The 121,896-nt window shown below is 36.2% G+C and overlaps 3 protein-coding genes and 1 long non-coding RNA gene across 13 annotated transcripts; 1 reads left to right on the top strand and 3 right to left on the bottom strand.

Moving 5' to 3' along the window:
- Positions 1-21,786: 21,786 nt before the first annotated feature.
- On the bottom strand, positions 21,787-63,878 carry LOC127870932 (pachytene checkpoint protein 2 homolog). 7 transcript variants are annotated; one of them, XM_052413523.1, is made up of 12 exons: positions 63,750-63,878; positions 63,530-63,609; positions 47,930-48,084; positions 46,835-47,014; positions 43,796-43,886; positions 39,285-39,421; positions 38,317-38,403; positions 33,151-33,257; positions 32,319-32,472; positions 29,287-29,399; positions 26,872-26,941; positions 21,787-22,851 (listed from the first exon to the last, which is right to left on the bottom strand). In XM_052413523.1, exons 2-12 carry the CDS (start codon positions 63,555-63,557, stop codon positions 22,759-22,761), a joined length of 1,215 nt encoding a protein of 404 aa, XP_052269483.1. In that variant the 5' UTR covers positions 63,558-63,609; positions 63,750-63,878; the 3' UTR covers positions 21,787-22,758. The 7 variants fall into 7 exon arrangements, with proteins under 7 accessions (XP_052269483.1, XP_052269480.1, XP_052269477.1 ...); XM_052413520.1 differs by having other exon boundaries at positions 47,930-48,089; positions 63,769-63,864; XM_052413517.1 differs by having other exon boundaries at positions 63,769-63,864.
- Positions 63,879-64,103: 225 nt separating this feature from the next.
- On the top strand, positions 64,104-69,969 carry LOC127870933 (cathepsin Z-like). The gene is made up of 6 exons (XM_052413525.1): positions 64,104-64,319; positions 66,299-66,417; positions 66,997-67,221; positions 67,429-67,579; positions 67,852-68,017; positions 69,346-69,969. Exons 1-6 carry the CDS (start codon positions 64,159-64,161, stop codon positions 69,475-69,477), a joined length of 954 nt encoding a protein of 317 aa, XP_052269485.1. The 5' UTR covers positions 64,104-64,158; the 3' UTR covers positions 69,478-69,969.
- Positions 69,970-75,825: 5,856 nt separating this feature from the next.
- Positions 75,826-85,700, bottom strand: LOC127870939 (uncharacterized). The gene is made up of 2 exons (XR_008045012.1): positions 78,290-85,700; positions 75,826-77,856 (listed from the first exon to the last, which is right to left on the bottom strand). It is a non-coding gene; the product is annotated as an uncharacterized LOC127870939 (long non-coding RNA).
- A 6,904-nt stretch (positions 85,701-92,604) lies between these two features.
- Positions 92,605-113,568, bottom strand: LOC127870923 (myogenesis-regulating glycosidase-like). 4 transcript variants are annotated; one of them, XM_052413501.1, is made up of 5 exons: positions 113,412-113,568; positions 112,328-112,372; positions 106,783-106,842; positions 95,267-97,020; positions 92,605-93,099 (listed from the first exon to the last, which is right to left on the bottom strand). In XM_052413501.1, exons 3-5 carry the CDS (start codon positions 106,815-106,817, stop codon positions 92,840-92,842), a joined length of 2,049 nt encoding a protein of 682 aa, XP_052269461.1. In that variant the 5' UTR covers positions 106,818-106,842; positions 112,328-112,372; positions 113,412-113,568; the 3' UTR covers positions 92,605-92,839. The 4 variants fall into 4 exon arrangements, with proteins under 4 accessions (XP_052269461.1, XP_052269459.1, XP_052269462.1 ...); XM_052413499.1 differs by lacking the exon at positions 113,412-113,568 and adding an exon at positions 110,367-110,506 and having other exon boundaries at positions 111,754-112,366; XM_052413502.1 differs by lacking the exons at positions 95,267-97,020; positions 113,412-113,568 and adding an exon at positions 110,367-110,506 and having other exon boundaries at positions 111,754-112,366.
- Between the last annotated feature and the right edge of the window lie 8,328 nt (positions 113,569-121,896).

Genomic DNA, 121,896 nt, shown 5'->3' with positions numbered 1-121,896 from the left:
TGTCTCGGACAAAAGACAAAGCAATGCATTCAGTTTGTATGTGATACCACAGAAACTTCAAGAAAATATATAAAAGGGATAATACTTTATCACCAATTTCTAAAAAATAGCGGAAAATTCGCTTTCAAAAACAATAAATACAACAAATTCATTTTATATCAACAGAAAAGACATTTATCTTCCATACACCAACTTTGTCAGTCGCAGTACAGTTTCGTTTGATCGTTTCATAAACAACAGGGAAATATTCGAACTTGGTAAACAGCAGGGAAATATTCGAACTGGATAAACAACAGGCAAATATTCGAACTCGGTAAACAACAGGGAAATATTCGAACTGGATAAACAACAGGCAAATATTCGAACTCGGTAAACAACAGGGAAAAATTCGAACTTGGTAAACAACAGGGAAATATTCGAACTCGGTAAACAACAGCGAAATATTCGAAATCGGACACAGGTGTGGAACTTCTCATTGACACATTTGGTTCCATACTTCAATACTTTCAGAGAAATTAATCGAATTGCACGTTGTTTTGTAACCCATAGACACGTGATGAATGAAATTATACCACTTGTATGACTGCATGTAATTGCATATGTTTGAAAACACCATAAATATTAATTATGTATGATATTATATACAATCTTGAGCATGTGTATGCAAAATGGCAGGTATTGTTCAGTGCAACGTCACCCGTGTCCATTTAACGAATTTTGAATCACATTATGCCTTTATTTAATGAAAAGATAACAAATATATCGGCAAGTTTTTGTTTTCTTAAAGATAAATGTAATTTCTGGTAATTTTGCTATGGGAGCAATTATTTTAATTGTGTTGTAGATGTGAATTGCAGGACTTTTGACAGGTGTATTCATTGTAAATATTCATATTATATACAAAGTACTTTTGTTTAACATCCCTTTGTGTGATGCGGTTCCGATTTGTTTTCATTTTGTTAATTCAATGAATTTATTTCCTTATCCAACATTTTAAATCTACATGTGACCCATGTGCAACCAAACAACAAAAGTGTGCTAAAATCGAAAAACCGCAATTGACGGTTGTCTACCTTCAAAGTGCCATAATAACGCTTGGCTTAGACGTATACATCATTAGAAAGACAACTTGATCTTTTCTTGGGCGCCAAATAATCGGCTGTCATACGTCATTATTTCCAAAGGTTCAGACGTATACATCATTAAAAACGAGAAGCTGTTTTTTTTGGCGCCTAATGATCTGTGTTACGTTCTTCTGACCACACTTAACAGCATGACTCTCACATATACGTAATAATTACGATAGACTCAGACGTACACTTCACGAGATAGACTTTCTTATGTTTTCGTGAGCGCCAAAAAATATACGAACTTCTGACCACACCTCGAATAATGACTCTGAGACCATTATCCATTATTTGGACAGGGATCGACGGCGAGAAAGTACATAGAAAACATGATTGTTCATGGGGGAGATCGATGATTCTACGCAGGTTCTAGGCTATGAATACCCAATGGACGTATTGTTCATCTCGATGCTTCTTTCTCTGTGTTAGTATTATTAATGCCCTAATACGGTCTGTATGAAATATAGTAGTTGGCCTACAAATGCCGTACAAATGCCATTAGTGGTTCAGTGGTGAAATAAAAGGACAAAATAAGGGGACTATAATGCCCTGCCCCCTCCCACACCTTACTGGGTTCAACAAAACTCTTCATTTGTATGTAGATCCAGCCAAGTTAATAGCTATTTGTAAATAAGGACATTGAAAGGAATTCAGCTGAAAGGAGAAAAAATCACACCCCTGGACTGGTTACTGATACGTGTATCAATCAGGTTTTATTTAATGTATCACAGATATGACCAGTGAAATTATCTTTAGCAATAGTGCGGGATATTACACTGTTTTAATGAATACAAACAGGTATTATTTCCATGTATGTTCAGCTAAACTGGTAAATTGAACGTTAATATATTATGTTGTATTACCTCAATATAAATTATTTGGCATCGTCAAACATATTAAGAACAAGAGACCTTCGGAGACAGATGATGCTCCCCAAAGGTATTTTGTCACAATATTGCACTATATATTAGATAATCATTAGATAATTGTTTAGAAAAAAAAAGTACTGTAATTGATGATGTCTGTTCACCTTTATTCAAAACGACCATAAACACTCAAGTTAGAGGTAAACATCGCGATAATAACTGTAATCAATGGTTTAATGACGAGTGTCAAAGGGCAAAATACGAATTTTATAATAACTTGAACATATATAGAACGGACAGGTCGGATGAAAATAGAATTTTGATGGTTCAATCCCGGAGCAACTATAAATGTTTAGTTAGAAAACATAAATATAATTATGATTTAGAGCAAGCAAAGATTTTAGAACATAACCGATTATTAGATGCAAAACAATATTGGAATTTATTAAAGGGATCGGTAAAGCCATGTAAGTCAGATAAATTAAAGACTGATGATTTTGTTCGATACTTTAAATCCATTAATGATCCAGACACCCATTTTTATCAGCCAGATGAAGACATTCTGTTTTTTAATGAAAGATACCTAAATGAGGAATTTCAGGTAATGTTCGATGATTTAAACATTGAAATATCTCAAGACGAAATTAAAAAGGCATGTAAATCTTTAAAAATGGTAAATCTGCTGGTCCTGATTACATTTTAAATGAGTTTCTTAAACACGGTGTTGCAAATGAATCCTTTCTTAGGGTTTTACATTTACTTTTTAATAAAATGTTTGATATAGGTTATTTCCCAGATGCTTGGAGCGAAGGATTTATTGTTCCGCTGCATAAGAAGGGGGATTTAGATGACCCGAATAATTATAGAGGAATAACACTGTTAAGTACGATAGGAAAATTATTTAGTAAAATAATTAATAGTCGATTGATCATGTGGGGTGAAACATACAATGTGTACATAGAAGATCAAGCCGGATACCGAAAAGGTATGGGAACTGTTGACAATATTTTTGTACTGCGGGGTATTATTAACCATATTTTGAATCAAAATAAAAAAACTGTACACAGCTTTTGTCGATTTTACGAAAGCATTTGACTTTATAGTAAGAGATATCATATGGTATAAATTGATAAAATTAGGGGTACGTGGTAAAATGTTGAATATAGTTAGATCGATGTACAATGTTGTTAAATCGAAAATAAAATTTAATAATGAAATCAGTCACGATTCGTTTACATGCTATTTGGGAGTGAGACAAGGTGAATCTTTATCGCCATTTTTGTTCTCAATGTATTTAAATGATATCGAGGTACATTTTATGCTAAATAAGTTTGAGGGAGCTAATCTTGGTATGTTAAAACTGTTTTTATTGTTATATGCTGATGCTATTGTATTATTTGCAGAATCGGAAGCCGGACTGCAAAATGGATTAGATTTATTAGAGCAGTATTGTACTAAATGGAAGCTATGCGTTAATGTGAATAAAACAAAAATATTGATTTTTAAAAAAGGAGGACAGAATAGACGAAATTAAAATTTTTATTACAAAGGACACATTGTAGAAATAGTGAATAGTTTTACATACCTAGGCATAGTATTTACCACTGGGAGTTCTTTTTCATTAACGTATGATGCACTCTCAGGACAGGCTCTTAAAGCAATATACAAGCTGAAATCTAATTTAGTTAAATACCCAGATATATCAGTTACTCATTGAGAACTGGGACGTGTACCATTAATAAATAAACGTATCATTTGTGTTTTAAAGTACTGATTTAAAATATTACAATCCGATGATGTCAAGTACATAAAAATTGTTTACGATATGTTATTACATGATCATGATATATACCCAGAAAAAAAGTCTTGGGTTAAATCTCTCAAGGATGTATTAGACAGCTTAGGTTTTAGTGATGTGTGGTTTTTTCAAGGGGTAGGAGATATTAAGATATTTTTATCAGTTGCTAAACAACGAATTTCTGATATGTTTTTGCAAACCTGGTCAAGTGAAATGGAAAACACGACCAGAGGTAGAACTTATAGACTTTTTAGTAGCTTTCAGTCACAACCATATTTAAATTTTGTAAATGTCTCAAAATTTAGGATGGCGTTAACTCGTTTTAGAGTATCTGCCCATAGACTTGAAGTGGAAGCAGGGAGATGGCACAAGCCTGAAAAGATAATTTTTCAAAGTAGAAAATGCAAACACTGTAACGTCCTTGAGGATGAATTTCATTTTTTACTTGAATGCCCAACATTTATTAATTTACGTAAGAAATACATATATAAATACTATTGGACGAATACAAACATGAAAAAGTTTATCAATCTCTTACAGACTGACAATGAAAAAAGTGTACGAAATCTATCCATTTTTGTTTTTAAAGCATTTAAATTGAGAGCTGACTTATATTATCAGTAGTTTTTCTCCAAGTACCTTCATTTATTTATCTAATTTATATTTAAAAAAAATAATATACGATAAAGTGTACATGAATTTGTTGTATTAAGCATTTGATCTACGTTATGTTAACAATTCTGTACGCCATTGACCATTTGTGAATATATTTTGTTGTAATATGTGTTTACTCATGGGCTTAAAGCCTAATGTTTGTTGAATAAACTCTATAAACTCTATATTCAGATAAAAGGAAACGTCTTGAAGGCACAGTAGTTGGGGGGACAAGAATTTTTATAGAAAATTTCAAATGGCCAATACTCTGTGAAAAATAATCCTGCCAGAACCCGCTGATAATATGCACATCTCCTCTTGGTAGTGAAGCTTCCCATAAAGTTTCATTGAATTCCAGTCATTAGTTGCTGAGAAATAGCCCGGACAAAAATTGTACACGGACGGACGGACAGACGAAGCGGCGATGTTTTGTTTAGTCAATCGAAATAAATAGTATCAATTATTATTTTATCGGAATCTAAATAAAGCATTCGTCATTTCTTGCTTTAAATTCTATATTTTTTATGTTAATATATATTTTACTCTCTTTTCAGATTCGTTTCTAGAACAAATACATGTGTCACCTTAATATTATTGAGTTGTCATTTAGCAGTTGGTTTTTATACGCCCGTCTTTTGACAGGATGTATTTTGGTAAAACGATTGGTAGGTGGATGCGCGGAAAGATTTGCAAGCGGCTTTACGGTATCTCATACAGTTTTCATTGAATCGGCATCAACATTTCGGGAAATGTTTTTTTACCAAAAAAAAAAAGAAAAGAAAGTTTGATAACCAGCAAAGTCGCACTATCTAATTTACAGTTATTGACCTTTTTTACACAAATTCGAAATTCGCCGTTTCCGCTCTCTAACTCGTACAGTTTTCATCCAATCATCACCAAACTTTCTGAAAATATTTGTGGACATAAAATAAAGACCAATATTGATAACTAGCCGATTCTAAAAAGGCACTTTATATTTCTTCCCGTGTGTTTGTTTAAAAAAGTGCCCAATTTCCACTCTCTTACAGTTTTCCTCGAATCTTCACCAATCTTTCTGCAAAGTTTTGTTGACATAAAATGGTCAAGTTCGATAACCAGACAAATCGCACTAGTACTTCTAAGACATAACTCTTTGTTTAATTAAAAAGCAAAAAAAAATTCGTTTCATGTTTGTAACAGGACGTGACTTTAATAGGGACAACATTCTTAATGCACATTCGAGGTGGCTTAAAAGTAGCCCATGCACAAACCACGCACGATTTACCGACATTTACTGATATTGTCTCTATACAAATTGCATCGGACAAACACTAATCAATGTATTCAATTTGTGTATGATAACATAGGTATCTTCAAATACATCAAGACAATATAAACAAGGGATAAGACTGTCAGAATTCCGACACAACACCATGTTCTGAACAATAGCGGAAATGCAATACATACACCAAAAAAATGTTTATTAGAAGCAAAGACATTTATCTTCCAAAAAAATAACTTTGATGAAAGTAGACTGTTTATTGTATATATTTTTAAAGGGAAAGTTTCATGAAAAACAGGGGAAATGTTCGAGCTTGGACACAGGAGGGCAACTTCTCATTGAAACATTTGGTTCCATACTTAAATAATTTCAGAGAAATTAAGCATATTTTACATTGTTTGGTAACCCATAGCCACTTGATGAATCAATTTAGACAATTTTCTGATTGCATGTAACTGCGTATGTTTACAAACACCATAAATATTAAATGCGTTTTACATTATCAACAATCAGGAGCATTTGTATCCAAAATTTCAAGTATTATTAAGTGCACCGTGACCGGTGTCCATGTAAGGAATTTTGAGCTTTTTACATGAAACTTTCTGCCTTAAGGTAGCGCCACTCTCATGAGCACCTTTCCAAATATAATCCAATGTATTATTTTCTTAATAAGCATCATTTCACTGAACTACATGCATTCTTTTTAAAAAAATATACTGATTTTTTTTCAAAACCACCCCCACGCTCGGCTTTTGTCAATTTTATTTGCACCCCTAGGGAACATGAAAGTTCCATAATTCATCCAGATTTCCAAATATGGGCATGCAGTTGATGTGTACAGATGCAGAAAGTGTGTTCAAAGTTTAAACAAGATGAAATAAGTATTTTTTTACAGACATTTAGTTTATATAACTTGTTGTATATGGAAGAGCGCCATGAAATGTAAGTGGTTTTAGCCAAGTGGTAGAAATTGGGTTGGTTAAAAACAAAGTGTCATAAAATTCAAAATAGTATCATTTAGGTATTATTTTGAACTTAGTTTTTATAGATACTCTATATACAGCAAAAAATACCAAGAAATAGACAGATTTACCGTTAACTTTTTTAAATAAAAATAAAAATGCAACATGCATGATTCGTATTTTCAGCAGTAAATCATCCAATTCAGCCATAACGTTGTTTAAATTTTAAAAATTGAAGAATGTGCATAATAATTGCAACATATTTAACAATAAACATATATTATATGCTATAGTAAATTAAATTACGTTAAAAAAACGAAATAAAAGGCGTCGGAAACAGTATGCGTTGTCGGCAGGATTCGAACCTGCGCGAGAAGATCCCAAAAGATTTCAAATCTGAACCACTCGGCCACGACAACTTCACATTAATACCTGCTTAAATTATCTATCCATAAGTAAACAGGTAAAAAGGCTCTTCAATCTTCGAAGAAATCGCAGGAAATCATAACAGTGGCGCTACCTTAATTTAATGTAAAGCTAACAATGTATGATTTTCGCATATATTTAAGTATTTAAGTATTTGCTGTATATCAGTCGGGGATCTTGCCCGATTGGACAAGTTGGGGAATCCCCTTTTGACTTTCCCAATCACAAAATTGATTGAAAAATTGTCCGATCAGGCAAGAAAAAAAACATTTTTCATATGCCTTGGCAAAACGTGTCCGGGCATCACACAACTCATCCAATGAACAACTTTAATTACTGAATCCTATCTTAAAAAAATTATCTTAAATTTGACCGTAAAGATTTTTTTTAATGTCGTTGTTCGGCAGATATTCAAGCCCAAAGTTGAGCAACTTTTAGCATCTATCAACACTTTTCCGCACTTGCCTGTTTTGAACACAAACTTGCCAGAAGGAGAAAGTCTTCGAGGTTACATAATTTAATATTTTGCCCATTTTGAAATTGAATTTCCCGAACCATTTAATAATCAGGTAAATCATCGAAAAAAGAAGAGCTGATGAATTAATGGTTTGTATGCGATCAATGTTTGTTTTGTGCTTTGTATAAAATCGCCATATCCACATATCATCTAAAGAAAGAAACATAGCAAGTTAAGTCTCTAGTTTATAAGGATTCGATGCGTTTAAAGGTCAAGTGGTCTTGCTAAGTCACTGCATGCAGTAAAACTGACAAGATCGATAATACTTATCCAGCATTTTTCATATTAAATGTCATCAAAGTAGGGTCAATAGTTTGCTAGATTACTTAATTCATTGGGTCGGGAATAGGGCATCAGTTGATGGAGTAATTTCATTATCGCACATCTTGGGGCGTATCTGATAAAAATCAATGTATACTATCAGCACTGAATTTTCAGTTCTGTGCGTTACGGAGTATAGCACAGAACGTATGTCTAAACATAACGCAACGCACAAAACAGGTATATGTGCGGTTCGTTTATGCGTGTGGTTGTCACGTGAGTGATGGTCACTCAGGTGGACATAGGCGGGAATTTGCACGGGGTGTTCATTGTTTGGTCAGTTCTACGCTAGACTTCGATCAGTAAACTTTTACTTCTTTAAATTCGAACCGCATTAGTAAGTTGGCTCAAATAACACGTTATGTTTGTGTTACATAATGTTCAGTTACATGTTAATATTGGTTGTTTTCAGGTACAGTTTTCCATAGTTATTTTACATTGGGCTTCTGATGATTTTTATCTCTGGTTTTACTATGTCCTTGAAAACACCAATTAAGGACACAATAATAGAATTGATGAATACAAATTATAGTTATACTTTGTTATATAATTTAAAGATCGAAAATTGTCCTGTCACGTTTGTACTTCGATTGTACTTGATTGTTATATGATACGAATATGTAATATTCGTGGATGTGTGTTGTCAATAAACTGATCGCAAGTCTTGCCCAATGCTTAGTTGTGTGAAGACGACATGGTACGTGTAAGCAACTCGTGTATAACATTTCTGATGACATGTATATCTACTAGTTTATGACAGTCTAGTGGACCATCTGAATAGTCTTCGAAGTACATGGGGAATAGTAGGACAGGCTGACAAAACATTTGCTACATCTGATTTTTCTATTAATATTTACAATCTTATACAATCTAGTGCGATACCCTTCATAGCAATTCTTGTAAGAAAACAGTATTGCACAAGTATTTGTTTTGTAGTGTTATTGTATTTGTTTTTTTACTTGTTTGCAATAATGTTCAAGCATGTGAAAAGTTTTTAAAAAAAACAGGATGGACATACTTTAATTACTGAATCTAGAAATATAGAACTTATATAATACATAATCGGACGTTGTTTTATGATATTTCATTGAACATATAAAATACGAACACGCATACAAATAACAATTTACGTAATCATCATCAACACGCGACAAGGTGACAGATGCTAATTGGAGCTTGGTGTTGCCAAAGCAAATTGCGAGATAGGAATTCCAGTATTCCGCCAACGTCATAAGTTAGCTGAAAGTTGGAGACATAACAAGAATGTGTTTTTGCTTTCTTATTTTATTAAAATGATGTTTTATTTAATAAGGGCTTCTAGTTTACAGATTAAATAGCCATATTCAAATCCAAGTTCGTACAAAAAGATACTAGGGTCGCTAGGGACGACCGAGCAAGTTCATAGCGTTTCTTCGGCGTTACTTTGGCATAGGTGTTTCTTACTACCGATAGTTGACGCTGCGTTAAGGGCGATTCATTAGTCTGACCTTAATCTTCTCTTGATAGCAGTATCAATCGGAGAGTAAAAAAATCTACTACTAAAGACCTCAGTTTGGTGAGACGGGGGTCTTACGAAATTCATAGCTGATTATTGTGGCATTCCATGGAAACGTTTTGAAGTGCATATATCAAAGCGAAACCAATGAACCTGCGTCTTTCTGGGCTGAACGTGTCCGCTTTACGAAAATATCTACTATGATAGTATTTGTTGTGAAATGAATCTACGTTCGCATCGGAAAGCGCTGACAGGCAAATATTAAATACACCATTTCAATTATTCTTAAATGGTACTGCGCAAATTTACTTTATCCATTTTGCTTCTAAAAATTCTTTCAGTAAAGAAGAAATTGGCATTATAACGACATATGGCTTACAAATAATTAGTTTTTTGCTCGGCTGTTTTCAGAGGAAACCCGAGGTGTTGTCATAGCCAGCTCGTCGTGTCGTGTCGTGTCCGTCGTCGTGTCCGTCGTCGTGTCCGTCGTCGTGTCCGCCGTCCGCGTCGTGCTAAAACCTCAACATTTTGTTAAGGTTTTGAACATTGGCTCTAAAATCAAAGTGCTTCCACCTACAACTTTGAAACTTCATATGTAACTGCAACTTGATGAGTTATACATGCCACACCCATATTTGGGTCACTAGGTCAAAGGTCAAGGTCACTGTGACCTCTATAAAAAAAATCTGACAAGCTTTCATTTCTTCAAAAATGCACCCGCAGCCGAGCGTGGCACCCGTTATGCGGTGCTCTTGTTGGTCTTCATAATCAAGCCGACGCAGCTGCCTCATTGTGCCTCAGCGTGGCTACGACGCATGAGCACACTATATACAAGTAAGTTCTTGAAAAAGAGCCACCAATATTAAGAAGTATTTTAATTGGGAATGTTTTTACATACAAATACAATTAACAGTGTTAGAAGTGCGATGCATCAAACAATATTAATACGATCCGCGTCATGCAAAAATGGGTCGTAGGTCAAATGCGACCGTGCACTCTTAACAGGAGCTACGCTGTCCGCTACGAAATCACGCAATATTGTGTGTTTTCATAAGCAGACAAGGCAGCTCCTGACCAGAATGCGCGAATGAGCAGGCTAGTCTGAAGCTCCACCTGCGGCATATCGCATAAGACTATTTTCATGGTAAAATGCAATGCAAATAGACAAGACGTATTATACTATTATAACTTCTTTAATCGATATTGATATTTTATATTGTTTTATCGTAAAATATTGCCTGTCATCTGACGTCTGATTTTCATTTGGAATACCGTTGAACTTAGACCTAATGATAATCGGCAATCGATGCTCTTTCGTCCATGCATATTTTATTCTCAGTATCCATACAATGCCCTGCGATTGGTAATGAGAACTTATAACAATAGGTACCCATACACACACATGTGAAACTACTTTTAATGCAATATAATATGGACCGTGATCTGTGAAAAGGGGTTTAATGCATGTGCGTAAAGTGTCGTCCCAGATTAGCCTGTGCAGTCGGCACAGGCTAATCAGGGAAGACACTCCGCTTTTATGATATTTTCTGTATAAAGAAATTCTTTTCTTAGCAAAAAGCTCGAGGGTCATTAATAATTTAATAATCTATTTTTGAGTGATTGACAAACAGATGTGTTATAATATGTGTAATATGTGTGAAAAAGGGTGATATGTATACGAAATAGCTTTGTTCAGTATCCATCTGCGTGGATAAAAAAAATATGATCTCACTTGGGTGGGATGGTCGCAAAATACTGTGTATGAGATAAGACACGTGTTCTTCGGTGACTTGCTCCTTCTGGCAAGTTTGTGTTCAAAACAGGCAAGTGCGGAAAATGTTGATAGATGCTAAAAGTTGCTCAACTTTGGGCTTGAATATCTGCCGAGCAACGACATTTTTTTAAAATCGCTACGTTCAAATTTAAGATAATTGTTTTAAGATTGGATTCAGTTATTAAAGTTGTTCCTTGGATGATATGTGTGATGCCCGAACACGTTTTGCCAAGGTATATGAAAAATGGTTGTTTTCTTGCCTGATCGGGCAATTTTTCAATCAATATTTCCTGATCGGGAAAGTCAAAAGGGGATTTCCCAACTGTCCCAATAAGGCAATATCCCCGACTGTGGTTATGGAAGCGGTTATTTCGAAATTGTTCAGATCATAGCCTAGTGCAGGATTTTTGAAGTGTATTCCGTATATGAATTTATAGTATATACAGAGTACAGAGTATATTTGGAAAAGATCCATTTGGTGATACTGTAACGATTTGTTTTTATTTTATAAATTCTATGAATTTATTTCCTTATTCATATGCAACATTTAAATCTACAAGTGGTTCATGTACAACCAAACAAGAAAAGTGTGCTAAAAACGGAAAACCGCAATTGACGGTTACAAAATAATACGTCATTATTACGATTTGCTCAGACATATACATCATTAGAAAGAAAACTTGATTTTTTCTTGGATGGCAAATTATCGTGTGTCATACGTCACAATTTCGAAAAGCTCAGACGTATACATCAATATAAAAAGACAAGCTGCTTTGTTCTTGGGCGCCTAATAATATTTTCTTACACCTATACATAACACACATTTTGTCTTTTAGACAGACACACATGAAATAACATTTATTAGAAAATACCATGGCATATCATTGATTAGAAAATAAATGTGCTTTATATTGCCTTTTAAAAGCAGAGATAAAGCATGCCATTCTTATTCCAATTGGTATACTGTTCCAGATATTCATGCTATAGTATGAAAAAGCTCGTTTCTTATAACCTGCATTTGCTTTGGTATTAACAATATCGTTATGGGTGGTAGATTTTAAGTTATAGTTGAGATTTTGAGAAAAAGCTATAATAAAAGCATTTAAATATTCTGGAGTCTGATTGTTGACACATTTATATATTAAGATTGCCGTGTGGTATTTACATCTTTTATTAAACGAAAGCCAATTAAGCTGTAAAAACAAATCTTTGGATGGTGTTCTTTTTGGCTTTATTTAGAATGACTTTCGCTGCGCGTTTTTGTAAAACATTCACTTTTGTTAAATTGGTTTAATAAGCGTTGCCCCAGATCGTACAACAATAATCGAAATTGGTTAGAATATATGAATTATGAAATAATGTCTTCATATCAAAAGTGAAATAATTTGATATCTTTTTAGCAGAGATATTTTACTGCTTATTTTAGAGCATGTGTTATCAATGTGTACTTTCCATTGCAGATGTTTGTCGATATAAAGTCCTAAAATATTATGGCTAGTGACATTCTCGATAGCATTATTATCTATTTTTAGATTAAGGTTGATATTCTTAATTTTTTGTTTTGAGCCAATAAGCATGCATTTTGATTTATTAGGGTTTATCATCATGTTATAGAGGGTGCACCATTTTTGTATGGAATAAATATCATTTTGTAAGTTAGTCTGAATTTCTGAAGGATTGGCCCCTGTAGCATATAGTGTCGAGTCATCAGCGTACAAGTCTATGTCTGATTGGTTTAGTAATAACACTATATCATTTATATAAATTAGAAACAAGAGAGGGTCCAAAATAGAACCTTTTTTCTGATGTTTTCCTAGGCGCCAAACAAATCTACGTACTTCTGACCATATCCCAAATTATAACTCTGAGACATTATCCTTGATTGGACAGGAATCGACGGCGATATACCGGTAATACATAGATAGCATAATTGTTAAAGATTATTCTACACAAATTCTCAGCTCTGAATACACAATGGACGTATTGTCCATCTCGATTCTTCTTTCTCTGCTTTAGTAGTATTAATGCCTTAATAAGTTTCTTTATATGTGTGCTATGACATATAATACTTGGCGTAAAAAGCCCTCAGTGGTTACTGATACATTAGTAAATGAGCCTTGATTTAATGTATTACATGTATGATCAGCGGAATTCTCTTTTGCACGGCATTAAACTGTAGCTTAATAATATTTTAATGAAAACATACAGGTATTATTTCCATGTACGTTAAGCTAAAATGGTAAATTTAGAGTTAATATATTATGGTGTGTTACCCCAACATAAATTATTTGTTATCGTCTAAATATATTTAGAAATATGATCAAGTGACTATTTTAAGTCAATCGAAATAAATAGCATCAATTATTATTATATCAGAATCTAAATATAGCATTCATGATTTCTTGCTTTAAAATCCCAGCTCCATAATCATCTAGACCAAGTGTTTGGTGATTTCTATCTTTTCAATATGAATATATAGTTTTACCCTCTTTTCAGAGTCGCTTGTAAAACAAATACATGTGTGACCTTAATATTATTGAGTTGTCTTTCAGCAGTTGGTTTTTATATGCCCGTAACTTGAAATGATGTATTGCATTTGTCTATGATTTGAGGAAAATAATTGGTAGGTGAAGATGCGGAAAGATTTGCGGGTGGCTTTCCACTATCTAACTGATGTTCTCATTGAATAGACACTATACTTTCTGGAAATGTTTGTTACAAAAACTATAAGAAAGATTGATAACCAGCTACGTCGCACTATCTACCTCAGAATAATTGGCCCGTATTAATACAAAAATACGAAATAAGCCGTTTCTGCTATCTAACTCGTACCCCCAAACTTTCTGGAAATATTTGTTGACAGAAAATGACCAATCTTGAAAACTAGCCGATTCTAAAAAGGCACTTCAGATTTCTTCCCATGTGTTTGTTTAAAAAGTGCTTAATTTACCATTTCCACTCTCTAACAGTTTTCCTCGAATATTCATCAATCTTTCTTCAAAGGTTTGTTGACATAAAATGGAAGCCACGTTCGATAACTAGCCAAATCGCACCAGTACTCCTGATTCATATTTCTTTGTTAAATAAAAAATGCATTTGTGTGTGTCATTCAATTTAAATTGAATCTTTACCAAAGTCTCGAGATATTGGGGCCTTTTTTACTGTCTTAAGCCTTGTTGTTTTGTTTCAACACCAATGATGTTTTCATTTAAGTTTAGTAATGAATGTGTGCCTTTATTTGAACTTCTGTTGATCCGTGTATTTTGTTAACGGTGATTATATAGCCCAATTATGTCATTCGGAAAAAAGCAACATCTTATTTTGTTTTTAATAAGATCATGTTGGTACTTTTATTAAAAGGCCTTAAAGTATATGTCATTCTCAATAGCCAATACAGTGTTGGGTTTTCCTTAAGGCCATCTGTTCGGGCGATGACCCCTATTTTATTCGGTGTAGCTGTCTAAACCAAATTTCACCTTTATTGACCAATATCAGGTTGAAGTAATCTCTCGCCAGCAGACCCAAATTTAAAATTATATGGATGAAGCAGGGCGTTATAACACGAGCGTGTACTTTAAAGGTTCTATAAAGGTTACAATCCGTAATTATTAACCGATTTTTTTTTTCATATTTTATTTATAAAGGTTATCAAAAAACAATATATATATGTTATTGGACATTACCATACAAAAATGAGCAATACAACTTGTTTTGAGCTCAAAATACAGTGTCCTCCAAGTCAATTGTGTTTACAAACAATCAGTTTATTTACATCGCTGTTTACTTGGGAAGGTGAAAGTGAAAGTGACTCAGGTCACCAAAAATATATCGTTGCTCTTCAACGTTTTCCAGTATCACTCACAAAGTAGGTTTCTTCTAAATGGCTAAAATGTTTGTAGTGATCTAATAAGTTACTTTCTGCTGGTAAAAAGTTGTTTAAAATAGAATTAAAATTGAATTTTCATTCGGCTTTTTTAAGCATACGTCACCGCCTTGAGGCTACACATCACGCTAGTTGCAGGGTATATCTTCCATAATTCTTGACAACGTTGCACCTAAGCTGTGTTATAAGCATTTTGTATGCAAGAGTAACTGAAATCCGGTAAAAATTAGACTAGTTTATATGCATAATAATTGGATTTGCCCCCTTTATAGGGCCTTTAATCTGGTTTATTATGTAAGTATTTATATTCCCTTTTGTCCTCTACATGAATATAATTATGAAAAGTCAGGTTGTATAGTTTCATATAAATTAAGGATCAATTAATTTCAATTTATATTTTCTTTCTTGTTTTTGTTTTAGTTTCAATTGAATATCTGTGAGTTTAATGCTTAACGTGCATGTTTTGTAATTAATTCGATGCGGCATCAAACCATTTTAAGTTCAAGATGCTTTAAATGGACCGATCCCACGCGGTCAATCCTCATTTAATAGTTTAATATTTTACAATTTTTCGTGGCGTGCATTTTTCTTTATTGTATATAGGTGTGTGTGTGTGTGTGTTTTCATTCGACTTCAATAAAATACTGACAGAAGGTCAACAATTATGTCTCTCCTAATAATGTTCTGTAGTTAATTTCGTCTTATATAGAAATAGATGTCGAGCCGTATATTGTCGACAGATTAATCAAATAGTGGGGCGTATGCAAATACAAAGTGATTTGATTCAGATGAACGATTATCACTTTCCCTTACACGCCAGCATTTCGTTAGAAATGTTTGGATAAAACGCCAACTTATAGTTCGATAATATATTGAATACATTAATGTCTGACATATCATCAGTTTTGCAGAATTTTGCAAATTTTGGCCAAGCGTGCAGACAACAACTACTTAGTAATGGTTACATCAGTAAAACATTCCGTCGTGTTTCATTCCTCTTGACTATCGTTATTCCCCTATAAAAAATATCGCATCAAGACAATTTATCACAAAGTAGCTCCGGGCTGGATATGCTTTATTAGATGTTATACCGTCACACCAGTATATCATCCAGAGCGGTTTTAAATCCAGGATGTATGCAAATGGTTCGGTTGAAACGATTGGTGTATGGTATTAGCGAAAACCTTAAAGACATAAGAAGAATGAAATAATTAAACTTAAGTCAAATATGTTATTTAAATAGAATGTTTGATACATTCTGACTGTAAAACTGTAATCGGATAGGACGGCTTTTACATCAACTCTATGTTACATAATTTGATGTGTATAATAATTATTAAGACAAACTGAAACTTAAAAATAAAATAAACAACAATTGGATTGATGTCAATTAAAAACACATTAACAAAGGTAAAAAAGCTATTGTTTTTACGTGTACTCTTTGCATACAATCAGAATTATTAAATGTATTTGAATAATCAAGAAATAACTGCCGATATGACGTTATTGTGTAAATGATGTTTTTCCACTAAATAACGATTTTCATATCCGATGCGTAGGAATCAAACCTGACCGTTGCTTATGAACCACGCATCATAATTGACAATGAGATATGTTAATTGACAGAAAAACAACGAAAATTCTTCTACACAAAACATGGTGCATCAAAAAATTTAACATAAAATGAGAAATATATTTTACTGAGATGTCCTCAGGTTCGGGACTACTTTTTGCGACCTTACAAGCATTACAACATTAACTTGGATCTTTTTCTTTAAAAAGATCAATGTATCTTGAAAACAAGAGATGTGTTCGTCAGAAACACAATGCTCCCTACTGCGCCGCTTTGAAATAAAATTTCTTTTTATCATTTGGCAGGTATAGAAATCATCTCCCTTTAAAGCTTATTACTTTACTTGGATTTTGTCCAATCCAACCGGGGGGGGTCTGTAGACAGTCAAAAATGACCAAGTCAGACATCACTGACAACCAAGGCCTGTGGTTTATCAAAGAGATCATAGCCAGAGTTCATCGTGTATCTATGGACATAAGTCCACAGGTATGTAATGAACCCTACTATTCACAAATTAGTACATGAAAGAAATGATAATTATATTATTTAAACAAGAGGGCCAAGATGGCCCTAGTTCGCTCACCTGAGAGGAGTCAGTTCATTCAATCTTTACCAAACATCAAACTTGACCTAGATATTGTCCAGACAAACATCCTGGTCAAGTTTAATCATTATTGAACCAAAACTCTGGCATATGGAGTGATTTTGTTTTTGTAAGATTTGACCTGGTGGCCTATATTTTGAGTTGACCCCCCTTACCAAACATCAAACTTTGCGTACAAAAATAAATATTATGACCAAGATTCATAAAATCTGAAACAAAATTGTGACCTCTAGAGTGTTTACAAGGATTTTGTATAATATAATGAAAATTTGGACAATCTAAGGGCAATAATTATGGCATTAATTATGTGATATATATAAAACCAATCTTTTCACCAAGTTTCATGATGATTGGGCAAAAAATGTGACTTCTAGAGTGTTCACAAGCTTTTATATGAATATAAAAAACTGCCCCCCCCCCCCCCCCACCGGCCATGTTATTCAACTGACCGGAACCATTTTCAAACTCAACTCTCATATCAAAGAAACAAATTTTCTGACCAAATTTCATGTTTTCTGTACAGTAACTGTGAGAAGAACTTAAATTCTTGGTAAGGAAATATATCATCTGAGATTTATAATTATATAAATTACTTCCCTTGAAAATAATTGTCTCTAACAAATCTCTATTTTTAGTAGCAAATAATTAAAAGCCACTACCGTGACTGTAGATTCACCACTCAAAATGTGCAGCTCCATGAGATACACATGCATGCCAAATATCAAGTTGCTATGTACAATATTGAATAATTATCTCCCTTTAAAGCTTATTACTTCCCTTGGATTAGTATTTTTGACCTTAGACCTTGAAGTATGACCTTGACCTTGACCTTTTACTACGATGTGTTTGTCAGAAACACAATGCCGCCTACTGCGCCGCTTTGATTTTTTTAACAAAAATATATAATTTGGCAGGTCAGATAATTATGTCAATTTAAAGCTTATTACTTCCCTTGGATTTGTTTTTTCGACCCCGTGACCTATTTTTTGACCCGGCATGACCCATATTCGAACTTGACCTAGATATTGTCTAGATACAACTTCTGACCAAGTTTCGTAAAGATCGGATGAAAACTATTTGAATTAGAGAGCGGACACGAAAGGCGTGACAGACTTACAGACAGACGGGCAGTGCGAAAACTATATACCCCCTTTCTTCGAAAGGGGGCATAAAAACATCGGCGAAACCCAGTGGATATATTCCGTTGTCACTACATCTACTACCCGGCATGGTGACCCAGACCAAACGCACATACGCCAGGAACGGGGATTGAGCCCGGTTCACCAATGTTAGAAGCGCGTTTTCACGTAGTCATATATCGTACCTTATTATAAACTGTGGTGCAACTGGCTGGGGAAATAGTGTTTTTATAAATAAATTTATGAGCCAACAAATACCCAATGTAATGAAACTTTGCGAATAAATAATCTTTCATTTTATTCTGGATTCTGGGAAGAAACGATCATTTGAAAGGATACAACCAAGTACGACAAAGCGGACTCTGTCTGCATCGTAACTGTTTTGAAAATGCGTCTTTAATGTGTTTAATTTTCTGGAAAAGAAAGAGGGAAATGCAGAGAAACCAATATTGTGTGTCATTTATTATTCACGAAAACAAAGACTGGCTAGCCTAATCTCCCACGGTCAATCAATACAGAAAGTGCATTTGCGTTAACTTCCGACGAAAGTAAGAATATTTATTGTAATATATTCAATAGACAGTCTTATTTATACAATTAAAAAATACGAGTGTATTGTGCTGAAATACTGAACAGAAATACAGAAAAAATACGATTTTAATATACTGCTGAGACCTCTCAAATGTGTTATGAACATTCATGTGATAGATGTTTAGAACGAAAAGTGTCGTTTTGTCTTTATTAAAACAATTAGATATATGTTACCGATCGGGGGATGTTCAATCAAGAATGGGAGCGAGAAACAACTTCTGGATCTGGACATTACGTTGCAGGGCCTTTCAGCGTCGATGCAACGTGAGAGTTAACGGTTAGTCAAGTCTAATCCCACCGTAGGACAGTTTATCTGAATATTTCAAATGTTTGTTTCACTCGATTTGCTAGTTATACCACGGATGGAGAGCACTTTCTGCATGATATTGACAGCATGTGTGTGTGGTTGTCAAGGAGAAAGTAATTTACACGTGTTGGTAAACAGTAGTTTCTGTTTTGTTTATACTGCATCAAATTAAGTAAATATAGTCTGGTGAAAGCCCAGCATATTGGGACGTTATGCATGTGTTAGTCATTTAAATGCATTATGTTATCATATTAATTAATACGCAATGTTCCCGTATTTCAAACTGCTGCGTTTTTGTAAGTCAGTCTAGGTGAACATGTCATGAGTTTGAGCAGTTTAAGGTATAAAAAGAGCGTATCATTATTATTATTGTATATTGTTAGATCATGTTCAATAGTTGAACAACTTAATTTAAGTCACTCGGCACAATGTTGCCTTAGTTACACTTTAAACTGTCTTTAGCTTTTGTTTCATTTTTCATTTGTACTAAATAAAAAGTGTAAAAAGAGCTTATTGTTATATACTTTTCAATATTTATGTATTTTTTTCTACAGTTTTGGTGTACTCCAAACTGAACAACTTTAGGTCACGTGGCACATTGTTGAATTAGTAACACTTTCAAATGTCTTTAGCTTCTGTTTCATTTTTCATTTGTTAACAATGTAATACATTTCTCGTCCAATTGCACCACCTTCAATCTTATTGGACGTTTCACAAATGATGAAATTGTTCTGAACAAAAAAAACTTCGATCGATCCGTACAACACAACGTACCACTACTGACGTCCCAAATTCAATCGTAGGCATTAACAAACAAAGATAAGCTGCTTAGTGCTTTTGACCACATATCACATAGTTGTCATGAATATCCGTTACCACGTTTGCTAAGGGATTGGCAGTGATAATGGAAAGAAAGCAGCAGAATGGTTCTAACGGGAAATGGTAAATGATCCTTTCTACGGGGATTCTGATCCTTAGCATCCCACTGGGCTTTTCTACATGTTCAAATGAGCTCGGGGTAACTTAACAGTAATTTTTGCTCAGCGCTTTTGAAATTGTACAAAGTTATATTCTAATAAGAGCTGTTTGTACAACAGTAACGCCACCTATAAAATTTGAAAACAAAATCAAGTCAAAAGATCGTCGAACGAGAACAACTGAATTTAGGATCGTAGACTGATAAAAAAAGGCAACTCTACAAATCTGAGGGCCATAACTCCTTGAATCTAGAACTTGATCATGTAGCATAAAGAAGTTTATGAAGTTTCATGAACTTAAGATGAACATCGTTGGACAAAAACGGATACAAATACAACATGTACAGTTGTACACACTGCTAGTACTAGAACTCAATAGAAAGTATCTGACTCGGAGCACAATATTAGATTTGAACGCAAATAGTCACTAACACTTTGATCTGGGAAAAAGGGGCTTAATGCCTGTGCGTAGCGTCGTCCCTTATTGACCTGTGTAGACTGCCCGAACAGGCTAATCAAGGACTACACTTTCCGCTTTTATGGTCTTTCCCGTTAAACGAAAGTATCTTTTTTGCGAAAATCCTTTAAGGTCAAAAGTCTCGTTCCCATTCAGACTGCACATGCTAACCTTGGACGACAATTTATGCATGTGCATTACGCCAAGTTTTCCCAGAGCGAGGCTCATTGGCATCGCAGATCAAAGGGGTACCGGACTATGTGCAATCAAATCTTGTATGGCGCTCTGTGTCAGATACTTTGTATTAAGTTCTAGTCCTAGCAGCCTTTACAATACAATTGCAAAATGTTGTATACATTAGAAGCCTTCATTGTCATAACCGATTCTATTTCGGACGTGAATCGACGTATTGCTCTCGTTGATGAATTGTCATTTTCAGAAATAATACGGATTGAAATATTTGTTTGAGTTATTCAAGTGCGGCAATCTGAGAATCTTTTCACATGTGCCGCAGACGATTATAAGTATTTCTACACTATGCGCTTAATTAACGTTGAATATGCTCAGTATATTATCATAACCTGAATATGCTCAGTATATTATCATACGCTCTACAAAATAGTTGGTTAATAAATAATACATGACAGCTTAGAAAATTTAATAAATCAATCGCTATTTTGTCTTGAAATTTGAAATTCAATTAAACCAGAACGTGCATATTAGCAAATGCAAAAATGCGTATGTTTATATCCCTCACACATATTTTTCATTGCGTATTTCGAACTTTTAGCTCTAGTAAAACAATCGGAAATATTTCTCTGATTATGAAACTTTTTCGAGATATATATAGTTCATAAGATAAAAGTTAATACTGGATGACTGAATCAAGGTAAAAACAAGGTGCGATAGGTGGCATAACAAGGACATGAAAAGAGTTTGGTTTCCGGCAATAATGGAAATCTTTAAAACCGCATTGTATACCACATCCTTACCAAGATGTGCCTAACTTTTTGAAGCAGGTATAATGAATATAAGATTGCAACAAATTCAACAATTAATCGACATGCCGTTTTATTTCAACAAAAACATAAACACCATGATAATCAATTCATTAAACTGCATTATTTACACACACACTTTGAGATCTCACAAGCAAAGAATTCCTATAGAAGAAATGTCATGTTGTTGTTTTTTCGCAGGGAGATAATTAGCAACACATATCTCGCATATTACATATGTAATGAACTTCACAGATATGTTTAATGAAGTGAAATTGACAAAAATAGTGAGTAACCTTATAACAATATTGAAAAGGCGGTTCAATGCATGTGCCTAAAGTGTCGTCCCAGATTAGCCTGTGCTTTCCACACAGGCTAATCAGGGACGACACTTTCAGCCTAAACTTGGTTTTTGCTAAGAAGAGACTTTCTTGAAACGATAAATATCATAAAAGCAGACAGTGTCGTCCCTAATTAGCCTGTGCGGTCTGCACAGGGTAATCTGTGAAGATACTTTTCGCCTATGCATTAAACCCCTTTTTCACAGAGTACGGCCCATTTATATTAAATGCAAATCAGTTGTAATGGGCTAATGTATGCATGTATGTAAATATATTTTTTATGAAGAGAGAGAGAAAATATGAATATTATGGCCATATATCACATTTAAACAATCCAAATTGTCATCATAATAATAACAATAAAAAAATCCACTAACCCTGGGCAGCAATTGCAAACAACAGATAACAACAAAACATTTAAGTTTGACATCATATTTAAACAAAGTAATCTTTTATAGCTCAATTTTGAAAATTGCGCAGACAAAGTATATACTATAAACTGCATAGAAAAATGGTTAATATTTGAATTTAAAGAGTCGAAGAAAAGGATTTGTCAGTAAAATTTGAGACGCAAATGGAAATTCAGCACAATGAAAAGGTGAGTGAATTAGTGCCTTGAATCCAGTATTTAAAGGGAGGTAATCTTGCTTTTCTGATCAATCAATGGAAGATACCTCCCTCTTATTGTTAATCTCTTGCCAGGTCTGTGCGTTCTTTGAACTGCTGTTGCACTGCCTTGTCAAGGGCAATGAGAAACTCTTGCAGAGAAGCCTGAGATTTCTGAAAAAAACAACATTTTTTAAGATCCAATACTTTATAGTAACATCTCCATTTCAACGATTGTTTGCACTGAATAACAGCTAGCCTCAAACTTACTGAAAAAAAAAGAATTTAAATAGAACACAAGAAGATGATATTTTACACACAAATGTTGGATTTATAGAATTTGGTTTACATTTTTAGTTATATATTCTTAACATGGTGAAATTTAAAATAAAAGCTTTGTCACAAAGATACTAAAATATGGTGCACCGATTTGTCACAGACAAAGAAGCCATTCCTTAGGATACGTTCAAGGATAAATAACAGAGTGCAGAATCAACCAGGTTTTCAGGGGTTTACACACAGGCTGGACATAATGTAATGAAACCGTTAAGAATTTTATTTTTGCAAATATCTCAAGTTATTGAAATACATTTGCAAAAATCTTTAGTGTACAGTTTTTCTTGCAGATTGTGCCAATATCTTGAAGTTGAAGAATAAATCCTTGAAAACATCTAAAATCCGTAACAAAATTTCGAATTGCAAGAAGAATAACCTTGTAGTACAAATCGAATTTTGAACAAGAACGCAGGCTTATTTAATAAAGTAATTCTGATGTATTTCAAATTGCCATAAGCAGCATAACAAGCAAATTTGTTGCATTGATATCCCCTGCCAATATACTTCTGGACACAAAAGTTTTCTGGACGGATGGACAACGCCAACGTGCATCATCCTCTTATCCATATATATATACTCATACCAAGTTTCAATGAAATCCGTAAAAGCACTTCCAAGATATGGCTCCAGACACACACAAAAAGCATTTTTTCAAGATACAAAGGGCCATAACTCTGTTATTATCCAATGGTGTAAAATGCCATTTGGCGTGCATCATCCTCTTATCCATATATATACTCATACCAAGTTTCAATGAAATCCGCCAAAGCACTTCCAAGATATGGCTTTGGACACAAAAGTGCCAGACGGAGGGAAGCACGGAAAGACAGACGGATGGACGGACAACACCAAAACAATATCCCTTCGCCTATGGCCAGGGATAAAAATCTGTATTTTATGCACTAGTTAAAATTCTTTAAAAAAAAATGTTTTAAAAAGTTATTTGAAACAAGGGCTGTTTGTAAAACATGCATGCCCCCCATATGGGCTGTCCGTTGTAGTGGCAGCCATTGTGTGAATACGATTTTTGTCACTGTGACCTTGACCTTTGACCTAGTGACCTGAAAATCAATAGGGGTCATCTGCGGGTCACGATCAATGTACCTATGAAGTGTCATGATCCTAGGCAAAAGCGTTCTTGAGTTATCATCCGAAAATCATTTTACTATTTCGGGTCACCGTGACCTTGACCTTTGACCTTGTGACCTCAAAATCAATAGGGGTAATCTGCAAGTCATGATCAATCTACCTATGAAGTTTCATGATCCTAGGCGTATGCGTTCTTGAGGTATCATCCGAAAACCATTTTACTATTTCGGGTCACCGTGACCTTGACCTTTGACCTAGTGACCTCAAAATCAATAGGGGTCATCTGCGAGTCATGATCAATCTACCCATGAAGTTTCATGATCCTAGGCGTATGCGTTCTTGAGTTATCATCCGGAAACCATTTAACTATTTCGGGTCATCGTGACCTTGACCTTTGACCTAGTGACCTCAAAATCAATAGGGGTCATCTGCAAGTCATGATCAATCTACCCATGAAGTTTCATGATCCTAGGCGTATGTGTTCTTGAGTTATCATTCAAAAAACCATTTTACTATTTCTGGTCACCGTGACCTTGACCTTTGACCTAGTGACCTCAAAATCAATAGGGATCATCTGCGAGTCATGATCAATGTACCTATGAAGTTTCATGATCCTAGGCCCAAGCGTTCTTGAGTTATCGTCTGACAACCACCTGGTGGACGGACCGACCGACAGACCGACATGAGCAAAGCAATATACCCCCTCTACTTCGAAGGGGGGCATAATAAAGCACCAATTACTGTCATGTTTAAATCCATTAAAGGTAAAAAGGGAGAACCCCACAGTCACGTGATCCTGCACCCTGATAACTCAGGGAGGCTGGATCACTGCAAGTGAATAGGTCTTGCCCATATACACTTCATGGTGATATCATATTAAGAGTTTCAATTCAATTGCTTGACAAGAGTGCCAAACTGTCACAAGATACGCCCGTTCGAAGGATGCTCAACGCTTGAAATGCACTAAGTGACCTCGAGACCTTGTTATTGACCCGGCATGACCCATATTTGAACTTGACCTAGATATCATTTAGACGTAACATCTGACTAAATTCGGTGAAGATCAGATGAAAACTACTTCAATTAGAGAGCGGACACCATGCTATATGCTTGAAATGCACTAAGTGACATCGTGAACTCGTTTTTGACCCGGCATGACCCATATTTGAACTTGACCTACATATCATTTAGACACAACTTCTGACTAAATTAGGTGAAGATCAGATGAAAACTACTTCAATTAGAGAGCGGACACCATGATAAATGCTTGAAATGCACTAAGTGACCTCATGACCTCGTTTTTGACCCGGCATGACCCATATTTGAACTTGACCTACATATCATCTAGACACAACTTCTGACCAAATTAGGTGAAGATCAGATGAAAACTACTTCAATTAGAGAGCGGACACCATGATTAATGCTTGAAATGCACTCAGTGACCTCATGACCTCGTTTTTGACCCTGCATGACCCATATTTGAACTTGACCTACATATCATCTAGACACAACTTCTGACCAAATTAGGTGAAGATCGGATGAAAACTTCTTCAATTAGAGAGCGGACACCATGCTTAATGCTTGAAATGCACTAAGTAACCTCGTGACCTCGTTTTTGACCCGGCATGACCCATATTCGAACTTGACCTACATATCGTCCAGACACAACTTCTGACCAAATTAGGTGAAGATCGGATGAAAACTACTTCAATTAGAGAGCGGACACCATGCTAAATGCTTGAAATGCACTAAGTGACCTCGTGACCTAGTTTTTGACCCGGCATGACCCATATTTGAACTTGACCTACATATCATCTAGACACAACTTCTGACCAAGTTTGGTGAAAATTGGGTGTAAACTACTTCAATTAGAGAGAGGACACCATGCTTAATCCTTGAAATGCAATAAGTGACCCCGTGACCTAGTTTTTGACCCAGCATGACCCATATTCGAACTTGACCTAGATAATGTCTAGACACAACTTCTGACCAAGTTTGGTGAAGATCTGATGAAAACTATTTGAATTAGAGAGCGGACACTGCTGTGGACGCCGCCAGCTGCCCGCCGCCCGCCAAGGGTGAAACTATAATACGTCCCGTTTTTAAAAACGGGCGTATAATAAAGATAGAGCTCTTTACTCGACAAACATGTTATGCTTCGGAAATGAAAATTGCCATGTTCGTGGTCACATAACTCTGGTAGATGTCATGAAAAAGGTGTCATGTACATCTACATTATAATACCTAAATAAAGGTAATGACATATTTAACATTTCAATTCCATTGCTTGAGAATTATACAAGAAGTTTGCCTCAAAGCTTAAAGCATTTTGTGCAGACAGACCAACAAACTTAAATATCAAGAGACAGTGTGCTCCTATATACAATGTACCACCTGACAAAGGACTAGGTTCACAAAAGTGCCTATTTGGCCCTGTATTTTCGGAAAAATCAAATGCAATGAAATGCATTATTTGATACTGCTTTTATCTTGTCTAACATTAGTTTTTACAATAAATACAGAAACATTTTGTGTTTGTCGTCTTTTGACAAATAGGAACATGATTGATTTTTGGCAGTATGTTTTTTTGCAAAAATGCTACATGTTAAGGCTATAAAATGTCACATGCTACATCAAGATATTTTGCGTATTTTACCTAAAATTAAACTTCTTTAAGTGAACCTTGTCCTTGCTGAGGAATAAATGCTACAAAAATGTCATCTTGTGAACATTAAACTCACATAAAAAGCTTTCAACGAAGCTTGTTACCTGTATAAACATTGCATGTGCTATAAATGGAAGTTTTCTCAACGTACGACCGCTCAATCCATGACTTTTCCTGCAATTTACAAAGACAGCATTTTGTTTCTATATTGATAAAAACAGAACACAGTGCTGCATTATTTAAATGAACATACAAATCTTACATTAGACACTTACAAGAATAAAAGTACATGCAAATTTGACACAAACTGCTTATAATATAAATATTACATATTTGAATAAAGTGATCTTGCTTCTAAAAATCTTAAGGATTATTTAATAATATAATTTATTATTTCACATAATACTGGTCAAAATTTAAAATATAGAAAGAAATACTTGTCAGTGCAAACACGACTCCAGTTTTTCAAACATACTGAATCAAAGTGAAAATGGCTTTTGTAACTTGCAGTCTGTTCAGGTTTAATGCTGTTTGCTGCACATCATTATATAAGGGTTGGAAATGAAGCCTTTAAAACTTGAATCTAGTAGGAAAGGTCTTTAATTTGACTTTCTAAAGGAACAAATGCGTACAATTACGTATCTAAATGGTAAAGGGTTAAAGTTTAGAACTAGAAATGAACAAGACTATTGCCAAGCAACAAAAGTCCCCTACCTCTCCATATTACAATCTGTCATTATTTCAAGTTTCATGAAAAAATATGAAGAACTTTTAAAGTTATCAGAGGATTCACCATTTTCAGCAATATTTCTAGTCTATTTGTTGCCATAGCAATCAGAATTATTGACGTAGATACAAAATGAAATGACATGCATAATCTCCATATTGCCATCTGTTCATGTTGCAAGTTTTATGAAACAAGAGCTGTCAGAGGTCAGCGCGCTCGACTATTCGAGTACTTGACAGTATAACGTAAGCCATCATGGAGAGGGGGGTATAATGTGGGTGTGTGGTCATATAATAGTTGATATTTTTAAAAAAAAATTGGGGGGGGATTCTGGGGTGGGGCTTGGGGGATGGTTTTGGTGGAGTCCATTGTGGTATTTCAGGTAAGTGTTGTTTTCTCAAAGTATGAATCAAATGTGATCATAAATAAAGAAGTAAAGAAGTAATGGCAATTTAAGCAAAATTTATTAATTTGATCTTGAGAGTCAAGGTCATTCAAAGGTCAAGGTCAAATTCAACTTGCCAGGTACAGTAACATCATGATAGTAAGAAAGTATTTGAAGTTTGAAAGCAATAGCATTAATTCTTTATAAGTAAAGTGGATCTAAACACAAAATTTAACAAAATATTCAAAGTTACAAAGACAAACAAGAGATGTGTTTGTCAGAAACACAATACCCCCTAATGCGTCGCTTTTTTTTTTACCTTTGACCTTGAAGGATGACCTTGACCTTTCACCACTCAAAATGTGCAGCTCCATGAGATACACATGCATGCCAAATATCAGGTTGCTATGTTCAATATTTCAAAAGTTATTGCAAAACTTTACTGTACGGTTAAAGTTTTGGGACAGAATGACAGACAGAAAGACAGACAGGCCAAAAACAATATACCCTGATCATTCGATCTGGGGGCATAAAAAGGGCCATAATTCCGTTAATAAGCCAACCAGAGTTATGCAACTTGCCCTGTACAGTCCCCTTACAATAGTTAGCGAGTTTTCCAAGTCTAAAAAGCAATAGATATGATACTTTCGATGCAATCGAGCTAAAATAAATAGGTTTAAACTAAAATGCTTGATACAGTTTTCTGCTCTTGTTTATACATTGGGGTCATGTTGGTAAAGAAGTATGCAAAATATGAAAGCAATATGTCAAAGGACATAGGAAATATTTGAGGTGGTACGCAAACTTTAACATAGATTTATCAATAATATGCATATTCAAAGCAAAAAAAGGGCCATAATTCTTACAAAATGCTTGATACAGTTGTCTGCTCTTGTTTATACATTGGGGTCATGTTGGTAAAGAAGTTTGCAAGATATGAAAGCAATATGTCAAGCGATATAGGAAATATTTGGGGTGGTACGCAAACTTTAACATAGAGTTATCAATAATATGCATATTCTAAGTGGAAAAGGGCCATAATTCTTACAAAATGCTTAATACAGTTGTCTGCTCTTGTTTATAGGTTGGGGTCATGTTGGTAAAGAAGTATGCAAAATATGAAAGCAATATGTCAAGGGACATAGGAAATATTTCGGGTGGTACGCAAACTTTAACATTTGCACGCTAACGCTAACGCCGACGCCGGGGTGAGTAAGATAGCTCCACTATATATATTTCATATATAATAGTCGAGCTAAAAATATGAAGAACTAATAAAGGTATCGCAGGATCCAGAAAAGTGTGACAGACTGACAGACACACAGTCTGTTTTGGTTTAATGCTGGTTGCATTAAGCCTTTTTCACGTTGCTTATCAGCAGAAAAGGGTTAACAACACATTTCATACTCTGAAATTTCCTTCAGCTGCAGGCTATCTCTGTTGAAGGTGTTCTCTACAAATCTCATGAACTCCAGCGACCGCCAATCAAGAACAGTTTGTCCTGAGGTCAGTATGCCCCTCTGCAATAACATAGAACTCATGGTGATCATTCATTGTTTGATGAATAAGTTAAGCACAGAATGTCAGATAAGACATTTATCCCATTTTCATCGCGACATTGACGGTATAACACGTTGTGGAATATACTTGCTTGTATTCAACACTGTGGAATATACCTGTCGCGTGCACGGACTACTTTTTAAATGACGTCATGCGATATACGCTAAAATTAGGTCGATATTGTTTTATTTGGTTTATTGATCGAATTATAAGGTCACCCATTAAAAGAAAATGTGCATATTTTGCAGAAAAAAATATATATATGACATATTCACCAAAAGAAATGTTGAAATAAAATATAAAATTACACGATTTTTGTTTTGTATTTTTTTATTTATATTTACTTTACCACTGAATGATTTTTCATAAGAAACAAAGTCGACAAAACTTAAGCTTCAAAATTATACAACTTTCAACCTTTTAATCTAGTCATATGACATAATTTTTCGCCATCCGTATAATGAATCAGCTGATTGATGGCGTCATAAAATGACATACTTATTGCGTCATTTTCCCCAATTTTTTTTACTATTTATTATAAACGCGACTTATTTCACATGTTTTCTACATGTACTGTATGTCGACATATCTGAATTGTCAATTGATCACAAATTATCTTATTTCGTGTAATGTGCATTGTTTATAACCAAAGCATATACTTTTGACATTTAACTTAAATATTAAGAATGTACAACAAGCCATACACATATCGCACAGTTCATGAATAATCTGCTATGTTTGCTTTCCTATTTCACGTTAGGCATAGAGCTGTGTAAAGTATAAGATGGTAAAAATAGCACTACACTGGAATTGGGAACGTCCCATTTTGTACACGGGTATTTTCTACTCATTTATCTGTTGTGTACTTGAATGTTTTCCATTCTTTGTGTATTTATATATTAAATTATTTTCTCGTACAATAAGGGCACTTACCATAGATAAATAAAACATTGTGCAAGTTTAAACATAATTATGTTTGTATGCAGAAATCTGCAAATGCAACCGAGTTTACCAACGGCTATTATTAGATAAACTGCTCCGGTTCATTGGAACAGCAGTAATGTAGAGTACATGACGTAGCGTGTGACGAAGAAGAAAGTTTATCGCGTTCATAAACTCATTTGAATAAAGTGATAGAATGGCATAAGGGTCTTTATTTAACTATGCTAAAATAATTATTAAAGACCCTAGATGCAAAATCGTCAATTATTGAGTTAAATGGATTATTAGATGGATTTTAAAGGATAATTAAAGGTAAGATACTAGTTCTTACGTGTTTTGATTTTTGTTTGTACTTTTGTCGTTCCCTGTTCTCGGGGAAATGATTTTAACATGGGCGCCATTGATGCATCGGATCACACACGGCATACCCACAACATTCTATAAAAACACGTTCTGCGTGTCCTTAAATTCGTCGTTCGAAGTCGGAAAACGTATTGCCCTGTATATTTTGTCAAATAAAGTGTCAGTCGCTGCGATTGTCTGTTTACTCGTCAAAATTGTCAAGGTCTTCGATAGCTAAAGAAACTTCAGCGTACAGTTTATTTAGCATTGACAGACCTGTACAAAGTCGCGCCAGTCAAAAATCATAAAAAGCGACATTTAAAGTTATGGTAGCCAGAACTAGGTCGTCGATGGTGTACATGTATGTTGACATCGACAGCATTTTGTCAGGAGCAATCGCCGCCATATTGGATTTTGATCATTTTCTTTCGAAAATAAAATGAATTATAGTAAAGTAAAATCTTCTTTTCGCGGTCGTAATGTGTTAAAATTCGCATACTGCGTAAAATTGAATGTAGGCACATGGTGATATTTTTACTTGTTTTACAGTTTGTGTGTGAATTTTTTAAAGACTATTTTGCGTACCAGAACAAATACATGTATATCACTACGCATGGTTACATTTGTTAGATTTTAAGCGCTTTTATGACTGAATTAAAATTATTGTTAAGGTTATTAGATCTATTTATGTTAAATGTCACGTTGAAAAAATCAAATGGGATAAATAGAATACTAGGATTAGCGTTGAATACAGAGAAGTTTATGTTGCTCGGCTCGAACACCGAAAGCGCTCGCCAAGGCTCGCGCTTCCGGCGTTCTAAGCCTCGCAACATAAACTTCTCTGTATTCAACGCTAACCTAGTATTCTCTATGTATTAACTCCCAAAAATCTAGAGAGGAAATTTGACATAAGACATAATATGTGTAAACAAGACAGGCAATGGCCAATAAGACACTCGCTTATAACAAAGGATGCAATTGCCCATGAGACATAATATGAATAAACTCCATGAAAACAAGAATGGCAATGGTCCATAAGACATAATATTTATACACTCGCTCACAACAAAGGAGGCTATCGCCTATAAGACAAAATATGTATAAGCCTGCTTAAAATAAAAAATGTGTCCATCATTCACAGATACCCCAGCTGTATGCTACAGGACACATCAATTACAAGAGCTGCATTTGTGAAGTACAATGCCTCCATTGCGCTTTGAAGTCCCACTGCAGCTATTTTAGAGAAAACAAGGCCCATAACTTTGCCAAAATTCAATAGACCAAATTGAAACTCATATCTCATCTCTAAGTCATGATGATGGTAGACTCAAATACCAAACATCAGCTCAATATCAATAACTTTGCCTAAAAAACCTCTGGAAATAAGTTATAATATGGATAAATTTCTAAGTCCAAGGCCAACAAAAATCAATGGACCAAAACGAATTTCACACTTTGTCTGTAGCTCATGTAGGTAGATTCAAATACCAAAAATGAGTGGCACGCACACTGCACAGGCTAATCTGGGACAACACTTTAAACACATGAAGTAAGCCCAGTTTTCCCAGAACGAGGCTCATATAGTAATGAAATACCTTTACAAGTTCCACAATGCAGGACTTGTATATTGAGTAGATTGCCGAGGGGGAGGGTGGCCCAATGTACTGCTTGATATCTGCCCGATCCACAAACGCCAAGTCTATGGCCCCCGTCACATTAGAAGTAGTCAGTATAATAACGTTTGGGTACCTGGAATGCAATAGAACATAAATACATAACATAAAAAATGTGCAATATATTCATAAAATGGTTGAAATAAATAGAAAACTTTGTCACAAATGTGGCTTTTAACACCAACGGCTTTGTCAGTTATGGTAAGAGGTAAGTGACTCAAGAATGTTTTGATCCTACAAATCATTATGGTTGACATTTACGTGAAGTTTCAAATCCCCTGCTTGAGAAATGTGGAAGTAGTTTGCTCCACAAACTTCTCACACTTCATGCGGACAGCGTCTGACAAACTGATTGACTCAAAAATACCCCTCTGAAACTTAGTTTTTAGGGCTAAAATCATTTGATAAATGGGCGGTGCTCTGTTAAAAAAGGGTTTAATGCATGTGCGTAAAGTGTCGTCCCAGATTAGCCCGTGCACTTCCCGTTTTTATGATATTTTCTATTTCAAGAAAGTTTTATCTTAACAAAAATCTAGTTATGGCGGAAAGTGTCGTCCCTGATTAGCCTGTGTGGACTGCACAGGCTAATCTGGGACAACACTTTACGCACATGCACTAAACCCCCTTTTCACAGAGCGTGGCTCATATGTATACATTTATGTTCTTTCTTGTATTCAGATCAAATTTTTGTTCAATTGCAATAAAATGCACAACAAGACAAGTTATTGTTTAAATAAAAAGTTCTTGCTCTCACTTTTTTATCTGGTCTATCTGGGTGAGTACGGCGTTCACAACTCTGATGGCGTCCGATGGTTCACTCCCAGACATTGCGCTCTTACGGGCCGCCGTTAAACTCTCCACCTACAGTGACCAACAAGCAAATTCGTTGAATTGATATCTCCCGCCAATATGCTTATTGACACAAAAGTATTATATTTGACACTCAAAAAAGCTTTTTTTCAAGGTACAAAGAGCCATAACTCTGTCATTAACTGATGGTGTACAATGCCATTTCGCGTGCATCATCCTGTTATACATATATATACTCATACCAAGTTTCAATGAAATCCGCCAAAGCACTTCCAAGATATGGCTCCGGACGGACGGACGGAAAGACGGACGGACAGAAGGACGGACGGACAACGCCAAAACAATATCCCTCCGCCTATGGCAGGGGATAAAAGCAAAATACAAGTGATGAGTACTATCAGACTATTCTTTGACCTCTACAATAAGGGATGTTGTAAAAGAATTGATCTGGGAAATTAGCCAGTGCAGACAATCAGGGACGACACTTTCAGCATTAATCATAAATAGTACTATTCCATTTACAGGAAGTCTCTTCTAAACCAAAATCCAGTCTAGGTGCAAAATGTCATCCCTGATTAGCATGTTTGGACTGCACAGGCAATTCTGGGATGACACTTTCAGGGCTTTCCTTTGACCCGAGCTCCCGGGTTTTTACGCTTGAAAATTACAGAAGACCCCTTTTTGACTCTTGAGAAAATTATGTCATGCGTCACATTTGACCCGGGGGAATTTCTACAGACTTGCGTCAACGAGATCAAAAGTTGTTAAGACTAAGCGATAATTGGCTCGGGGCGGAGTATCTCATTTAGTAGACGCTAATCGTTAACGCCCGTTTCCAATCATCGAAGCACAAGTCCACCCAGTAGGCGGAGTTAGGTTAATTGAGAAATCTAATATTGACCAATTAAAACACTGCTGGTTCGATGACGCGTGTATTAACTTTCTATTATTTATCATAGCGTTTGTCATCAGCTGTTTGCGGAAAAGAAGTGTATTAAACCCACCTAGTTGTAATTATCCAACTCCCAGGTATTGACCCTCTGAGCTGTACGTATGTACTCATAAAGGCTCAGAGTATTTAAGAAGAACTATAAACCCACCAAAACAGAATGGACTCATCCGCGTCAGTTTTAATAATATTCAATATAAAATAATAACATCCATATCCACAGTACACTGTAAAGCATATTTTGAGATATTTCCAGAGTATGTCAGAATGTATCACTGTTTTACTTCATGCTTGCTCAATTCAAATGCGCGCGAAAGTTATGCTGTCATATGTACTGTCTACAACGTCAAATTACACGCTTTGCATCAAAGTTGCTAAAAATAACTATATCCGATATAACTGACCTTGTGGCAAAGTGACAATTTTTGCATGTGCTAATTGATTATAAAATACATGTAGGCGTAATAATTGAACGTTTGAGAAGGCATAGAAAACGGCGTGTTTGTCGCACGTCTTCAGTGAAGATGGCACATGAAATAATTAAAGGGTGTCGGACTTTTTGATGGGATTAAATACGGAGGCACCTTTATCGGTGAGTAGAAATAATTTCCTTTTATAGTTTACCAATTTATATAGGCTAATGTGTTAAGGTGCCACCCGTATGTTTTTTTTGTGATAGCCAGCGGAAATGTTGTTTTTTTTTTAACATTTTGTATTTCATTCTTAATTTAATAACCACGCGAAACGGTCAAACAAAGTTATTGGATCCCAGAATCTGTTATTCCATCCTAGAATGTGCTGCGCAGGTTTCAGGACATGTGCAAGAGAAGAAAGTGATAGTTTGCTGGTTTTATGCTAGTTGTGTGTGTGTGTAGTCATAGTGTTGTTTTATTACCTTTTCTTTACTAAGGCACCCGTTTGAGATCACTCTTTAAATGCATGAATGATTTATTTATTTGCTCAAATGATTGTTAGTTTGTAGGACATATGACATATTGTTTTGCTGTATACATGAAGTAAATGTTGTATTAGAATACATATTTTGTATGTAATCTTTGAGATGTTTTGTAGGACATATGACATATTGCTCTCTGAGATGTTGTGTAAGACATGATATGACATATTACTCTTTGAGATGTTGTTAAGAACATTGATGTATACATGAAGTAAATGTTGTATTAGAATACATGTTTTGTATTTATTAATCATTGAGATATTGTGTTAAAATGCATAGTGTTGTAGTGAAAGTACAATGTAAGAAATAAATGTTAACATATCTTTTAATTTTTTGCTTTTTATATATAATATCTCAGTAATTTGCTTAAATTGCAAAAAAAATCATTGACTCTTCTGCGTTATTATTAGGACTCTTAGAAGTTTGATTTTGACTCTTGAAAATATGGTCCCAAGAGTCCTTGACTCTTGAGATTTGAGGTCTAAGGAAAGCCCTGCACTTTACACACATGCATTTAGCCCCGTTTTCCCAAAGTGCAGCTTAATCTATTTTGAAACCATTACAACAATATTTTAGTTGTCCCATCGTTCCCCATAACTTTCATAATTTCAATTTGCCAAACATCCAATTCATTTTACAGGTATTTACCACTCCAATTTCACAAGATTAAAAACCAACAACAGTGGAACATCTGTTTAAATGTAACAATAATTGCTTACATAACACGAAGGTTGGGATCACAATAACATTATAAAGAAGTCAACAAGAGCAACCCATCTAAACAGATTGCTGAAATTACATAATTATACAGGGGTTAGGAGACAGCAAAATTACCTGTTTCATTTGGTGTTGATATTTTGTCTAAGGCTATTCTCACTCTAACGTTGATTCACGTACTACATTTGTCAATTTTATACTGGCAATACATATTTTCACTCAGTACTGATAAACCAGCTTACCCAGAAAAGTGTGAATATTTTAATTGACCAGCTTGATTGGACCAAGATTTGCCTCAAGTTATACTAGAAAAACTGCCATTTTGCTGTCACTAGAGAACCTTCTGTTTAAGTTTGCCTTAAACTGCCACCAGGAAACTAACTATTATGTTGGCCTGACCACTTATCATTCTTCAGCGCTGATTAATTATTGTCATTTCCTATACCCGACAAAACTGATTAAGATATCACATGTTTTACCCAGAGCTCCAGATAAGGATTTAGTCTAAAGGGTATTTTACCCCCTGATATTATTGTTAAAGGGTATTTAACTCCTTTGTTTCTGCCATAAAGGGTTTTTATGAATATTTAGGGGTATCGACCATTTCCATAGAAACCAACATAGAAATATTATTATTTGTTACCGGTATTACTAAATGCAAACACAAGAAATTTTAAATGATGATATGAACTGACTCGCTTTAAAATATTCAACTAACATGTTTTGTATCTATGTCTTGGGTCTTTCTTGCATATAGTATTCATATAGTACACGAACATCATTTTGCAATTACCGGTAAACTAAGTTATGGCACTGCTTGTACAATTGAAAATAAAGTCACACTGCCAGAGGTCTATGTACGCTAACTATAAACTTAGATTTTGTAATTGTTGCTCTTCTAATCTGGTTGAAGACGAAATTCATTTTTCTATTTGTTGTAAAACATTCGATGTAAGTAGAGAATCATTTTTTAAACAACTTGATATTTTAAATAAAAACTTTGTGTTGCTTTATAAAGAGCACAAATTTGTTTGGTTAATATCATCTGAAGACAGCGAAGTTCTGAAATTGTTTTCTAAATATCTACTCAAGATTTATATTAAACAAGCAAATTTGTTGAATTGATATCCCCCGCCAATATGCTTCTGGACACAAACGTGTTATATTTGACACTCAAAAAAGCATTTTTTCAAGATACAAAGGGCCATAACTCTGTTATTAACAGATGGTGTACAATGCCATTTGGCATGCATCATCCTCTTATCCATATATATACTCGTACCAAGTTTCAATAAAATCCACCATAGCACTTCCAAGATATGGCTCCGGACACACAAAAAAAGCATTTTTTCAAGATACAAAGGGCCATAACTACCTTATTAACAGATGGTGTACAATGCCATTTGGCGTGCATCATCATTATATCCATAAATATACTTATACCAAGTTTCAATGAAATCCCCCAAAGCACTTCCAAGATATGGCTCCGGACGGACGGAAAGACGGACGGACGGAAAGACGGAAGAACAGACGGACGGACATCGCCAAAACAATATCCCTCCGCCTATGGCAGGGGATAACAAACTGCCTTGTTAGGTAACAATTTGTCTGGCCATTGACTTGTTTATTCTATTTACTTGACGACTAAAAATATTCTTACTACTTTATTTCGTCACTTATTTTTCACATTGTTAAGCTTACCTGTATGTTATTTGTGTTTCCACCAATACCAATAACCCTTTAGTAACTTTAATGTCCTTATTTATACCATACTTTATAAATGGTTGCTATATTATGTTACTTGCTTTGTGTTTTATATTTGTGATTATATATGTCATACTGTATGACCGTCACCCTTGATTGGCAAAATGAAATTATTCTTCTTCTTCAGATAAGTGATAATCTGCGAGGGGTACCGAATTTACTTACTTTTGATTCAAAGGTTAACTTACACTAAACACTCAACTTGATTATTGGTTAAACCGATAACGCACTTTAATTGATCAAAAATACGTACCGAGATTTGTATTACGGAATGTTACGTACAGGGACAATTTTTCAAGCTTTTTTTTATTTTTCAATGCGTAAATACGCAGATACGCATCTTATCTGGAGCTCTGGTTTTACCTATATCAAAACTGTGAATGAAGGCTACACAATTGTGAAAAAAACGTTTACTTTTTTTGCTTTTTGTAAATGGTAAATGTACTTGTAAATGGTAACAATGGTATCAATGAGCCATGTTATTGGAAAAACTTGTCTTAATGCATGTTCGTAACGTTTTGTACCAGATAAGCCTGTGCAGTTTGCACAGGCTAATCAGGGACAACACTTTCTGCTTTTACAGAATTTTTAATTTAAAGTAAGTCTCTTATAAACAAAAATCAAATTTGGGCGGAGAGTGTAGTCCCAGATTAGCCTGTGTGGACAGCACGTGGATTTAGCCCAATTTTCCCAGGACATTGCTCAAATCAACATTCTTCTCTCACCTCGTCAATGAGAACACAGACGAGGGCCTGTGGTTCGTCAATTAGCTCCTGTATCTTCTGGAACATCTTCATCACCAGCTTGCCACTCTGTCCATACCAAGACACACAAAGCTATGAATAGTGGTGACTTGAAAGTGAGTCTTTTAAATCATTAGCTTTTTTGTGCTCAGAAGTAAAGTGAAAATAGGTATATGCAAACAGCCTAAAACCAGAACAGCCAGGGAGTAACTCGCAGTCTGTTCAGGTTTTATGCTCTTTGCTGCTCATCAATATCTAAGGGTTGGAAATGAAGGCTTTTAAAGTTGAATCTGGTAAGAAAGGTCTTAAATTTGATTAGATTAGATTTTTGAAGGGACCTCAACATGTGCCTAAGTGCGGATCTTAGTGGTAAAGGGTTAGGAAAAGATACACATTCAGTGATTGAAATGAAAACAATCCTGCAGGCCGCAGACTCTGTGAGATATGTCAGACAGTCTTACAAATCCAGTGCACCTTTTACTGATTAATTTATAGCCATTATTTGGTCATATTCTCAATCAAGAAAAATTTCATTTTTCCCTTTTATTGTCGCAATATTTCTAATTGATAGTTTGACTAACAGATGTTTGGAAAAAGAGGTGTTCATTGTCGAAATTAATAAGACTTTTCAAATTGAAGTGACTTTTTTATTAAATTGTTTTTGTTCAGGATATTCTATTTCATGTAAGTGTTATCATTATTCAAATGGTATTCATCAAAAAATAAATTTTTCCCCAATATGAAGTAAATTGACGCTGATGATCGCAATTTCACAAATACCGGTTATATTCCAAAAACGGTGAAAAAAAGAACAAAATCTGATTAATATTGCAATATCTGACAAACATTTGGGCACTGTTAGACACTCTGTCAGACACAAGGCTCGGTAATAAATTTGATATATGCACATTTAACAATATCATATTGTCAAACTAACGTGAACAACAAACCTCTGAAAACCATTTTGAGAACAGACTGTGGCTGTTGATCTCCACCAGCTGCCCGTAGGTAAACCTGCCTGACAGTCGTATACAGAGTTTCTGGGCCAGAGCCTTACATAGGGAGGTCTTGCCTGTACCAGGGGGGCCTTGAACCGAGAAATAAATGACAAATTATATAGCAATAATTTATTGAGCTATATTGAAAACAGATGTCAAAACGAAGAGTCAAATTTTACCTGGCTTAAAAGTTTGAGGAAACAAGAAAATTCGTTGAATTGGTATCCACTGCCAAATACATTGTGTTTATTGATTGGTGCAAATCCCTTAATATACTGTACAATCATAAAAAAAAATAAGTGAAGGGCAATTGTTTTAATGCATTGCATTTCAATTCTCCCCAATGATATATATATACACCCATGAAGTTTTGTGTTCAAATCTTGTAGCATATCCAAGACATCGCCCTAAAAAGTTACATCATACAAAAACAACAAAGGGCAATAACTCTTGTTTACAAAAGTGAAGGGTTATGGTTCTTGGGCAAGGGGATTCTCTTTATTAATATCTATACACTGATGAAGTTTTCTGTAGAAATTTTGTATCATATCTGAGATATAGCCCTGAAAAGTTACATCATACAAAAACAACACAGGGCAATAACTCTTTTTTAAGAAAGTGTAGGGTTATGGTTCTTAAGTATGGCACTCCTCCTCGTTGATATCAATACACCCATGAAGTTTAATGTATACGGTATCTGAAATATAGCACTGAAAAGTAACTTCATACAAACAAACAAAAGGCAATAACTCTTGTTTAAGAAAGTGTAGGCTTATGGTTCTTATGCATGGCCATTCTCCTTATTGATACCTATATTCTCGTGAACTTTCATGTTGAAATTGTGTATAGTATCTGAGATATAGCCCTTAAAAGTTACATGATACAAAAAAGGGAAATTACTCTAATTTAAGAAAGTGTACGGTTATAGTTTTTGAGCATGGCACTTCTCCTCATTGATAAACACCCATGAAGTTTCATGCTGATATCTAATATAGTTTCTGATATATCCCAGAAAAGTTTGTTACAGATGGACAGTTGAACTGAGAGACAGGATACCAAAATGTCAGGGGGTCACAACACACACATTTTAGCCTCATTCTGAGAAACCGGGGCTAAATAGATGTGCGCAAAGTGGCCTAGTGGATTTGCCAGTGCAGTCTTCACAGGGTAATCTGGAACGCCACTTTCTATTTTTATGGAATTAAAATAAAAAGAAGTCTTGTCTTGGCAAAATCCAGTTTAGGAGGAAAGTCTCCACCCCGATGAGCCTGTGCAAACTGTACAGGCTAATCTGGGATAACACTTAACACACATGCATTAAGCCCATTTCAGGGCTCGAAATTAACACTCGCACACTCGCAAAATGCGAGTGAAAAATACCGATTGCGAGTTAAGTTTTAAGCCACTAGTAATTTTTGGCGAGTAAAGAAATAGTGAAAAAAAACAGTAATATTGCTAAATGCGTTTGACGTCCTGAACGCTAAACCATAGGTCATAGAACATCCTAATACCCATATGCGATAGCGCGCACCGTGTATATAGAATAGTATACTTATAGTACAGATACGAGGATGGTATTGGTACAAAGAACGTTAAACAGTCGACTAATTCACATGTGTTCATTGAACTTGAACAGACATGGCGTCGAAGCGAAAAATAACTAGTTTCTTTTTGCCCACAGATGGAAATAACAATACGAAAAATAAAGCAAAGATAACTGTTGAATAAACAAGAGCACCGCCTTGCGGGTGCAGACCGCTCATCTATTTTCTTTTTAAAGGTGAAGGGACTCTCATTTTCAATCACAAAGGAGGGAGGGGTGGAGTGAAGAGCGGTGCATTGTGTGGGGGTGTGGACATTTATTACATTTTCTTCCAAAAATGCGAAAAAAAGGGAAAAAAAATCGGGGAGGGGGGGGGGGGGGGGGGGGATTCTTGGGTGCGATGGTTGGACGGTATTTCAAACATAAAATAATAAAAATAAATATTTGTGTTTTTTAACCGTTTCATAAAAAAAAATGGGGGGGGGGGTGAGGTGGGGGGGTATAGTGTGAGGGTGTGGTGGTAATTTGTGAGATGATCTTAAAAAAAAAAAAAAAAAAATAGGGGGGGGGATTCGGGTGGGGGGAGGGGGGGGTGGGGGGGGGGATTCTTGGGTGCGATGGTTGGACGGTATTTCAAACATAAAATAATCAAAATAAATAGTTTTGTTTTTTAACCGTTTAAAAAAAAAATTGGGGAGGGGGTGGGGTGGGGGGGGGGGGGTATAGTGTGAGGGTGTGGTGGTCATTTGTGAGATGATCTTAAAAAAAAAAAGAAAAAAAAAAATAGGGGGGGGGGGGGGTTGGGGGGGGGGGCACGGGCGATGGTTTGGGTGGAGTCTATTGTGGTATGTCAGGTAAGAGTAGTTTTGTCAAAGTATCAATCAAATCTAATCATAAATAAAGAAGTTAAGGCAATTTTAGAGAAATTTAATAATTTGACCTTGAGAGTCAAGGTCATTCAAAGGTCAAGGTAAAATTCAACTTGCCAGGTACAGTAACCTCATGATAGCATGAAAGTATTTGAAGTTTGAAAGCAATAGCCTTGATACTTAAGAAGTAAAGTGGATCGAAACACAAAATTTAACCATATATTCAAAGTTACTAAGTCAAAAAAGGGCCATAATTCCGTAAAAATGACATCCAGAGTTATGCAACTTGTCCTTTTACTGTACCCTTATGATAGTTTGCGAGTGTTCCAAGTATGATAGCAATATCTATGATACTTTAGGGGTAAAGTGGACCAAAACACAAAACTTAACCAAACTTTCAATTTTCTAAGTATAAAGGGCCCATAATTCCGTCCAAATGCCAGTCAGAGTTACATAACTTTGCCTGCACAGTCCCCTTACGGTAGTTAGTAAGTGTTGCAAGTATGAAAGCAATAGCTTTGATACTTAAGGAATAAAATGGACCTTAACACAAAACTTAACCAAAATTTTCAATTTTCTAAGTATAAAAAGGGCACATAATTCTGTCAAAATGCACGCCAGAGTTATCTAACTTTGCGTGCCCAGTCCCCTCATGATAGTAAGTAAGTGTACCAAGTTTGAATGCAATAGCATTGATACTTTCTGAAAAAAGTGGACCTAAACGCAAAACTTAACCAAAATTTTCAATTTTCTAAGTATAAAAAGGGCACATAATTCAGTCAAAATGCACGCCAGAGTTATCTAACTTTGCCTGCCCAGTCCCCTCATGATAGTAAGTAAGTGTACCAAGTTTGAATGCAATAGCATTGATACTTTCTGAGAAAAGTGGACCTAAACGCAAAACTTAACCGGACGCCGACGCCGACGCCGACGCCAAGGTGATGACAATAGCTCATATTTTTTTTTCAAAAAATAGATGAGCTAAAAACGAAATTAAATTATGTTTCCAGCAAAATTTGCGAGATTGTTTTTGATTTTGCGAGTTGGTATTAAAGCTGCTCGCAATGTTTTGCAAGTAGAAAAAAAAGTTAAATTTGAGCCCTGCATTTCTCCTCAAATGAGACTAATTCAATAAAATAACAATAAACAAGGGACAAAATTGTCACAAAACCAGGTTTTCATTGTGAAAAAAAATCTGATTAAGGGAGACAACTCAAACTGAACTTTTGAAATGAACAAACAAAATTAACCCCCTTTGTAAGTTTGTTTCAAAATAAATCTATTTTAAGTTGTGATGACCTTGACATTGGAGATATTGACGTGATTCTTTCGTGCGACACACCGTCCCATGATGGTGAACAAATGTGCCAAATAATTGTAAAATCTCACAATGAATGACATAGTTATGGCCCAGACAAGCTCATTTATTGCCAATTTTGACCTTTGAACTCAAAGTGTGACCTTGACCTTGGAGATATCGACGTAATTATTTCGCGCGACACACCATCCAATGATGGTGAACAAATGTGCCAAATGATTTTAAAATACGACAATGAACGACATAGTTATGGCCCGGACAAGCTTGTTCCGCCCGCCCGCCCGCCAGCCCGCCCGCATTCGCCAATCTAATAACCAGTTTTTTCCTTCGGAAAACCTGGTTAAATATTGAGCTATATGGAATACAGACGACAAAACAAAGAGTCAAAGATTACCTGGGTTATAATTTTAAGGAGTACAATTAAAATGTCAGGGGGTCTTCACATACAGAAATTTGACAGAACTTGCCCTTTTGGACATATCTCAGGATGTGTTGAAAACATGTGAACCAAAATATGAAAGTGTGCAATTCACACGCTAGTAAATGTTTGTAAAATTTAAATCCATGAGCATTCATATTTTACTATTTACACATGACACACAAAAAATGGTACACAGACATATGCACAGACAAGAGGCAATCTTCGCATACCCCTCCCCTTTGAATGTGGGGCATAAAGAAAAAAAAACAATATTTGATGTTTGATGATATAAATTCTCAGTGAATTCCCTACCATGCAGCAAGACCACTTTATTCCATGATATGATGTTACTGTCCACCTGTTTGTCTGTGAACAGCAGAGTGGTTGAAGCATAACTGAGTAACTGAAATATAAAACAAATAAGGAGTGTGGCAAACATTGCAATTCAGTTTATCACAACAATAAACAGTTTTCTATATAAAAAAAATTCCAAGTGATTTTTCTGCACTTGGTAACAGATTTTACTTTTTTGTCTGAATATAATAATAAATACTTTTCAAAATTTTAATTGAAACTAAATAAATATGGTCTGCAGCTATTTTGTTATTGGCAAAAACAGCTTTTTGCCCGTTATGCTTCTAGTGGCAAACTCTTTATTTCATTAACCCTTTACCACTTGGATACATATTTAACCTTTTACCACTTGGATACATATTTAACCCTTTACCACTTGGATACATATTTAACCCTTTACCACTTGGATACATATTTAACCCTTTACCATTTATATCAGATTTAACCCTTTACCACTTGGATACATATTTAACCCTTTACCACTTATATACATATTTAACCCTTTACCACTTGGATACATATTTAACCCTTTACCACTTATATACATATTTTACCCTTTACCACTTGGATACATATTTAACCCTTAACCACTTAGATACATATTTAACCCTTTACCACTTAGATAATATTTTGATGCATTTGTAGTCCCTTAGAATGTTAAATTTAATTAAATACCTTTTTTACTAAATTCAAGTATTAAAGGCTTCATTTCCATCCCTTAGTTACTGATGAGCAGCAAACAGCATAAAACCTGAACAGATTGCGAGTTACTTGCAGGCAGTTCTGGTTTCATGCTGGTTGCAAAAGCCATTTCACTTTGCTTCTTATGGGGGAAAGGGTTCAGGGTCCTGTTTTCCAAGATCACAAATACGTAGCATAGCAAACAATGTCTCGTTACACACTTCACATGACTCAGACTGTGAATTAATTTTGACGTTGATTTGCTACATAAAACAATTCAAACTTTAAAGAAAATAGGGTACACAGGGGTGTGATTTAAGAACCCCCTCTTGGGAGGAAAATGCCCTACCCCCTGACAGGGTTAAACTAAACCCTCAATTGAGTACTGATCCAGCTAAAATAAAGCTATTTCTCAAATTATTTTGATAGTGAATGGAGGAAATCAGAAAATCAGCTGATAGGAAGAGAAATCACACACATGGACTTCAACAATCTCCCCTTTATTAATTCTTTTATTTGTATGAAAATATTATAATATATGGTATGTGTAAAAAAATGATAAAACAGTGTACAACTTCAATAATTGTTTTCCATATTTATTATTTACGAATAAACTCTAGGTTTAAACAAGAGCACCGCCTTGCGGGTGCAGACCGCTCATCTATTTTCTTTTTAAAGGTGAAGGGACTCTCATTTTCAATCACAAAGGAGGGAGGGGTGGAGTGAAGAGTGGTGTGGACATTTATTACATTATGTTCCAAAAATGCGAAAAAAAGGAAAACAAAAAAAAATTCGGGGGGGGGGGGGGGGGGGGGGGGGGGGGGGGGGGGGGGGGGATTCTTGGGTGCGATGGTTGGACGGTATTTCAAACATAAAATAATAGAAATAAATATTTGTGTTTTTTAAACCGTTTCAAAAAAAATAATTGGGGTGGGGTGAGGTGGGGGGGGGGGGGGGGGGTATAGTGTGAGGGTGTGGTGGTAATTTGTGAGATGATCTTAAAAAAAAAAAAAAAAAATGGGGGGGGGGATTCGGGTGGGGGGAGGGGGGGTGGGGGGGATTCTTGGGTGCGATGGTTTGACGGTATTTCAAACATAAAATAATAAAATAGTTTAGTTTTTTTACCGTTTAAAAAAAAAATTGGGGAGGGGGTGGGGTGGGGTGGGGGGGTATAGTGTGAGGGTGTGGTGGTCATTTGTGAGATGATCTTAAAAAAAAAAAAAAAAAAAAAAAAAAAAAAAAAAAGGGGGGGGGAGGGGGGAGCACGGGCGATGGTTTGGGTGGAGTCTATTGTGGTATGTCAGGTAAGAGTAGTTTTGTCAAAGTATCAATCAAATCTAATCATAAATAAAGAAGTTATGGCAATTTTAGCAAAATTTAATCATTTGACCTTGAGAGTCAAGGTCATTCAAAGGTCAAGGTAAAATTCAACTTGCCAGGTACAGTAACCTCATGATAGCATGAATGTATTTGAAGTTTGAAAGCAATAGCCTTGATACTTAAGAAGTAAAGTGGATCAAAACACAAAATTTAACCATATATTCAAAGTTACTAAGTCAAAAAAGGGCCATAATTCCGTAAAAATGACATCCAGAGTTATGCAACTTGTCCTTTTACTGTACCCTTATGATAGTTTGCGAGTGTTCCAAGTATGAAAGCAATATCTATGATACTTTAGGGGTAAAGTAAACCAAAACACAAAACTTTACCAAACTTTCAATTTTCTAAGTATTAAGGGCCCATAATTCCGTCCAAATGTCAGTCAGAGTTACATAACTTTGCCTGCACAGTCCCCTTACCATAGTTAATAAGTGTTGCAAGAATAAAAGCAATAGCTTTGATACTTAAGGAATAAAATGGACCTAAACACAAAACTTAACCAAAAATTTTCAATTTTCTAAGTATAAAAAGGGCACATAATTCTGTCAAAATGCACGCCAGAGTTATCTAACTTTGCCTGCCCAGTCCCCTCATGATAGTAAGTAAGTGTACCAAGTTTGAATGCAATAGCATTGATACTTTCTGAAAAAAGGTGGACCTAAACGCAAAACTTAACCAAAATTTTCAATTTTCTAAGTATAAAAAGGGCACATAATTCAGTCAAAATGCACGCCAGAGTTATCTAACTTTGCCTGCCCAGTCCCCTCATGATAGTAAGTAAGTGTACCAAGTTTGAATGCCATAGCATTGGTACTTTCTGAGAAAAGTGGACCTAAACGCAAAACTTAACGGGACGCCGACGCCGACGCCAAGGTGATGACAATAGCTCATAATTTTTTTTCAAAAAATAGATGAGCTAAAAAGTCATAATCTCACTTTTGTTTTTATGTCTTCATCAAAAACAAGACTCTCCCAAAGGCCGTGAAATTCTCGTGAGGGCAGAATCCAGTGATTGGCGGCCGCTAGATCCTCGTCATCAAGCTCCTCGGTACCAGGCCCGTCTTCATGCAGCTGGTATATGTGGTACCGGAATATGCAGTCTGCCGTACAGATGGTCTACAGTGGAAACAAATGCAGCTGGTATATGTGGTACCAGAATATGCAGTCTGCCGTACAGATGGTCTACAGTGCAAACAAATGCAGTTGGAATATGTGGTACCGGAATATGCAGTCCACCGTACAGATGGTCTACAGTAGAAACAAATGGTTGCAAATTGAAGAAGTGATAAACAGAGTGACTTTTTTATTTATATTTTACTGCCTGTGCATTTTGGATTGGGGAAAATAGCGTGATTCACTATAACATTGGGAAAAATGAAACATTGTTAATATGTCTGTCAAATGGGAATTTTATGACCAATTCAACTTCAAATTGAAAAATGTATTATGGTTTGATTGTTTAACATTTGAAAATTACTATAAAACTCAAATGAAACACCAAGTTTTTACCATTAGCATATCAGTAAAATAGAATTGCAACTTCAAAACGCTTCATTTCAAAATGTCACAGCCCCAAATATCTGAAAGTCCAAACATCTATTGGGAATGATTTGAATGTATTTGGAAAAAATATATTTTTTTGCAATTGGGAATGTGACCAAATGACGGCTGTAAAATCAGCTTTCAAAAAGCTCTAGTTATGAAGTAAGGACTTTTTAAGAATGTACATTGATAAGTGGGTTTTTACAAGACAGAATCTATGAACAAAACAGTAAATGTATATGATTAAGGCAATTCATTCTTAACTTACAGAATAGACAATGTCTTAAAAGTTTCCTTAAAAAAACTAAATTTATTGTAATTTCATTAGTAATACTTAACTATTTTCTGACATGATTTTGGTATAGATTTTCAAGATACAAAAGTATGTACACCATCACAATACATACGGGCACTATGCATATATGTACATAATAAACTAGCTTAAGTAAAGATCAGGTACAAATAGAACAAAAATGACATTTTAAATACTTCTTGTTGTGATAATTTGATGTCAGAAACTTCTATTTTGGACACATGCTGCTGCAGGAACTTGTCATCAAACTCGGTGATGTGCAAATCTCTAGTGGTAAGAACTCTTCCACGGAAAAAGATATCCACATGTGCTAGTATCTCTTCATTTCTGGCTGTACTGAAAAAAAAGTAATGTTGTTTTTTTCTTTATATTAAAGTACACATAAAAGGCACTTTAACAATTCAGGAAAAATTGTAAAATTCTCAATAGCTATTCAAAAACTTCCCAAAAGAAAGGAAAGAAGTGTCAATTTCATTCCAAAAGCTCATGATCTCTGCAAGTAAACAAATTAAATGAGCACCGAAAGTTAAAATTTCAGCGAAGTCAGTCTTTTTTTTCACCATTTTGGGAACATGGCCAGGTCCCTTTGGATTGGGAAAATTTGCGGCGTTTTTACTAAAATTGGGAAAATAGTGATGTTGATGTTTTGCTAAAAAATGCTTCAAAATTGAGATTACAAGTTTTTATTAGTATTATATTTACTAAGGTTAAAATAATATGGATGGGAGTTGAACAAAATATTGAGATCTACAAAAAGTATAAAAAATGGGGGGGGGGAATCTTTCATAGGCAATTTCTAGCTCCCATTTGGGGGAAAATACATTCTTCTTAACATTGGGAATGGGGCTCATTACCAGACCCGATTTTGAATGAAAAAACCACTGAGCCATGTGAAAGAATATTAAGATGGGTATGTTCAATTAAGAACCAAGCAATTAGGACCCAAAAATTCTCATCTGAAGATTTCACAATGCCAATCTTGCCAATTTCAGGAGGTTTTGCCTTAATTTTTCCAAATGGGTACTGTACTGGTACTTTTTCCAATTGGGAAAAAAAAGCTGAGAAGTCATGAAAGAAAACATATAGGAGGGTTATTTGAAGTGTCTGGTTGAGTGGGAAAAAATTGTGGCACCAGAGGCCTAAATAATCAAATAAAATGTGTTCAGATTTCAAAATTACAGTATAAAGTTTTCCAATAATGTATAAGTTTTCCAATAATGTATAAGTCTACACATACAACACTTTTACAATATGTTTCACTGCAGATCAGAATTTATCTTCATGTTGTATTTTAAGTTGTTGATGTTTTATTCTATACAAAATGTTTGACATTGTTATTTAAACTATTCACATGTTCACAGACAAGTTGATTGAAAAATTCTTCATGTCTGCAAGTATAACTTATCAAAACTTTGTCTAATATTTGAGGTTAGTTTCATTAACAATTTGAAATTTAATACAAACCATAAAGAAAATTATATTACTTAACATTTCTGTCAATTGTTATTAAATAAGAGGCAAAGTTGAAAAATATGTTTGCAGAATATTAGACAGTAATATTATAATGTTGGTTTAATTGCTAGATGACTTTGTTTCTGTGATTATCAATATATGTAGGAAGTGCTCCAGCTAGGATTTAAAAAGGGCAGGGGTTGGGGCAGGGTTATTTTGTCAAAAGGGCACTTTCAAGGGCGCGGTTGTATCTGGGATGCTCCTTGTTGCATATAATTTTTACTGTGAAACCATTATTAATCGTCAGGCATTAATTTTCGTGTATTCTGTCAGTCGACCGATTGTCGAATTCAAGATCCTAACGAACTATTATGTTATATATTTGAACAAATTATAAAGACTGAATTACCAAATGCATGAGGCCCTAAAATCCAACGTTATCCACGCATTCATACTCAGTCTGTTTCGTAATCAAGATTAATCCGGTTTTGACACAAAAGGGTGTAGATTACACAGTGTACTTAACTGACACGTGACATTGCTCCAAAACGCGATTGCAGACAGCTGTATCAACTGCGTTGACTTCGTTTAGGTAGAATAGTAATGATTAGCGCTAATTGTTAACAACTTTATTACCCATTGTGTGTTTTGTGTTTTTCAGTGTTGTTGCAAATTATACAGCCTCCACGCAGCGGATCAGGATCAAAGACAATAAACGAAATTAAAAGATGATGATGTGTGATCAACACCTGACTTATATACATTTTCCGCATTGATGACAAATTTATACATAACATATTGATTTGTGTTTGGTTGTTTGCGTTACACTACAATACAGATGTAAAAATAGCTTGTTCTTTGTTTATGGGCTATCAATATTTTAAAGGGGCCTTTTCACGTTTCGGTAAATTGACAAAATTGAAAAAAAGTTGTTTCAGATTCGAAAATTTTCGTTTTAGTTATGATATTTGTGAGGTAACAGTAATACTGAACATTTACCATGCTCTAAAATAGCCATTATATGCATCTTTTGACGATTTAAAAACCTGAAAATTATAAAGCGTTGCAACGCGAAACGAATAAATAATTTGGAGAGTTCTGTTGTTGTCGCTATATTTTGTGAAACTATGGGATTACTTATATAGAGTATAAAATATGTTTGACATTGTATCAGGAAGAATGGTCGAGTGGTCTAAGTCATAGACTTTTTACTCCAGGACTCCAGGGGTCAGTGGTTCGAGCCCTGCTGAGGCTCACTTTTTTTTTCTTTTTAAAATTTTATCTTTGATTTTTGACTGGAGCGTTTTAGATCCAATGTTTACATTTATCAATATAAAGCATTTAATGACAAACTTCAAAACATGCCAAAATCTGTAAAAAGGCCCCTTTAATTATTGACAGCTTTGACAAGTTTTACGATACATGTTTCAATGTGTTACTTGTAGCAATTGAAAACATAACAGGTAAAGAGAAATTAGCAATCATGACGATTAATTAGTTCCATCCAAACGTAGGGTATTTGTTTACAAAAATTCACTTATATTTTTGCGCAATTTTCAGGAAATCCCCGGAAAGCACGTTTTTTCGAATGACTGAGTATGACGCAATTACTCCCTCCTTTCCTCTTTCCCTACTACGATTTATCGCAACCATGATATATTTCAGACAAACTAATCGGATATTGACTGAAGCAGTTTTTTTTTTCAAAGTCAGGAATTGGCGAATTTAAGTGCTGACGAAATCGTCATTTTTATAAAAATGACGAAATTTCGTGCTGGCGAAAATAAATGGTTTCACAGTATATTATTAATAACTGCTAAAATATATATTATTTTCATTATTATTTAATAAACATGTAAATAAAATGTCAGCAATAAGTAAAATTAATAAATTAATATCACTGTTATACAAGATTTATCAATTATAATCTGTCTCAAAAAAATATATATAAACAAGCAAATTCGTTGAATTGATATCCCCTGCCATTATATTTCTTGACACAAAAGTTTTCTGGACGGATGGACAACGCCAACATGCATCATCCTGTTATCCATATATATCCTCATACCAAGTTTCAATGAAATCCGTCAAAGCACTTCCAAGATATGGCTCCAGACACACACAAAAAGCATTTTTTCAAAGTACAAAGGGCCATAACTCTGTAATTATCCAATGGTGTACAATGCCATTTGGCGTGCATCATCCTCTTATCCATATATATACTCATACCAAGTTTTAATGAAATCCGCCAAAGCACTTCCAAGATATGGCTCCGGACACAAAAGTGCCGGACTGACGGGCGGAAGGATGGACGGAAGGACGGACGGACAACGCCAAAACAATATCCCTCCGCCTATGGCGGGGGATAATAAAAGGGAAGGGCGGGGCCTCAGAAGGGTAGTGTGGGGCTTCAGAAGGGCAGGGCGGGGCACCCTTCCATTTAGGCTTGGCTGGAGCACTGATGTATGTGATTGACAGACAAGTCTTGATTGTCCAGTATGAACAAATGGAAATAAATAAATCCTGATTGTTATTAAGTAAAGTGACTTTCTGCTTAATTTTCATCAATTGAATTAATGTTTGTGTAATTCAACTAACATTAACCTGATTGGCTAAACTTCAAATGAAGCTAGTAACATTTTACATTTTTGGCTAACATTACATGTTGTGTCACCCTAATCATGAAACCTTTCCATCCTTATCAATATCCAGATATGTGTATTCAAAATACCTGGTTTTAGATACGGCGTAACTTTTTTTAAATCAGAGAAAAAGCCAATTTCAAAATCGTTCATGACATAGTTAAGCTCCATCGGTCATGGTCAGCTCTGGAACTACTTAAATGTACTGGGGGTACTCTTTAGTATACTTAAATGTACTAGGTATGCAAAATAAACTAAAACGCACCCAGTTGTCAGCTATTTTTTTAATTAATTATGTTCATATGTATATCAATTTTCTGTAAAAGGGCCTCTATTTTATTGAAACCCATACTTAAAAAGCATGTTGAGGAAGGTTTTGTTCCAAAAGAATTTTGTTTTGTATCCTGTAGGGCATTTAATGACATCAGATTTGGGGCGGAAAAATACTCTGGTACAGTCTAACTTTGTCCAGTATGTTTAAATATACTTTCCGTACCAGGGCAGGGGCACTCCAGGATTTCTGGTTTGGGGGGGGGGGGCGGGATATTGAAAGCATTGCTGGGGGTCCAGAGGGCCGCTAGGGCCCCTGGTGGGCGCAGGGCTTTGGGCGCAGGGCAGAGCCCTGCTACTTTGTGCTAGGGGGTACAGGAAAGCGAAGCCCCCTTGAAGCTCCACAATTTTAGTCTAAAGTTAAAACATTAAGCGATTGTCTGTGATAAGTGGGAAATGATGTGTACGAAAAAAAAGAACAAGACTTGCGGGTTCAGACCGCTCATCTATTTTCTTTTTAAAGGTGAAGGGACTCTCATTTTCAATCACAAAGGAGGGAGGAGTGGAGTGAAGAGGGGTGTATAGTGTGGGGGCGTGGACATTTATTACATCATCTTCCAAAAATGCGGGAAAAAAATGCAAAAAAAAAAAAATAATCGGGAGAGGGGGGGGGGATTCTTGGTGCGATGGTTGAACGGTATTGCAAACATAAAATAATAAAAATAAATATTTGTGTTTTTTAACCGTTTCAAAAAAAATTATTGGGGGGGGGTGGGGTGGGGTTTAGTGTGAGGGTGTGGTGGTCATTTGTGAGATGATCTTAAAAAAAAATAAAAAAATAAAAAAAATTATTTTTGGGTGCGATGGTTGGACGGTATTTCAATCATAAAATAATAAAAATAAATATTTGTGTTTTTTAAACCGTTTCAAAAAAAAAAAATTGGGGGTGGGGTGGGGGGGGGATAGTATAGTGTGAGGGTGTGGTGGTCATTTGTGAGATGATCTTAAAAAAAATAAAAAAAATTAGGGGAAAGAAAATGTGGGGGGGGGAAGGGGGGTGGGGGAGTAATCTTGGGTGCGATGGTTGGACGGTATTTCAAATATAAAATAATAAAAATAAATATTTGTGTTTTTTAACCGTTTCACAAAAATAATTTGGGGGGTGGGGTGGTATAGTATAGTGTGAGGGTGTGGTGGTCATTTGTGAGATGATCTTAAAAAAAAAAAAAGGGGGGGGGGATTCGAGGGTTCGGGGGGGGGGGGGGTATAGTAAAGTCTGAGGGTAGTGTGAGGGTGTGGTGGTCATTTGTGAGATGATCTTAAAAAAAAAAAAGGGGGGGGGGAGAATTCGGGGGGGGGGGGGGAGGGGTATTCTTGGTTGCGATGGTTGGACAGTATTTCAAACATAAAATAATAAAAATAAATATTTGTGTTTTTTAACCGTTTCAAAAAAAAACAATTTGAGGGGTGGGGTGGGGTGGGGGGGTATAGTATAGTAAATTCAACTTGCCAGGTACAGTAACCTCATGATAGCATGAAAGTATTTGAAGTTTGAAAGCAATAGCCTTAATACTTTAGAAGTAAAGTGGATCGAAACACAAAATTTAACCATATATTCAAAGTTACTAAATCAAAAAAGGGCCATAATTCCGTAAAAATGACAACCAGAGTTATGCAACTTGTCCTTTTACTGTACCCTTATGATAGTTTGCGAGTGTTCCAAGTATGAAAACAATATCTATGATACTTTAGGGGTAAAGTGGACCAAAACACAAAACTTAACAAAATTTTCAATTTTCTAAGTATAAAGGGCCCATAATTCCGTCCAAATGCCAGTCAGAGTTACATAACTTTGCCTGCACAGTCCCCTAATGATAGTTTATAAGTGTTGCAAGTATGAAAGCAATAGCTTAATACTTAAATAGCATGTTGAGGAAGGTTTTGTTACGCCTCATCCGCCCCCTCCCCCTTGGATCCACCTATGCAGGGGTACATTAAAGTATACTTTTTATTACTTAAGAGTACCCGGGGTACATTTTAGTCGTACCCGAGCCAACAATGACCAATCGAGCTATAATTTAGTTTAAATGAGCTGCAAAACTTTTCATCCAAAGTAAAAGATTTCAATTGTTTCTGCACAACAAAATTTTCAAGAGCTTTTGATAAGGACAAAGCCTTGTTCATTGCATGGTAATGTATTATGTACATAAAACAAATAACCCAACAAATCTTTTGATTAAACTGTTATGTTTGGATCAATTGTTTAAACAACCGCTCAAAATTGACCAATTGTTGTCTGACCCTACATTTGATTTAAAATAATTTCTTGCAATACATAAACTATGATGATAAACAAATTACATATAAGCTAGCTTATTGATTTTTTATATTTATTTTACTTACAAGAAATCACGGACTCTAGATGAGATGGATATGAAACAGGACCTTATCGGCAAATATCTTGTCGAAACTGAGTCACGTGACCGTAACTATCGATCTTTTATAATTAGCGTACATGGAAGCGCCGAGGTTATACGTTTTGATGTACCCTATCACGTCTTTTTTTAATTATACTTTCATTTCTCGGCCGATTTTGACAAATTATATATCATTAGAAAGCCTACGTTACGCAGTTTCATATATATAATATGAAAATATATTATGTTTTTTTTTCTGATTTGGGCAGCCCGGCGAGTTATAACTTTAACTTTTGCAAATATCACACCGTTTTAGAATCTAGATTTACGGTTGAAATGTTCGTACTTTTTACCGATTTGTAGCATTTATATTTGGAATTCAGTTTTAAAAAATACATCTTGTTAAGGAGAATAGAATTCTGTATCCGATAGAAAAAAATGGTTTTAAAAATGAAAGTAAGTAAGGAATGAAGGCGTACGAAAGTATCGCGCGGTCCTAATGAAGAGAACTGAATGCTGCGGTCTTGGCAATTATGCTTTTCTGTACATGTAGCATCAGTTTGGTGCGTTAAAACCGCGCACTACTTTCTTCCATCTTTATTCCTTACTTACTTTCATTTTCAAACCATTTTTTTTCTTATGTATACAGAATTCTATTCTCCTAAGCAAGATGTATTTTTTTAAACTGAACTCCAAATATAAACGCTACAAATCTGTACAAAGTACGAACATGTCAACCTAGATTCTAAAACTCCATACGTTCGGAGCATTAGGATCGCGCGCTACTTTCGTACGCCTTCATTCCTTATTTATTTTCATTTTTAAACCTTTTTTTCTATCGTATGCAGAATTCTATTCTCCTAAGCAAGATGTAGTTTTAAAAACTGAACTCCAAATATAAACGCTACAAATCGGTATAAAGTACGAACATGTTAACTGTTAATCTAGATTCTAAAACGGTATGATATTTGCAAAAGTTAAAGTTATAACTCGCCGGGCTGCCCAAATCAGAAGAAACAAGAGCTGTGTTCGTAAAACACAATGCCCCCTACTGAGCCACTTTGAAGCCATATATTTTACCTTTGACCTTGAAGGGTGACCTTGACCTTTCACCACTCATTATGTGCAGCTCCATGAGATATGCATGCATGCCAAATATGGAGTTGCTATCTTCAATTTTGCAAAATTTTACTTTTAACCTTCATCTTGAAGGATGACCTTGAATTTTCACCACTCAAAATTTGCAGCTCCATGAGATACACATGCATGCCAAATATCGAGATGCTATCTTTAATACATATTGCAAAATTTGACCTTGAAGGATGACCTTGACCTTTCACCACTCAAAATGTGCAGCTCCATGAGATACACATGCATGCCATATATCAAGTTTCTATCTTCAATATTGCAAAATTTTGACCTTTGACCTTGACCTTGAAGGATGACCTTAACATTAACCTTTCACCACTCAAAATGTGCAGCTCCATGTGATACGCATGCATGCCAAATATCGAGCTGATATCTTTAATATTGAAAATTTGACCTTTGACCTTGAAGGATGACCTTGACCTTTTACCACTCAAATTGCGCAGCTCCATGAGATATGCATGCATGCCAAATATTGAGTTGCTATTTTCAATATTGCAAAATTTGACCTTTGACTTTGAAGAATGACCTTTACCTTTCACCACTCAAAATGTGCAGCTCCATGAGATATGCATGAATGCCAAATATCAAGTTGCTATCTTCATTCTTCAATATTGCAAAATTTGACTTTTGACCTTGAACGATGACCTTGACCTTAACCATTCACCACTAAAAATGTGCAGCTCCATGAGATACACATGCATGCCAAATATCATGTTGCTATCTTCAATATTGCAAAAGTTATGGGCAATGTTAAAGTTTAAGGGGAAACCTAAACGCAGATTTCGAAACCTAAACGCGGACCCTAAGTACGAGGTCAAGGTCACAGGGGTCAAAATTTGTGTGCGTATGGAAAGGACTAGTCCGTATAATGCATACCAAATATGGAGGCTATATCTCAAGGGACATAGAGTTATGAGCATTTTTCAAAACCTAAACGCAGATTTCAAAACCTAAACGCGGACCCTAACTTCAAGGTCAAGGTCACAGGGGTCAAAATTTTTATGCATACCAAATATGAAGGTTATATCTCAAGGGACATAGAAGTTATGAGCATTTTTCGAAACCTAAACGCAGATTTCCAAACCTAAACGCGGACCCTAAGTTCAAGGTCACAGGGGTAACAAATTTTGTGCGTATGGAAAGGCCTTGTCCATATACACATGCATACCAAATATGAAGGTTATATCTTAAGGGACATAGAAGTTATGAGCATTTTTCGAAACCTAAACACAGATTTCAAAACCTAAACGTGGACCCCAAGTTCAAGGTCAAGTCACAGGGGTAAACAAATTTGTGCGTATGGAAAGGCCTTGTCCATATACACATGCATACCAAATATGAAGGTTATATCTCAAGGGTAGTGCTGCAACAATATACCGGTTTATCGGTATATATCGCAATACGCAATTTGCATATTGTATTGCGATACGATTTTCATCATACCGGTACGAACATTTTACAAAAATTCATTCACATTTGTCCAGAAAAGCCATTCGAAATAATGATAACAAGGTAAACAAAACAAAGCAGTGTAAAAAAAAATTCCGTAAAAATAGCATTCTGAAAGTGTATTATACGGAGTAGCGTTGTTACATCGGAGCATTTGTTCGATGCTTTTGAACAGATTATCGTTGAATTAATTGCGCACAGCTGTAAATGTTTTGTTTGATTCTGAATTGAGCATTATTAAATTTGTATTCCGAACTTCGGAATTACGCTTCCAAATTTTAATGCTAATGCGACAATAAAAAATTCTAGTGTCAAATAAAAAGTGCTTTATCGTTTGTCTCAATAAAAAGCACGCGAAAATTATACAGACATGTAGAACGTGGCATGGAAAGTATGGGTGTATTTTGTGTTGTATAAAAACGGGAACATCACGTCAGGTGAATTACGCGTGTTCAGTGGAAAAAACGCCCCGGTTGGACTTTATTTCATCACATCTTTAAATAGAAACGAATGCCAAAATGTATTTGATACTTAAGAAAAGTTGCGAATGTTTGTGTTTCTTGTTATTCTTGAGCACATTTATAGTAAATATATACCAGAATTTGCTTTAAAACTGGAATATACAGGATTATCAGGTAATTGGCAAGTTATAATTTTGGTACAAGTAAGCAATATATTGCGATATATTGCAATACGGGTTTTTGAACTGACAATATATTGCAATACGGTTTTTGGCGTATTGTTGCAGCACTACTCAAGGGACATAGAAGTTATGAGCATTTTTCGAAACCTAAACGCAAAGTGTGACGGAAAGACGGACAGACAGACGGACGGACAGATAGACGGACAGTCTGATCACTATATGCCCCCTTTTCTTCGAAAGGAGGCATAAAAAGTGATGGCCAATGTTAAAGTTTTCGGACGGACGCACAGACGCCATATATTTGACATTTGACCTTTAAGAATGACCTTAACCTTCACCTTTCACTACTCAAAATGTGCAGCTCTATGCAGAGATACACATGCATGCCAAATATCAAAATGCTATCTTCAATATTTAAAAAGTCATGGCCAATGTTAAAATTTTCGGAGGGACAGACGCCATATATTTGACATTTGACCTTTAAGAATGACCTTAACCTTCACCTTTCACTACTCAAAATGTGCAGCTCTATGCAGAGATACACATGCATGCCAAATATCAAAATGCTATCTTCAATATTTAAAAAGTCAAGGCCAATGTTAAAATTTTCGGAGGGACAGACGCCATATATTTGACATTTGACCTTGAAGAATGACCTTGACCTTCACCTTTTACCACTCAAAATGTTCAGCTCTATGCGATACACATGCATGCCAAATATAAAGTTGCTATCTTCAATATTGAAAAAGTTATGGCCAAAGTTAAAGTTTTTTGACGGACAGACAGACGCCATTTATTTGACATTGGGCCTTGAAGGATGACCTTGACCTTCACTTTTCACCACTCAAAATGTGCAGCTCCATGAGATGCACATGAGTGGCAGATATCAAGTTGCTATGTTCAATATTGAAAAAGTTATGGCCATTAAAGTTTTCGGACAGACGGACAGACTGACACACTGACTGATTGACAGTTCAACGGCTATATGCCACCCTACCAGGGCATAAAAACTTCATATATATTTATATATCTGAAAACTACAAAACGTAGGCTTTCTAATGATATATAATCAAAATCGGCCGAGAAATGAAAGTATAATTTAAAACAAGAGCACCGCCTTGCGGGTGCAGACCGCTCATCTATTTTCTTTTTAAAGGTGAAGGGACTCTTATTTTCAATCACAAAGGAGGGAGGGGTGGAGTGAAGAGCGGTGCATTGTGTGGGGGTGTGGACATTTATTACATTTTCTTCCAAAAATGCGAAAAAAAAAGGAAAAAAAAATCGGGGGTGGGGGGGGAGGGTGGGGGGGGGGTGGGGGGGGATTTTTGGGTGCGATGGTTGGACGGTATTTCAAACATAAAATAATAAAAATAAATATTTGTGTTTTTTAACCGTTTCATAAAAAAAAATGGGGGGGGGGGTGAGGTGGGGGGGGTATAGTGTGAGGGTGTGGTGGTAATTTGTGAGATGATCTTAAAAAAAAAAAAAAAAAAAATAGGGGGGGGGGGGGATTCGGGTGGGGGGAGGGGGGGGGTGGGGGGGGATTCTTGGGTGCGATGGTTGGACGGTATTTCAAACATAAAATAATCAAAATAAAAAGTTTTGTTTTTTAACCGTTTAAAAAAAAATTGGGGAGGGGGTGGGGTGGGGGGGGTATAGTGTGAGGGTGTGGTGGTCATTTGTGAGATGATCTTAAAAAAAAAAAAAAAAAAAAAAAAAAAAAAAAATAGGGGGGGGGGGAGGGGGGGTTGGGGGGGGGGCACGGGCGATGGTTTGGGTGGAGTCTATTGTGGTATGTCAGGTAAGAGTAGTTTTGTCAAAGTATCAATCAAATCTAATCATAAATAAAGAAGTTATGGCAATTTTAGAGAAATTTAATAATTTGACCTTGAGAGTCAAGGTCATTCAAAGGTCAAGGTAAAATTCAACTTGCCAGGTACAGTAACCTCATGATAGCATGAAAGTATTTGAAGTTTGAAAGCAATAGCCTTGATACTTAAGAAGTAAAGTGGATCGAAACACAAAATTTAACCATATATTCAAAGTTACTAAGTCAAAAAAGGGCCATAATTCCGTAAAAATGACATCCAGAGTTATGCAACTTGTCCTTTTACTGTACCCTTATGATAGTTTGCGAGTGTTCCAAGTATGATAGCAATATCTATGATACTTTAGGGGTAAAGTGGACCAAAACACAAAACTTAACCAAACTTTCAATTTTCTAAGTATAAAGGGCCCATAATTCCGTCCAAATGCCAGTCAGAGTTACATAACTTTGCCTGCACAGTCCCCTTACGGTAGTTAGTAAGTGTTGCAAGTATGAAAGCAATAGCTTTGATACTTAAGGAATAAAATGGACCTTAACACAAAACTTAACCAAAATTTTCAATTTTCTAAGTATAAAAAGGGCACATAATTCTGTCAAAATGCACGCCAGAGTTATCTAACTTTGCGTGCCCAGTCCCCTCATGATAGTAAGTAAGTGTACCAAGTTTGAATGCAATAGCATTGATACTTTCTGAAAAAAGTGGACCTAAACGCAAAACTTAACCAAAATTTTCAATTTTCTAAGTATAAAAAGGGCACATAATTCAGTCAAAATGCACGCCAGAGTTATCTAACTTTGCCTGCCCAGTCCCCTCATGATAGTAAGTAAGTGTACCAAGTTTGAATGCAATAGCATTGATACTTTCTCAGAAAAGTGGACCTAAACGCAAAACTTAACCGGACGCCGACGCCGACGCCGACGCCAAGGTGATGACAATAGCTCATAATTTTTTTTCAAAAAATAGATGAGCTAAAAAGATGTTAATGGGTTCATCAAAATGTATAACCTGGGCTCTTCGATGTACGCTAATCGATAGCTACCGGTCACGTGACTAAGTAACGACACAGTTAAATGCGTGGGGGTAAAACATAAAATGTTGTGTTTTTTTGTTTAACACGCTATAAATCCATTAATAACAACGGAAATATACTTTTAATAAAGTTATATCTTTTAAAAGAGGAAATAATAAGCAACAAGATAACGTATAAACCAATAAAATCGGATGATTAGTTTTTGTATAAAATTGAATTTATTACAATAAGGGTCAAATACTGGATTCAAATCCTGTCAATATACGCTCCGTGATGAAATGTTCATTAAAACTGAATGCGAAGCTTTTTTGAGTTCTTAAATGGCTTTTTTTTCACAAAATTTAGAAGTTTGTGACTCAAATTCTCACAAATTTAGAAAGTTCACACACAAAAAATTCAACAGAGGGCCCGGCAACTCATTTTTACACAACATTGAACAGTTTGTGACACATCCAAATGAGTTATGGAGGTTTCGGTAAATGACAAGTTTGGAAAATTGGATTTATATAGTAAATGCCGTGGAGGTTTCGGTAAATTGGTATAAATAGGGATTATCGCACCTTAAGTCGATAAGCGTGTACATTAATAGAGTTGTTTGGCACTAATTAAATTATCTACAGTGTTTTTTTTCACCATTTTGGGAATGGGGCCGGGTCCCTTTGGATTGGGAAAATTCGCGGAATTTTGACTAAAATTTGGAAATAAGTGTTGTTGTTTTGCTAACAAATGCTTCAAAATTGAGAATACACGTGTGTCCAGTATTATATTTACTAAAGTTGATCTTATGTGGATGGGAGATAACAAAATATTGAGATCTAAAATATAAAATAATTTTTTTTTTTTTTGGAAACCTTCCTTTGGGAATTTTTAGCTCCCATTTGGGAAAAATATATACTTTTTTCCATTGGGAATGGGTCCGGTAACCGGACCCGATTTTGAATGAAAAAAAAATACTGATCTAATTAAAATGTACGGAGTTGAAGTTATCAATTTAGAGATGTTTGCAAAGTGTTAATATTAAATATCCAGGCTTGCAACCTATTAATATTCAAATAAAGGGAGGTAATTTATATATTAAAAGTTTATCTTTAATTTATATATTAAAAGTTTATCTTTAGGTCATGATTTTTTGTTTTTTATATATATGTTTTTATACAATTAGTTGGAAAAACCTTAATTAAAGTGACGCATCAGATAAAAATAATTTTATCCAATATATATAAAAAAAATAAACAAAATGAAAGATTCAAATATGTCCTATATATATTGTATCCACGTTTTAAATGTATTTTATTTTTAATATATGGCAAATAAAACGGATTAAAAAGTTAATCAGTATTTTTTTATTCAACGGATTTGTTCAGGCAAAAAATGAAATCAGTTATTTTGGCCGTAAATCCCATTGTTCCAAAATTAATGAAAGATTCAAATATGTCCTATATATATTGTATCCATGTTTTAAATGTGTTTTATTTTTAATATATGGCAAATAAAACGGATTACAAAGTTAATCAGTATTTTTTTATTCAACGGATTTGTTCAGGCAAAAAATGAAATCAGTTATTTTGGACGTAAATCCCATTGTTCCCAAATTAATGTCCTAATCGCTCGGCTGCTGATGGTGTATTGTAATATGTAATATGAAATTCAACATTTGGCTCTTACAAGAGGTGGGCTTCATGTGGCAAGAGCTGGGTAACACATTCATTATGTTGGCAAACTACCTCATGTATATATATTGAGAAATTTTTTCCATGGTCCAAAATACTATTGCGCTTTATATTTGCACTGAAATCATTTCTAATAAATAATTTCTACAATATTTTACAAGAACCTTTTTTTAATAGCATTAAACTTAATTGAAGATCTTACATTGATTCCGTCGTAAATCATCATTTATTATTACTATTATGTTATTTAAATAAAAGTACCAATTATTAAAAAAAAATAGTATTGAGTTATTTAAATCGTAAATTTACTTTCAATAGAGTTACATTTTATTTTTTAAATTCAACCTATATTTTTTTGGTTTGGTAACTACAATTTCCTAAAAGAATTTGTTTTAAAAAGTTCAGAGGTAGCTCATTCATGCCCCTTAATTCTTTACAGAGGCATAGCAATAATTTCTCAACTCAAAATTAATCCACAGTTTGCAAATATATGCCCCTGATGTTATTGTAAGCCAATAATAGGCAGCGATTTTTTTTGTCCAATCGGAAAAAGTACCCGTACCAGTCCAATTGGGAAAAATCGAGTTGTGAAAACCTGAAAATTGGGGAAAATCGAGTCGTGAAACCCTCAAACTGCTCCCAAATACTTTAAAATTGATTCTAAGTGTTTTCAAGCTGTCAATATTATATTTACCTAGGTTCAAACCATAGAGCTGCACAGGGAAACTAACAACATGTTGCATTTTCCAAAAAAAAAATAAAAAAATATTTATTTTATTTTCTTTACCTTAAATTGGGAATTTTTGGCCAGCAATTGGGAAAGTTGTAGATTTTTTGTAATTGGGAAAGTGCCTTTACCGGTACTTTATAGAGAAGGAAAAAAATTGCTGATAGGTGTCATTAACACCTCATTGTAGGTATACCACCTCTATAAATTTACCATACTTGTCATTTACCGAAACCTCCAGCACCCATCCAAATCATCTTCTACAACTGAATTGTTGACTCTGTCATTTAAGCTTATAGAGATACTATATAGTATAGTAACTGAGCATTGATAAGGTTTGTTTTATGACTTTATTTATTGGATTATTTATGCTCATAATGTTAATCCTATGTTAAATAAGAAAAGTTATGAAAAATATTAATCTTCAGCATTATTTTCTTCTGCTATCGGGGACTTTCCCATACGGCATAGTTTTTTTAAAACCTGCTCAATAATTACCTGTGTGGATCACGGCAAATTTCAACATGGTAAATATTATCAGCCATGCTAGTCGAACTTCCAAGAACAGAAGATGACATCTTAAAAATCAGATAAAAATTTCTGAGGACAGAAATTATCAAAAATAAACAAGTTCAACAATTGGGCATGTTACCCCAAAACATTTTATGTAAGCAAGTCATCACCGTGAATAATGAAAAATACAATAGTTGTTTAATACTTTGAAATTTCTTTCCTACAAATGTTCACTTGACATTAACAATAACAAAAGAGATTCTCTAAAAGTTTTTTAATTTTATCTGCAGAAGCTTTTCTTCAAATCTCGCGCTGTCGTAAATGTGTTGTTTTCATTTTACGTCATTCGATTTTTTACGATATAAGTTAAATCATTTATGTAAATAAATAGAAAATTTAACATAACTTTTACTCATTTTTTTTCAATGTAATCGTTTATTTCGAATTTTCGATATTAATTGCGACATTTCAACGGACGTTTATCGGGCGATCTCCGGATTTGTCCGAGCACAATACGGCAATTCACGGTATTGTCCCGTGATTCATCATCACATGGTTCATCATGTGATTAAACAAAAAGCGTCATTTGAGTCCTGACAAGGAAGGTAACAATCATGAAAATTTTAATTCTCGCAGGGTTTTTGGTGGCAGCGATAAATGCTGCAGTTGTGCAGGAGTTCGAGTTATTTGACTTGAAGCCTGCCCGCACAGTGCAGAGAAAGACGAGCAAATATGGTTTCATCCCAATGATCAAGGATGAAGATTTTGGTGTCAAGTAAGTTGATATAAAGCAAAATTCATTTTAAATATTATTGAGGTTAATGGATCTTGTTCACATTTTATCAAATTGACAATGTATAAAAGGTCTAAATTAAAAAAAAATATGTGCAATCATAATCATCATATTCAAACAAGCTAAAGGACACTCTTTACTTAAGTATATAAAATGTTCATTAAATTGCTATTTAACAAAACATGATCTTTAAATGTCACAAATCACATGCTTCATCTCACCCATCAGGCCTTTCTTACCTGAGGCACTTGGTCCAGCGCTTAATTATCCGGAGCTGGGAGAAATGCATGATTGACTCTTCGCCCGGGGCAATTAGAATTAAGTCCTGCATGGCATTTCACAAAATTAATTTGGTAGTCCATCAAGGCATCTATCGGTAGCTTTTTAAAAACATCGAAGTATTATGGCATGAAACGTGCAATTGTAAAAAATGAACCAAGAATAGCTTTAAAGAAACAGTTGTACAACAGTAATTAAAAAAAAACACTCTAAAAATGTATATGGATTTCTGCCTGAATCTCTGTTTCAAGTTGACTGCAGGAAGATAGTGAAGTGCAGTAAGTAGTAATTGCTTGAAGGATAGGCTTCTTTCCTTGGAAAAGTGTGGATATCTTTACTTGTGCCTTGATATGACTTAAAGACTTTTAAAACATTTAAGTGCAAACGCCTGGCATTCATGTGAATATGCTCCTCTTAAATAGGTCAACTGCATGTGGACATGTACACATAAAGATATCAATCAGTTGTAAGTGTCAGTGAGATGTATAGGTTATCATTGACTTTGAATTTGATAATATGTTTGAATGACATTATCAATTATAATAATGTTCTATTATATTATCAGTCACACGGTTTGATAACACAGTTAAATTGTTTGGTTTAAGAATACACATTCTATAAGTTACACAATTTGTTTTTATTCATTATTTGTAATTTTTGCTTTAAATTTTATTGAATAAAATCATTAATAAATATTTTAAATTATGGATTTCCACATATCATATGGCATTTTTAGCTGAAGAAAATTTTTAAGGAGCGGCAACCTTGATTCTCCAATATGTCCTGATAACTAAGTATTAAAACTTTACCACTTAGATATGTATTTTGACATGTTTGTGGTCCCTTAGAAATTTACATTTAATTAAAGACCTTTCTTGCTATATTCAAGTTTTAAAGGCTTCATCTCTAGACCTTAGATTCTGATGAGCAGCAAACAGCATAAAGCCAGAACAGACTGCGAGTTACTAACAGGCTGTTCTTGTTTTATGCTGTTTGCACATAGCCATTTTTCATTTTGCTTCTGAGCAAAAAAGGGTTAAGTTTCTGAGTGGGAAAGGGAAGGGTTAAAGTCAGTCAATCAGTCACATTGAAATGTCTTTGCATTTATTAAATTAATTACATTATGATTTTCAATGCACCAAAGAATATTTTCCCTTATTGGGCAGTGGTTACTGCCTGACCATCAGGGAATAGCTACCCAATGACTTCCTCAACACTGAGAACATCCCCCACCAGTGTAATGCACCTATTTACATTTTCCAGCGCGTTGGGAAAACTGGGCTTAAATCATATGTGTAAAGTGCAGTCCACACAAGCTAACCAGGGACGACAATTTCCACATGTATGTTATTTTTATTGAAATGAAGTCTCTCCTTAGGGAAAATTCATGTTAGGCAGAAATCCTTGTCCCAGATGACCCTGTGGGGGCTGCACAGGCTAATCTGGAACGACACTTTACGCACATGAATGAGGTCCTGTTTTCCCAGAGTACAGCTTTAAATACCTATAAATATTTTCCCCATGGGGCATTGGGTCGTGGATGACTTATTACAGGATGTTGCATAATCTTTCTGACCCATTTTATTAAGGGACCTACTTGCGATACCACAACATCCTGTGTACTTAGAATACCCCCCTCTAGTATGATGCACCATATAATCCTGTGACTCATTCCATTCCAGGACCTACCCACGGCCTCATGAGTTCCTCAGCGTAGAGGACTTGCCCGCCAGCTGGGACTGGAGGAACGTGAATGGCGTGAACTACGTCAGCACCACCAGAAATCAGCACATCCCGCAGTGTAAGGGTTCCATGCAAATTTGCAGTATTTTGGTCAAATAGTTGGTTCAAATTTGTCTTTATGAATCTTCCCTATCTAAACAAGTAATTCTAATGGTATTGATTGTGGCAGCTGTAATTTACAAGTATAGATATAGTCTTAGAGAGAGAGATCGATATATGGATTCTTTTTAATTTTTAACTTGAGTCAGATATTGTTTTGCATTATTGGGAAAAGTACTGTTACCGGGCAAGCTGGGAAAAGCCCTAAAATAAGCAATTTAGTGTCGTGAAATGGTCATTTTGGGAATTATGGTCATTTTTATTGCTTGATACTTCATTTCACAAACCCATCTTAACCCTTTCACACTCGGATGCAAAGTGAAAATGGCTATGTGCAAACACCATAAAACCAAAACAGCCTGCAAGTCAATTTTATTAAATGCAACTTTCCAGGGAGTACAAATGCGTCAAAATACATATCTAAGTGGTAAAGGGTTAAAATTCTTTGACACGCCTTTTTGATGAAAAATTCAGTTTGTGAGAAATCTTCTGTTTTCATTATTTTTTTTGTAAAATTGATTCCTTTCTTTATCACCAGATTGTGGCTCTTGTTGGGGAATGGGCTCCACCAGCGCTCTGGCAGACAGGATCAACATCCAGAGAAAGGGGGTGTGGCCATCAGCGTATCTGTCAATCCAGAATGTGATTGACTGCGGAGATGCGGGGTCTTGCGAGGGCGGAGACGATAGAGGCGTGTACGAGTACGCACACAAGTCGGGCATCCCTGATGAAACGTGCAATAACTACCAGGCCAAAGATCAGGGTAGGAATTTTGTATATTGTTACAACTAATTAAAACGTGTCTTGGCATATTAAATGAATGTTTCATTTAGAATATGGTTTATGTCTAACAAGCTATTATATGCTTATTAGAGAGTTAATAAATGTTGTTGTTATCATTGGTATGCATTTGTTTAAAAATGAATATTCCCTACAACTTTGCACTCAAATTTTTTTATACTCTTGTTAGACTGTGACGTATTCAATCAGTGCGGAACTTGCTCTACATTTGGAAAGTGCTACGACCTTCCGAAGTACAACGTGACCAAGGTCGGTGACTATGGCTCCGTTTCTGGTCGTGACAACATGATGGCGGAGATCTACAAGAATGGACCAATCAGGTAAAGACATTTGGGTGTATTGTATAGCATATAGCAAGGCGGGATATCCTTTTGCATTTTGTAAGTGTTATTTTTGTAAAGATTTTTCAAGTGTTATTCTTTGTAGGCATGCCTGTTTTTTAAATTTAACTATGCCTATACTTTGATTTTTTCCGTAGTTTGACATATCCATATTTTAAAAAACAGACTCAGTGTGTATCTATTGTTTTTGATAAAATAAAGGTAAAATTTTAAAACTAGATTATATTTTAATCATGTCCTCTCGTTTACAGTTGTGGTGTCATGGCCACTGACGGACTTGAGGCATACATGGGTGGAATCTTCGCTGAATACCACGCTTTTACGGAGATTAATCACATTATCTCTGTTGCCGGGTGGGGCGTGTCGTCTAACGGCACGGAGTACTGGATTGGTCGAAACTCCTGGGGAACCCCATGGGTAAGTCATTTTAGCCTGGTAAATGCACGAGCATAAAGTGTTGTCACATATTATCTTGCGCAGTCTGCACAGGCTTTTATTGAATTTTTCTTTTTTAAGGAGGTTTCTTCTAAATAAAATCCAGTATAGGAATTAAGCCAAGTTTCCACAGAACAGGGCTCATTTCATGTTGTAGTCTAGTATGTATTAGTTATAGCTGATGCAATATTGTTTATGAGCACATTTCCCCGAAGTTTGTAGTTTGAAATGCTGAAGGCCCAGGTTCAAATTTATTTGATGTATGTAATTACCCCTAAATTCCATAGAACAGAGCATAGGTACTTATCTAAATGGGAGAAGCTAGTTGTCTATTTAATGATAGCCAAGGGATGTGTTCAAGTCTTTTTCTAACATTGGATCATATTCTTTTACATTGACACCATGTTGGAATGTAAAACTACTTATTTTATGCTTTCCGGTGGTTTGTAGAGAAACATCAGTGAATTACAACTGATAATTTACTGTTTAAAACAGTGAAAATTACCGGTATCGTTAATTTTCACCGTTTTACTGTGAATTGACATCATTTTTTGATGAAATAACGTCATTTTTCAAGTGAAATTCTCCAGTTAAACTCTTTTACAATGTAAATAATCGGTGAAAAAAGTATAAAATACAAGGAAAATGTGTTGGATTCGGTGGAATGTGCCACAAGTGAAAATATATAAATTCTATGATCACGAGTGAATTAAAATCAATATTTCTCCAAATCCAACATATATCCTTTATTGAATTAAATTATACTGGTATTGGAAAATACTCAGATTGAGACTGCACTTATTGATAGGTTATTGCAGGTCTAAATAAATCTGTTAAGCTGTGGTTCAGTTAAGAAATAAAAAGATAAAAACACTTTTTGGAATAGTTTGAAACTAATATTTTAGTCATTGTTTGCCAACTTTCATGCATTCAATCCTCTTTTGTACAGCCGACATATTATTTTTTGTTAACAATCAAGGTGCAAGGATTTTAGGGGCTCGGCCTTTTTCTGAACGTCTATTTTTATTTCCATCCCTATTTTTAATCAAAATTCTTGTAAAAAATCGTACCCTGTGATTGTAAATATACAAACTATCAAGAACTATAAAATTCAATTTAATGTATTTGACACATTTCACTTTCATTTTTTTATACAGGTAATGACCAAAATAAGGTGCTAGATAGCTTTATTACTATGTCTTAGAAACAGAAAGATTGTCTTATTTTCTTAAGAGAAAAGGATAACGATTTTTCGGTGTCTATTTGCTACCATCCGTAATGGATACGAAATTTAAATCTTTCTTTTGCAGGGTGAAGAAGGATGGTTCCGTATCGTGACGAGCAAGGCGATGGGTGGCAAGGGAGGTAAATACAACCTTGCAATTGAAACCCGCTGCGCCTATGGGGACCCCATCGTGCCCAGTGTTCCACACAAGCCTTGAGTTACCGTGGCGATGAATAATTACTGAAACCCTACAACTTAAATTTTTTTTAATCCTATTTAACAAATTCCGTATCTTTCACTTATATTTGCCAGCCAGTCTTGGACCAGCAAAAGCCAAAATGATCCCAGTCATTTACTTATAGCCTAAATCTGTTAAAGGAAAACATATGTTTGGACAACTGTTTACATGTTGCAATATAAATCACTCTTTTTGATAAATGAAAAATTACTGGACAGAATGATGATTTAAAAAAATCTTATTGCCTTATGTGCAATGCAAACTGTGAATATGGATACTGAAAATATAAAGGTTTTAAATTCAAATCGTTGTTTTGAAGTGTTGTGTTTTTAACTTTTGACTATGTAAAAAAGTCAGTTATCTTGTAAATTGTAAGAACAGAGTTCCATTAGATATTCATGCATATGTGCTATTTGATACTCATGTGATATTGCTTGTCTTTACAATAAATAAAATTATTTTTCAGGAAAAGTGTGTCTTCTTTATAATTATATAGGTACATGATCCTCAAACAGGTTATTTTTACAAAACTTTCTGCATCAAAATGTTGTTTCCACTAACCCATAGGTGAAAAAAACACTACTTGATACTACTTATTTATAGACTTATTCACCAATCTATTCTCAGATTTCTCAAATCCTGAGTGTATGTAGTCATAACCCGTACATTTTTAAAGCTTCATAAATTCTCAAAATCAAAGAATAATTCGTAAAATATTTCGTAAAATAAAGTTAAACTGTGAAAAATCAGTTTCATCGCTAGATGTGGTATGGTAACATAGTGTTTCAGAGATATAAAATGCTTGTTTCTATTTTATGTGTCACAAAATATTGCTGTATGAAACACTGATTTTCTACGAGTTAACTTTATTTTAGGAAATATTCGTTGATCTTTATGTAACGTGTCTACCGTTCCTTCGGGATATATATTATGGCTTTTCCTCGGGCTTTCCTTAGCCGTGTGATTTGATAAACAAATAATATAATTTGCCTCTATACAAGCCGGTTCCGTATGCCCTGTGCGACTTGGATTGCTTTGATCACTTGGGATGACTTGGGTCGACTCGGGTTGACTTGGGTTTGACTTGGGTTGACTTGGGTCGACTTGAGTTGACTTGGGTCGACTCTGGTTATCTTGGGTTGACTTGGGTCGACTTCGGTCGACTCGAGTTGTCTTGGGTGACTTGGGTCACCTCGGGTGTCTTGGGTGACTTGGGTCACCTCGGGTGTCTTACACCTATAGCAACGAGTCTGCAGTGTCTCCCCTCTGCATTACGCAAGGAAGACAATCAATGTCCCCCCTCTGCGCTATGCAAGGAAGACAATCGGTCAGTGTTGTACAAGCGACAATCAGTAGCTTGACAGACTCAGGCTGACCTACGAGACCAGAAACGTGCACTGTCTTATATCACCAATGAAAACCTGTGACCCGGACAAAGGTATGAGTCTCTATTGAAGCTACCCAGCAAGCTATGGTGTATTGCGCAAAGTTGCTTGGGTCACTTCTACTCAAAAGGCATCCAAAGTCCCAGATAATTTCAATGGTATAAGGTCTCTAATGCAACATATTTAACGTTGTGTACTGTTCGACGATCGAATGTACTCAAAGAATAATGAACCTAAAGGATAAAATACCGGCCAAAATCGTCACACTACCCACGCCTCCGATTTAAGCGTCCCGCTTACAATACTCTGTCTAAGTGTTAAACAAATACGTCAACGACATCTTTTATTGACGAACAAAATACTACTCCCGGTAGTCATGTTAAAAGCAAATGTTATGACAAAACATGATATCTAATGCTAAATGAATGACTAGTATCCTGATGGGATGAGAAAAACAAACATGAGTGTGACCTGATGAAACAATGAACAAGAAACAGTAATAATAAACTATACAGCTAACTCTAGCAGTTCTAAATGTGTCTCAGTCATTTGGCAGTATGCATCATGGTTATGTGGATATAGAATCCCATCGCGTCATGGCATGTTTCACCACAGACATTACATTTCATAGGATGGTCGACACAATGGCAACCCTTGTGTACGAACATCATGGCCTGGTTGCCGAAGGTGATATCGCACACATCGCATTTGTTTACCCTAGGTTCGTCTGTCTGGGTCTGTACGTTACAGCCAACCACCGTGGGGACCTGTCTTCTCATCGAACTATTGTCTGGAGCGGCAGTTTCAAGTGGGCGATAACAGCTGACCTCGTTTCCTATCCAGGAGCTGCATGCCTGCTTTACGGCCAGATGCGGCTTCTTAGGAGCCATAACTGGTTCTGGCGCTGTCCGTTTCCTGATTATTCTTCCTACGTTAAAATCTATGCAAGGTTCTTCCTCTACACCAACTTCGGGGTCGCTATCCCAACTGCTGTCGCTACCCACCGTGTCGTCCCCGAGTGTTTTGGGTGTGGACGTCGATGTCGATGTATTTGCAGCAATTTCCAATTCCCTTTCAATACCAGTGATCTCGGATTCAAGTTTTAGTCTAGCATTTTCTAGCTTGACATGCTCAAGTTCGGCTCTTATCCTATCCAAGTCGCTTTGTTCTTGATGTGAAGCCATCGTGAGGCTGAGTCGGGATGCTTTAAAGGTCGTCCCAATATATCCCACCGCTGCCACCAATTTTTGTAACGTGTCTACCGTTCCTTCGGGATATATATATATATAATGGCTTTTCCTCGGGCTTTCCTTAGCCGTGTGATTTGATAAACAAATAATATAATTTGCCTCTATACAAGCCGGTTCCGTATGCCCTGTGCGACTTGGATTGCTTTGATCACTTGGGTTGACTTGGGTCGACTTGGGTTGACTTGGGTCGACTTGGGTTTACTTAGGTTGACTTGAGTCGACTTGGGTCGTCTTGGGTTGACTTGGGTCAACGTGGGATGACTTGAGTCAACTTGGGTTGACTTGGGTCGTCTTGGACTTATACCAAAGAGTCTGCAGTGTCTCCCCTCTGCGTTACGCAAGGAAGACAATCAATGTCCCCCCTCTGCGTTATGCAAGGAAGACAATCGGTCAATGTTGTACAAGCGACAATCAGTAGCTTGACAGACTCAGGCTGACCTACGAGACCAGAAACGTGCACTGTCTTATATCACCAATGAAAACCTGTGACCCGGACAAAGGTATGAGTCTCTATTGAAGCTACCCAGCAAGCTATGGTGTATTGCGCAAAGTTGCTTGGGTCACTTCTACTCAAAAGGCATCCAAAGTCCCAGATAATTTCAATGGTATAAGGTCTCTAATGCAACATACCGTAAATTTGCAGCCATAAGTCGACCTAAAAACGATGCCAAAATTGACTTAAAAAGTCAACTCGACTTATGGATGAGGTACTAAATAAAAAAAATAAAAAAACATATTTCTGTACCTTTTTTTTAAAAGTAATAAATCTCTGAAGCGGAGGAATGATGACTGTTTACGGGAAGGCCGACTCGTCTTTTACTTATATGTCCGCCGATAACAAAATATTCATGTTTACATTGGTTTTTAATTCATTAATCTTCGTAATAAGTCCAAATAAAAACATGTAAAAATAACTTCGAAAATATTAAACATTTGTGACATACGGTAAAGTGGTGAAAATTATACATAGCAATTTGTCTATTGATACATCGCCCGCTGTCTGCTAAGAACAATAGTAAATCGACGGCTGACACTTGTACCCATTTAAAGTTAATCCGTGTAAATACAAACTGTCAACAGTTGCAGGTGTCTTTATGCCACCAATTATCGCTTCTCGGCCTTTGACTAAGATCAAAGTGTAAAGTATAGTGTTGGCATCCTTTCGATCATTTGTCTATATTGCGTCACGCCTAAAATAGTTATCCGTTAATGATATGCACAACGGTTCTGCTACAAACTACTTCTGACCAATCAAAAATAATTACTTGATCGTTGGATACGCCTTTAACCAATCGCTATTGTTCAACTTCACATGGTATATTTTTTGATTGGATGAAGGTGTGGTTTCGTTGATTTATTCACAACTGTCCCACAATTTATGCATAATCGTTTCGTAAATAAATAGATCTTATCTGATTAAAGATTTCATTCATTGAATGATTATAATAATATAACGCACTCACCCTGAATTATTAAAAAGTGTAAGTGGACATATCAAAAACACAATTACTTTGGATCATCTGCTTAGTATTATCAGATAAGACGTTTTTCCAGAATGCAAAAATTATTCCTCGGGTATCTCGTGATTTACGAATATGTATATAACAGTCGAATAGCGAGCGATGCGAGTGTTGGTAAATTCACGTGTTTCACGCATAATGGCGAAAGCGTTGTTGATTATTTGAGAGCAAGTTACAATTATTTTTACCATATAATGAATTTCTGCGTTCAAGATTTTACCGTTTTTTCACATCAATAGCACTAACATTTGAATACAAAAATATCTGCTCATAATATAAACACTGAAAGTTATTACGTTAAATGGGATACTAATTTTGATTTGTGAAATATATATTAAGTTCGAAATAATCAATGATATGTTATTATGATTTTGAACAATAAAATATATTTTTCGTTATAATAAATCATTGAAACGTTGAATGTTTCGTTTTAAATATATTCTTATTATTAATATCCCAAAAAATGTCAACTGCCGGTACAGAAGCCCTCAGAACCATGACTAAAACGTCACTTAAACATGTCCGAGATAAAGGAAATTTACCCCCCGACTTATGGCAGAGTCAAGGCAAAAAACCAAGTTTTTCTAGCCACATTATACCCCTCGACTTATGGCCGAGGTAGACTTATGGCCGCGAATGTACGGTATTTAACGTTGTGAACTGTTCGACGATCGAACGCAGACTGCCCGCTCCCCGTGTGTATTTCAGAGTTTATTTACAGGTCCTACTGGCCTCTTTACGAGGTCATAGTAGCCCGACCTGCCCCTGTGACCTTTCAGGGGAGAAAGATTAATTTAGAGCCAAAGTAGGTCAAATTTACCCCGGCTTCCCGGGTTTTCGCCAAAGAAATAATTTAGATCCAAATAGACCAGTGCAAGGTGGCCAATGAGACCTTAATGTGCACTGGTAGTTAGACAATCTCAAAAGACAAATTCATGTCTGAACGCAGCACCGCTGCAGCACACAGCTCCGCCTTTATGGCCCACTTGTTGTCATCAGCCGTCGTCTTCATCCCCGAGACTGTTTCCCCAGCGCGTTGAGCGCACTAGGTACCGCCGCCCCGGGGTCCCTCTTTAAAGCCACCCCCTCGATGTTCTTGGGTTCCCCCCCGCGCAGAAGCACAAGACCCAGGTCCGTCCCGTATGTCCCCCACACTGGTGGTCTTGCTGTCCCGCCGTCCCCGGCCCTCTTCAGACGGGACCTCTGGCAGGTCCGGACCGGCGAACTCTCGACGATAAACAGCGGGTGACAAGTCCGCTGCATCTTGGAGAAGACAGCAATCCCAGCAGTGTGGAAGACATCCGGCTCGAGGGTGACGGACTCTGCTGAATTAGCAGAGCCTTCCGCAGAAGTTCCCCTCTATAAGGAAATATGTACAGGTGAGAGAATCTTCTGCGGGCGACTCTCGTCTCGGTCGCGACGCGCACGCTCCAGCAGCTGACCGAGCTGCCCGCTCCCCGTGTGTGTTTCAGAGTTTATTTACAGGTCCTACTGGCCTCTTCACGAGGTTACGGTAGCCCGACCTGCCCCTGTGACCTCTCAGGAGAAAAAATTATTTTTAGAGTCAAAGTAGGTCAAATTTACCCCGGTTTCCCGGGTATTCGCCAAATACTTTAATTTGTAAAAGAGTTTGTTGCACGTTGGCCAATGAGACCTTAATGTGCTAGCTACCTAAAGGTGGTGTTGAGAAGCGGATCCCGCCAAGTGTCCCGCACATTACTTATTGTACAAGAAACTCAACGCGATCCACTATAAGAGCAGCGCTTTATATACTGATATATATACCACGTGACCCGCTTGCTAAAGACATCACCCTACTGTTTCATGTAAACACAACACTACCGTTTCAAACAGTAATTGTATTATACTACTACTATATCCTGCAAAAACATATTGTGCATGTTTGTAACCGACTTGTATTATTAAATAATTAAATTATGTACATGAAAATACAATGATCAATCTTAAATGCACATACTATGTGCGTGGAACTTACCGCAAAGTTAACGATTTGCCAACGGGAAACGTACTTTCGTTTTTATGTAAACAATATGAATGTACTCAAAGAATAATGAACCTAAAGGATAAAATACCGGCCAAAATTGTCACATTTAGTATTTATGTGACCTTAACATTCTGGGAGAAAACATTCAAATCAATCCACAAGATAAGTCGTCCACAAGATTTCATTTATTTTGCCCCAAAATAACATTTAAATGCTTAGCACTGTGGATACAAAATGAAATGTGTGTAGTGTAAATAGCTGTGCAATTTACACACAAGGCAATGTTTTCTTCAATCAGTGAAAACTTAAAACCAGCAATATTATTCAGTGGCAATAAAACTGAAAATATCTAAACACAGCAGTTTGAATGGCCAGTTCAAAGAGACATGGCTTTGCCTTTTTGAGATATTTATCCGCCTTTCTAGAGAGATGGATCTGCTTTTCAGTGGAGATTGATCCACCTTCAAGGATTTGCAATAAATTAAATCGATATGGTACCAAGGTACAATGCATAACTGGTCAATCACTCTTAACTACTACCATAATTGTTCACAAATAAATTAATTTATTGGTGAAAGAATACAATAATTTACTGTAATTATGGTTTGTCTTCCCGATTAATGTTTTCAACAACTCAGGATACTACCCTTATGCTTAGATTCCATATGATCAGAACTCCAAATGAACAGGTCTTACCGCAGAAACAAACACTTAGCCAGATATAATTTATTAAATACATCCTTTTTTTACCAACAAAAACTTTGAAATAATGTTACTCCCACAATTCCCAATAGTTGATTACGTTAACAAGAAAGACTTACATGTACTGAGTTTTGTGAACAGGTTTACTACAAACACATGACTGTGTACAGGTAGGGCCTAAGTGATGAGAGCGATGCATAGTTAATAGTGATTGAAAAACACCCATTTCAAAATGAGAACTATCTAGATGCCTGTCAAGCCCATGGTAAAATGGGCCGTGCTCTGTGAAAAGTAATGCATGTGAGTAAAATGTCCCAGATTAGCCTGTGGAGTCCACACAGGCTAATCAGGGACATTTTTCGTCTAAACTGGATTTATTGCTAAGAAGATTCTTTCAACCAAAATTTCATAAAAGCATAATGTGTTGTCCCTGATAAGCCTGTGCAGACTGCACAGGCTTATCTGAAACGACAATTTACGCACAGGCATTAAACCCCCTTTTCACAGAGCAAGGGCCAAATGCTTTTGATTATTTAACAAGCTAAACCATACACATGCTTTATCTTTAGCCATTAGTTTGATCTTGACCTTTCCCAAAGATGTGACATCTTTACATGGTGAATATATTAGGTAAATTATTTTCAAATTGCGTTATGAACGATGAAGTTTCAGTCTGGCAAAGCTGTTATATGGCAGATTCAACCTTTGACCTTTATGTGTGACCTTGAATTTTGAGGTACAGAGACGGCTTCACACATGACATGCAATCTCAACATGGTGAACATTTTTGGTAAATTACTAAAAAATTGCACGATCAATAATGAAGTTACAGTCTGGTCGCGTTGCATGATTGATCACAATTACAGTCCAGTTAAGGCTTCTAATACGGCATCATGGATAACAATGTTACAGTCGGGGAAAGCTTTTAAAATTGCATGATGGATCAAAATGTAACAGTTTGTGGAAGCTTTTCAAATTGAATGATGAATCACAATGTTACAGTCCAGAGAAGCTTTTAAAATTGCATGATGGATCACAATGTTTGAGTCCAATGAAGCTTTTAAAATTGCATGATGGATCACAATGTTTGAGTCCGATAAAGATTTTAAAATTGCATGATGGATCACAGTGTTACTGTCCAGGGATGCTTTTAAAATTGCATAATGGATCACATTGTTACAGTCAGAGGAAGCTTTAACAAGGGCTGTTTGTAAAACATGCATGCCCCCCATATGGGCTGTCCGTTGTACTGGCAGCCATTGTGTGAATACGACTTTTGTCACTGACCTTGACCTTTGACCTAGTGACCTGAAAATCAATAGGGGTCATCTGCAAGTCATGATCAATGTACCTATGAAGTGTCATGATCCTAGGCAAAAGCGTTCTTGAGTTATCATCCAAAAATCATTTTACTATTTCGGGTCACCGTGACCTTGACCTTTGACCTTGTGACCTCAAAATCAATAGGGGTCATCTGCGAGTCATGATCAATCTACCTATGAGGTTTCATGATCCTAGGCATATGCGTTCTTGAGTTTATCATCCGAAAATCATTTTACTATTTCGGGTCACCGTGACCTTGACCTTTGACCTAGTGACCTGAAAATCAATAGGGGTCATCTGCGAGTCATGATCAATCTACCTATAGTTTCATGATCCTAGGCATATGCGTTCTTGAATTATCATGCGAAAATCATTTTACTATTTCGGGTCACCGTGACCTTGACCTTTGACCTAGTGACCTCAAAATAAATAGGGGTCATCTGCGAGTCATGATCAATCTACCCATGAAGTTTCATGATCCTAGGCGTATGCGTTCTTGAGTTATCATCCGGAAACCATTTTACTATTCGGGTCACCGTGACCTTGACCTTTGACCTAGTGACCTCAAAATCAATAGGGGTCATTTGCGAGTCATGATCAATCTACCCATGAAGTTTCATGATCCTAGGCATATGCGTTCTTGAGTTATCATCCGAAAATCATTTTACTATTTCGGGTCACCGTGACCTTGACCTTTGACCTAGTGACCTGAAAATCAATAGGGGTCATCTGCGATTCATGATCAATCTACCTATAGTTTCATGATCCTAGGCATATGCGTTCTTGAATTATCATGCGAAAATCATTTTACTATTTTGGGTCACCGTGACCTTGACCTTTGACCTAGTGACCTCAAAATCAATAGGGGTCATCTGCGAGTCATGATCAATGTACCTATGAAGTTTCATGATCCTAGGCCCAAGCGTTCTTGAGTTATCGTCTGACAACCATCTGGTGGACGGACGTACTGACCTACCGACATGAGCAAAGCAATATACCCCCTCTTCTTCGAACGGGGGCATAAAAATTGCATGATGGACTCCAATATTACACTCCAGGGAATCTTAAAATTGCATGATGAATCACAATAGTACAGTCCAGGGGATCTTATAATATAATTGTATGATTGATCAAAATGTTACAGTCCAGGGAAGAATTTAAAATTGCATGGTGGATTACAAGGTTACAGTCTGGGGATGCTTTTAAAATTGCATGATGGATCACATGGTTACAGTCAGGGGAAGCTTTTACAATTTTATGAAGGATCCCAATGTTACAGCCAGTGGAAGCTTTTAAAATTGCATGATGGATCACAATGTTACAGTCAGGGGAAGCTTTTAAAATTGAATGATGGATCACAATGTTACAGTCAAGAGAAGCTTTTAAAATTGCATGATGAATAACAATGTTACAGTCCAGGGCAGCATTTAAAATTGCATGATGGATCACAATGTTAGTCTGGGAAACTTTTAAAATTGCATTCTTGATGGATCACAATGTTACAGTCTGGGGAAGCATTTAAAATTGCATGATGGATCACAATGTTACAGTCTGGGGAAGCATTTAAAATTGCATGATGAATAACAATGTTACAGTCTGGGGAAACTTTTAAAATTGCATTCTTGATGGATCACACAATGTTACAGTCCGGGGAAGCATTTAAAATTGCATGATGGATCATAATGTTACAGTCTTGAGATGCTTTTAAAATTGCATGATGGTTCACAATGTTACAGTCCGGGAAAGCTGTTTCATGGCTGAATTTGACCATTAACCTCTTTATGTATGGAGCTGGGTGTTACATGTGACTTGTTGTTTCACTTTGCTGACCATTGCGAATAATTGATTATACAATTGCACAATGAATGACAAAGTTCCAGTCCAGACAAGTTGGGAAACTCTTACACTTATAATATACTTAAACAGTATGTCGGCTATAATATGGAGCTTTCTGCAAGTGGGCTGGACAAAAATAACTAAAATAGTATAAATTTCAAAAATTCTTATTTATCAAAATAAAAATACAGCACCACAAACAGAAAATAAATGCAGATCAATGTTAAAAAGTTAGAACAGAATGCAAAAATACTGAAAAAGTTGACCTTATGTTTTAATTTTCTTGTGAATCACTGTTTAAGTAAATAGAGAAGTTCAATAATTTCAAAGAAAATCACAAAAATTAACACCAAAGAGTTAATATACGGTAATGTCCCTGTTTGCTATGTTACACAAGATTAAAGACTTCACAACTTATAAGTAAGCTAATCTTCCCAAAGACTGATTTATACACATTAACTGATTTTTATATTTTGTAATTTGATAAGTTACAACACTGACCACAGACGATGTGCAGATCCATGAGATACACATGCATGCCAAAAACAGAGTTGCTTTTTTAAATATGGCAAAAGTTATGGCAAATGTTAAAGGGACTGTCAACCACGAATGACGAAAAAAGAAAAGTTATATAATACCTTCATTTTTTACAATTATTAGTTTATATTGATTAAAATATCACGACTGGTATAAATGTATAACTAACATTACTTGAAAAAAGTTTTCATATTTTCAGTATATTCGGTAATAAATTTAACTGGGTATGTCTACCAGGTAACTACCAGTTAACTATAAATAACGCAAGTAGATTGATCATCATCGTCACGTGGTAAACACTGGAATGCAAATTGTGCATGCGTAGTGAATTTTTTATATTTTATATATAAAATGATCAATCTACTTGCGTTATTTAAAGTGTGTATATTGTTATGTCATCTATTTTCGCGATGTATTTTCGATTTCACATCGCAAAATTTTATTACCGAATATACTGAAAATACTAACTGTTTTCAAGTAATGTAATATACCAGTCGTGATACTTTAATCAATATAAACTAATAATTGTAAAAAAATACAGTATTTTAGAACTTTTCTTTTTTCGTCATTCGTGGTTGACAGTCCTTTTAAAGTTGGTGCAAACAAACAAACAAAGCAACACACCAACAGACAGGGCAAATACAAAATGTCCCCCACTATAGTGGTGGGGGACATAAAAACATCTGAAACAAACAATTTACATTATACAATATATACACTTCACTGTTCACATGTGAAATCATTCAGGTAAATGAGCTCCTGATAAAATCAACAAGTTGCAAAATGGAAAATACAACTAACAATAGGGCCTAAAAGGCCAAAAGTCGCTCACCAGAGATTCAAAGGAACTGATCTGTTCTGTGCAGCCCAAGATGTCATTAGAAAAAATATTCTAACCAACTTTCATGACTTGTGAACACCCTGGCAGCCACGTTTTCCAACAGACCAGAACCATTTTCATACACATCCAAGATATCATTTAAACAAATAATCTGAAAAAGTTTCATGAAGATTCATGAAGCCATATAAGGAAAAATGCCCCGCCCCCTGGTGGCCATGTTTTTTAAGCAACTGGAACCATTTTCGAACTTGTAAGAGATATCATTGGGACAAATCTTCTGACCAAGTTTCATGATGATCGGACAATAAATGTGGCTTCTAGAGTGTTAACAAGTTTTTACTATAGCTATATAAGGAACAAGAGCTGTCAGAGGACAGCGCGTTCGACTATTCGAGTGCTTGACAGTGTAACATAAGCCATCATGGGAATATTGTTCATATTCAATAATTTATTAGTTGATCTTTCAAAAATAAAAAAAGGAAAAAAAAAAAATTTGGGGGGGGGATGGGGGTAGGGGGGGATTGAGAGGGGGTATAATGTGGGGCGTGGTCATTTATTAGACAATCTTTCAAAAATAAATAAATGAAAAAAAAGGGGGGGTTGGGGTAGTGAGAGGGGGTATAATGTGGGGTGTGGTAATTTATTAGATGATGTTTAAAAAAAAATTGAGGGGGGGGAGGTTGGGGGGGATTCAAGATAGGGGCTTGGGGTATTGTTTGGGTGGAATCCATTGTAGTATTCAGGTAAGTGTTGTTTTGTCAAAGTAATAATAAAATGCGATCATAAATAAAGAAGTTATGGCAATTTAAGCAAAATGTTCAATTTTCTAAGTGTAAAAGGGGCCATAATTATGTAAAAATGCTTGATACAGTGGTCTGCTCTTGTCTATAGGTTGGGGTCATGTTGGTAAACAAGTATGCAACATATAAAAGCAATATGTCAAAGGATATAGGAAATATTTGGGGTAGTACGCAAACTTTAACATAGATTTATCAATAATATGCATATTCTAAGCATAAAAGGGGCAATAATTATACCAAAATGCTTGATAGCGTTGTCTGCTCTTGTTTATAGGTTGGGGTGATGTTGGTAAACAAGTATGCAAAATATGAAAGCAATATGTCAAGGGACAATGAAAATAAATGAGGTAGTACGAAAACTTTAACATTTGCTGCATATTCTAAGTGAAAAAGGGGCCATAATTATGACAAAATGCTTGATAGAGTTGTCTGCACTTGTTTAGAGGTTGGGGTCATGTTTGTAAACAAGTATACAAAATATGAAAGCAATATGTCAAGGGACAATGAAAATAATTGGGGTAGTACGAAAACTTTAACATTTGCACGCTAACGGAAACAGAAACGCCGACGCCGGGGTGAGTAGGATAGCTCCACTATATATATTTCATATATAATAGTCGAGCTAAAAATGCCACGACCATTTATTTCCACCAACCGGAACCATTTTCGAACTCGTCCAAGATATCATCAGGACAAATTGTCTGGCCAAGTTTCATGATGATTGGACAATAAATGTGGCCTCAAGAGTGTTAATAAGGTTTAACTAAAGCAATATACATACATGTAGGTATATCCATATTTGGAAAAATGCCCGCCCCCTGGTGGCCATGTTTTTAAAGCAACCGAAACCAGTTTTGAACTCATCCAAGATATCATTGGGACAAATCTTTTGACCAAGTTTCATGAAGATCGGAAAATAAATGTGGCCTCTAGTGTTAACAAGGTTTTACTAAAGCTATATAAGGAAAAATGCCCCGCCCCCTGGTGGCCATGTTTTTCAACCAACCAGCATCATTTTTGAACTCATCCAAGATATTATTGGGATGAATCTTCTGACCAAGTTTCATCATGATCCGACAATAAATGAGGCCTCTAGAGTGTTAACATGATTTTACTATAAATCATTTTCAAACTCATCCAAGATATCATTGGAAAAAGTATTCTGACCAAGTTTCATGAAGATTGGAAAATAAATGTGGCCTCTAGAGTGTTAACAAGGTTTTACTATAGCCATTTAATGAAAAATGCCCCGACCCCTGGCGGCCATGTTTTTCAACCAACCGGCATCATTTTTTAACTCGTCCAAGATCTTATTGGGATGAATCTTCTGACCAGGTTTCATGAAGATCGGACAATAAATGTGGCCTCTAGAGTGTTAACAAGATTTTACTATAACCATATACAGCCATATAAGCAAAAATGCCCCTCCCCTTGGCAGCCATGTTTTTCAAGCAAACATAACCATTTTCGAACTCATCCAAGATATCATTGAGACCAATCTTCTGACCAAATTTCATTAAGATTGGACAATAAATGTGGCCTCAAGAGTGTTAACAAGACAAATGTTGACGCCACACGATGGACGACGCACAATGGACGAAAGGCGATCACAAAAGCTCACCTTGAGCACGTTGTGCTCATGTCAGGTGAGCTAAAAATGGATTGTATTTTTTAGAACAGAATAGAACAAATATTTTTTTCACTTAAGCATTTTACAATTCATACATGCGTGAACAAAAAAGTATTAAAGATAACAAGACTATTGCCAAGCAATATAGTCCCCTACCGGCTCCACCATTGTCAGAAATTCCACCGTTGTCAGAATTGTTGTTGTTGCCATAGCAACCAGAATTTTTGACATAGAAACAAAATGAACTGATTATGCATAATGTCCATATTGCCATCTATCCATGTTTTAAGTTTCATGAAAAAATATTAAGAACGTTAAAAGTTATCGCAGGATCCAGAAAACCACCATTTTCAGCAGTATTTCTAGTCTATTTGTTGCTATAGCAACCAGAATTTTTGACGTAGTAACAAAATGAAATGACGTGCATAATGTCCATATTGCCATCTATCCATGTTTCAAGTTTCATGAAAAAATATTAAGAACTTTTAAAGTTGTCGCAGGATCCAGAAAAGTGTGACTGACTGACAGACTGAATGACTGACTGACAGACTGACTGACTGACAGACTGACTGACAGACGGAGCGCAAACCATAAGTCCCCTCCGGTGAAACCGGTAGGGGACAATAAGAAATTATGTGTGAGAGTGTTGTGTGTTTAAATACACACTGAATTTAGTATTTACACTAAGTATTAACAACAAGAGGGCCTGAAAGGCCCAACGTCGCTCACCTGAGATATCAAGATATTATTGGGACAAATCTTCTGACCAAGTTTCATGAAGATTGGAAAATAAATGTGGCCTCTAGAGTGTTAACAGGTTTTACTATAGCCATATAAGGAAAAATGCCCCGCCCCCTGGCAGCCATGTTTTTCAACCAACCGGCATCATTTTTGAACTCGTCCAAGATATTATCGGGATGAATCTTCCGAACAAGTTTCATGAAGATCGGACAGTATGTGTGCCCTCTAGAGTGTTAACAAGGTTTTACTAAAGCCACATAAGGAAAAATGCCCCGCCCCTTGGAAGCCATGTTTTTCAAGCAAACATAATTATTTTTAAACTAATCCAAGATATCATTGAGACCAATCTTCTGACCAAATTTCATGAAGACTGGACAATAAATGTGGCTTCTAGAGTGTTAACAAGGTTTTACTATAGCCATATATAGCCATATAAGGAAAAATGCCCCGCCCCCTGGTGGCCATGTTTTTAAAGCAACCAAAACCATTTTCGAACTCATCCAAGATATCATTAGGACAAATCTTCAGACCAAGTTTCATGATGATCGGAAAATAAATGTGACCTCTAGAGTGTTTACAAGGTTTTACTATAGCCATATAAGGAAAAATGCCCCACCCCCGTGGTGGCCATGTTTTTCAACCAACCGGCATCATTTTTGAAATCATCCAAGATATTATTGGGATGAATCTTCTGATCAAGTTTCATGAAGATTGGACAATAAATGTGGCCTCTAGAGTGTTAACAAGGTTTTACTAAAGCCATATAAGGAAAAATGCCCCGCCCCTTGGCAACCATGTTTTTCAAGCAAAGGTTACCATTTCTGAACTCATCTAAGATATCATTGGGGCAAATCTTCTGAGCAAGTTTCATGAAGATCGGAAAATAAATGTGGCCTCTAGAGTGTTAACAAGGTTTTACTAAAGCCATATAAGGAAAAATGCCCCGCCCCCTGGCGGCCATGTTTTTAAACCAACCAGCATCATTTTCAAACTCATCCAAGATATTATTGGGATGAATCTTCTGACCAGTTTCATGAAAATCAGACAATAAATGTGGCCTCTAGAGTGTTAACAAGATTTTACTATAGCCATATATAGCCATATAAGGAAAAATGCTCCGCCCCTTGGCAGCCATGTTTTTCAAGCAAACGTTTCCATTCAAGATATCATTGAGACCAATCTTCTGACAAAATTTCATGAAGATTGGACAATAAATGTGCCCTCTAGAGAGTTAACAAGGCAAATGTTGACGCCAAGCAACGCACAACGGACAAAAGGTGAACGCAAAAGCTCACCATGAGCACGTTAAGCTCAGGTGAGCTAAAAAAACAGTGTAAATAGGCAAATAAATCACATTAATTTCATAATAAACTGTACATGTTAACAGAAATCAGCGTTAACAGACAAAGACACAGAACATTCTTTTAATATTGAACGGTAAATTAATTACAATAATAGAAGTTGAGTTAAAGAAAAATGCAATTATTTGTTTGGATACCTTTGTTATAACTAAATGAGAGTTTCTTGGTCTTATTGAATAGTGTTTAGATATGTATTTGGATCTTTCTTCTAAATAAAATAGACATTTAAGTATAAAGTGATATTCGTATTCTAAATTGTCTTCTAAAGACTACATAAAGTACATAAAGAAGTTATGGCAATTTAAGCAAAATGTTCAATTTTCTAAGTGTAAAAGGGGCCATAATTATGTAAAAATGCTTGATACAGTGGTCTGCTCTTGTCTATAGGTTGGGGTCATGTTGGTAAACAAGTATGCAACATATAAAAGCAATATGTCAAAGGATATAGGAAATATTTGGGGTAGTACGCAAACTTTAACATAGATTTATCAATAATATGCATATTCTAAGCATAAAAGGGGCAATAATTATACCAAAATGCTTGATAGCGTTGTCTGCTCTTGTTTATAGGTTGGGGTGATGTTGGTAAACAAGTATGCAAAATATGAAAGCAATATGTCAAGGGACAATGAAAATAAATGAGGTAGTACGAAAACTTTAACATTTGCTGCATATTCTAAGTGAAAAAGGGGCCATAATTATGACAAAATGCTTGATAGAGTTGTCTGCACTTGTTTAGAGGTTGGGGTCATGTTTGTAAACAAGTATACAAAATATGAAAGCAATATGTCAAGGGACAATGAAAATAATTGGGGTAGTACGAAAACTTTAACATTTGCACGCTAACGGAAACAGAAACGCCGACGCCGGGGTGAGTAGGATAGCTCCACTATATATATTTCATATATAATAGTCGAGCTAAAATGCCACGACCATTTATTTCCACCAACCGGAACCATTTTCGAACTCGTCCAAGATATCATCAGGACAAATTGTCTGGCCAAGTTTCATGATGATTGGACAATAAATGTGGCCTCAAGAGTGTTAATAAGGTTTAACTAAAGCAATATACATACATGTAGGTATATCCATATTTGGAAAAATGCCCGCCCCCTGGTGGCCATGTTTTTAAAGCAACCGAAACCAGTTTTGAACTCATCCAAGATATCATTGGGACAAATCTTTTGACCAAGTTTCATGAAGATCGGAAAATAAATGTGGCCTCTAGTGTTAACAAGGTTTTACTAAAGCTATATAAGGAAAAATGCCCCGCCCCCTGGTGGCCATGTTTTTCAACCAACCAGCATCATTTTTGAACTCATCCAAGATATTATTGGGATGAATCTTCTGACCAAGTTTCATCATGATCCGACAATAAATGAGGCCTCTAGAGTGTTAACATGATTTTACTATAAATCATTTTCAAACTCATCCAAGATATCATTGGAAAAAGTATTCTGACCAAGTTTCATGAAGATTGGAAAATAAATGTGGCCTCTAGAGTGTTAACAAGGTTTTACTATAGCCATTTAATGAAAAATGCCCCGACCCCTGGCGGCCATGTTTTTCAACCAACCGGCATCATTTTTTAACTCGTCCAAGATCTTATTGGGATGAATCTTCTGACCAGGTTTCATGAAGATCGGACAATAAATGTGGCCTCTAGAGTGTTAACAAGATTTTACTATAACCATATACAGCCATATAAGCAAAAATGCCCCTCCCCTTGGCAGCCATGTTTTTCAAGCAAACATAACCATTTTCGAACTCATCCAAGATATCATTGAGACCAATCTTCTGACCAAATTTCATTAAGATTGGACAATAAATGTGGCCTCAAGAGTGTTAACAAGACAAATGTTGACGCCACACGATGGACGACGCACAATGGACGAAAGGCGATCACAAAAGCTCACCTTGAGCACGTTGTGCTCATGTCAGGTGAGCTAAAAATGGATTGTATTTTTTAGAACAGAATAGAACAAATATTTTTTTCACTTAAGCATTTTACAATTCATACATGCGTGAACAAAAAAGTATTAAAGATAACAAGACTATTGCCAAGCAATATAGTCCCCTACCGGCTCCACCATTGTCAGAAATTCCACCGTTGTCAGAATTGTTGTTGTTGCCATAGCAACCAGAATTTTTGACATAGAAACAAAATGAACTGATTATGCATAATGTCCATATTGCCATCTATCCATGTTTTAAGTTTCATGAAAAAATATTAAGAACGTTAAAAGTTATCGCAGGATCCAGAAAACCACCATTTTCAGCAGTATTTCTAGTCTATTTGTTGCTATAGCAACCAGAATTTTTGACGTAGTAACAAAATGAAATGACGTGCATAATGTCCATATTGCCATCTATCCATGTTTCAAGTTTCATGAAAAAATATTAAGAACTTTTAAAGTTGTCGCAGGATCCAGAAAAGTGTGACTGACTGACAGACTGAATGACTGACTGACAGACTGACTGACTGACAGACTGACTGACAGACGGAGCGCAAACCATAAGTCCCCTCCGGTGAAACCGGTAGGGGACAATAAGAAATTATGTGTGAGAGTGTTGTGTGTTTAAATACACACTGAATTTAGTATTTACACTAAGTATTAACAACAAGAGGGCCTGAAAGGCCCAACGTCGCTCACCTGAGATATCAAGATATTATTGGGACAAATCTTCTGACCAAGTTTCATGAAGATTGGAAAATAAATGTGGCCTCTAGAGTGTTAACAGGTTTTACTATAGCCATATAAGGAAAAATGCCCCGCCCCCTGGCAGCCATGTTTTTCAACCAACCGGCATCATTTTTGAACTCGTCCAAGATATTATCGGGATGAATCTTCCGAACAAGTTTCATGAAGATCGGACAGTATGTGTGCCCTCTAGAGTGTTAACAAGGTTTTACTAAAGCCACATAAGGAAAAATGCCCCGCCCCTTGGAAGCCATGTTTTTCAAGCAAACATAATTATTTTTAAACTAATCCAAGATATCATTGAGACCAATCTTCTGACCAAATTTCATGAAGACTGGACAATAAATGTGGCTTCTAGAGTGTTAACAAGGTTTTACTATAGCCATATATAGCCATATAAGGAAAAATGCCCCGCCCCCTGGTGGCCATGTTTTTAAAGCAACCAAAACCATTTTCGAACTCATCCAAGATATCATTAGGACAAATCTTCAGACCAAGTTTCATGATGATCGGAAAATAAATGTGACCTCTAGAGTGTTTACAAGGTTTTACTATAGCCATATAAGGAAAAATGCCCCACCCCCGTGGTGGCCATGTTTTTCAACCAACCGGCATCATTTTTGAAATCATCCAAGATATTATTGGGATGAATCTTCTGATCAAGTTTCATGAAGATTGGACAATAAATGTGGCCTCTAGAGTGTTAACAAGGTTTTACTAAAGCCATATAAGGAAAAATGCCCCGCCCCTTGGCAACCATGTTTTTCAAGCAAAGGTTACCATTTCTGAACTCATCTAAGATATCATTGGGGCAAATCTTCTGAGCAAGTTTCATGAAGATCGGAAAATAAATGTGGCCTCTAGAGTGTTAACAAGGTTTTACTAAAGCCATATAAGGAAAAATGCCCCGCCCCCTGGCGGCCATGTTTTTAAACCAACCAGCATCATTTTCAAACTCATCCAAGATATTATTGGGATGAATCTTCTGACCAGTTTCATGAAAATCAGACAATAAATGTGGCCTCTAGAGTGTTAACAAGATTTTACTATAGCCATATATAGCCATATAAGGAAAAATGCTCCGCCCCTTGGCAGCCATGTTTTTCAAGCAAACGTTTCCATTCAAGATATCATTGAGACCAATCTTCTGACAAAATTTCATGAAGATTGGACAATAAATGTGCCCTCTAGAGAGTTAACAAGGCAAATGTTGACGCCAAGCAACGCACAACGGACAAAAGGTGAACGCAAAAGCTCACCATGAGCACGTTAAGCTCAGGTGAGCTAAAAAAACAGTGTAAATAGGCAAATAAATCACATTAATTTCATAATAAACTGTACATGTTAACAGAAATCAGCGTTAACAGACAAAGACACAGAACATTCTTTTAATATTGAACGGTAAATTAATTACAATAATAGAAGTTGAGTTAAAGAAAAATGCAATTATTTGTTTGGATACCTTTGTTATAACTAAATGAGAGTTTCTTGGTCTTATTGAATAGTGTTTAGATATGTATTTGGATCTTTCTTCTAAATAAAATAGACATTTAAGTATAAAGTGATATTCGTATTCTAAATTGTCTTCTAAAGACTACATAAAGTACAAATTCTTTCAGTTTTGATAATGTTATCATGTCTACCAGTTTCAATAAACAAATTATGTGACGAAAGACATATTTTAATAATGATGTTTCCATGTTTCTTATTGTCGATGACATCTAAATACACACATCTTTCAAATACAATTTTAAGTTCTTTATAATTAATAGTCATGAAGTGGATGAATCAACATTTACTCTCTACACAGATACATACTGATCTCTGAGTCTAGTCTAAACCCTTTCCCACTCGGTAGCAAAGTGAAAATGGCTATGTGCAAACAGCATAAAACCAGAGAAGCCTGCAAGTAACTTGCAGTCTGTTCAGGTTTTATGCTGTTTGCTGCTCATCTGTATCTAAGGGTTGGAGATGAAGCTTTAAAAACTTGAATCTAGTAAGGAAGGTTTTCAATTATATATATTTTTCAGAGGGACTACAAATACGTGAAAATACGTATTGTGGTAAAGGGTTAAACAAAGGAATAAACCGCTCAGGAAAAACCCCTACATCTGCAAATCCTGTTTGGTTTAAAATGTACCATCTTTGAAGGAACAATTAACCAGTGTAAGGGACTTGTTCACATTTTGGTGAAACAGTGATTTTTTTTTAATAATAGTCTAAATAGACTATGAAAAGCTTTAAAAATATTGGTTCAATCATGGATAATCATCAATGAAATCAGTAAAATAGTTACACTTTTTGTCAATAAGTTTTTAAAAAAGTGTAATACTGACATATGGGTTATAATTCACTGTAAAGAATTACAACTTGCATGTGCAGCAGTAAAACACTACCTTTTACTTCCAGACGTTTTGAGTTTGAATCCCGGGTTTGCCAATATATATGTATTCAATTTATTTTCATGCTTTTATAAATAGTGAAGACTATTCAAAACATTTAAGATTTTTTGTTAACATAATTAATGAAATTTACAAAAATACAAACATCTGTGGACAAGTCCCTTCAACATGAATATGTTATGACATTTCATATAAAATAATGAAATGATTCAGATCAATTTCCAACAAACAGAAAAATCTCAAAGCAATGACTTCATATTGTGGCATAAAATAAAAAATTAAAATAAAACAAGAGATGTGTTTGTCAAAAACACAATACCCCCTACTGTGCCGCTTTGATACATGTTTATTTACCTTTGACCTTGAAAGATGACCTTGACCTTTCACCACTCAAAGTGTGAAGCTCCATGAGATACACATGCATGCCAAATATCAAGTTGCTATGTGAAGGGACATAAAACTTATGAGCATTTTTCGAAACCTAAACATGAAACCTAAACGCAAAGTGTGACAGAAAGACGGACGGTCCGATCACTATATGCCCTCCTTCGGGGGCATAAAAATACACAACTAAATTAATTGCTTACATACAGCTGGTGTGAATTATGCATTAAATTACACATTGTAAGTACCACAGTCATCGTTTTGTTTATATTTTTAATAAAGTACAGTACATGAAATGTATCAACAAAACAATGCATAAATTCAAACCTGGAAAAAACAATGTTCAACAAACACAACAGTATGAGTGAATGCAAACAAAATTGAATCATTACACGTTTATCACAATGATTATGTTTATCTAAATTTGATTTCTCATGAAAAATACTTGGAAGACTTGTTTAAAATATCAGTAATATCTTAAAAGATGAATGGGGCTTGGTTGTTTGACAAATAAAGCTGCATACTCCACAGTTCAATAAATATACACCAGGTAAACTGTTAAAAGGTGTTAATTCATGATAATTTGATAGTTTATTGCCATTACAAACATGTTTTAAAGTAATATCATCAAAACAAAGTGACAATGGCTATGTGCAAACAGCATACAACCAGAACAGCCTGTGAGTAAAGGGTTGGAAATGGAGCCTTTGAAACTTGAATCTAGTAAGAAAGGTCTTAATTAAATTTAACTTTCTGAGGACTACAAATGCATCAAAACAGAAATCTAAGTGGTAAAGGGTTTAAACAGTCTGATGGCTTTGTAATAGACTAGCATAATCACAAATCCCAGCCATAGCCTGTGTAGGAAACTATTTCCACAACATTTACAAGACCGTGCAAAAATAAGCCACCCAATTAAGTCTACCATAAACACATGTTAAATAATATATTAATATAGATTTGTTCAAACAGCTGACACAAACCGTGAAACGGATATAATAATGTACAAATTGTGCATTTTTGATCCGTGTGATTAAGAATAATTAGCCACCAGTAAATTGATTTCTACGTAATACATCTAAAGCTAATGCACAGAAAACCAGTTTGTTTGTTTTTATAAACGCTCTCGAGCCTGTTTTCTGGGACTATAACCAGTACTTGGTGTCTATGGAGGAGATCTAAAGAACGCTTCCAAAGTGGGGATTGAACCTGTGACCTCCCAATCGCTAGGCGGACACCATAGGCCTAAGGCTTTCTATACAATCGAGCTTGTATAACTAGGTTTTAACTAAAAACAGTTTTAAGCCTGTCCTATCTATTGAAATGTGCTGACAAACTTTCAATGGTGGTATACTGAGTACAATAGGTCAGTTAATTTCAAAATCCCAAGCACATCCATTATTATAACAAGATTATAGTTTGATTATTGATTTTCATACTTTATGCAGATACATCTATTTCACCTCAACCTTCATAATAAACCTTATGACAGAAATTCATAGAAAAAACTATTGGTTGTTCGTCCATTAAGAGTTTACATTACATTTATTGAATTATGAAGCATTGTGATTTTGTTTACCACTTAAAATATAAACTCTAAAGTAAACTCCGAATTTGTATGTATGTTTGATTTTTTCAAACTTAAACAACTAACATTGTTACAAATTCAGAAAATGATATCAATTTACAGCGGTGTCAGCAGCACAGATCATTTTTGCACTTGTCCTTCAATTTGTATTTTTTGTAAAAGTAGCAATCTGTTCAAGGCCTTGAATTTTTACTTTTTGTAAAAGTAGCAATCGATCCTTTTAAATTTTACTTTTTGTAAAAGTAGCAATCTGTCCTTTTACATTTTACTTTTTGTAAAAGTAGCAATCGATCCTTTTAAATTTTACTTTTTGTAAAAGTAGCAATCGATCCTTTTAAATTTTACTTTTTGTAAAGGTAGCAATCTGTCCAAGAGGGATTTCAAAATCTTTCAACACTGTTTGGCCCTCGATTTCTTTGTTATTCAAATTATCCAACCACCGCCCATGGGGGATGAAAATGTCACGCTTGCTTGCGCTCTTATCTAGGATAGGGGCAACCAAAATTTGATCTCCAACTAAAAACTGGTCGTCTATACTGAGGGTTGCTGGATCCTTTGGATCAGTCCACCACATGGGTCTTATTATTGGCACACCTGGAAAGGAAGATACATATTACGCTAGTCAATTGTTCCAAGAGTTTGTATTCAGTCGAGTGGCTTGTGTGATGACTTATCACATGAGAGACGGAGCGTCGAGTGTGATGCGAAATAACACAAGCCACGAGACTGAATACAAACTCTTGAAACAGTTGACTAGCGTAATATTTCTTTTATTATATACACAACTAATAAAAACAGTTAACAATTGTATTTTTGCTTTAACAAAACTGACAAAACAATGATTTAAACGGTACGCCATAGTTTATTTAAGACGCGTATAAATACAGTTTATGTAAATTACCGTCTAAACATTTGAACCGGAAAAACACACGATTCCGACACGCTTTCCTTAATGACATCGTTAACCCAATGTTTATAACAATTAAGTTGACAACTTTGATTCGATGTTTATAACAAATGCGTTGAAACGATATGCACTTCCATTTCTATTCTTCCATGTCTTTATCGAAACTTATTTTAAACCACACTATCCTATTGTATTCCTATCGAAATTTATATTGATGCATGATAAACACACACTCTGAAAAACGTTCTGCATTCGTTTGTTTTAAACAAATAGTTTACTGTTAAAAAACACCACGTCCGACAGTCCTTAAATTCCAGAGAGTTTAAATAAAACTATTGTATTTCTCACAGAAATGACGTCACACGATGTACTACGTAATATATTGCGTAATATGGGGGTTTCCAATTTTCAGTGCGCGTAATGTGACGTCATTAAACAAGTCACTCGACTGAATACAAACTCTTGAAACAATTGACTAGCATAATATTCCGTATATATGAAATACTCCAAATGAGCCGTGCTCTGTGAAAAAGGGGTTTAAAGCATGTGCGTAAAGCAGTCTGCACAGGTTAATCAGGGACAACACTTTACTAAACTTGATTTTTGCTGAGAAGAAACTTTGTTAAAACAGAAAATATCATAAAAGCGGAAAGTGTCGTCCCTGATTAGCCTTAGCGGACTGCACAGGCTAATCTGAGATAACACTGTATGCACATGCATTAAACCCACTTTTCACAGAGCACGGCTAAAATATTTTAGTACTTTCAATTGTAAAGAATAACATTATCAAAAACATAACACTTTAAAACCAGCTTAAGTATTATCCCACATATATGTAGGCTTTTCCAAGCTGTTTATGTTGTATTAATTTAACCCTTTACCACTTAGATAAGTATTTTCACATATTTATAGTCCCTTAGAAAGTTAAATTTAGTTAAAGACCTTTCTTACAAGATTCAAGTGTTAAAATCTTTGTCTCCAAACGTTAGGTACTAATGAGCAGCAAATAGCATAAAACCTGAACAGACTGCGAGTTACTCTTAGTTTTATGCTGTTGCACATAGCCATTTTTAGTTTGCTTCTCAGTGGGACAGGGTTAACAAAAATGTACCCTTAAAGTGACCAGTGAACAGATTGTGATAATGAAAAAAACTTTAAGACATTTTACTTCGCCAAGATTGAATGGACTGGAACAACACTTCACATTTCATCTGTAGGTCATGTAGGTAGACTCACATACCAAATATCAGCTCAATATCTGAAAGCGTTGCATAAAAAACCTCCAAAAAACGGAATGCCTGACAGACAGTTGGACAAGAAGTGCAACTGCTTTATGCCACCCTTCCAAGGACAACAAGCAAATTCGTTGAAATGATATCCCCCGCCAATATGCTTCTGGACACTTGTACCAAGTTTCAATTAAATCCGCCAAAGCACTTCCAAGATATGGCTCTGGACACACACAAAAGCAATTTTTCAAGATACAAAGGGCCATAACTCTGTTATTATCAGATGGTGTACAATGCCATTTGGCGTGCATCATTCTATTATCCATATATATACTCATACCAAGTTTCAATGAAATCTGACAAAGCACTTTCAAGATATGGCTCCGGACGGACAGACCGAAAGACGGACGGACGAAAGGACGGACAGACGCCAAAACAATATCCCTCCGCCTATGGCGGGGGATAAAAAAACAATTAGGGCAATATGAGCCATGTTAATGGTTTTTCTTACCTCAGGACAGTGTTTTCATCATTTTTTAGGGGGGGGGGGGCCCACTTTCTAAAAAAGATTTGCAATTATTGCTAAGAAAGACCTTTAAAAAAGTATTTTAAAAATTCCTTGCACCTGTGGTTTCATATTCCCGAGCCGCCTGGATCACAATGGGGGAAACCTGCTTATTGTGAATCTCTGCAAAATGTTTGGCAAACTGCACTACCTCATCATCATAGTTCCAGGGAGGCACAGAAAACATCAAACAAGGCATATACGCCGCTATAGCCATCCATCGAACATACAGCTCCCGGTCGGGAATTTCAGAATTCTGCTCGCCAGTTTCAGAGCTGATTTTATAGTTTCCTGGACCACCTACGGTGTTTGGAACGATGAAGGGGTATCCCAGCAACCCTAAGGTCAACACTGACGGGATCAAGTCGCGTAGCCCGCCGTTTGAATTCCATGACGATGAATTACTTGTTAGCTGTATTAATCCTGAACTAGACTGACTACGAATTGCAGATGATGATATGGTCTTTGCTGAAAATTTATCAGCCATGCTGCTGAATTTCTTAGCAAATTTTTCAACATCAATGTCACATAGTCCAGATGGGCTTTCACAGTTATATTCCACAATATCTGTTTCTCCACCCATAAAAACAAAACCAGACAGGCCAAATGAAGACTGCGTATTGTTCAGTTGCTTCACAAACCAGTCAAATACCTCTTTAACTAACAAATTTACCACATGGACTTTGTTTCCATAGTAACTTATTACTATTGGCTCGTTTTTCGAATTTGTCAAAAATTTGGATTTATTAACTTGAGTATCTCTCGTCGAAATAAATGGTGACACTGACAAAAATGGTTCAAACCCATAATCACCTCTTAAATGCATCATAGATTGATGGGAATTTGGGAACTTTCTTTCATCAAAAGGATTCAGTTTGCCATTCATTACAGACAAACTGACATCCTGTATGCTCATTAGAGATCTCTCGAATCCATGGTCCATGACATCTTTGGCTAACTTTAAAACATTTTCCTGGCTTACAGAATGCTTGTACATTGGGGACACAGACCAAAGAGGTTTCTGGAATAAGTCAGATTTTGGCAGCATTAATGGCAAGCGAACAACCCTGTTCATTAAATACCAGTGCATTTTTCTCATATTCTCTGCCTTGCACACTCTGTATTTTAACAAAGAATTCACGTTGGACTGAGAATAAAAACACAGTAACTTATCTCCGTTTTGGTTGAGGCTGATGTGCAACGGTATTTCACTGTCAAAAATCACTCCCACTCCATTAGAATTTATCCAAAACCAGTCTAGTACATTGCCAACTGAATTCGCCACCCCTTGGTTGTACTCTGAATTCCTCGTCCTATAGGCCTGAAATTTTACTTCCATATTATTCAATGGCCACTTTTGATCAACAAATAATGAACCACCGTACCATTTAGAATCGGCTACAGAGAAACAAGTATGCGGCTTATAATGCTCGAAACCTGGCGTCCAAACTAAGCTCTGACACGTAACGTGTTCTTCAACAATGTTCTCCACTGTCAATTTCACTTTCGGAAACCACGAAGCGCACAGGCTGTTTGTCTGATTGTATGTTGCGCAATGCGCAGGCTTCCCATCCATTTGATGGGCGTCCGGCATGGAGCCACGGAAATACACCTCTTTACCTTGTTTTAGAAAATACAATCCAGTCATAAAATCGAATTCCATGTCACCAACCCACACTTGACTTATATCCCTTTCGGGAGTTTTCGACAAAAACGACGGTCTGAACGAACTCACAGCATACAAGATCAGAATAACAGTAAATAGTGCCAGTAGCCAGAATCTCCAGGTACCGAGCACCTGTAGCCATGGATGCCTAAAACAGAAAAAGAAAAATACAACTGAGCCTCACTCTGGGAAAATGGGGCTAAATGAATGTATGTAAAGTGCTGTCTCAGATTAGCCTGAGCAGGGGCTACACTGTGGGGCTAAATGAATGTATGTAAAGTGCTGTCTCAGATTAGCCTGAACAGGGACTACACTGTGGGGCTAAATGAATGTATGTAAAGTGCTGTCTCAGATTAACCTGAGCAGGGACTACTCTGTGGGGCTAAATGAATGTATGTAAAGTGCTGTCTCAGATAAGCCTGAACAGGGACTACACTGTGGGGCTAAATGAATGTATGTAAAGTACTGTCTCAGATTAGCCTGAACAGGGACTACTCTGTGGGGCTAAATGAATGTATGTAAAGTGCTGTCTCAGATTAGCCTGAGCAGGGACCACACTGTGGGGCTAAATGAATGTATGTAAAGTGCTGTCTCAGATTAGCCTGAGCAGGGACTACTCTGTGGGGCTAAATGAATGTATGTAAAGTGCTGTCTCAGATTAGCCTGAGCAGGGACCACACTGTGGGGCTAAATGAATGTATGTAAAGTGCTGTATCAGATTAGCCTGAGCAGGGACCACACTGTGGGGCTAAATGAATGTATGTAAAGTGCTGTCTCAGATTAGCCTGAACAGGGGCTACACTGTGGGGCTAAATGAATGTATGTAAAGTGCTGTCTCAGATTAGCCTGAACAGGGACTACACTATGGGGCTAAATGAATGTATGTAAAGTGCTGTCTCAGATTAGCCTGAGCAGGGACCACACTGTGGGGCTAAATGAATGTATGTAAAGTGCTGTCTCAGATTAGCCTGAACAGGGACTACACTGTGGGGCTAAATGAATGTATGTAAAGTGCTGTCTCAGATTAGCCTGAGCAGGGACCACACTGTGGGGCTAAATGAATGTATGTAAAGTGCTGTCTCAGATTAGCCTGAGCAGGGACCACACTGTGGGGCTAAATGAATGTATGTAAAGTGCTGTCTCAGATTAGCCTGAGCAGGGACCACACTGTGGGGCTAAATGAATGTATGTAAAGTGCTGTCTCAGATTAGCCTGAACAGGGACCACACTGTGGGGCTAAATGAATGTATGTAAAGTGCTGTCTCAGATTAGCCTGAACAGGGACTACACTGTGGGGCTAAATGAATGTATGTAAAGTGCTGTCTCAGATTAGCCTGAACAGGGACTACACTGTGGGGCTAAATGAATGAATGTAAAGTGCTGTCTCAGATTAGCCTGAGCAGGGACCAAACTGTGGGGCTAAATGAATGTATGTAAAGTGCTGTCTCAGATTAGCCTGAGCAGGGACCACACTGTGGGGCTAAATGAATGTATGTAAAGTGCTGTCTCAGATAAGCCTGAGCAGGGACCACACTGTGGGGCTAAATGAATGTATGTAAAGTGCTGTCTCAGATTAGCCTGAACAGGGACTACACTGTGGGGCTAAATGAATGTATGTAAAGTGCTGTCTCAGATTAGCCTGAGCAGGGACCACACTGTGGGGCTAAATGAATGTATGTAAAGTGCAGTCTCAGATTAGCCTGAGCAGGGACCACACTGTGGGGCTAAATGAATGTATGTAAAGTGCTGTCTCAGATAAGCCTGAGCAGGGACCACACTGTGGGGCTAAATGAATGTATGTAAAGTGCTGTCTCAGATAAGCCTGAGCAGGGACTACACTGTGGGGCTAAATGAATGTATGTAAAGTGCTGTCTCAGATTAGCCTGAGCAGGGACCACACTGTGGGGCTAAATGAATGTATGTAAAGTGCTGTCTCAGATTACACTGCGCAGGGACTACACTGTGGGGCTAAATGAATGTATGTAAAGTGCTGTCTCAGATTAGCCTGAACAGGGACTACACTGTGGGGCTAAATGAATGTATGTAAAGTGCTGTCTCAGATTAGCCTGAGCAGGGACTACTCTGTGGGGCTAAATGAATGTATGTAAAGTGCTGTCTCAGATTAGACTGAGCAGGGACCACACTGTGGGGCTAAATGAATGTATGTAAAGTGCTGTCTCAGATTAGACTGAGCAGGGACCACACTGTGGGGCTAAATGAATGTATGTAAAGTGCTGTCTCAGATTAGCCTGAGCAGGGACCACACTGTGGGGCTAAATGAATGTATGTAAAGTGCTGTCTCAGATTAGCCTGAGCAGGGACCACACTGTGGGGCTAAATGAATGTATGTAAAGTGCTGTCTCAGATTAGCCTGAACAGGGACTACACTGTGGGGCTAAATGAATGTATGTAAAGTGCTGTCTCAGATTACACTGCGCAGGGACTACACTGTGGGGCTAAATGAATGTATGTAAAGTGCTGTCTCAGATTAGCCTGAACAGGGACTACACCGAGGGGCTAAATGAATGTATGTAAAGTGCTGTCTCAGATTAGCCTGAGCAGGGACTACACTGTGGGGCTAAATGAATGTATGTAAAGTGCTGTCTCAGATTAGCCTGAGCAGGGACTACACTGTGGGGCTAAATGAATGTATGTAAAGTGCTGTCTCAGATTACACTGCACAGGGACTACACTGTGGGGCTAAATGAATGTATGTAAAGTGCTGTCTCAGATTAGCCTGAACAGGGACTACACTGTGGGGCTAAATGAATGTATGTAAAGTGCTGTCTCAGATTAGCCTGAGCAGGGACTACACTGTGGGGCTAAATGAATGTATGTAAAGTGCTGTCTCAGATTAGCCTGAGCAGGGACCACACTGTGGGGCTAAATGAATGTATGTAAAGTGCTGTCTCAGATTAGCCTGAACAGGGACTACACCGAGGGGCTAAATGAATGTATGTAAAGTGCTGTCTCAGATTAGCCTGAGCAGGGACCACACTGTGGGGCTAAATGAATGTATGTAAAGTGCTGTCTCAGATAAGCCTGAGCAGGGACCACACTGTGGGGCTAAATGAATGTATGTAAAGTGCTGTCTCAGATAAGCCTGAGCAGGGACTACACTGAGGGGCTAAATGAATGTATGTAAAGTGCTGTCTCAGATTAGCCTGAGCAGGGACCACACTGTGGGGCTAAATGAATGTATGTAAAGTGCTGTCTCAGATTAGCCTGAGCAGGGACTACACTGTGGGGCTAAATGAATGTATGTAAAGTGCTGTCTCAGATTAGCCTGAGCAGGGACCACACTATGGGGCTAAATGAATGTATGTAAAGTGCTGTCTCAGATTAGCCTGAACAGGGACCACACTGTGGGGCTAAATGAATGTATGTAAAGTGCTGTCTCAGATTAGCCTGAACAGGGACCACACTGTGGGGCTAAATGAATGTATGTAAAGTGCTGTCTCAGATAAGCCTGAGCAGGGACTACACTGAGGGGCTAAATGAATGTATGTAAAGTGCTGTCTCAGATTAGCCTGAGCAGGGACCACACTGTGGGGCTAAATGAATGTATGTAAAGTGCTGTCTCAGATAAGCCTGAGCAGGGACCACACTGTGGGGCTAAATGAATGTATGTAAAGTGCTGTCTCAGATAAGCCTGAGCAGGGACTACACTGAGGGGCTAAATGAATGTATGTAAAGTGCTGTCTCAGATAAGCCTGAGCAGGGACCACACTGTGGGGCTAAATGAATGTATGTAAAGTGCTGTCTCAGATTAGCCTGAGCAGGGACTACACTGTGGGGCTAAATGAATGTATGTAAAGTGCTGTCTCAGATTAGCCTGAGCAGGGACCACACTGTGGGGCTAAATGAATGTATGTAAAGTGCTGTCTCAGATTAGCCTGAACAGGGACTACACTGTGGGGCTAAATGAATGTATGTAAAGTGCTGTCTCAGATTAGCCTGAGCAGGGACTACTCTGTGGGGCTAAATGAATGTATGTAAAGTGCTGTCTCAGATTAGCCTGAGCAGGGACTACACTGTGGGGCTAAATGAATGTATGTAAAGTGCTGTCTCAGATTAGCCTGAGCAGGGACCACACTGTGGGGCTAAATGAATGTATGTAAAGTGCTGTCTCAGATTAGCCTGAGCAGGGACTACACTGTGGGGCTAAATGAATGTATGTAAAGTGCTGTCTCAGATAAGACTGAGCAGGGACCACACTGTGGGGCTAAATGAATGTATGTAAAGTGCTGTCTCAGATTAGACTGAGCAGGGACCACACTGTGGGGCTAAATGAATGTATGTAAAGTGCTGTCTCAGATAAGCCTGAGCAGGGACCACACTGTGGGGCTAAATGAATGTATGTAAAGTGCTGTCTCAGATTAGCCTGAGCAGGGACCACACTGTGGGGCTAAATGAATGTATGTAAAGTGCTGTCTCAGATTAGCCTGAACAGGGACCACACTGTGGGGCTAAATGAATGTATGTAAAGTGCTGTCTCAGATTAGACTGAGCAGGGACCACACTGTGGGGCTAAATGAATGTATGTTAAGTGCTGTCTCAGATAAGCCTGAGCAGGGACTACACTGTGGGGCTAAATGAATGTATGTAAAGTGCTGTCTCAGATTAGCCTGAGCAGGGACTACACTGTGGGGCTAAATGAATGTATGTAAAGTGCTGTCTCAGATTAGCCTGAGCAGGGACCACACTGTGGGGCTAAATGAATGTATGTAAAGTGCTGTCTCAGATTAGCCTGAACAGGGACTACACTGTGGGGCTAAATGAATGTATGTAAAGTGCTGTCTCAGATTAGCCTGAACAGGGACTACACTGTGGGGCTAAATGAATGTATGTAAAGTGCTGTCTCAGATTAGCCTGAGCAGGGACCACACTATCAACTTGGATTCTTGCTAAGAAGAGACTTCAAACAAAATACATTGTATACCATAACAGCTAAAAGTATCGTTATTTATAAGCCTTATCTGCCTCTGGACAACATTTTGTACACATGAATTAAACCCCATTTTTCCAGAGCGGGTTTTCAATTAACAGAGTCTGGTATCGAAAAAGATTAAGAAAATCTGGAGACAAATGAAACAAACCTACCTAAAATATAGGCATGGTCAGAAAAGAAAAAGCAGTGCATCATGGTAGCTACATCTTTTGAAAATCAACATGGTTGAAAGTTTGCTGGAGTAAAAATTGAGATCATTAAAATTATCCTTCACCATAAAGCATAAGTCTGCATGAAGTCACCGCCCCCTCCCAATCGAGAAAATCAAACTTGAAATTCCCACCAGAATGAATATACATAGATAAATATAAATATGGTAAACAAGAGCACCGCATAACGGGTGCCATGCTCCGCTGCGAAAGCTTGTCAGAATTTATTTTTTTTAGAGGTCAGTGACCTTGACCCTTACCTAGTGACCCAACAAGAGATGTGTTTGTCAGAAACACAATGCCCCCTACTAACCACTTTGAAATAAAATTTATATTTATCATTCGGCAGGTATAGACATCATCTTCCTTTAAAGCTTTATTACTTTCCTTGGATTTTGTCCAATCCAACCGGGGGGGTGGGGGGGGGGGTCTGTAGACAATGAAAAATGACCAAGTCAGACATCACTGACAACCAAGGCCTGTTTATCAAAGAGATCATAGCCAGAGTTCATCATGTATGTATGGACATAAGTCCACTGGTATTTAATGAAAACTAGCATTCACAAATTAGAACAGGTAAGAAATGATGATTATATCAAGAGATATGTTCGTCAGAAACACAATGCCCCCTATTGCGCCGCTTTGAAATAAAATTGCTATTTATCATTTGGCAGATAAAGAAATCATCTCCCTTTAAAGCTTATTACTTCCCTTGAATTTTGTCAAATCCAACCGGGGAGGGGGGGGGGGGGATGGTCTCACAGTGAAAAGAGTTAAAGGGTTTAGAGTTGATCATGCATCTATGGACATAAGTCCACAGGTATGTAATAAACATCAAAGAAATTATAATTATATCATTAAAAAATAAACTTTGATAAATCAATCATTTGAGTTATAAATTATCAAAATAATAAATCTGTACAGTAACTGTGGTAAGGAAATATATAATATCGAGATTTATAATTATATAAATTACTTCCCTTTTAGTAGCAAACATTTAAAAGCCACTACCGTGACTGTGATTGACCACTTGAAATGTGCAGCTCCATGAGATACACATGCATGCCAAATATATAAAGTGACTATGTTCAATATTGAATAATTTTCTCCCTTTTTAAAGCTTATTACGTCCCTTAAATTTGTATTTTTTACCGCAGACAGTATAGTGACCTTGACCTTTTACCACAATGTGTTTGTCAGAAACACAATGCCGCCTACTGCGCCCCTTTGATTTATTTAACAAAAATATATATGTGGGCAGGTCAGATAACTATGTCCATTTAAAGCTTATTACATCCCTTGAGTTTGTTTTTTCGACCCTAGACCTTGAAGGATGATGTTCACCTTGAAATTTTACAACACAAAATGTGCAGCTCCATGAGATCCAAATATCAAGGTGCTATCTTCAATATTTAAAAAGTTATGGCCAATGTTAAGGTTTTGGCATGACGCCTGCGACGTACGTCGGATGGCGGACGTCGGACGGCGAGCTGGCTATGACAATAGCTCGGGTTTTCTCCAAAAACAGCCTCGTTAAAAATTATTAAAACAATAACTTGCAGTACTCCAGCTAGGACTAAATGGAAGGGCACCCTGCCCTTCCCTTCCGAAGCCCCACCCTGCCCTTCTGAAGCTCCGCCCTGCCCTTTTCTTATTTTTTGACATATGAATATTTACAAATCTCTTGTTACATTGTAATTAATGTATTCCTCATTGTAGACATTGCATTTGAATGGTTTTATAATAATGGGAACTAGATACAACTTCTGACCAAATGTGGTGAAGATCGGATGAAAACTACTTGAACAAGCAAATTCATTGAATTGATATTCCCAGCCATATATGCTTCAGGACACAAAAGTGTTCTGGATGGAAGAACGGATTGACAATGCCAAAAAAAGCATTTTTTCAAGATACCAAGGGTCATAACTCCATTATTAACAGATGGTGTAAAATGCCATTCGGCGTGCATCATCCTCTTATCCGTATATATACTCATACCAAATTTCAATGAAATACCCCAAAGCACTTCCAAGGTATGGCTCCGGACACAAAAGTAGCATTTTTTCAAGATACAAAGGACCATAACTCCGTTATTAACAGATGGTGTACAATGGTGTACAATGCCATTTGGCGTGCATCATCCTCTTATCCATATATATACATATACCAAGTTTCAATGAAATCCGCCACAGCACTTCCAAGATATGGCTCCGGACACAAAAGTGCTGGACTGACAGACCAGGGTTTTTTCTCCACTTTTTGGGAAGATAGCCCATGGCTTTGGAATTGGTCATTTTATTTGCTTTTTCATGAAATTGGAAAATAAATTCATTAGCCTTTTTTTCACATGAAAAGTCCACTGATTAGGGAAATACTAAATTTGATATAACTCTTTATAATCATTCAAATTAAAAGAACAAAATCATATAATGCTTTGTTAGATGTAATTGAATTAAAATTGAGATTTGGGGGGGGGGGGGGGGGGGGGGAATTGGGAATTTTGGGCCACATTTTTGGAAAAAAGCATACTTTTTGGGATTGGGAACATAGCCGGCTAAAATTTTGGGCCAAAAAAAAACCTGAAGACGGACTGAAAGACGGACGGATGGAAAGACTGACGGACAGACAACGCCAACACAATATCCCTTCGCCTATGGCAGAGGGCAATTAAAGAGCGGACATCATGCTGCATTTTAAACAAGAGGGCCATGATGGCCCTGAATCGCTCACCTGACTAACCAAAAACAATGCCAACCCAGATTTCATCAAGATAAACATTCTGACCAAATTTCATAAAGATTAGATGAAAACTGTGACCTATATTGTCTACACAAGCATTTTTTATTATTTGACCTAGTGACCTAGTTTTTGACCCCAGGTGACCCAAATACAATCCCAACCCGGATTTCATCAAGATAAACATTCTGACCAAATTTCATAAAGATTGTATGAAAACTGTGACAATGTTTTTCTATTATTTGACCTAGTGACCTAGTTTTGACCTTGTGACCTAGTTTTTGACCTAAAGACCTAGTTTTTGACCCCAGATCATCCAAATACAATCCCAACCCAGATTTCATCAAGATAAACATTCTGACCAAATTTCATAAAGATTGGATGAAAACGGTGACCTCTACTGTCTACACAAACAAATTGTTGAAGGTTTTTCTATTATTTGACCAAGTGACCGAGTTTTTGACCTCAGATGACCCAAAAACAATCCTGACCTCAGATGACCCAAATACAATCCCAACCCAGATTGCATCAAGATAAACATTCTGACAAAAATTTCATAATGATTGGATGAAAACTGCGACCTCTATTGTCTACATATGGTTTTTCTATTATTTGACCTAGTTTTTGACCTAGTGACCTAGTTTTTGACCCCATATTTTGACCCCATATGACCCCATATGACCCAAATACAATCCCAACTCAGATTTTATGAAGAAAAACATTCTGACCAAATTTCATAAAGATTGGATGAAAACTGTGACCTCTACTGTATACACAAGGTTTTTCTATGATCTGACCTAGTTTTTGATCTTGTGACCTAGTTTTTGACCCCAGATGACCCATATACAATCCCAACCCAGATTTCATCAAGATAAACATTCTGACCAAATTTTATAAAGATTGGATGAAAACTGTGAACTGTACTGTCTACACAAGGTTTGTCTATTATTTGACCTAGTTTTTGACCCAGTGACCTAGTTTATGACCACAGATGACCCAAATACAATCCCAACCCAGATTTCTTCAAGATAAACATTCTGACCAAATTTCATAAAGATTGGATGAAAACTGTGACCTCTACTGTCTACACAAACAAATTGTTGACGGGCGCACGCACACACACACACGCACACACACACACACACACGCCGGACATTACACGGTCACATAAGCTCACCATGTCACTTTGTGACACTAAAAACGCACTAAGTGACCCCATGACCTAGTTTTTTTCCCGGCATGGCCCATGTTCGTACTTGACCTATAGACCATCTGGATAAAACTTCTGGCCAAGTTAAGTAAAGATCGAACGAATACTACTTGAATTAGAGAGCGGACATTGACCGACCGACACCGACAGACAGACAAGTTCACTCCTATATACCCTCCTAAACTTCATTTATGGGGGTATGAAAGAATACTGTGTGTCGAAAGTGCCCTTTTTACAAAATAGCCCCCCCCCCGCCCTTTTCAAATCCTAGCTTGAGCACTGTAATAGCCTGTTATAATTATTAAAGGTAATGGTAGCAAACATACAACATTTTAATTTACAGTCCTAAAAATTCTGCTTTAAAGACATGCTTTTGGCAATGCCGCAATAGTCATAACATAGAGCAGAACAGTTATTTCAATAATAGCGGTAGAATACTGCGATATCAGCAGAATATAATGTCAATTGTTTCATTTTGTTCAAGATTTTACTAACTAGTGTACTTATTCCTTTACAAAAAGAGCTTTAATATACCACAACTCAATAAGATGTGAACTATAGATAGCCCTGGTGTAGTGGATATGGTGTCCGCCTAGCGATAAGGGGGTCACAGGTTCGAATCCTGACAGGGAACGTTCTTCAAAAACACCCAAGTACTGATTTTTGTCCAAGGAAAAGGTCTTAAGAGAATTTCAAATAAGCCTTAGGCTTTCAATGCAATTGAGCTAAAATAAATAGGTTTAATCAGATGAGAACACTGCAAAGGAGTCGGTTTTAAAATAAATATGAATAATGGCATACTTAGCTCGAAGCCTTCTCCAATGTAATCGCATCATGGTGCTTAGATCTGAGACCAATGATCTGAAACCAAAAAAAGTATAAGAAATAGTAAATCAACAATATAAAAAAGAAGAAAAAACAAGAGCACCGCATAAAGGGTGCAACGCTCGGCTGCGGGTGCAGTTTTGAAACAAGAGCACTGCATAACGGGTGCCACGCTCGGCTGGGAAAGCTTGTCAGAAAATTTTTAATGGGTGTGGCATGTAGAACTCCTCAAGATGCAGCTACATATGAAGTTTCAAAGTTGTAGGTTGAAGCACTTTGATTTTAGAGCCAATGTTCAAAATCTTTACAAAATGTTAAGGTTTTAGCATGACGCAAACAGCGGACACGACGCTGGACACGACAAGCTGGCTATGACAATACCTCGGGTTTTCTCTGAAAACAGCCGAGCTAAAATTACCCCTTCAGTCCCTTCTTCAAAGATAACATTCAATTGTTTAATGACTTGTCTTTTCAATTCTATCATTTCTATATAGTTGGATAAAGGAATGTTGCCAATGGCAATGGCTCATTCATGTAACCTTGATCTCATCAGTATTCAATGTAATAATTATGATAAAGTGATCTTGTAAAATATAACAAACTTGATCACATTCTACACCTTGTTTTCGATGTATTCTTTCACCATTCAGGTAATGGGTCTGGGCCCTATAAATTACAAATATTCCTGACGTTTTGACCAAAGTTTGAATATTGGTATGTTTTCAAATACTATCAAATTGTTAACTTAAGTGTTAAAGACAATAGAATTTTACCTAGGTTGAAATAATCCGCTTTATATGGAGACAAACTGCGACATAAAATGGTAACATTCACTTGAAAATTTTAAGCTTGGGAACAGGGCAAAGTTTCGTCCTAAAATTCAGGGTCCCAGCTGTTGATTGCAATTAGCCCCATGCGCCAAAATAGAAATTCTGGCGACAAATTTTCACAAATGGCAATTTTTCGAGAATCCATATTTTTTCTGATTAATAGTTCCTTAAAATGACATTAGACGCTCTGTTTACCAGCCGCTTTACGGCAGTCTTTATGCAATTGATTTCTGTGAGCTATACTGCTGAAATCAATGGAGCATGCTGACTGTAGCAGAGTGGCATGTTATGGTGATAATTGCGATGATTTGGGGTATTGTTTCAAGTTATCTTAATTGGCAGTCAGTTTTATTGCTTCAGAGATAAGGCAACAATAAAATATACCAACCTTGCGCTTAAATGTGAAGTGTTTGTCACAGTGTTAAAAGCTTAAATGTGAAGTGTTTGTCACAATGTTAAAAGCTGATTCAAGACTGTTACGTTGACCACCATGACAATTAAAAAGGTAAGCATCGATTGTTTTTAGCAAAATCAGTGTAATTATAGGAAATAACTGCGACGGCATGGAGGTGACATTCACTCCTCTTTTTTAAATTGCACTCCTCTTTTTTCTATCTCGTGGCAACGACTTACTAACTCGTGGCCACCAGTTTGCTATGTCGTGGCCACGAGATAGAAAAAAGAGAAGTGTAAAACAAGTTAGCTATGTCATGGCCTTGAGTTACTGCTGACTAATCAGGGCCGACACTTTCCGCCTAAACTTGATTTTCGGTAAGGAGGGACTTCATCGAAACTAAAAATTCCATAAAAGCGGAAAGTGTCGTCCATGATTAGCCTGTGCGGACTACACAGGCTAATCTGGGATGACACTTAACGCACAAGCATTAAGCCCATTTTTCTAAGAACGCGACTCATATGAAGATAAGAAACTTAACAGGAGCATTAGGCAGATTCTGACCCCAACGTTTCACATTTGGTTGATGAGTATAGCTCAGGCTATTTGGTGAAACAGAATAGATGAGCAAAAACATGATGTTACCATTGTTTTACCAAAAGTCAACTGAGATGTTAAAATAGAATAAATATATTAACGGTTACATATTTTTGTGATTAATCATTATACTGAGTGGATTTGAGAGTCCAAAGATTGCTTAATCTAGGTCTTAAATTTGGAAGTTTAAATGAAATTTAAATTTAAACTTAGATGTTTCCCAGTGTCAACAGAACACCCTCGAAAACAGATGGGTGTCGGCTCTTTCGGCACGAAGCTCTTTCTGCCCCAGTTTTTTCAGGCTCTTTTGGCCCCAATTTCAGGCTTATTCATCAAAAGTACCAGTCTTTTTTGGCATGTTTTTTTTTTATAATTGTAAATATATAAATATATCAAATGTAAATAGATACTTGTGACAACTATTGGATATTGTTAATTACTGTATTATATTATATTCAGTAAAGATAATTCCATTTGAAAAATGTTTCTTTTGTCTTTTGCTTCAAGTATGTCGTTGTCGGTATGAAGTGTTATAATATTAGAGAAGAATTTGAAATAAAACAAACTACTGAAATAAAACAAACTATAAATTATTTCTATTTTAAATATATGGATCATTTTAAATTTTTAACAATAATGAATAAACACATCATAAAAATTAATTAGCTTGAAGCACTGTTTGTAAAACATGCAAGCCCCCGTAATGGGCTGTCAGTTGTAGTGAAAGCCATTGTTTGAATACGTTAGAAACCATTTCACTGCTTCAGGTCACTGTGACCTTTGACCTAGTGACCTGAAAATCAATAGGGGTCATCTGCCAGTCATGATCAATGTACCTATAAAGTTTCATGATCCTAAGCCTAAGCATTCTCGAGGTATCATTCGGAAACCATTTTACTGTTTCGAGTCCCTTTGACCTAGTGACCTGAAAATCAGTAGGGGTCATCTGCCAGTCATGAACAATGTACCTATGAAGTTCCATAATCCTAGGCCTAAGCGTTCTTGAGTTATAATCCAGAAACCATTTGGTGGACAGACCGACCAACCGACCGACCGACATGTGCAAAACAATATACATGTACCCCATCTTCTTCAAAGAGGGGCACAAATTCCGCATAATAAATACCGTCACACAGACACGCACACTCAAAACGTGCATATATATTATCGCACATACAAAATCGTTTTTACTAAAAGTCATACATTCGATTTGAATTTTTATTTATTTTAATAATAATTTCAATTATATTTCCACATTTTTTGCGTCAAGAATCAATCATCGTGTCGCAGGAAGGCGTGCACTGAAAGCAGCTGACAGAACAGCTTGCAAATGACGTGAAAAGTGCCGTCTATGAACACAGTTGAATGCTGCAGTAGGGTCAGCTGATAGTCGGTAGCCGTCAATCTTTTCATCACCATGTATAAAGTACATCGGCTCTTGTTAAATCAAAAGGCTCATACTTGGAGTCTTCTGACACTACTGACAATCAAAAATCGTGGGAAATGTCAAATCTTGCATCCAGCGGATCAGTGGTTGATGAGTATACAACGAATAAAATTTATTCATGTCACTAACAATGACACTGTTTTGTATTACTTTATTTACGATTTACACAAAGTAACATCCAAAAGAACAGCTGCATATACCTGACATATAAATTATAATACACGGATTATAAATTACATACTTCCGTTTAATAATAGTTTAAACATTCCAAAAGTGAAGAAATATTTTGTACCTCCATCATAGTCATCTTTGAAACATTGTCGGAGTTAAGGGTAGCGTCGGGCGTCGTAGGATGGTTTCTGCAGTCCTTGCACGTGAAGGTAAGGACGATGTCTCCCCGCTTTGCCCTAAAATAGTCTGCTGCCTGGATGCCTGCAATGTGTGTTTTTAAATATTGTCATTTAATAACAATTAAAAAGGGAAGATCTACATAACATCATTCATTTGTGATTTTCCTGCAACGTGTGTTTGCAAATATCGTCATAAAATAACAATGAAACTGGAAGATGTACATATCATAATTCAATTGTGAATCGACACTTATAACTAAACTCATATTTTTTCATACAATTATCAATTTAATTGCATAAAAAATCAAAGTAAAAAAATGGTTCTCATTGACAGCATACACTAGCACCCGAACCTTTGCTGGGTTTTATGACTTTTATCAGGTTGTAAAATACATGTGTCATGTGTCACCGGATAAACAAATTGTAATACGGCCTAGAATTACCCCGGTAGTCCATGTTTGCATTCTATGTCTCAGTTCTAATTTTAAAAGCATTTTTACAATATTTTGCGAGTCAAATTAGAACTTTACCTAGTAGTATTTGTTACAAAAAGTATAAATGCCAAATGGATGCATACTGGGTTGGTTATTATAGACTTTGTTGATATCCATATACAATTTTCTAATATTGCAGGGCCCTCAATCCATTTTAGGGGAAGCGGGTCGCTACCCTCATGAGGGGGGATTTTCGCGGCGTTTCGCTTTAGGTGTGATTTTTTTACTTACTCTCTCATTATTACATTTGTACATGTCTGCACTATATTCATTTCTTGTTTTCATAATGTAGTATGTTTGACAAGATTAAATTGAAATAAAGGGAGATATAATAATAATGAGACACATCTTATTAAAAAAAAATATTTAAAAAATAAAATAAAATAAAAATTCAGGGGGAATTTTTCCCCCCAAAAGGGGAAAAAAGTATACTTTTCAGGTGGGGGACTTAGTTGCAATAATTCAACTATCAGCTTTATAACCCAATGGGTTGCCAGAGCCGCCATAGCAAAAATTATCAAAGGCTCTGGGAGTCCGTTTATATGGACTAGTGGGGGACTGTGGCCGATTTTCGGCCGCAGATTTGATAGATTGAGGGCCCTGTATTGGTATATTGGTATTTGTATATATAGTAACATATGTAGATTAAAGATTGTATAAACGAAACATATGTAGATTAAAGATGAGAAATATACTATGAAATAAAAACTTGTGAGGGGCGCAGGGAAAATCTGTGCTATCTGGACATAAATAGAAAAATTGATTATATTGGATAATTAATTGACTGTCGAAAATCTCCGGCATTATATTAAATAGAGTTTGCATAAAAACTTACCTGTATTGCATGTGCGATGCTGCCATCTCTCACAAACATCACATGTGATGCCATGCTGCAACGAGCGAATGGTCTTCTGACAAATCAAACACGAGTCCTCCCTCACCAACTTATTGGTACACAAGTCTGGATGAAGTGACTCGACACCACAGTAACTATGCTCGTCAACTACATTAGACGCATGTGGTCGGGGTCGAACGGCCTTCTGACAAAACAAACACGAGTCCTCCTCCATCAACTTATTGGTATTACTATTAGACGCATGCGGTCGGGGTCGCAACACTGTGACTGATACTGTTGTGTCCGTATCAACAGTATCTTTAAAGGTTAGCACATTGTTACTGGTGTGTACTTGACTATCAAAGGCTTTCTTTTCCAACCTGACATACTTATTGTCACCAAGAGCAGGAAAAACTGTAGTTCGACCCTTATTTGGATTCACACCCCCCTTTTTGAACCAAAGTTTTCGTAAATGAGCTCGTCGCTTAGACAGCCCCATATCTAGTTACTGACTCTATTATTTCATAAAACAACCTACACAGTTTACAGTGTGAGAAAAATATACTAGACTTACACTAAATAGTAAATAATCCTATATATGATCAAAATGCATATAAAATGCATACTAGGACCGATCCTATTTGTGGTGTTCATAAATGACTTACCAAAATGTGTGAACTCTAGTGTTCTTATGTTTGCGGACGATACAAAAATATACCGTGAGATTTCGACTAAAAATGATCAGTTAATTCTCCAAGATGATTTGAATAAACTTTTTGAATGGAGCAACAAATGGCTGTTAAAGTTTCACCCAGACAAGTGCAAAATACTACAAATTTCAACAAAACCCCCAGAAATAAGATCATATACTATGCCCAAGTATGAAGGAGGCCTCGTTTCTCTAGAAAGAGTTGAAAATGAAAAAGATGTTGGTGTAACAATAAACTCACAATTAAAATTTGATGAACACATACAAAACCAAGTAAATAAAGCCAACAAAATGATGGGATTAATAAGACGTTCATTTAAATTTCTAGATTTTAGAAGCTTCAGATTATTATTCAAGTCCATTGTAAGACCACATCTGGAATATGCCAGCAGTGTATGGAGTCCATCAAAAATTAAAGACATTGATAGCATTGAAAACGTCCAACGTAGAGCAACCAAAATGTTACCCAAACTTAAGGATAAATCATACGAGGAAAGACTTAAATTGATTAAACTACCCACTTTGAAATTTCGCAGATTACGAGGGGATATGATTGAAACATACAAGATCTTGAACAATATCTATGACAAAAGAACAACAGTTGGAATTTTTACTTTGAACACAAATACAAATAGAGGTCATCCATTAAAACTTTTAAAACAAAGGTGTGCACGCGACATTCGCAAGAACTTTTTCTCCAATCGCATTGTAAACATATGGAATAATTTACCAAGTGCTGTCGTCACATCCAAGAACACGGATACTTTTAAAAGACGCCTAGATAAATATTGGATAAACCACCCAATGGTGTACGATCATAACTGTGACTATAATGAAATAACCGGAGGCAAAACACCGAGACTATTAAATAGCGATGACGAAGAAGAGGCCACTACAGAGGTCCAAAAGACCTGCGGTGGTAAACCACCTAAGGTAACCTAAGGTAAAAACCCTCTATTTTCACAGATTGCACTGAAGAGAGTGGCGACAGACAACTCGCCCCAAATCTGACTCGCTCCAAGACAATTCGCCCCAAAGCCAACTCGCCTCAAGACAACTCGTCCCAAAAAATAGTCAACTTGGCCCAAATATTTTGGAAAACTCGCTCCAACCACAAGACAACTCGTCCTTATTTATTTTCTTATATATTTTATCTTGAAAAAAATTGCTCATGCAATATTTATTAAGTTTGATGTATAAGGGATAATTGTAAAGGAAATGTATTTTCACGGTATGACTAGATACCGAAAACAGTACTGTTCTCGCCAAAACAGTAAAATTTACCGAAAACAGTGTTTAATGATATGAAAACATTGAATATTAAGACGAAAAAATCGTCTTTTCCTATACCTGGTTAAAAAAGAATAGAAGTTTAAAGATATTTCAACAACATATATGTTAAAACTTTTTAATAAAATTTATTTTAATAAAAATAATCCGCATTCAGTTTTTTTCATATACGAAAACAGTAAAATGTACTCCCGGAAAAAGTGAACAAAAATACGAAAACAGTATGTATTTAATATGTTAGTAACAAATAAATATCGATAATACATAACAAACTCTATTTAATTAATTTGTATAGAATCTTTTAATTCAAGAACCCTAATGCACAGTAAGAAACAAATAAATACTACCGAAAACAAATACCGAAAACAGCTTAGCAAATGGGTGTCATAATTGATCGCTTTAATATATAAGTTTTCATGCTGTTTGTTTTTCCATTTCATTTAGTAAAACTTTGTAATTAAATAATTATTTACATACCGGATTGCTTTTAATTATAAATTGTTATTTGCTTTAATATAATTGTGTTTATTTAAATAAGCGCCATTTAGACCGTCTTGTTTTGAAAACGTGCAAATTGTTAATTGTTAATTTTCATTTCATTTTCTGTTCGAAGATTTTTTATGAGAAATATTGTAAAGAACCTGTATTTTTTCATATACGTAGAAGGACCACTTCTGGTATATTTTTACGGGGGAGGAGGCTCCAGAAGTGGTCCGGGAGGGCTTGTTTAAAACCCTCGACTGTCTGTTGGCGCACCAAAATATTTTCCACATGGTCCTACAACACAAGTGTATCCACGAAAAAAGAGTTTTTGTACTGGTTTGTTTGAGCACTAGGAATTTTGAATGCACGAGGGTTATTTGTAATATGTCTGTCTAAAACGTTCGACGATGTATGGTCGAAGTAAGTTTTTACTTTGATAGTTCTTTGTTGAGGTTTCGATGTCAGGTATACATCTGGGTCCACTGCCGCCACCATACCTCCTGCGATCTTGTTCAGCATCACCAATCGGTTATAGACGCGCCGGTCTTGAAGAGAATTCAGGTTTAAAGTAGTGAGCATATTATAGCAACACATCCTTCTTTGGATGCGTAGTTTTTCTCTATAAAACGTGCACCAAGACGTTGAACTTTTTCGATTTTGTCATTATCCTTTTTTAAGAAAGGGGTCCCATATAATTGAACCATATCCAAGTTGAGATCGAATCAATTCGATAAAATCTGTTTTACGACATTTTATGGGACAGTGTTTTCAATTTCGTCTATGAAATCCAAGCGTTGAGTTCGCCTTTTTCAAATGTTTGATATGTGATTCGACCAAGTTAAGTCATTTGATATGAGTAATCCGAGGTATGGATTAGAGTCTACATGTTTCAATATTGTTTTATCCAAGCTAAAACTTCTTGTAATTTCACATGATCCGAGATGTTACGTATTTTGGCGGTATAATAAACAATCATCCGCAAAAAGTCTAACCTGTGATTTTACACTGAGTGGCAAGTCGTTGATATGACATAAAAACATTAACGGACCGTGTACTGTCCCCTGTGGGACACCCGAATCAACGATGCTTCTAGAGAGTTCACCTTCAACTACAACTTTCATAGATCTGTCTTTAAAGGGATCTTTTCACGCTTTGGTAAATTGACAAAATTGAAAAAAGTTGTTTCAGATTCGTAAGTTTTCGTTTTAGTTATGATATTTGTGAGGAAACAGTAATACTGAACATTAACCATGCTCTAATATAGCCATTATATGCATCTTTTGATGATTTTAAAACCTAAAAATTATTAAGCGTTGCAACGCGAAACGATTGAATAATTTGGAGAGTTCTGTTTTTGTCGTTAAATTTTGTGAAACTACAAAGATTGCTTTTATAAGGTATAAAATACATCACGAATGTGTACTCGGCGGAATAGCTCAGTAGGCTAGAGCGTTTTTACTTCAGGACTCTGGCAGGACTCCAGGGGTCACTGGTTCGAAACCTGCTCCGGGCAATGTTCTTTTCCTTTTTTAAATTTTTTTCTTGATTTTTTACTGGAGCTTTTACGATCCAATGTTTACATTTATCAATATAAAGCATTTAATGAATAAGTTAAAAAAATGCCAAAATCTGTGAAAAGGCCCCTTTAAGAAAGGATGACAATTAGGACAGTAAGTGACCTTTAACTCCGTAGTGTGGCATTTGTTGTAATAGACGATCATGTGGCACAGTATCGAACGCCTTACTAAAATCCAAAATTGCAATGTCAACTCGTTGTTTCTTTTCAAAAGATGTCAGTAGATCATGCATAGTTATTAATAATTGTGTCTCTGTAGAATAGCCGGATCTGAATCCATGATTTAAATTTGTTTTAAAAGCTAACTACATTATAATATGTTCAAGAATCTTGCTCGTCACTGACGTAAGGCTTACTGGTCGTAAGTTCTCAGCATTATGCTTGTCCCCATTCTTAAATACAGGCGCCACATTCGCGTCCCTCCAATCCTGAGGTAGTTTACCGGTGTTTAACGAATACTGAAAGATTTCACTAAAGCCCGTTGACAGTTCATTTGCACAACTTTTTAAAACAAATTAATATTTAAAAGTGGTTTCAATACACCTTTTGAGTTGATTTGAAAATGAAATATCGTCGGAAAAGTATTAAGAATTTAAATGCCCTTGTACCGAAGTACCATTGTCTATTGGTAAACACAGATTGAAATTTCGGCAGTAAAACTTCTACCTTCAGTAATAAGTTACCTTTTTGTTTTCTAACGATGCCACTCCGATGTTATCCTGTTTCTTAGATTTTATATTATTCCAGAAGGGTTTAGAGTTTTGCTTGTCCATACCGTCCTCTATAATTTCATTTACATGATCCCCTTCTGCTCTACGGATGTTTCTTTTGCATTCTTTTTTTATCGTTTGAAACTGCCCCAAGATCCTGTTTTCTTTGCTTGTTTATAAAGACGATCTTTCTTTTTTTTAAGAATTTTTAATGTTTCTGTTAAGCCATGGTAGGTTCTTTTTGAGTTTATGTATTTTCGATGGTACATGTTTTTCGACGCTCTTTTATTTCCATTTTTAATTATAAACCACAATTCTTCAATGTTAGTATCACCATTAACTTTGTCAATAATATTGTCCGAAATACACTGGCAATCTTCCTTGATGGCATTCTAATCGGCTGTATTGTATGTAAAAACTTTTCTAGGTTTTGAGTTAGTAAAATGCGGTTTAATGTCTGAAGAGCACATTTAAATAAGAACAACGGGAAGTGTGATTTTTGTGTGTCGGATATTACTTTTTGAGACATGGAATACGATTGCTAGTTGTGAGGGTTTCAGTGCATCTTCAATGTCGGAGAAGTGTAAATAGACCTTATTTATTTAAATAGTTCCAACGTATGTGCTTTTTAGATGTCAGACACAATATTTGTTTACTGTGAGAGTTAGTGAGCTTTGTGTTTGTGTTTCTGCCATGACAGAAAAGTGTATACATTGTGGAAAGACAGTTGGGCAGAGACAACGTGCTGTGTCATGGCGATGCCTGCGAGCGATGGTAACACATATGCTGTGATTCTTGTAAGTGAACTTATAATATAATTATTTTTTTTTTACTCACATTTATCAGGTCAGGCATCAGATGTTTCCCCATAACTAACGAATGTAAATTATTGGATACTTGCATTTTATCAAAGACGTGTAACATGTATCAACGTCTCTGATTTTATCGGGTAATCAACCAATGTCCGTTAATCCGGTGACACATCACAGATTTGTTTTACGACCTGATAACGATCATAAAATATGTCAGATAAATGTGAGAAGTCACTGGACCGTTACTTTTACGTTATTATGGAAATGTACACCGCTAATAGACAATTGCTACACCCGACAATTAATTAATCATTTTTGAAATCCATCAAAAAGTTATGACTATATAGGAAATAAAAAAATATATGTTTGTACCTATCACCTGAACTAATTTATATAAATACTACCTTGACCACCATGATATTTTTAGAATGTAGGTAAAATGCCAGAGGAAATGATGTCATAGGTAAAAATGCCATATATTACATGGTAAAATAGAGTTGTAAGCAATATTTCTTAGGATATCGCGTATTGGAGGGATTTTATTAAAAGTTTATTTTACTGATAACTTTTTCAAATTGAACAATTTATATTTATTTGAATTTTCTTACTAATAAATCTTAACTGTAATTTTGTTGTGTTATACTAAATTCATTATTTTTATTGATTGTGATTTTGTGTGTGTCTTTGATGAATCAGTCATCGAAGAAAACATATTAAATTCTTTTTTAAAATTAGTAGTTATAAATTAATGTTATTAAATCATAGGTATATCCCTGGAATAATATAAAGCAGCAACAAGAGGCGAAAGAGAAATTCATTTTCTATGTGCAGAATGTTGCAGTATTCCAACTACTCATAGTGTGCCAGAGGACGAAAGGGTATCACAATTTACGGATCAAATGCACGAGATGAAAATTTTGAATGTGCGAAAATTGCTGAATTGCTTGAAGTGTTATAAATCAACGCTCATTCGTAATTATTTCTCATTATGAGAAATGTTTTAACCTTTGTGTTTGAAATCGAATGACATGTCAGAAATCATGGCTCATTAAAACCTTTGTGCTTGTAAGAAACTCAACGCCATGCTTTTTTAAAAATTAAAATTATGTTTTCAACATGTACCCAAACAGTTTTTTCTGCTCTTAATTTCCAACTCAAAATGCATTTGCAAACTTCATTTCCAATGCATTGTTTTTCCAATTAATCTTCACTTTAGCTTGACAGTACTTAATATTTTTTTCTGAAAATGCATCATACTTATAAAAAAAATGGATTTATTGAAATCAGAAAGGGTTGGCTTCCCTGAAAGGTCATATAACCCCAAACCGGAACTCCACAGCTGTCAAAACCGATGTGCCTATTCTAAGGTAAATATATTGAGTTACAACGTATAGAATTTAATGGCATTCATTATAAAAAATAGATAATGCATTAATATTTCCAATGATGTATGATGATATGCGCTTGATCATGGTAAAAATTGATATCGAACTTCAACTATTGTGTATGTAATATAGAAGGAAATTAATTGCGCATGCGTAACCTAAACAACATAATCGATTTTAAACGTAGGTTACAAATACTATACAATAATTCCCGGAGGTGTCTTCACAGGCCTTGAGGATAATCTTCACTTAAAACCCCTTTTAGGCTTGATATTTTTGGTTATGGTGCAGAATAAAAGTTATAACATTAAATAGCATCGCTACGTCACAGATATACCTGGTAATGCCTTTGGAATAATGATGACAATGGTAACAAAGACACAGTAACAATTTTAACGCTGAAATATTAATTTATAACGACCCGAAGTAAACACGTCATTAGTGTAATCAAAGATAAAATATTGCAAACAACACTAGTAACAGCGATAACGGTAGCAAAGACTTGAGTTTTAATGACGATATAAGCAATTATACTAATAATAATGATAACATCAGAAACAACGCTACTTACAATAACGCTGGTAACAATTGAAGAAGAAGAATGACGCTTGAAGTTGTAGCAATACCGCTTCTAAAAACGAAATAGAAACAATGCCACTAGTTGCATAGCAACTGGTAAATATGCCAATCATCGAACTACTGGATGATAGCCATGCCACAATTAAGACTGGCGCTAGTACATGTGTAGCAATGGCGATTATAGCATTTACCGAAATATTGCCACTGATAGCAATAATTCTAATAGCAATTATGATATCAGCAATAATGTTGGTAGCAATGCCACTGGTAGCTATTAATCTCAATGCAACGAAGTTGGCGGCGATAACTTAAGTGACAATGATGCCAGCAAAGGTGCATGTAGCATGTAGTTACGTTGGTAATTATGGCGCTGTTAGCAATGACGCAAGTAGCCATCATGCTGATAACATAGATACTGTAAATAATGACGATGGTAACAATGACACTGGTAACAAAGGCATTGGTACAAATAATGGAGCTAGCAATGACGCTGCTTGCACTGACTTTGTTAGCTTTTATGCAGTCAATATTGACGCTGGAGTCAGTGTCGAATTCAGAAATGACGTTGCATGAAATGTTAATACCAACAAAGACGCTGTTAACATTGATGCAGATATAGATGGCGCTGATTATATTGACGATGTTAGCATTTAAGCTGTTGCACATGATGACTTAAAAAAACTTATGACAATGAGACTAGTAACAATGAAGCCGGTGGCAATGACGCTGGCAGTAATCTGCCTAGTAACAACGACGCTGGTATCAATATCGCTGTAAGCTATGATGCAGCTAAAACTTAAAAGACGCTAGTAACAATGACGCTGGTAGAAATGACGCTGGTAGAAATCTGAATGAAGACAATGACGCTGGTATCAATGACGCTGTAAGCAATGATGCTGTTTAAAGACGCTAGTAACAATGACGGTCAAAGCGATTGTCCTGTCAACAATTATGCAGGTAATAATGCCATTGGTAGAAATACTGATAGTTGAAAAAATGAAAAACTAACGACGTTTGAAGCTATAATACTGGTAGCATGGCACTGGAAACTGTTACTCTGGAAACTATGACTTTCTTTACATGGGCTCTGTTAGCAATGATGCAGGTAACAACGACGCTATAAGCAATGACTCTGGTTCCAATTACACATGCAACAATGACGCTGTTAACAACAATACTGTTAGCAATGACGCTCTTAGAAAAGTATCTGTACGCTATGATGCTGTGAGGAACGACGCTGTTAGCACTGACGCTGTCGGCAATTACGCTGTTAGCATTGATGATGTTTGTAATAACGCTCTTAGCAATTACGCTCTTAGCAATGCCGCTCTTATAAATGGTGATGTTTGCAATAACGCTTATAACAATGACGCTCTAAGAAATGACGCTTTTAGCAATGAAGCTCTTCGAAATGACGCTCTTATCAATGCCGCTCTTAGAAATTATGATGTTAACAATAATGCTTTAAGCAATGTCATTCAAGGCCATGACCTCCTTAAAAATGACGCTCGTAGCACAGACGCTGTACGTGAAACGCTGTAAGCAGTGACGCTCTAAGCAGAAACGCTCTTAGCATGTATGCTGTTAGCAACGATGCTTTTAGCAATTATGTGAGAAGTGACGTTCTCAGCAATTATACTCTTAGCATAGACGCTGTCAGCGATGACGCTGTTAGCAATGACGTTGTAAGCAATGTCGCTCTTAGCAACAACTTTCTAAGCAAAGATGATGTTAGCCTTATAGCAATGACTCTCGAAGCAATGACACTTTAAGCATGGACGTTATAAGCAATTATTTTGTTAGCTACGACGCTGTAAGCAATGTCGCTGTAAGCAATTATGTAATGACGCTGTTAGCGATGGCGTTCTTCGTATTGACGCTGTTAGTAATGACGCTGTTAGAAATGATGCCGGAAACAATAACACTGCTAGCGATGACGCTGTTAGTAATTACGATGTTAGCGATGACGTTCTTAATAATGACGCTGCTAGCATTGACTCTGTTAGTAATGACTCTGTTAGTAATGACTCTGTTAGTAATGACGATGTTTCTAATGATGTTGTTAGTAATGACTCTGTTAGCGATGATATTCTTAGTAATGTAGCCGATTCATTACACCTTGGGGTGACTTTAAGGCGACGCTAGTCACCTAAACGGCACCGCATTGCATTTCGATGTCGTACAAAGCCTGCGCGCGTTCGACAAGAATGCGGCTTATTCCGATAACAACAACATCAACATGTGAGGAGGCATTCTACAGTTTTTCTTGAAAATGCCCAGGCCGACAACCACTGGTCTGCAAAACACCTTCAAAACAAAGCCTCCAGTCGCAGCCTGAAAATAGATTCAGACAATATTCAGTGCAGCTCACCTACAGCTTGAAAATAAAGCACAAACAATGCAGAAAATGCTCTTTAAATATATATCCGGAGTAAAATAGACCTGTTCGGGGGTCTCGGAACTTGCCCGTAAAACCCCCATTTTTAGATAAACCCGACAATCACATGTATCTTTCCGGGTAAGATTACGCACACAGTCGACAACATGCTTTGCATTATCACAGCATATGCTTTAAAACTGAGCCAAACATAATGGATCA

Source organism: Dreissena polymorpha, chromosome 3 (genome assembly GCF_020536995.1).
Source record: "Dreissena polymorpha isolate Duluth1 chromosome 3, UMN_Dpol_1.0, whole genome shotgun sequence".
NCBI lineage: Eukaryota > Metazoa > Mollusca > Bivalvia > Myida > Dreissenidae > Dreissena > Dreissena polymorpha.
This window is presented reverse-complemented; position numbering and strand designations above follow the sequence as displayed.

Excerpts from the sequence above, each read along its gene's own strand:
- LOC127870932 (XM_052413517.1), bottom strand. Across the intron at positions 47,015-47,929 it reads TCAAATTATCACAACAAGAA|ACCATCTGTACGGCAGACTG; the intron begins GTATTTAAAATG and ends TTTCCACTGTAG. Across the intron at positions 43,887-46,834 it reads ATGAAGACATAAAAACAAAA|TTACTCAGTTATGCTTCAAC; the intron begins GTGAGATTATGA and ends TTTATATTTCAG.
- LOC127870933 (XM_052413525.1), top strand. The coding sequence starts at position 64,159 with ATGAAAATTTTAATTCTCGCAGGGTTTTTGGTGGCAGCGATAAATGCT. Across the intron at positions 64,320-66,298 it reads GATGAAGATTTTGGTGTCAA|GACCTACCCACGGCCTCATG; the intron begins GTAAGTTGATAT and ends ATTCCATTCCAG. Across the intron at positions 66,418-66,996 it reads AAATCAGCACATCCCGCAGT|ATTGTGGCTCTTGTTGGGGA; the intron begins GTAAGGGTTCCA and ends CTTTATCACCAG.
- LOC127870923 (XM_052413501.1), bottom strand. The coding sequence starts at position 106,817 with ATGATGCGATTACATTGGAGAAGGCTTCGAGCTAA. Across the intron at positions 97,021-106,782 it reads TGGAGAAGGCTTCGAGCTAA|GCATCCATGGCTACAGGTGC; the intron begins GTATGCCATTAT and ends TTTCTGTTTTAG. Across the intron at positions 93,100-95,266 it reads TCGGGAATATGAAACCACAG|GTGTGCCAATAATAAGACCC; the intron begins GTGCAAGGAATT and ends CTTCCTTTCCAG.